At 46.5% G+C, this 143,132-nt stretch overlaps 3 protein-coding genes across 12 annotated transcripts in view; 2 read left to right on the forward strand and 1 right to left on the reverse strand.

The window, feature by feature from the left end:
* Positions 1–7,084: 7,084 nt before the first annotated feature.
* Positions 7,085–49,112, reverse strand: GDAP1L1 (ganglioside induced differentiation associated protein 1 like 1). 8 transcript variants are annotated; one of them, XM_055266408.2, is made up of 7 exons: positions 48,883–49,112; positions 47,811–47,933; positions 29,567–29,759; positions 28,374–28,547; positions 23,664–23,761; positions 22,431–22,545; positions 7,085–8,523 (listed from the first exon to the last, which is right to left on the reverse strand). In XM_055266408.2, exons 3-7 carry the CDS (start codon positions 29,670–29,672, stop codon positions 8,180–8,182), a joined length of 837 nt encoding a protein of 278 aa, XP_055122383.2. In that variant the 5' UTR covers positions 29,673–29,759; positions 47,811–47,933; positions 48,883–49,112; the 3' UTR covers positions 7,085–8,179. The 8 variants fall into 8 exon arrangements, with proteins under 8 accessions (XP_055122383.2, XP_055122382.2, XP_055122377.2 ...); XM_055266407.2 differs by lacking the exons at positions 47,811–47,933; positions 48,883–49,112 and adding an exon at positions 39,544–39,647; XM_055266402.2 differs by lacking the exons at positions 47,811–47,933; positions 48,883–49,112 and adding an exon at positions 39,233–39,490 and having other exon boundaries at positions 28,374–28,604.
* A 288-nt stretch (positions 49,113–49,400) lies between these two features.
* On the forward strand, positions 49,401–90,058 carry OSER1 (oxidative stress responsive serine rich 1). 2 transcript variants are annotated; one of them, XM_055266420.2, is made up of 5 exons: positions 49,401–49,565; positions 50,377–50,519; positions 79,218–79,335; positions 83,122–83,235; positions 88,816–90,058. In XM_055266420.2, the coding sequence occupies exons 3-5, from the start codon at positions 79,259–79,261 to the stop codon at positions 89,501–89,503; spliced, it is 879 nt and encodes a 292-aa protein (XP_055122395.1). In that variant the 5' UTR covers positions 49,401–49,565; positions 50,377–50,519; positions 79,218–79,258; the 3' UTR covers positions 89,504–90,058. The 2 variants fall into 2 exon arrangements, with proteins under 2 accessions (XP_055122395.1, XP_055122394.1); XM_055266419.2 differs by lacking the exons at positions 49,401–49,565; positions 50,377–50,519 and adding an exon at positions 75,295–75,502.
* A 9,167-nt stretch (positions 90,059–99,225) lies between these two features.
* The window catches only part of JPH2 (junctophilin 2), a 78,328-nt gene continuing 34,421 nt past the window's right edge, over positions 99,226–143,132 (forward strand). The window contains exons 1-2 of one of the 2 annotated variants that reach the window (XM_055266363.2): positions 99,226–100,085; positions 125,946–126,735. In XM_055266363.2, the coding sequence (XP_055122338.2) occupies positions 99,707–100,085; positions 125,946–126,735 (1,169 nt within the window). In that variant the 5' untranslated portion in view covers positions 99,226–99,706. Of the gene's footprint in view, positions 100,086–108,511; positions 109,654–125,945; positions 126,736–143,132 lie in introns of those variants that run through there. The other variant, XM_055266364.2, reaches the window with a different exon arrangement.

Raw genomic sequence — 143,132 nt, forward strand, 5'->3', positions numbered from 1 at the left:
TTGGGGGGATTGGAACAGAGCCCAGGAAGTTCTGGCTAGTCCCTTCCTATGTCAAGATACTACCTTCCAGCACATTCTACTGTTATTTTAGAGAATTGTAAACAAGAAAGTGGGGAGAACTGGGTCAGTCCAAGGACACCCACAGAACTGTCCTGCAGAAGTAATCTCTTACCCAGTTCAGTGTCCTGGGGCCCATGAAATATAGGGAAGGCTAGATCTCCTTGAGAAAAGTTCATATGACTGTCACAAGTATAAACTGTTTTCCTTTAAGCTCTTCAGAGGAGCCTGACACTTACCTGGGTGTATCCCAGAGAAAAGGAAGAAATTTCAAGAAAGAGGGAAATACACAGAGCTTTCAAGGTGTATTCTACACTGGCTCTGATTTGAAGCTACTCCCTGGGGACCCTAAATGCTACTGTAATCAAAAGCAGGGCTTATTTCCAAACTCATTCTATGAGGTTAGTATTACCCTGATACCAAAACCAGACAAAGACACATTAAAAAAGAAAGAAAGAAAGAAAACTACAGGTCAATATCCCTGATGAACATTGATGTAAAAATCCTCAACAAAATACTAGCAAGAAGAATCCAACAACACATTAAAAAGATCATTAATCATGACCAAGTGGGATTTATCCCAGGGATGCAAGGATGGTTCAGCATATGCAAATCAATCAGTGTGATACATTATATCAATAGAATGAAGGACAAAAACCACATGATAATTTCAATTCATGCTGAAAAAGCATTTGAAAAATTCAACAACCCTTCATGATAAAAAACCTCAAAAAACAGGATAGAAGGAACATATCTCAACACAATAAAAGCCATGTATGGCAGACGCACAGCCAGTATCATACTGAATGGGGAAAAACTGAAAGCCTTTACTTTAAGATCTAGAACAAGACAAGGGTGCCCACTTTCACCACTGTTATACAACATAGTACTGGAAGTCCCAGCTAGAGCAATTAGACAAAAGAAAGACATAATGAGCATCCAAATTGGAAAGGAAGAAGTCAAATTATCCTTGTTTGCAGATAATATGACCTTATATTTGGAAAAAACAAAAGACTCCACCAAAAACTATTAGAACTGATAAATTTAGAACTGATAAGTTGCAGGATGCAAAATCAACATACAAAAATCATTGGCATTTCTGTATGCCAACAGCAAACAATCTGCAAAAGAAATCAAGAAAATAATCTCATTTACAATAGCTACAAGTAAAATAAAATACCTAAAAATTAATTTAACCAAAGAAGTGAAAGCACTCTATAATGAAAACTACAAAACATTGATGTAAGAAGTTGAAGAGGACATACCAAAAAAAGGGAAAGATATTCCATGTTCATGGATTGGAAGAATTAATACTGTTTAAATGTCCATACTACCCAAAGCAATCTACAGATTCAGTGAAATCCCTATCAAAATACCAATGACATCCTTCACAGAAATAGAAAAAATAATCCTAAAATTTATATGGAACCACAAAAGATCCAGAATAGCCAAAGCTAAAGAATAAAACCGGAGAAATCACATTACCTGGCTTCAAATTATACTGTAACCAAAACAGCATAGTACTGGTATAAAAACAGACAAATAGACCAATGGGAAAGAATAGAGAACCCAGAATTAAATCAGTACATCTACACCGAACTAATTTTCAACAAGGGTGTCAACACTAAAAGACTGGGCATGGTGGCTCATGCCTGTAATCCCAAAATTTGGGGGAGCCAAGGCAGGAGGATTGCTTGAGTGTAGGAGTTTGAGACCAGCTGGGGCAATATAGTGAGAGTTTGTCTCTACAAACAAAATTTTAAAACAAAAATACTAAAGAGGCCAGGCACAGTGGCTCATGCCTGTGCCTCCCAGCACTTGGGAGGATGAGGTGGGGAGATCACTTGAGGTCAGAAGTTCAAGACCAGCCTGGCCAATGTGGTGAAACCCGTCTCTACTGAAAATACAAAAAATTAGCCAGGCGTGGTGGCATGTGCCTGTAGTCCAGCTACTTGGGAGGCTGAGGCAGGAGAATCACTTGAACCTGGGAGGCAGAGTGAGCTGAGATCGTGTCACTGCACTCCAGCCTGGGTAACAAAGCGAGACTCCATCTCAAGCAAACAAAAAACTAAAGAGTATAATTGGATTGTTTGTAACACAAAGAAAGGATAAATTCTTGAGGTGGTAGATACCCCATTTACCCAGTTATGATTATTATGCATTGTATTCCTGTATCAAAGTGTCTCATGTACCCCATATATACCACAGAAATGTAAAAGTAAATAAATTAACAAATAATTTTTAATGAGGCTTATTGGGATTAGGTGATAAATGGAGTTTTGGTTTGAAAACATCTCATAGTGACTGGACCAGTGGCTCTGTGGACCCATCTGTGATTTTTACCCCACGTCCTGAATATGTTATTGGAACAAACAAATTTAACAGCTAGCGGAGCCTACACAGGCCTCCTTGACCCATGGAATGAGGACTACTTAGGTAAAAGGACCAAGACAAAGCCCCTGGAACCTCACACCACTACCACCTCACACACTAGACTAGTAAACTAAAAGCAATACTGTAAAAGGGATGGGTCCAGAAGAAGGATAAGGTTTTACTGTGAACCCCCTCAGGTGGTAATTCAAACTGCAGTTTTTTCAGATGTGGTTTCTTTATTAATGCAAATCGACACAGTCTTTAGCACTTTGTATCCAGCTCTTGGTCTAGAAACCGTTTATTCTATATATCAAATTAATAAGAATCACCAAAAGTCATTTTTTTTTTTTTTGAGATGGAGTTTTGCCCTGTCACTGAGGCTGGAGTGCAGTGGCGCAATCTTGGCTCACTGCAACCTCCACCTCCCGGGTTCAAGCAGTTCTCCTATCTCAGCCTCTCGAGTAGCTGGGATTACAGGCACACGCCACCACGCCCAGCTAATTTTTGTATTTTTAGTAGAGATGGGGTTTTACCATATTTGTCAGGCTGGTCTTGAACTCCTGACCTCAGGTGATCCACCCGCCTCGGCCTCCCGAAGTGCTGGGATTACAAGTGTGAGCCACCGTGCCCATGCTCATTTGCCTTAATTGGCAGGGCAGTAGCATATCACTTTTTTCCATGGGACTATGTCAGCTTTTCTTTTTCTGTCATAATCTAGTGTGTAGAGACCTTGATTATCTTGATCATCTGTAAAAAACATTGATCCACTACATTGATGACATCATGCTGTAACTAATGAGCAGGATGCGTCAAGTACACCAGATGATTCACTAAGATCCAGGCATGCCAAAGGGTGGTATGTAAAACCCATGAACATTCAGAGTTCTGGAAACTTGGTAAAGTTTTTAGCAACCCAGGGATCTAGGAAATGTCAGGATATCCCCTCCAAGTGAAAGATAAGTTGCTGCACCTCCTACTAAGAAAAAGGCACAATTGGTGGCCCTCTTTGGATTTGGGAGGCAACATACACCCATTTGTTTTTATTTTTGTCTTTGTTTTTGATGAGGGTCTCACTAAATTGCCCAGTCTGGTCTCAAACTCCTGAGCTTAAGTGATCCTCCTGCCTCAGCCTCTCAAGTAGCTGGGATTACAGGCATGTGCCACTGTACCTGGCAATACATCCATTTGTGTACACTGCTCCAAACCATTTACTGAGTAACCCATAAGACTGACAGTTTTGAATGGATCCCAAAGCAAATTCAGGCTACGGTGTAAGATGCTCTGCGAGTTCAGCCTTATGACCCAGCAGATCCAGTGGTATTTAAATTACCTGTGACATAGGCATCCGGTATGGAGCTTCCAGCAAGCCCTAATAGGAAAATCTCAGTGCACATCCCTAGGGCTTGGAACAAAGTCATGTCCTCTTCTGCAAACAATAATGGTCCTTTTGAGAAATAACATCTGGCTTTCTACTGGGCTCTGGTAGAGACTACACACCTGACCAGGAGACACCAGGTGACTATGCAACCTGATCTCCCCATCATGAACTGGGTATCATCTGATCCATCAAGCCATAAGCTAGGCATACACAGCAGCATCATTCTATCATCAAGAGAAAGTTACATAGCTCAGACGATGGCATCTATTTCACCACATTGCTGCCTCTTCCTCAATCAACACCAGAGGCCTCTTGGCAAATGCCCTATAATCAGTTGATGGAGGAAGAAAAAAACTCAGGCCTGGCACCACCTGGAAGTGGATGGTTGCAGCACTACAGGAATTCCCCGAAAGACATTGCAGAAGGCAAATCCTCGCAGTGAACAGAATTTCAAGCAGTATGTCTCCTTGTCTGCCTTATCAAGATAGAGACAGAAGTCCAGGAATACAAATCTGTACGTATTCATGGGACGGATGGTTTGGCCGGATGCTTATGAACATGGAAAGAAGATTGGAAGATTGGTAACCAGGAGCTCTGTGGGAGAAGGAATGTGGATGGGCCCCTAACAATGGACACAGAATGGGAGGATATTTGTGTCCTATGCACATGTTCCCCCAAACAGTACCCACTGCAGAGGAAACCATTGTTCAAGAAACCAATGGACAAGATGCCTTGTTCTGCAGCTGTCTGTCATTCTCTTTCCCCAGCCACTCTAGTGCTTGCTCAATAGGCTGATGTACAAAAGGGCCGTGGTAATTGAGCTAGAGGTTATAGATGGATACAACAACACGGACTTCCTCTGATTAAGACTGATTTAGTGAATGCCACTGCAGAGTGCCCAGTGTGCACAGTTCCTAATATGACACCATTTGCCATAGGAACCAGCTATCTGAGGGCAGATAGATCACATTGAACCCCTTCCATCACAGAGGAAGCAGCACTTTCTACTCACTTATTCTCTGTATGGGTTTGCCTTCTCCGACCACTATATCCATGGACTTATGAATGCTTTGGTCCCAGTGTTGGTATTGCACATAACATTGCTTCTGACCAAAAAGTTGATATTATTGCAAAAAAAATTCAGCAATGTGGTTATACCCATGGGGTATTGTGGCCTTACCATGTACTCTCTTATCTAGAAGAAAGTACTCTCTTATCTAGAAGAAAGTACTCTCTTATCTAGAAGCAGCTAGTCTTATCGAACACTGAAATGGCCTCTTGAAGACTGTTACAGTGGCAGCCAGGAGACACTGCAATGTGGAGTGCTGTCCTACAGGATACGGTATGTACTTTGAACCAACCACAGTGCTGTTTCTCCCACTGCCAGAGAACACAGGTCTAACAATGCCAAGGTGGAAGTGGAAGTGACTCTCACTATTATACAAATAACCCATTCATAGAACTGTTGCTTCCCATCCCTGAGACTGTGGATTTTGATAGCTTAGAAATTACAGCTCCTAAGGGAGGAGTACATCTATTGAGGAATAATTCAATGGTTCGATTAAGTTAGGAGTTGAGACTGCCACTTGGCCATTTTGAGCTCCTCATACCCTCGAAACTACAGGCAAAGTAGTGTGTTTCTCTACAGGCTAGGATGATTGAGCTGATTACCAGGGCTAAGCTGGGTTGCTCCTGCACAACGATAGCATGGAAGAATAGGGGATTGTCTGCAGTGCCCCATAATACTTCCACATCCAATACTAATGGAAGACCATAGCAATCTAAGGACCACCAGAGTCTGAGTCATGTCACCAGGTAAAATACGCTAACTAACTGAGGTGCTCTTTTTCACCAGAATAGCTAGTGAAAAAAGAGAAATTGTAGATATCAACAGTGGCCTTGGAATCAATTACAGAAATGAAACCTATAGCAATTCTGAGTATTTTCTTCTTTGTTGGGGTGTGTGTGTGTGTGTGTGTGTGTGTGTGTGTGTGTGTAATTGAATATAAGGAATGCTAGTGATGGTCAAATTTATGTTTTCATCTGAATATTATAGTAGATTGAGGTATGGGTGTGATCTCTAGAGCTAAAGGAGGAATGAGAAGAGAATCTACCATTATCCAGCGTGATGTTACTGACCGATGGGGCTTTGTGAGTCTCATTTTTGGAGAGAGGTTTAGCATGTCCTCATTGCAGGAGGCAGTAAATCCTGTGAGGATTGAGTATTATATTGTTGTTCTTGAGTGGAAGTTGAATGATGAATGGGGAGAGTCTGTGTGGATGTTTGATTTTTTTTTTTTTTTTTGAGGTGGAGTCTCGCTCTATTGCCAGGCTGGAATGCAGTGGTGCCATCTTGGCTTACTGCAACCTCTGCCTCCTGGGTTCAAGTGATTCTTGTGCCTCAGCCTCCTGAGTAGCTGGGATTACAGGCACGCGCCACCACACCCAGCTAATTTTTGTATTTTTAGTAGAGACGAGGTTTCACCATGTTGGCCAGGCTGGTCTTGAACTCCTGACTTCGTGATCCACCTGCCTTGGTCTCCCAAAGTGCTGGGATCACAGGCGTGAGCCACCACACCCGGCCTGTGTGAATGTTTGATTAGCCAAGGGGATGGATGGTGCCAGACAGTGTTCATGGTCTCTAAGTTCCACCTTTGCCCTGTCTTGGCCCTGGATGACTAAGCTTTCTTTTTACCTTGATGAAAAAAGATGTGCAAATTCTTAATACTTTTTTTTTTTTTTTTTTTGCAAAATGAGTAAAACTATGCCTTATATTCTATATATTATACTCCTGATTTAATGTTCTTTGGGCATTTTAAATAGTTTTCCCTCTGGGAAATTGGGGTGGGGGGCATGTGCCCCAGGTGCCCCTGAAGTCCATATATAGGTTTATTTGATTTTATTTTCTAGAGATAGGGTCTGGCTTTGTTGCCCAGGCTTGTCTTGAACTCCTGGCCTGGAACAATTCTCCCACCTTGGCCTCCCAAAGCACTGGGATTATAAATGTGAGTCACTACACCTGGCCCTTGCACAGGGTAATGAGAACAAAGGGTTGTAAACATGCCTTGTAACCTGTAAAGGGCTGAGCCTAAATGAGCTGGGTTGATGTTAAGGTCAGAGCCCTGGAAAGTCAATCTGGAAGCCAGCCCCAGACCCAGCAACTTGAGACCGGGAGTCAACTCTTGCTTGCTCTTGTGAAGAACTGAGACTGAAACCTCACATCTCTACCCTTCTGGCTCCAGCGCTTGGCAATGAGAACTAGATGGACAACACAGGTTTAGAAATGAAAAGCAACTGCTCCTCCTGGATGCTTTATTGGGGCTTTTGGTGGTTTCTATGCATGAGCGGCAGTGACACCAAGACCCTTTCCCAACATGCAAAAGGCACAGGAAAGTGAGACCCGACTGGGGTGGGTGACGTGGATGCAGAGACTTCCCCCCTGCCCCCGGCTCCATGAAACGGTGTAGCATGGGGGCAGCCCCGGGAGTGACAGGAAGGGGGGGTATTGAAGGAGATGGCTTGGACAGAGGCTAGGAGGGGGACCTAGTTTTGTCCACCTCCAGATCCGCCCCTGCACTTGGGCTGGACTGACCTTCTGAGAGAGGGTCAACATGGCTTTTACTGAAAGTCCCACCTCACAGGGTAGAAAAACTCAAGGTAGGAAGAGGATGATGGCTGCTGCCTTCAGAGATTTCTATTAAAGCCAAACCCAACACATGGGCAAAATCAGAAGGACAATGAGAGGGTGTGCTCATGGTGTCCGTCCCCACCGCAGCCTGGTTTTTGGGTGCCACTGCCTTGGCTCAAGCTAGTCCATGTCCAGGAGAAGCGTGAAGCCCCTTCTGATCTTCAGGGACCTCCCATGGGGTCTCCGCTTATCCAGCCCCATTCAGAGGTACGGGTTAGAGGAGTCGAGTCTTGACGTTGGCTTTGTCCTGTGGAAGAGTTCCCTGGGCAAGAGGGAAGGGGGGGCGAGGGGTAAGGCCCTCTGAGTCCCCAGCACCTCCCAGAATCTGGGCCCTGGTGGGTGAAACATCCTGGGACTCACCTCAGATCCTAACCAGTCCCCACAGTTCCATCTTGAGACCTTGAATCGATAGAAAAGGCATTCGTGCTTTGTTTCTGTGTTTTGTTTTCTCTCTCTTTCTCGCTTCCTCTTTCTCTTTTAGTAGAGCCGTGGCCTTGAGTCACGGCATTGGCAACGTCTACTTCTAAACTATGGAATGTTTTCACACTGACGATATTATTACTCAGAACGAAGGGCGGGGAGGGCTGTCCAAGTGTTCATGAGACAGTGAGTTACTGAGAGCTCACGGGGAAACACACAGCACAGAGACACCGACAGTCAGACACCAAGCCCCAGGCCTGGCCCTAGATGTATTTTTTCTTGAGGTACCAGTAGGCAAAGTAGCCCATCCCGCCCAGGGAGCCCATGAGGAAGGACGCCCCGAAGAAGGATGGGGGTTTCCTCTTGACCAGCCGGAAAGCATTGGGGATGACGGCCGACAGCAGAGTGGTGTGGATGTCACCCAGGACTTTCCGGAAGGCAAAGCGTCTCTGGACCCTCTCAAAGAAGGACTGCAGGTTGGGCCGGCTGCCATCTTCCCAGTATTTCTTGGACAGTCCCAGGAACTTGAGGCGGTGCAGGGTGGCTCCCAGGAGGACATCAGCGAGGGTGAAGGCACAGCCACAGAGCCACAGCTCGCATTTCTGCCCTAGAGTGGAAGAAAGAGGAGGCAAAGGGATCAATCTCCCCTAACACACAGACTCACTTCTCTCCATGAGCTCCTCTGGCTTCTGCATGCCTGCCCCAGTATTTCCTGAGGGTTATTCATTCCTGTACAACTTCAGTGATTTTTGCCATATCCTCATGCTACTTCTATTATTATTTTTTTCTTTAAATCGACTTTTTTCTCTTTTGTTTTCTTATCCTCATTTTACAGCTGATACATCAGCTGACTTTTAAGGTGCAAATACATGGCCAGGCATAGTGGTTCACACCTGTAATCCCAGCACTTTGGGAAGCCAAGGTGAGAAGATCATTTGAGGTCAGGAGTTCAAGACCAGCCTGGCCACTATGGTGAAACCCCATCTCTACTAAGAATATAAAAATTAGCTGGGTGTGGTGGTGCACACCTGTAATCCCAGCTACTCAGGAGGCTGAGGCAGGAGAATTGCTTCAACCTGGGAGGTGGAGGCTGCAGTGAGCCAAGACAGTGCCACTGCACTATAGCCTGGGTGAGAGTGAGAATCTGTCTCAAATAAATAAATAAAGTGCAAATATGTGTCATGAAATTCCAGACAGATATACAACTACTCCTTTGACAGCTCCACTTGGTGTCTGCTCTGCATTTCAAATTCAAAATGGAATTCCCCCCAGAGCCACTATGCTCATCCCCATCTCAGTAATGGAACCTCCACCCTTGCAGTTGCTCTGCCCAAAAGCCTCGGAGCCACCATTAATTCTTTTTCATTTCTTTTTTTTTTTTTTTTTTTGAGATGGAGTCTCACTCCGTTGCCCAGGCTGGAGTGCAGTGGCACAATCTCAGCTCACTGCAACCTCTACCTCCCAGGTTAAAGCAATTCTCCTGCTTCAGCCTCCCTAATAGCTGGGATTACAGGTGTGCACCACCATGCCCGGCTAATTTTTGTATTTTTAGTAGAGACAGGATTTCACCATGTTGGCCAGGCTGGTCTTGAACTCCTGACCTCAGGTGATCTGCCCACCTCGGCCTCCCAAAGTGCTGGGATTACAGGCATGAGCCACTGTGCCCGGCCCCACCATGAATTCTCTTTCACCCCCACATACAATTTGTCAGCAATTTCCATCAGCGTTATCTTCAGATAACTTCAGATATCTTCCAGAATCTGATACCACCTCTACTTGTACCGTCCTTGTCCAAACGACCATTATCTTCTAAGTTATCACAATGTCCTTTTAAAAGGTCTCCCTGTTTCTGCCCTTATCCCCTAGAGTCTATTTTTAGCACAGCAGCCAAAGTGGTCATGTTAAAATTTAAATGTCTGATAATGTCACTTCTCCCTTCTCAAAACCCTCTAATGATGATGCACCGTTGTGGCCAGAGTAAAAGCGGAAACCCTCCCAAGCCCTGTAAGGCCCTCTGTGATCTAGCCCCCAGGTACCTTTCAGACCTCAGAGTCTGCTTTTCTCTCCCTTCCTCACTCTTCTCCAGCCACATTGGACTCCTGCAACTCCTCACATCAGGGACATTCCTACCACAGGGCCTTTGCCCTTGCTGTTCCCGCTGCCTCAGTCTTCTCCTGCATAGCCGCAGAGCTCATTCCTCTGCCTCCTTCACATCTTTGCTCACATGCCGTTTTCTCCTGGGCTTCCCAGACCGCCAATTTAAAACGGAAGTTTTGGCTGGGTGCCGTGGCTCACGCCTGTAATCCCAGCACTTTGGGAGGTCGAGGTGGCTCTACTAAAAATACAAAAATTAGCCAGGCATGGTGGCGGGCGCCTGTAATCCCAGCTTCTCAGGAGGCTGAGGCACGAGAATCACTTGAACCTGGGAGGCGGAAGTTGCAGTGAGCCAAGATTGTGCCACTGCACTCTAGCCTGGGCAACAAGAGCGAAACCCCATCTCGAAATAAATAAATAAAAGTAAAAAAATAAAATGGAAGTTTTAAATGGAAATTATAAATTGATAGTCTGTGAAGCCCAGGAGAAGCTGGCACGGGAGCAAAGATGCGAAGGAGGTGGAGGAAGACCTTACCCAGCAGTCACTCTCCCCTCTCCTGCTTTGTTTTCCTCCGTAGAACGTAGCACCACATTGCACCATCTACTTGACATTCTCATTTTGTTTATTGCCTGTTGTCCTCTACTAGAGTGGAAACTCAATGAGGGCAGGGATTTTGGTCTGTCTTGTCTGTGGCTGTATCCTCTGCATCTAGAACTGCGCCTGGCATACAATAGGTGCTCAGTAAATCTTTACTGAATGATTGATGAATGAAAAAATAAACTGTATCATTAACGGTAGTATTAAATGATTCGCTATAAACTATCTGCAATGGTAAAAGTAAACACAACAAAAACAAAACAAATGCAATTAAATTCCAGCTGGATACTACTGCCCGTCAAAGTATCTGCTCCCAAGACTGGCTTCTTTCTTTCTTCCTTCCCTCCCTGCTTGCTTGCTTTCTGCCTTTCTTTCTTTCCCTTTCTTTCTTTCTTTTCTTTTCTTTCTTTCTTTCTTTCTTTCTTTCTTTCTTTCTTTCTTTCTTTCTTTCTTTCTTTCTTTCTTTTTCTTTTTCTGTCTTTTCATTTCTTTCTGTCTCTTTCTTTCTTCTTTCTTTCTCTCTCCCTCTCTCTTTCTTTCTTTCTTTCTTTCTTTTATTTCTCTCTTTCAACAAAGTCTCACTCTGTCACCCAGGCTGGAGTGCAGTGGCGCAATCTCAGCTCACTGCAACCTCCACCTCCAGGATTCAAACAATTCTCCTGCCTCAGCCTCCCAAGTAGCTGGGACTGCAGGTATGCACCACCATGCCTGGCTAATTTTTTTTTTTTTTTGGTATGTTTTACTAGAGATGGGGTTTTGCCACGTTGGCCAGGCTGGTCTCAAAATCCTGACCTTAGACGATCCGCCTGCCTCGGCATCCCAAAGTGCTGGGATTACAGGTGTGAGCCACCACACCTGGCCTCATTTTGTTTTTAAGAAAGGGGCAGATGTTAAACACATAAAGGGGTTAACCACTAACATCTTACCAATTTTCTTTGATGTAATCAAAAGAGGATAACTCACACAACGTGGTTTTACATTATTTATCACCATGTTTTTGTGTCATCTAAATTTAGCTTGACTATCGCATTTGGGATTAAGAAAGAAAAAATTAGCCTGCATTTTTAGAAAACACTTGTTTGTGCAATATTTTCTCCTAGTTGTTTTGATCTGAAATTCTGGAGTTTCTTTGGTCCCTTACATCTCCTCTTTGCTCAAAAATCTTTAATTCTCCCCACTGACTACACCTTAATGTCCAAGTTCCTGTGCCTAGCCGTTAAGCCCTTTCAAGAGTTAGTTTAGCTTTAGTATGTGTCTCTGATCTTGACTTCTCATGAATTGCCCATTGGTCCACTGTCTTCCCCAACAAGCTGCCCACTTCAGCCTCCAGGACTTTGTCCCTGCTGTACCCCATGCCCGGAATGCTCTCCCCTCTCCCTTCCCTTCCTGTGAGGGCTGCTTTCCTGGGAGGCTTGCCTCTGCACCTTTGAACAGGTTGTTCCTTTCAGTTCAGGAATTCCATGAGTCCAATGCTCCCTACCGTCAAAACCTGAGCCCCCTCCTTCCACTCTGCATCTTCTTGGTCATGGATTCATTCATTCAGCAAGTGGTTACCTGGCAGTATGTGCTGGGCATGAAGACACAACACAATACAATGTCTCCCCTCAAGAGGCTCACAGTCACAGGGAAAGGGGTAAAGTGTAATGACAGCTCTCATCAGAAGTTATCCTTGAATAGGTAATCTTCAAGGCACCTGATGAGGCTGGGCACAGTGGCTCACATCTCTCTCCCTTACTTTAGGAGGCTAAGGCAGGAGGACTGTTTGAGCACAGGAGTTTGAGACCAGCCCGGGCAACATGGCGAGACTCTCCTCTCTATAAAAAAATTTAAAAATAGCTGAATCAGTAGCATGTGCGCCTGTGGTCCCAGCTACTAGGGAGGCTGAGGCAGGAGGATAGCTCGAGCCCAGAAGGTCGAGGTTGCAGTGAGCCTTTTTCACACCACTGCACTCCAGCCTGGGTGACAGAGTGAGACCCTATCTTAAAAACAAACAAACAAACAAGACACCTGATGGGCCCCTGAGGGGCAATAATGAGTTGGGAGTTAGTGATGCAGGTTCCAGGCTCAGAGAAGCACCGTCAATGTGGAGGTGGTATTTAAAGCCAGGAGAGTGGACAGTATCAGTGTAGCCAGACTTGGAAATAGGGCAAGGGACTGAACCCGGGGTCCCCCTGCAAACTTTAAATATTGACACCAAGAGAAACCAGCAAAGACGATAAGAAGGAGCTGCCTTTGAGGTAGGAGAAGAACCAGGAGAGTGTGGTGTCCAGCAAGCCAACTTAGGACAGGGTTCTGAGGAGGAGACAGTGCTCAGCTGTGTCCAAACGCTGTGTTGAGGTCAAATAGGAGGCCTGAGAACTGGTGACTGTGTTTACCAACTGGCGACCCTGGCAAGAGCAGCTGGAGTAGAATGCTGACTTAAAAGCTGGTTTGGAGGGAGTTCAAAGAGAAAGGGAGGAGAGGAATTGGAGATGGTGAACAAAGATCATTCTGCCACGGAATTTTGCTAGAATGGGGAGGATGGGCCAGTAGTGAGAGACAAGTCAAGAGCATTTTCATGAGTTGGGAGGAATAAAATAGCATGTGTTTGTGGATGATGCCGCAGAGAAGGGAAAGATTCTATGGGGAAAAGTGGATAGAGTTACGGATGTGGTGTTCTTACAGGGATGAGAGTGGATGGGATCTGATGCACTAGGGAAGGGATTGGTTTTAAAGGACAATCCCTTCCATCCTTGGCCAAGGACAAGAACAGTCCATCCTTGGTAACAAGAGGGCATATGTGCTACTGTATTTCATCAAATCTAAGTTACTATTAAATATAAGACACCTATCCAAAAGTAAGAAAGGAGAATTAAACTATTGACTGGAATAAACATTCCAGTTTCAGAGATGCTAAGATGTGGTCTAACAAAGATGCATCTTAGAATTGATGAGATACGGTGGGTGGGTCGTTGTGGGGATGAGAGCTGTGAAGATCTCTTTCTAATGCTTCGATTTTCTCAGTGATATATTGCCATTACTTTTAATGGCCAAAACCACAATTATTTTTGCACTAACCTAAAGTGATCAGTTCTGAGTGAGAATGTGGGGGAGGTGGCTGGAGGGCTGAGGAGAAAGGAGAAGGCATAAAGGAGTCATCTAGAGAGTGAAGCGGGGAGGTCTGGGGCAGCATTGAGGTCACCTAAGGCTTGCAGTTGTAAATACAAAGTGAGTCCCGCCAGCATCCTGTGTGTTTCTCCAGCCACATATGGGTTCACAGGTGAAGGCGCTGAGTAGGTGGAGAGCTGGGTTCAACAAGGTTTGAGGTTTTGCAAAGCAAGTATGGAGGGCCAGGGTGTTGAATGTGCAGGCACGAAAGTTCTCCTAATGATGAACCAGGGAATCACCACTAGGTATGGAGGGAGGTGCCATTGTGATGGGAGTGAGGGACAGTGAAAGGATCAAGTGACATAAGTCCCCAGCTGCAGACTGCATGATACCAGCAAGGGAGTGTGGGTAGACAGATCAGAGAACCGGCCCAGGGACTAGGTTTAGATACTGGGCAACATGGAGAAACCAGCAAGGGACATGAGAAGGAGCAGCCCAAGAGATAGGAGGCGAACCAGGAAAGTGTGGTGTAATTCCCTGGATCTTCCAACAACTCTATAAAGTAGGTGATGTTATTATCCCGACTTTACAGATGAGGCAATTGAGGCACAGAGAGGTTAAGTAACTTAGTCAAACCTCAGCTAATATGTGTCAGAGCAGAACCTAGATTTGAACTTAGGCCATCTGGTTCCAGATTCTGTGGTTGTAACCACTCTATTAAGCTACTTATTTCCACATGCAAATGAGCATAGACACAGCAGGTTTCTCCACGTCCACTCAGGCCCCTTTCAGTATGTGAGTTCTTTACCCAGGTCTGTGTGCAGATCTCTTCATGCACCTGTAACCTGCATAGACTGCACGTTTGCCTGTGTCTGCCTGCACAAATCCATGCAGCCGATTGTTTATATGTACGTGGATATCCACTGTCCTGGGCATCTGTGTCCACGCGGTGTGGGATTACCACACATGTGAGTGCAGTTTAAGCCCAGGTGAATCTGGATGTTTGCCTCAGACATGCTCACTATTATGTTCATGCCTATGTTTATGTTTGTAGGCAAATGCTGATGGCCTTCTATGTGTGTCCATGTTTGTGTGTGTGCCTGGGCAGCAATCTGGTATCTGACCCCTTCCCTGTTCTCCTCTCTTCTCCTCCACTTGTGTGTTCCCTTTGCAAACCCCAGGCCTGGATGAGCCCCTTCTGCACTTCTCTGGGTCTGCCAGCTGGAGGCGATCTCACAATGAGGCCAACTGGTTACACTTTAATTTCAGGACCACAAAGCCCAGGAGGGCACTCCGTGCTGCCTAGGGTCCTATTATATTTCTTGAGTGCTTCCTGCTCCCTGTGGAGACAATTGCATCTTTTCATCCTCTCTTCTCACACTTCTCACATCCTTTCCCCAGTTCCCTCTCAGCCAATGACATCACCTCATGCTTCATTCAGAAGATAGCAGCTTTCAGAGATGAAAGCCCACACTCCCCACCTCGATGCTACAAAACCGCTCCATGCTGCTGATGCGGACACAATGAAGGGCGTGTCCTAACCCCAAGGCCAAGCCCTCCATGGGCCCTCTGCACCTGCTCCATGCTGCGTCTCCACATCTCTTCAGGTTGTCTTTCTAGGTCCTCCTCCCCCTTCTCCATGTTGTTCTGCACCCCAGGAAGCTCACTTGCTGGCTCCACCCCCCAGGGCTCATGTCCTCTGGCTTCGGAAAGTTAGGCAAGTAGGAAGCAGGGGTGGGAGATGAGGGAGAGCAACAGTGATGTCGGACTGACTTCCCTCAGCTCCTCTCTGCGAGTCACCACGGCTGGCAGTGACCACCTCTGTCCAGGTTCCTGAATCTGCTCTCATGACCCTGTGATCTCAAGACTTCAGGCCTGGGGTACTCCTCTCTGCCTTGGGATGTCCCTGCATCCTGCCTGTGCCTTGATAAAGAGTCCCTTTATTGAGCTGTCTTCCATTTCCCCCGTTTGAAGATGTCCTGTGTTTTCTATAGGGCCCCTGCCTGAACCACGCCCCTCCTGTCTTCGTGGCCTCTGCATCGCCGTCCTGAACCTCTGATTCCCCCTTTCCACTGCACTGTTTCCACCAGCATGAGAACACATTTGTACATCTCCTGTCCAAAAACAATTCCTCCTGTCACCGCACATCCTTCTTCAGCCACCACCACCTTCTTTGTTCACCTCTACCCTTCTCAAAAGAGGTATCTACACTCATCACCTTCATTCCTCACCTCCTATGTACTCTTCAGTCCATTCCAATCTGGCTTTTGCCCCAGGTTGCAGTGAAATGCTTCTGGCGACGTCACCGCCGACATCCATGGTAGAAAGCCGAGGGCACGCTTTCCTATCCTGGCTTGCTCAAGCTCCCAGAAGCACTGACACCATTCTGTCTCCTTAAAACCCAATCCTCCCACGGTTCCTCCTAACATGAGGGTCTTCCTACTTCACTGGCCACTCCTCAGTGGGCTTTGCTGACTCCTCTGTGCTGATACCCGCTTAGTGTGGGAGAACCTCTGCATAGATGTGGTAGTTACATTTTAATTATTATCATTATTTGAGATAGGGTCTCACTCTGTCCCCCAGAAGATGACTCACTGCAGCCTCAACCTCCCAGGCTCAAGCAGTCCTCCTGCCTCAGCCTCCTGAGTAGCTGGGTCTACAGGCATGTACTACCACACCCAGCTAATTTTTGTACTTTCTTGTAGAGACAGAGTCTCACCATGTTGCCCAGACTGGTCTTGAACTCCTGGGGCTCAAGTGATTCTCCTGCCTCAGCCTCCCAACTAGCTGGAATTACAAGTGCACATGACATTGCCTGGCCCAGGCACGACAGTTTTAAAGTACACCCACAAATTACTTGATATACTCCTCCCTTCAGCAGAGCCCAATTCTCCTCCCCTTGAATAGCAGCTGTATTTCGTGACTTCTAATGAATGATGGGGCAGAGTGACTTCCAGCAGTAGATCATAAAAGACATTGTGGCTTCTGCGTCTTCTCTTTCTCTGGAATAACTTGCTCAGGGAAAGCCAGCAGCCATGCTGTAAAGAAACCCAAGCAGCCTATTGAGAGGCCCACATGGTAAGGAACTAAAGTCTCCTGCCAACAGCCAGCAGGGAATAGAGGCCGCTAGCTAAGAACCACATGAGTAAAGCAGCTTGGAAGTGGATCCTCCGGCCCCAGTCAAGCCTTCAAATTATTGCAGCCCCAGCTGACAGCTTGAAGGCAACCTGCATTAGGCAACCCTGACTCAGAGCTGCCCAGCTCAGCTGCTCCAGAACTCCAGATCCAGAGAAAATGTGCGACATAATAAATGATTTTAAAATTTAAGACACTGAGGTTGACAGCAATTTCTTATGCCACAACAGATAACTAATACAGCAGGTCCTGATTTCTCTTTTCGTCTCTCTCTGCTCTCTTCCTGGATGAAAACATCCAATTCTATAGCTTTAAACACCATGTATTGGCTGAGGACTCCTGAATCTCCAAATTCTGACCTCTCCTTTGAGAGTCAGGCTAGAATATCTAATGGCTTCTGTGACACCTCTCTTGGGTGTCACAAATTCACTGTCTCCCAAACGCCCAAGCTGGAGGGCAGTGGCACAATCTTGGCTCACTGCAACCTCTGCCTCCCAGGTTCAAGCAATTTTCCTGCCTCAGTCTCCCAAGTAGCTGGGATTACAGGCACGTGCCACCACGCCCAGCTAATTCTTTGTATTTTTAGTAGAGATGGGGTTTCACCATGTTAGCCAGGATGGTCTTGATCTCCTGACCTCGTGATTCACCTGCCTCGGCCTCCCAAAGTGCTGGGATTACAGGTGTCAGCCACCGTGCCCAGCCCAGGAGTTATCTTTGATTCTCTTTACCTCACTCCCAACCCCCATGTAAATTCCTGCTCATCTTCAAAATACCTCTCAAGCCCATTCACACCTCACCATCTCCACTGCAACCATCTCAGTCCATGCCAACATCATCTCTCACCTGAGCTGCTGCACCAGCCTCTCCTCTGTCTCCCTTGAAATCCATTTTCACACAGCAGTTGGAATTCTCTCAAATATAAAACCGGAACAACTCAGCCCCATGGAGACTGCAAACAGGGCCATTAGTTCCTCCCATTCCTGTACGCGTACCACTTTGCAATGTGTGCGTCTTCATGGCTTTGCTCCTCCTGCCATCTAAGACTCATGGTTTTTTTTTTTCGAAGACTGCAAACTCCATGAGAGCAAGAATGACGTCTAGATTTTGCTCATTAATTTATCCCCAGGACCTAGCATCTAGGAGATGTTCAATAAATATTTGAATAAATGAATGAAAAAGAATGGTGATAATAATAATTTTTAGAACATTTCATCTTGAGCCGGGCACTGTGCAAAGTAATCACATTTACTGTCTTAAATTTGCTGGCCCCAAATGCAGGAATGAGGTCAGCCACTCCCCATGTGTGAGAGGCAAGCTGTCCCAGCTGAGCCCAGCCCACACTGCCAAGCCACATATCATGAACAAATAAATGGCCCTTCTTTTATGTCACTCAGATTTGCAATGGTTTGTTATACAGCAGAAACTAACTGATACAATCCTCTCCTCAAAGCCCTCCAGGACTTCCCATTGTACTTAGCATAAAACCCAAACTTGTAAATGTAGGCTCTGAGGCCCATGATCTCACCTCACCCGCTCCAGCTCTCCCCTCATTCCCACCACTTTCCCCAGGACTCCCCACACAGCAGCCTGTTCCTGAAGAGTTCCCAGTTCTCTCCCACTCCATGGCATCCCTCAGTCTGGGTCATATCTGCCCTGATTCTTCTCTAGGCTCCTTCTCATCCTTCAGGTCTCACTTTGAATATCACCTTCTCAGGGAAACTTTATCCACTTTATCCTGCTCATTTACTCTCAATCTCAACACTTATCGCTGTGTGCAATTCTGTGTTTACTTATGGGATTATTTGACTAATGTCTTTTTCCTCTGTAAGACTGCAGACTCCATGAAACCAAGAATGAGGTCTGAGTTTTACTCATTAGTTTATCCTAGGACCTACCATCTAGTAGGTGTTCAATAAATATTTGAATAAATGAATGAAAAAGAATGGTAATAATGATTATTTTTAGAACATTTTACCTTGAGCCAGGCACTGTGCAAAGTACTCAGTACTTACTATCTTAACAAATCTTCCACCAGCAACCCTGCTACGATTTGATTCTATTATTATCAACATTTTGCAGATGAGCTCAGAGAGATGAAGTGAATTCCACAAGGTCACAGAGCTAGGAGGTGGTTGATCAGGAATCTGCATCAAAGCCATCTGGCTCTATGCAAGGGGTCTCAACTGTGACATTAAAATCCTTTCCAACACTGGGGTCTGCCCATGAGGGAAGAAATGGAAGGCATAAAAGTGTTTCACCCAGTCAGGTTCAGGGAACCTGGATGAGCAACAGAGGCCATGTGGGCCTAGCCAGTCAGACCTTTAAAATCCATAACCACTTTCCTGGGGCTTCTGCTACCTCCCCCAGCCTCAGAGGGATGCAAGGACTGTCAACACCTCTCCATCTTAAACAACCCCACTTATCTCACCATGGGACAGTGCAATGCTGTCTCCTCTCAGAAGACCTCAGGACAGGGGTCAGCAGTAGGGTCTCAGCCCAGGAATCCCACAAGGAATGCATGTCTGAGGCTATTCTCCAGAACCATCCACCCTAGCCTCCATCCAGGTCAGACCCTAGGTCTTTCTGGATCACAATATATATGGACACTTCTGCACTGTGTGCCAGGCACTGTGCTAAGCCCATTACATGCATTTGCTCATTGATCCTCGCAGCAGCCCTGGGACGTAGGCACTCATGTTATCACCCCTTGCCTTTTTCTTTTTTCCTCTTAGAGACAGAGTCTCGCTCTGGTGCCTAGGCTGGAATGCAGTGGTGTGATCTCGGCTCACTGCAACCTCTGCCTCCTGGGTTCAAGTGATTCTCCTGCCTCAGCCTCCCTCATAACTGGGATTACACGTGCCCACCACCATGCCCAGCTAATTTTTTGCATTTTTAGTAGAGATGGGGTTTCACCATGTTGGCCAGGCTTGTCTCGAACTCCTGACCTCAAGTGATCCATCTGCCTCAGCCTCCCAAAGTGTTGGGGTTACAGGCGTGAGCCACCATGCCCAACCTATCACCCTTTTATAGAATAGGAAAGAGCCCAGAGCTAGTGCTTCCTCATCTGTTAAACAGGATCCTCATCTGTTAAACAGGATCGCTGATATTACCCACCTCCTGGGGTGGTTATGGGGATTAAGTGAGTTTAAATCTGTGAAACACCTAGAACAGTGCCTGACACACAGTAAGATCTATTAAATATATAGATTTTTCTGGGCTGGATTGTGACCCTCACAAAATTCACATGTTGAAGCCCTAAGCCCTAGAACAAGCTTGTCCAACCTGCAGCCCACGGGCCACGTGCAGCTCAGGATGGCTTTGAATGTGGCCCAAAACTAATTCATAAACTTTCTTAAAACATTCTGAGATTTTTTTGCGATGTTTTTTAAGCTCATCAGCTATTGTCAGTGTTAGCATATTTTATGTGTGGCCCAAGACAATTACACTTCTTCCAATGTGGCCCAAGGAAGCCAAAAGATTGGACACCCCTAAACTCTCAGAATGTGACTGTATTTGGAAACAGGGCTTTTAAAGAGATGATTACCTTAAAATGAAGAGCTTAAGGTGGGTCCTCATTCCATCAGACTAAAGTATTTATAGGAGGAAATCTGGACTCAAAGACACCAGGCATGTGCAGCACAGGGGAAGGGCCATGTAAGGACACGGCAAGAAGGCGGCCACTTGCAAGCCAAGGAGAGAGGCCTCGGGAGAAACCCACCCCACAGGCACCTTGGTCTAGCCTCCAGCTCTGTGCGACAATAGGTTTCTGCTGTTTAAGCCCCTCAGTCTGTAGTATTTTGTTATGGAAGTCCTAAGGAACTAATGCATAAGTGAATAACATATACCTGATGCCCAAGGTCACCTACCGAGAGCATGGCAGAGCTGGGACTCTGTCCCCTAAAGGCCCATCTCTGAACTACCAAGCCTTTTGGCCCCTGAGAGCCATTAACTCGCAACAGCTCCCCTTAGCTACCATTAGGATAGAAACAGGAAAGTTCCTTTTTTTTTTTTTGGTTGGGGGGCAGGGGATGGAGTCTCTCTCTGTCCCCCAGGCTGGAGTGCAATGGCACAACCTGGGTTGACTGCAACCTCCACCTCCCAGATTCAAGTGATTCTCCTACCTCAGCCTCTCGAGTAGCTGGGATTAGAGGAACCCAGCACTCCGCCTAGCTAATTTTTGTATTTTTAGTAGAGACGGGGTTTTGCCATGTTGGTTAGGCTGGTCTCGAACTCCTGACCTCAGGTGATCCACCCGCCTTGGCCACCCAAAGTGCTGGGATTACAGGTGTGAGCCATTGTGCGCAGCCAAAAGTTCCCCTTTGAGGTGTGTTATTTTTTTTACTCACTTAGTCATACCAGGCTTTGTTTCCAGAAAGGATTTAAGGCAGCTGGCTTCAGTATGCATGATGATGTCTCTGTTCGGGACATAAGGGCTTGTGCTTGTGGCATCAGTTGTGAGATGCTGGAAACAACACTGGACCCATCGAGAGGGAACAAGTTCTGGCCCTAACCATGACATCTACGAGCTGCCTGACCTTGAGCAACTCACTTCATCTCTCTGAGCCTCAGTTTTCTCATCTGGAGAATGTGTGTGCCTTTAGCTGCCATATGTATTAAACTAGTAATAGGACAGGCAGTGTGCTGAGTATATTGAATTTTCACAAGAGTCCAGTAAGACAGGGTTAAGTTGTGTTATTACCATCCCATTTTATAGATGAGGAAACTGAGGCTTCAATAGGGAAAGCAACTTGTCTAAGGTTACATATTTGAGGCAGCAAAGCTGGAACTCTAATTCAAGTTGTTCTTACTCTAACCCCATCTGTTTAGACCCTGGGCTCTACGGCCTTCCCATACACATAGCCATGCATGTGCAGGAGGCTGTTGCAAATGCACCATAAATTTGCATTGTTCAGGAGACAAGACTCACAGGTCTTAAACGGAGCAAGATGGGAAGCTCAGAATGAGATTTGAAGAAGGGCTGCGGCAAAGGTGGTGTGTAACAGGCAAAATGGAGTGGAGTGGTGTAGGAAGGGTGCTCCAGGAGGGAGGGGCTGTGGGAGCAAAAGCGTGGAGGTAGAATGAAGCTGGCATGTCCAAGTCTAGATGCCCAGCTGGGAGCAGGAAGAGTCAAGGTCGAGGAGAGTCTGGGTGAGCTTGGATGTCTGGCTGGAGCACGAAGGAGCCATAATGCATTCTTGGGCAGGGCAAGTGGGATGGTGTGGTGGGTAGTGGCCATCACCACTCTTATCATCATCTTCACCTACCTTTATTAAACACCTACTATCTGCTAAGCCCTAATCTAAGCACTTTATATGTATTATTTCATACAATGTCTCAACAGCTCTTTGAGGCAGGTCCTACTATTATCCCCATTTTATAGATGGGAAACTGAAGTTCAGAGAGGGGAGAACCTGACCATATTTACTAAGCTAGGAAGTGGCCAAGTTATGACTTGAACCTTAGTCTGACTCCATAGCCCATCCTCTTAACCACCTGGGAGGTCCTCTGAGACTTTTGGGAAAAAAAGAGGCTGAGAATGGTCAGGGGCAGAGTAGGCTGGGTGGGCTGCAGCCCCCACCTCCCCCAGGGCTGGCACCCACCCTCGTTCTCCAGCTTCCTCTTCTCCAGCTCGGCCTCGATCTGGTCCAGCACCATGGCCAGCTCCCCGAGGATCTTCTTCAGGTAGCTCACATCATCGTGCTCCAAGATCTTGGCCTGGGGGGAAGGACAGGGCCAAGAGAAGCTGAGTTGGCCTCAATAGAGCCCGGATGTTCAGGGATGGAAGGAGCTTTGCTGAACTTCTTCCACAAACCCAGCCTCCAAATGCCCCCCAAGTGTATAGGATGCCCCCCTGTTATGAAGCACTCTCATCTGGTGCCTACAACTGTCCTGTGAGCTTGGCTGTCCTGCCTAGATCCCTGGTACGTTCTTACACCCAGATGCTGGGAGGGCTGGCTGCTAGTGGCTCACAGCTGCCCCTTCTCTCAGCCAATAAGGAACTGCATTGCCCACAAATACTTGGGAGGTTACCTGCCTGCACCCCTCCCTCCAACAATCTGTAGCCAATGTCCCACTGATATGAGGGGATAAAAGGCTGGCCCCTTACTTCAAGGCTGATCACCTTTGTGGTGCCATTTGTGCTCCAGAGCTTCCTGTGGAATCAATTGAGGCTTAGCAGCTTCCTCTTCCTTATCCCTCCTGTCCCTCTGGGGTCCCCCTCAGAGCAATCCTTCAATACCTCCTTTCCCAAGAACCCCTGTTCAGTGCTCTGCATTTATTTTTATTTATTTATATATTTATTGTAATTATTATTATTTGAGACAGAGTCTCACTCTGTTGCCCAGGCTAGAGTGTAGTGGCCCGATCTCAGCTCACTGCAACCTCTGCTTCCCAGGTTCAGGCAATTCTCCTGCCTCAGCCTCCCGAGTAGCTGGGACTACAGGCATCCGCCATGATGCCCGGCTAATTTTTGTATTTGTAGTAGAGACGGGGTTTCACCATCTTGGCCAGGCTGGTCTCGAACTCCTGACCTCAAGTGATCCACTTGCCTCGGCCTCCCAAAGTGCTGAGATTACAGGAGTGAGCCACCATGCCTGGCCAATGCTCTGCTTTTAAAGACACAACCTAACACATGAGGAAACTGAGGCCCCAGGGCAGCAGTGGCTTACCCAAGGTCTAACAGCTAGTAAATGGTAGGGGACAGGATTGGAAAAGCAAGCCAGGGGTTTTTCCATTTCACATCATCAGCTGATCTTCTACTTAGCTTCTCCTATTGTTCATTTCCATGGAAGAGCTGGTAGGGAAGGGGACTCAGCAGGCTGGGAGGTACTCACCATGAGCTTCTTCTGTTTAGAAAGGTAGGGCTCGGAGAGCTGGGGCTCCTCTTCATGGTCCAGTTTCATGAGGTCCGTGGTGGCATTGGCTAAATGTCCTGGGGAGATAATAGGAAAGGTCCCATTCCTCTGATACCTCGGTTGCTCCCCCATCACCTCCCTTACACAACTTGAAGTAGGCCCCATCCAAACACTGGTCAGAGGAGTAATACTGTCAACAGCCAACACTTAGGGAGCACTGCAGGCTGTGCCGTAGTGATGGATGAGATGCCATCCTGCCCTGAGCTCAGGCTGGTGGGAGAGATAGGCACATAAAGAAATCTCGGCCAATGGCTCACCCCTGTAATCCTAACACTTTGGGAGGCTGAAGTGAGAGGATCACTTGAGCCCAGGAGTTCAAGACCAGCTTGGGCAACATAGCAAGAACCCATCTTTAAAAAAAAAGTTAGCTAGGTGTAGTGGCGCACACCATAGTCCCAGCTACTCAGGAGGTTGAGGCAGGAGGATCGCTTGAGCCTGGGAGGTCGAGGCTGCAGTGAGCTATGATTGCACCACTGCACTCCAGCCTGAGCGACAGAGTGAGATGCTTACTCTAAAAAAATACAAAAATAAATAAATAATACACATCAGCAATATTATAAAATACACATTTAAAAAAATAAAAATAAACTCTATGGTACAGCATGATTAATCTGTAGGGAAGAATGAACACAAGGCAGAGGGACCCAGGGGCTGCCTGCCTGGGGCCCAAGGGACTGAGAGACCTCACAGAGGAGGAGACTGTACCCTTGAGGATGAGTAGGAGATGCCAGAAACTGATAGACCCAACCCTAGACCTGGTCATCTTCCCTGCCTCACTGCTTCTCCCCCTGCATTCTTCCCAAATTGCAGCATCCCCTCCCTGACACAAAGCCCAGCCAGATTCCTGGATTTGCCCTCAGCTCCTCCCACTACCTCACCCCACATCAAGTCATTCCCAGGTCCTGTTGATTCTTCCTCCTCCATCTTTCTCATATTTTCTCACATTTAACCTCCTCCATTTAGCTGACTATCTCTTAGTTCAGACCCCATTAATGTCTCACCTAGATGATTTCACCCACCCTCTGTCACCTCCCCTCTCTCCCTTACAAGCCCTTCTCCCCACCCCTGCCAGAGATATCTTCTTCACACACTTGACCATGTCACTCTGTTTAAAACCTATCCCTGGCTCCTCACTGCCCTCAGATAACATCCTAGCTCCTCAACTTGCCTTCAAAGAGCCTTCAGGATCCACTTGCCCTCCCTCTCACCTACTCCATCTTTCACTGAGTTTTCCCAACTGTTCCTGTCCCAATGTGTACATTTCAGCCACTCTACATGCTTGCTGTTCCCTGAATGTGCCAGACCACTCCACACCTCCAGGCTTCTGCTCATACTACTACTTCTTCCTAAAATAGCCTTATCCTCCTTTCCTGAAAGCCTCCTTCTAGATTCAGCTAAAGATTTCCTCTTCCATGAAGCCCTTCCTGATCCTCTAGAAGGTCTGCCCGCTCAATGTCTTTGTTCCCCAGTTTACGCCCAACAGACTTCTGCCAGGGAACGCAAACACACTAATCAGAGCTGCCATTCACAACTCCATTAACCTTCCTGTCCATATGAAAAGAGCCCTCCTGGGCTTGTGAGTCCACAACCTGCCTGCTTGCTGTACATGGAGATTTTGGTGCTAACGTAGTTATCGCTGAATGTGTATGTCTCCCTCTAACACTTGAGCTTCTGGACAGCAGTGGCTATGTCAGATTCATCTTTGTTCCCTTAAAACTCAACACAGGCCTGGCACAGAGCAGGAGCTCAGTGAGTGTTGAATGAATGAATGAATGAAATGAGTGAGTGACTTAGGTTGTTTAGCTTCTGTCCTCTGAGATTTCACCACCCACTGCCCCATCTCCTGTCCTGACACAAATCTCAGTAAACACACTCCCAGATCATTCAGCTTCAGGGCTATATTAAGTCTCATTGATGTTTTATGAATGTGAAGGTCAAGGACAACATCTTCTTTCTTGCCTGTCACCCAGTGCTGCCCATGTGGTGGCTTTAGACTCTAGGAGGGCAGGCCAGCTCAAGAGAAGACTTGAGACTGATTAAGGTGTCACTGCAGGCTGGCTTCGACTCCTTCTGCACTCTGGGACCTCCCTCCCCTCATCCCCCAGATGGGCTGGAGCCCTGAGATCCTCTCTGCCTCCTCAGAGAAAGATGGGGAGAGAGGGGGTGGGCTGGGTCTGCTCTGGACTCCCAGTGCCTTCTAGGCACCGTCAAATGGCTCAGGGCAAGATTGAGGGAGAGTGCCCCTAATTCCCAGAAGCCCCTGGGGACTGCCCCCAGCCCTTGGCCACGCCCCTGCCTACCAACAGCCGGGGCCTGCCCAATTCATTCTTCCCTCAGAGGAGAGATCTTTGTAAAATGCAGATCTGATCACGTCACTTCCCATCACCATTTCTCCACTGCTCTTTGGACAAAACCCAAATTCTGCTAGACCCTCCTCCCCAGACATGCACGACGACCATTTCCACCCCACCTTGGGCTACACTTGCACCACACTGAACTTCCTGCATTCCCAAACACCATACACCCTGTCCTACTCCAGAACATGAAATAATTTTCCCTCTTCCTCCCCTTCTACCTGCTACACATCCTGGGTCGCTGCTGCATTTTGGAAGGCTTTTGTGGCCCCGGAGGCTGGGGTGGACATCGTGTATGCCCACACCCTCCCTGATCTGCTCGTAACACTCATGCACCAGATTAAACATTTTTAAATGAATTTATTTTTGAGCAGGATATACATGTATATTGTTGAAATTCAAACAACACTGAAGAATGTACTATAAAAGTAAATCTCTGTCCTCTGCAGCTGAAGTCTCTTAGTTCTGCTCTCCAAAGACACAAACTATTGGCAGCTTCTGTGCCAAAAATACTCCTTGCAGAGCAAGCACCTGTGTGTCCATTTAACCCCCTTCTGAGTACTAATGAGAGCACACTAGATGGTGTGTTTTTTTTTTTTTTTTTTGCCCTTCACTTTTTTCCACTCACTAATATATCTTAGGGAGCATTCCATACACCTATTAATTTTTAAAAACATCTGCACAGTATTCCATTGTATGGAAGTACCCATAACTTATTTACCCAGTTCCCAATTCATGACAGCTGGGTAATTTCCAGCGATATTCTTGCTCTTGCCAACTATGCTGCAGTGAATACCTTTGTTCATACTTCTTGGTGCATATGTTCAAGTGTAACTGCAGGGTAATCTCCAAGATGTGGGCTTTTTCATGTTTGACATAGAGTGCCAGGCTGGCCTCCTGAGAGCTTGTTCAAACTCACTTAGTCCTGCGCTGTAATTGCCTGGTGACTTGTCTTTCCTTCCATGGAACTTGACCCTGGGATGGCAGAAGCTGTGTCTATTCCTGTTTGTCCCCAGTCCCCTGCCCAGGGCCTCATAAATGTTGTTGAGGGGGCTGTTGCTGGGAGCCGGATGTATAGGTAAAGCCTGAGTCTTGGCCACATATGGTGGCTCATGCCTGTAATCTCAGCACTTTGGGAGGCTTAGGCAGGCAGATCACCTGAGGTCAGGAGTTCAAGACCAGCCTGGGCAGTATGGCAAAACCTCATCTCTCCCAAAAATACAAAAAATTAGCCAGGCATGGCAGCATGTGCCTGTGGTCCCAGCTACTTGGGAGGCTGAGGTGGGAGAATCGCTTGAGACTGGGAGGAGGAGGTTGCAGTGAGTCAAGATTGCACTACTGCACTCCAGTCTGGATGACAGAGGGAGACCCTGTCTCACAAAAAAAAAAAAAAATTCTGAGTCTTGTTCAATGACAATGGTTCTCAAGGGACAGGGTTGAGTTCTACAACTTAACACCGCCCCAACCCTGCCTTTGAACATTAGCCACGTTCCTTTGAGGGGGACGACATGACCATTTACTGAGCACCTATTATCTACTAGGAATCTTCAGGTGTCTTTTGGCTGTAGGACCCCATGGTATTTCTTCAAAGCCTAGATTGTAGTCTGTAAACAGCTGCTGAGGGATTATCTGATTTAATCCAACACCCATTCACTGGATGTCGGATACAAAAGGATGAAGTAGGTTGTAAGCATGTCCAGGCTGGCCATTAGGACAGGACATGCTCATGGGTGGCCTTCAATCCGAGACCCCACTGGGGGCCTTGCCACATCTGGACAGCCTTCCTTGGTAATCCTAACCCTGAGGTCACTCAGTGCCCTTGGCCAAGCACAGCCCTGACTGTCTAAGACTGAAACTCTTGCGGGGAGAACAAACCTTGTGGGGACAGACAGCCCCATAGTCTCTGTATGGGAGGGCAGGACAAGAGTAGGGAGCAGGGGATGGGGAGGGGGTGAGACTGGTAGAGAAGGAGAGAGACATACTCTGTTAGAAACTGGGTGAATGAGATGGAAGGCCAGGAAGTCGGGGGTGAAGGGGATGGCAAGCAAGAGGCACAGAGAGAAAGAGCAAGAGTGAGAGAGAGAGACCAGCAGAATCAGAAACCAACCCCGAGCACTCAGAGAGAGTCAGGGACAAATGAAGAATGCAAGAGGGAGAGAAGGAGGAGGAAGGGGAGGACAGAGAGAGGCCCAGGAGAGGGAGGACTTCCTTTGGAACAAAAGAGCAGCAGCGAAGGGGGAAAGCAGAGGGGCTGTCTCGCCACCCTGGCACTCACTGCGGATCTCTGCCGTGGCGTACTTGGGGATCATGGAGTCGGTGGTGAGCTCGGGGTGCAGGATGCAGCCGTGCGTGTAGGCATCCATGGGCAGCGCGTCCAGCAGCTCCCGGTACTGCAGCACCCGCGCATGCTGCGGGCTGCCCACCTCGGGCATCAGGGCCACCACGTGCTCTGTGGGCACCACCAGGGGCTGGGCAGGGCAGCCAGAGGGGCACCTGCCCTGGCCACCTGCCCCCAGCATCCCTGAGCCCCAAGATGTCTCTGCCCAGAGCCCCAGGGCCCCCCCATGCTCGGGCTCGGCTGCTGGCGGACAGGGGATCCTAGTGATGGCCCGGCCATCTCTCCTCACTGGGCTCTGCCAAGCTGTCCCCGAGGGTTAGCTCTTCTCAGCTCCAGACTTGCTGCCAGGTGAGGGCCTAGGCCCAGTGTTGCGAGATTCAAGAGAAGCTGCAACCTGGGTGTTCAATGCTTGGGTCCCCTTGACTTTTAAACGTTGACAACCAATTCACATTCTTTTAAAACAGTGCATGTCTGGGCCCTGATGCCCTCCCAATGGGTGTCTGAGCCTCTGCAATGGGCAGTAAGTTCCAGAGCCTGAGGAGGGCCTAAGGGGGGAGAGGACCGGGGGCTCTGCGAGGTTCTGGGGTACCTGGGCCCTCCCCTGCCTGCGGGGTTCTGGGGTATCTGGGCCCCCCCCTGTCCATGGGGTTCTAGGGTGTCTGGGACCATGTCTTCAGGTTCCTAGGGGTTCCTAGGGAATCTATGATCCAGAGGGAGCTGGGCCCTGCCCTTGCTCTGGAACCCCTGGGAGATCTGGACCCTGTCTGTGGGGACCTAGAGGGTGGTCTGGGGCCACTCATGCTGAAGGGGCCGTGCCTGTGACTCCAGAGCTCGGGGGAAAGGGCTATAGGCCCACTGCTCCTGGTGGGGGGGTGTCTGGGTCGTGCCCTTACAGTACCAGGGGAGGGGAGGTCTCTGTAGGGATCAGTAACCATGCCTGTGGCTCTGGGGCTCTTGGGGGCATCTGAACCCTGCCTGTGGCTCTGTGGCTCCTTTTTGGGGAGATTGGGCCTTGCCCATGGCTCCAGTGAATTTCCCAGACTTCCCAAAGTTCTGGGACCCTGTCTGAGCCCGTGGGGGCCCCTGAGGATCTGTGGTATGGCGTGGGGCCCTGGGTGGGGAGGCCGTACCTCCTGTGAAGGTGCGCTCCACATAGTCAATGATCTGGTCATAGTCACTGATGATGTTGTCGCGGTGGATGATGACGGGCACCTCCTCACCCAGGTTGAGCCGCATGAACCACGGCTCTTTGTGCTCACTCTGCGGCAGGCTCACGTCCCGCTCCTCACACGCCAGGCCCTTCTCGGCGATCACCAGCCGCACCTGCAGGCGCCAGGGTCAGAGCGGGGAAGGCGGGCGGACACAGGGGACACTCTGCCCAGGTGGGGCGGGGGTGTGCGGGGAGGGAGGTCAGAGGTCACACACAGGAGGGGACACGATTGCTTTCAGCCCGTTCTTGGGAACCTGGGTTTGGGGGGATATCTCCCAGGGGCATGTGCCTGGTGGAGGGAGGAGCGCAGTTCTGCTTGGGGGACAAAGGGCAGTGCTGCCTGGTGGCCAAGGGGCTGAATTTGACAGCTGGACACACCTGGGATAGGATTCCTGGCTGTGTGAGTGTGGGCAAAGTCCTTAAACTTTCTGAGCCTCAGTTTCCTTATTTTAAAAATGAGAGTATTAACAGTACCAACCCAGTGTCTGGGACAAATTGTTGGCACTCAATTTGTGATCGTCGTTATCACAGTTGAACACTCAGCCTGGGGCTCTAGGAGTGGATCTGGCCAGGAAATTCACAGAAACTCTTTTTTTTTTTTTTAAGACAGAGTCTTGCTGTATTGCCCAGGCTGGAGTGCAGTGGCACAATCTCAGCTCTCTGCAACCTCTGCCTCCTGGGCTCAAGCGATTCTCCTGCCTCAGCCTCCCGACCACAGGCTCTCACCACTATGCCCAGCTAATTTTTGTATTTTTAGTAGAGATGGGGTTTTGCCATGTTGGTCAGGCTGGTCTTGAACTCCTGATCTCAAGTGATCTGGCCACCTCAGCCTCCAAACTGCTGGGATTACAGGTATTAGCCACCGTGCCTGGTCAGAAACTCATTATCATAATCAATAGCTAAATTTCTCAAATTATTTGGGGTACCAAGTGAGGGGAAAGGTAATTTGCCAACATTAGTCGAGCCCTTTATTTCCTCCAAACACCTCATCTGGTTGCCTGGTTGGAAACTCACAACAGCCTCTAGAGGAGGGTAGAACAGTGAGTATCTCCCCATTTTTCTTGATGAGAAAACTAAAGCCCAGAGAGGGCAAGTAATCTACCCAAAGTCACACAGCAATTCAGCAGCGGACTTAAAACTGGAAGCAAGGTTCTTGACTCCCAAACCAGTGCTCTCTGCCCTGAGGGCTCCTTCCAGGGAGTTCTGGGCCTGCTCCTTCATGAGTGTTTCTTTATATTTCTGGGGGCTCCCAAACATTTGAGCTGGTGGAAGCTGCCAGAGAGCTTTGAGGCTGGAGCATGCTCCTGACCCAGCCCAATATTTCTGAGCTAGATGGTTAGAGATCACCTAGTCCTATTGCCCCCTGCCCGTGGACTGAGACTTAGAAGGAAGGATGGGCTTGTCCAAGATCCCCTGGCAAGATGACAAGTGGCCCCATTCTTATGCTTTCCTCCCCACCTTCCACTCTGGTCCAGGGGAGAGGGAGGGTATCCCCAAAAGAGGAAAGGCCCATTCCCCTTGAGCATCAATGTCTGCACCCACAGCTGAGATGGTGGCTCCTGGGACAAGTTAAGCATCCAGAAGAGGCAATGCGGTGTCATGGGCAGAACCTGCATGGTGTTGTTTCAAATCCCAGCTTTACACTTATTTGCTGGATGACTTGGCTTTACAAGTAGCTTTACTTTTTTTGATTTTTTGAGACAGAGTCTCGCTCTGTTGCTCAGGCTGGAGTGCAGTGGTGCGATCTCAGCTCACTGCAACCTCCACCTCCTGGGTTCAAGCGATTCTCCTACCTCAGCCTCTGGAGTAGCTGGGATTACAGGAGCATGCCACCACGCTCGGCTAATTTTTGTATTTTTAGTAGAGATGGGGTTTCACCATATTGGCCAGGCTGGTCTTGAACTCCTGACCTCAAGTGATCCACCTGCCTCGACCTCCCAAAGTGCTGGGATTACAGGCGTGAGCCACCATGCCCGGGCAGCTTTACTTCTTTGTGCCTCAGTTTCCCCTCTTATCCAGTGGGAGTCCTATAGTAATTGCCTTGGAGGCCCGCTGTGAGGATGAAATGCATTAGTCCCTGTGGAATGGTGCCTGGAACACAGTAGGGGTAATGTGTCTTAGCTGCTGGTATGAGGGCAGGTTTTGGAGGCAGACAGACTTTGACTTGGAAGCCTAGCTCTACTGCTTATTTGCTGTGTGACCTTGAACAAGTCACTTGCTCTCTCTGATTTCTAGCTTCTGTGAAGTGAAGAATGCAAGTGTGAGGTTGAAATGGGCTGTTGAGACAGCCCCAGCATAGAAGGTTAATACATGAGTTCTAGCATCACTTATTACACACACATACCATGCACACACCCTGGTGTGTCCTAGAGTACTTCATGCCCCACCCTCACAGTGAACATAAACACCTCTTCCTGTTTGGTGGATCATGGGAAGGGAAAGGTAACTTACCCTGAAATACCCAACATTCATTCACAGACTTATTTGCTCCATTAGCCAAGAGAAGGTCCTATAGGTGGGGCGCATGATGCAGGTAGAGACCCTGGGCTAGGAGGCAGGGACTAAAGTCCTCATCTTGGATCTGCCATAGCAATGCTGTGTGACCTTAGAGCTATCACTGCCCCTTTCTGAGCCTCCTTTTTCTCATCAGCAAAACAAGGGGGCTGGATTCAGTGTTCACAGAGTGCCCCACAGCCCTGCTGCAAGCTGACACTACTACACTCACAACCTTGCAGGAGGCAGGAGACAGGGCTGGCTCTGCCTCCCTTCTCGGCAGTGGGAGGGAGCTTCTGGTTCTGTCTGAGAGAGGGGGAAAAACTGTTGCAGACAGTGAGCAGCCTGGGGGCAGCATCTGTTTGGGTCTGAGTGTGTCAGTGCGTGTGTATGAGTGAGCAAATGTGTGTGCATGTCTGCGTGTGTGTGAGCGTGGGTGTGCATGAAACAGTGTATGAGTAAGTGTGAGTATTCAAGGACTGTGTGAGTATGGATGTGAGAGTGTGTATGTGTGCACATGTGAGTGTGTGCCTTGTGTGTGCCTGTGTCAGTGTGAGTGTGCATGAGTGGGAGCATGTATGCATGTGTATATTTGAGCTCATGGGCGGCCTGTGCCCTGGAGAAGCCCTGAGTAGTGGAGACTGGAGTTTGGCTGGAGCAGAAAGCCCCCTTCTCTTGTCTTTACCTGGCCCTCCATCCTCCAGGCCAAGCTGGGACCTCTGAATGCGTGGATACAGAGCCCAAACCAGGCCTTTGCCCTTGGTAGGGCCAGACAGTTGGCCTTCCATCTTGGCAGGGCACCTGCCTCCAGGGGCCGCTCCCATGCCCTACCCTGGGTCTCCCGTGAAAGTGTCAGGGCTGCTATTTGGGGAGGGGACTATCTTTAGAGGCATGATAATCCTGCTTGGAGCTGCTTTGGGGTCACCCTGGCAGGCGGCCAAGGATACTTTCACCTTTAGCTGAGCTACAGGCCAGAGCCATGTGTCACCCTGTGGGGGAGGGGGACCCAGAGAGGAAGCCAAGCCTAAGGGAAGGGCATTCAGCTACCAAGGCCATTTGCCATCTCTGCCCCCTGGAGGCTGGACCAGACCTAGGTGGTCACCACTTCGTGTGATCAGACATCAACTATCTCTGGGTAAACGAACTTCCCTGTGGGTGCCTGAAAATCACCCACGGTGCCTCATTGTCATGGGTCAGGCACTACCTCTCCTCACCCAGGCCCTTGTTTATGTGATGGGCAGGATTGGTATCTCTGCCTAGTCATTTAGTTGCAGTGTGACTTTGTAAAAGACACTTAGCATCTCTGACCTCAGTTTATTTCAAATTCTTTTTTTAAAAAAATTAGTAGGCCTTATTTTTAGAGCAGTTTTAGATTTACAGAGTCAAATGGCTTTTTAACATAACACCTTACAGCTTGCAAATCCATCACTTTTCACCACTTGTTTATTGAGTGCCTACTATGTGCCAGGTCTTGTTGGAAACTCAGCAGTGAACAAAACAATGATCCCTGCCCTCAGGGAACTGACATGTCAGTGGGGGCAGGCAGATGACAAGTAATTTGGTCTGTCAAAAGATGGTGAATGCTACAGAAAAAAGAAAATAGAGCAGGGAAGGGGAATCGGGGTACCAGGGTGTCAGGGAGAGAGGTAGCAATTTTAATTAAGGGGATCTATCAGGGCAGGCCTCTCGAGAAGGTGGCACTTGAGCAAAGGCTTGAAAGAAGTTGAGGGAGTTGTCCACACAGGGACCTGGGGAAGAGAGCTTCAGTCAGAAAGAATAGCCAGTGCTAAGGTTCTAAGCATGTTGGACATACTCAGAAGACAGCAAGGGAGCCAGTGTGTCTGGAGCATGGCAGTCAGGAATAGACGAGGAGGGTAGGAGCAGAAAAGGTTGTTCATAGGATCTTTTTTTTTTTTTTTTTGAGACAGAGTCTCACTCAGTTGTCCAGGCTGGAGTTCAATGGTGCAATCTCAGCTCATTGCAACCTCTACCTCCTGGATTCAAGCAATTTTCCTGCCTCAGCCTCCCGAGTAGCTGGGACTACGGGCATGCGCCACCATGCCTAGCTAATTTTTGTTTTTTGTTTGTTTGTTTGTTTGTTTTGAGCTGGAGTTTCACTCTTGTTACCCAAGCTGGAGTGCAGTGGTGCAATCTCTGCTCAATGCAACCTCCGCCTCCTAGGTTCAAGTGATTCTCTTGTCTCCGCCTCCCAAGTAGCTGGGATCACAGGTGCGCACCACCACGCCCAACTAATTTTTGTATTTTTAGTGGAGACGGGATTTCATCATGTTGGTCAGGCTGGTCTCAACCTCCTAACCTCAGGTGATCCACCCGCCTTGGCCTCCCACAGTGCTGGGATTACAGGTGTGAGCCACCACACCTGGCCGGGTTGTGCACAGCATCTTTTAATCCACACTCCCAGGCCAAGGCATCCATGAATTAATTCAGGGACTCCTTGAACTAGGATGGGAAAATTACATGTTTATTTTCAGTAATCTCAAACTGACAGTTAGCATTTTCTTCAATTATGAATGTAGGCGATAAAGTAGGGTAGCGTTTAGCAGTGCCTGCAATATTGTCACCACTAGGAATCAGATATTTTCATCACTTCACAGTTGTTGCAGTTGCCTCAAAATATCATGCGCACTCATCACGACTCCAACATGACAGTTGTTATAAGACCAGCCACCAGACCGTGTTATATAAGGGGTTAATACAGAAACATAAATATTATTATATAACGCTGTACTTCAATACGATTGGTTTTCATTCTAATCTAAAAATCCTATATATTTTATTTTATTCAATTAAAAATATTATTCTGAGAAGGGCCCATACGCTTCCCCCAACTTAGGTCTTGACTCAAGCAAGGTTAGGACCCTGCAGGAGGGCCTGAGGCCATTGCGAGGATTCTGGAGTTTTCCTGGAGGGACCTGGGGAGCCACTGCAGGCTTCTGAGCAGAGAAGTGGGGAGATGCATCTCGTTGCTACCCCCATCAGCTCTCCTGTGTGGGGCTCCTCTTAGGTGAAGGGAGGCGGTACACGGTAAAGTGCAGCATGGACAAGTTGGAGGGTCAGCCCTAAGAGTTTGAAAGGCAAGGGCAGGGTGGGAGAGAGAGCTCATCCTTCACCCCTTGCTTCTCTCCTGCCATGCCTGGGTGTCTGAACAGGCCTCTGGCAGGCCCCAGACTTGGGTCTCTTGCCTCTGGGATCTGAAGACTGGGCCAGGGGCCCTCCAGAGGTACATCCAAGACAGGGCAGACCCTGAGAGGAGGCAGTAAGGGAACCATGAACCAGGCTTGCTGCAGGGAGCCAGAGACGACCCTCAGAGACTCACTCTGGTGGAAATAACAGCAGTAACAACAGCCAACTCTTATTAGCACCTTCTCTGTTCCAGGCACTGTTGTAGAGCTTTACATGCATTAGATCTTAATCCCTATGAATTCCAGTGAGATTGGTACTAGTACCTCCCAGTACCCTCACTTTTAAGAAGAGGAAGCAGGCACAGAGATTGTAAGTAACTTGCCCAGTCACACAGCTAGGAAGTAGCAATCTTGGTTTTTGAAAAGTGGCAGGTGTGAGGACAGATGGATGCCCCAAAGGCAGGGGGCACTGAGAGGTAGGGAAGTTCTTCCTGCCTGGGGAAGGAGGAGAGAGGCAGGTTGTATCAAACATCTGGTTCATTTCCCTGTTGAGAAAACTGAGGACCAGAGAGGGTCAGGTCACACAGCCAGTTAGTGGGACTGGCAGCACTAGAACCTTGGTCTCCTGACTCCCTGCATTTTTGCCCCTCCTGGCCTCACTCTTCCCCACAAAGGAGGAGGAGGCTGGGGGCAGGAGCAGCCTCAGAAGTATCCTTACATTGACCTTAGGCATTTGGAGCCTCCTTCAAACCCTGTGGCCCCAAACCATGACCTATGATAGTGCTTGAAAGCTCACTATTAACAGGCAATTGTTTAAGGCATTGTGCTAAGTGTGTGAACATGCATGATATCACTCAATCTCCTCAACCCTCTCCCCCAAATATATGAGAAAGCTGCCTTAGAGAGGTAAAGAAGACACTTGCACAAAGTCACATAGCTGGGAATGGCAGAGTTGGGGTTTGACCGCATGTCTGGCTGATTCTAAAATCCATGCCTTTATAACAGCACCCAGCACTTAACTGAGCACTTTCTATGTGCCACGTGCTATTCTAGGTGATTGACATGGATACATTTGCTGAATCCTTACAACGACCCTGTTGGGGAGGCACCATTAATATTCTCAATTTACAGGTGTGGATAACTGGGGCATGAGAGGTTAAGCAGCTTGCACGGGATTACCCAGCTGGTCAGTGGTAGAGCTGAGATGGAAGCCCAGGCAGTCTGGTCATAGAGTCTGGGCCCTGGACCCACACACTTTCCTGTTGCCCTCTGGGTCTGGAATGATCTCCAGATGCCCAATGGAGCCACCATCACTCCTAGAGGTGGGCTATTTTTTTCCATTAATATTTCATATGCCATTAAAGACAGGCTATTTAGATGCTTGACAGTGGGGGACTGCCCTCTTTATATAATTAAGGTCCTTCAGGATTGGAGAGAAGGAAGGAAACTCACCTGCTAAGCTCCTACTACATGCCAGGCAGTTAACATATGCCTACGTCTTTTAAAGGAATTCTGCAGGGTAGGATGTAAAATCCCCTCTTCCAGATAAGGACATTGAGGCACAGAGAGGTAAAGTGACTTGTCCAAGGTCACTCAGCCAGTAAGTAGCCAAGAAGAGAATAGAACCCAGGACTATATGACTGCAGAGCCCATGCCCTTTCTGCCAAGCTACACTGCTTCTAGAATCCACCATGGGCCCCTGGGTAGGGGGAAGGCCCTGGTATGGGAGACAGAAGGATGCCCAGGTTAGCTTGGCCAGAGACTTGGTCAAGAGTGGGGCTGCAGCAGATGGTCTTATCCTGACTCAGGGGCCACCTCAGCCCTGAGCTCAGGCTACGTAGGAAATATTTCATGAGGCAAAGAACAGGAGGCTCCCTCATGATATGGTTATGGGAGATGCCGCTTCCCTGCCTCCTGTCTGGTCCCAGCTGCTGGGGCCCACTTCCTGAGGTTCTAGCGGGGAGGAGGTTCTAGAATCTAAAGGGTAGTCTGATTCATCTCCAAAGCCCCCATCCCCAGGTTCCTTGAAGGAGGCCTGGCATGTGCAAGCATGTGCAGAATTTGTGGATGACTCCAGTATGACCTTGATTAACTCTGGCCTCTCCTTTACCTAGTGCCTTAATAACATCATAACGGCCACGTGTGGTGGCTCACACCTGTAATACTAGCACTTTGGGAGGCCAAAGTGGGTGGATCAGTTGAGATCAGGAGTTCAAGACAAGCCTGGCAAACATGGTGAAACCCTGTCTCTACCAAAAATATAAAAAAATTAGCCGGGTGTGGTGGCGTATGCCTGTAGTCCCAGCTACTCAGGAGGCTGAGACAGGAGAATCACTTGAACCCAGGAGACGGAGGTTGCAGTGAGCTGAGATCATGCCACTGCCCTCCAGCCTGGGCAACAGAGCAAGACTGTCTCAAAAAAAAAATCATAACACTCATTATCAACAGAGTCTTGACCCCTCGCCGGGCACTGCCATCATCAGTACTTTTTGTGCATCATATCACATTTCACTCTCACAATAGCCCTCCGAGGAAGTTACTGCATTCACCCCATTTCACAGATTATAAAGCTGAGGCTTTGGACAGGCAAAGGGACCTGTCCACAGCTCCATAGCGAGTCAGTGGGCAATATAATAGGTGGACCAGCTTCATCAGCATCACCTGGTCGCTTGTTGGAAAAGCAGCATCTTGGACCCCATTCCAGACCCACTGAATCAGTATCCTTGGGGTAGAATCCAGCAGTCTGGGTTTTAACCAGGATCATCCATGGATTCTAATACACGCTCAAGTTTGAGTAGTCCCAGTCTATAACATTAAGTTCCTAAGTTATATCCCTTCTTCAACAACCGTATCAGCAACCCTGAGAAGGGGTTGGGATTGGAAGTAGCTATTGTTATATTACTATCCCGCTTTCCAGATGATGAAATGAGCCTGGACCAAGACTTAAATCTATGTCTTTGGGTTCCAAGGCCCTTTCTCTTCATGGAATCTATTTTTCCATCTGGAAAATGAACGAATGGAACAAAAGGATCTTCCAGGAAGACGAGGAGTCAGAGGGTCAGGTAGTGGTGCCGCTTCGGCCCCTGCAGGACCTGCCTCTGGGCCCTGGCCATGGTGCTGAATCCGTGGCCCAGAGACGGGACAACCGCCCAGGGTGGGAGATTGCGCCCCTAGAGGCGCCCCTGTCTGAGGGGTGCAGTTCACAGCTTCACCCCCAGGAAGCGGGAACCCTGAGAATCCAGTTGGATTTCCAACTGCCCCTTAGCTCCCCTAGGTCCTAGAAGCATTTTAGGGGCTGGGGCCACTCTGTGCCTTTAAGAGCAAAACAGACCTGATGGGCTGAGCCGAGCTGGTGTGAGGGGATGGTTTAACTCCTTCCTTCTCAGCTCAAGACACGGAGTAGGGGGTGGGCGACGACTGGGGACAGACCCTCCAAGCCCCAGCCAGAAGAAGGCCCAGAGACAGAGGGGCAAAGGAGCTGTGACCTGGGGGCCTGCAGTGTACGGGACGGCAGCGTGCAGGGAGGGACTGAGAGGGGGCTACCGAGGCAGGACCCCAAGAAGGGCTTCTTCTCCCTCCCCGCAACAGTAGCACCTCCCACCCCACGAAGTCGCCTTCCCAGCAGTGCCCATTCCCTTCCCCTCGCCTTTGTCTCTTTTCTCAGCCCCCCCACCCGCCCCGCACCCCAACAGACCGGCTGTTTCTGGGAGGGAAAGAGGCAGAATGGATGCTCCTAAAATTGAGAACTGTGCTCCTGGGGCCCAGACAGGGCCTGTCGCTTCCCAGGTGAGCAGCCCTGGAAGGAACCCCCGCGTCCCCCGACCTCCGGGATCCCCAAACCCCAGGTTCCCCCCTCCAGTCTTTCGCGGCCCTCAGATCCCTCAAGCCCTGGGGCTCCCCTCCCCAAGCCTCCTGGCCACCGGCGCAGGCGGCTCCCGGCCCGGCTCTACCTTCTGCGAGCTGAAGGACTGGGTCCAGTGGTACAAAACCAGGCTCTCCCTGGGCCAATGGGCGGGGCTGGCCGCCTCGGGAGCGTCGGGGGCCTCGGCCGGCTTGGCCGCATCGCTCTCCAGTGCGGAGATGGGCCACCAGCTGCAGTTGGTGGGGGTCAGATTGTTGGGGGTCGCCATGACAGCCCGGAATCAGAGGCAGGAAAGAAGGAGGCTCCGGCGCGGCGGCTCTCTCTCGCCCAGCATCACATGGCCTCGCGAGCCTGCCCCTCTCCTCCCTCCCTCCCTGCTCCGTGAATGTCATTACTCACCGGGCAGTTGGGGGAGGGGGCGAGGGGATCCCGGGAGCTCCTTCCTCCTCCTCCCCCTGGCCCGTGGCAGAAAAGCCGCCAGCCCTCAGTGTCAGGTTCCCTGCAAGGGTGGAAGGAGCCCGAGGAAGTGGGTCGTGCCCCCCAAACAGCACAGTGTATTGGGCCAGGCACCTGCCAAAGATTCTACCCTCATCAACGCTTTCCTGCCTCTCAGTCTTCTAAGAGGCAAGTATTTCTTAACTGGGATTCTAGAGATCTATTCCTTTAGAAATTAGTGTCTGGAAATTATTTGTCTCACTTTGAAGCTGTTATCTTCTAACTTTTCCCCTGAAGGGCCTCGAAGGGCAGAGGAAACAGACTATGATTTATTTAACAGACACTTTCATAGCACTTACTGTATACCCAGGCACTGTTCTAAGAGCTTTACAACTATCAGCCCATTTAGCTCTCACAATAGTCCTATTAGCTTCATTTTACAGAGAAGGAAACTGAGGCACAGAGAGGCTAAGTGACCTTGCCCAAGGTCATCGAGCTGGTAGGTGGTGGAGCTGGTAAGAATATAAACAATGGTACAGCAACCATTTATCAACCTGAGCCCCTTACATGCATCATCTCATTTCATCTGCACAATAATCATTTTTCACAGATGAGGAAGGCGAGGCTCAGAAATGTCAAGTCATTTGTTCAAGGTTGCATCTTCTACCAAGGCACAACCAGATGAGCCCAAAGAAAGCCCATAATGCCTTTGCTGTCACAAAGTCTGCCCTAAACATTCATAAGAACTTCAGCAAAGTTCCTTAATACACCTATACTTCCGTTACTATAAATACTGTGTTTTAATTTATTTACCATTGAGGAAATACAGAAGCAGACCCTGGGACAACAGATGCAAATAGATATACTAGGAAGATAAGCTCAGTCCTCCCTCTCACCCCCGACTGCCCACCCCCATCCATCATGCTGCTAAGGACTCCTGGGTACCTCATCCCCCAGGCTGTAAGACTGGCTCATAAAGAACCAGTGAACCTTCTTCTACCAGGTAACAGATGCTCTGTGGTCCCTGGGTTTCCCTTTTTGCCTTGGCTGCCACAAAACCTGTAGCTACATTTTCTATCAAGTCTCAGTTGCTACATTAGCCTCTCTGGTTCAGCATACTTTTTTTTGTCTCTCTTTTGTGAAATTTTTGTTGTTGTTCACTGTTCGATTTTGCAAAAATGGCATGGTATGTCTTGAAGGAAAATTCAATCCTGTATGCTCCCAGGGTCACATCTTGTAGGCTTAACAAGTGCCATAGGTGATTCTCATGAGATGCAAGGTTGGTGATACCGTTTGCATCTGTGTCTCCACCAAATTTCATGTTGAAATGTAGTCCACAGTGCTGGAGGTGGGGCCTGGTAGGAGGTGATTGGATCATGGAGGTGGACCCCTCTTGGCTTGGTGCTGTCCTCGCAATAGTCAGTGAGTTCTTGTGAGAGCTGGTTGTTTAAAAGTATGTGATAGGGAACAGATTAAGAAAGCAAAAAAATAAAAAACAATAAAAAAATGAGTATGTGGCACATCTTCCTCTACTCTGTCTTGCTTCCTCTCTCACCATGTGATATGCTGGCTTCCCCTTTGCCTTCCACCATGATTGGAAGCTTTCTGAGGCCTCACCAGAAGCCAAGCAGGTGCCAGTGCCATGCTTTCTGTACAGCCTGCAGAACCACGAGCCAATTAAACCTCTTTTCTTTATAAATTACCCAGTCTCGGGTATTTCTTTGTCGCAACGTGAGAATGGTCTAACACAGTTGGGAAACACTGAGCTAGAGGAAAGATCCCTGGATTGGAGGCAGTAAGATAGGGCTCCTGGCTGTGCGACTTCTCACAAGTCACCCTCTCTGAGATTTGGCTCATCATCTGTGAAATAGAGATGATGATAACTGCACGAGGCAGAGATGGATCACTGTCACCCAGAGATCTGTGTTTTCAGTCCATAGGACACAGTAGTTGTTGGAAAGTGGCTGCCACTCACCAGGGACTGCTCCACTTTGCATTGAGGTGGGGTGACCACATGACTGACTTGTGGCCAATGATTGTGGGCAGAAGTGAGGAATGCTGCTGCCCATAAAACCTCCATGATTCTTCACTCTCTCTTCCCATCTGCCTATTGAATATCAATGCCTGGAGGAACTTGAAAGCCCCAAGGGAAGGTTGATAAAACTCCTTGTTCCTCCCCACACCTGCTGCGAACTGGACTTTATACGAGTGAAAAATAAACTTCTATTGTGTGAAGCCACTGAGGTTTGTATCTGTTATAGCAACAAGTGCTATGTTGCTGAACATACTGCCTCCGGGAGTGTGGCAAAAATTAAATGCGCTAATGCAGAAGTTGCAAACTGACAATATGTTGGCTTGGACCCACCCTGCAGATATGTTCTGTTATGCCTGACCCAGTTTTATTTTATTGACAAATTTTAAAATGAGCAATTTCACACAAACATCTGGATTTCCAGGTTCAAGAAAACCCAGAATAGTTGGCACCCGGGTTTGCATGCCAGCAGCTGGACGAGGAGCGGCTGTCCTGTTGGGTGGAAATTTGATGGCGGTGGAAAATCTGGCCCTTATCAGTGTCTTGAAACTGGTGGCATTCAGGGTGCCTGACTCACAGCAGTCATGCTCAGATGTGTGTTCATTCTCTCAACTAATATTAATTGTGGACCCACTGTGTGCCAGGTGTGTGTACCAGAGATATAGCAATAAGACAGACAGACAGACAGACACTGGCCTGCTCTTTGGCTTGTTCACTTAGCAAGACATCTTGGAAAGAGTTTCCTATCAGCACAACAGGTCTACCCTATATTTTGTAGGACTCTGTACTATATGAATAGATCACAAAAAATTTATTTAACAACTTCTATTGATGGACATATATGTTGTTTCTAATCTTTTATAATAAAGATAAAGCTGCAGTGAATATCCTTATTTATACATATTTGCCCATATTTCTATATACTCTGTATGCTAAATTCCTAGAAGCAGAATTGTTGGATTGAAGGGCATGGCTTTGCTAAACATCACTTCAAAGAGGTTGTACCAAAGTGCCCATTTCCCTACACCCTTGCCAATGCAGCCTATTTTAAAATTTTTCTTTGTGAATCTTTGGGTAGAAAATGGTATGTCTTTAGTTTGCTTTCATTTTTTTCTTCTTATTACAAAACAATTTCAAACATATGAAAGTAGCTCAATGAACATCTATATATCTATCACCTGGATATAAGCATTGTGAAAAATTTGCCATATTTGTTTAATTGGGGAGTGAAGTATTTTGAAATAAACTATAGGCATCATGATATTTCTCCAACTAAATACATCAGTAGTATTTATAAAGTATCAACATAATTTGTATCTAACATAGGTTATTTTCTTACATAAAATACAATTTTCATATTAAGAAATTAACAATATGAAGGCCAGGCATGGTGGCTCACGCCTGTAATCCCAGCACATTGGGAGGCCAAGGCAGGTGTATCACTTGAGTCCAGGAGTTTGAGGCCACCCTGGGTGACATGATGAAGCCCCATCTCTGCAAAAAATACAAAAATTAGCCAGGTGGGGTAGCATGTGCCTGTAGTCCCAGCTACTCAGGAGGTTGAGGCGGGGGGAATCGTTTGAGCCTGGGAGGTGGAGGTTGTAGTGAGCTGAGATCATGCCACTGCACTCCAGCCTGGGCAACAGAGTGAGACCCTGTCTCAAAAAATATATTTATATTCAAATTTCTCCAGTTTTTCCAGAAATGTCTTTACAAGTAGTTTCAACCAGGATCCAATCAAGGACCATGTAGTGGATTTTGTTCCTGCAGTCTTAAGTCTATTTTAATCTAATATGGTCCTCACTCTTTTTTTTTTTTTTTTTGACCCCCTATGACATTGACTCATGAAGAGACTGGGCCAGTTGTTTTGGACAATGTTCTGTCACGTTGCTTCACTGTGGTGACCTTTAACTTCCTGTGCTCTCTCCTATATTTCCCCAAAACTAGTATTTAGATCCAATGGATGGATTAGATTTAGGTGGAACATTCTGGGGATGAGAAAGTAATTATATTTCACGAGTGGTGCTTTGTGCTCCATTTCACCTCACTTCATGTCTAACTGTCCCACTACTAATTATGCCAAGCTTGATCATGGGGTTCAGGTGGTGACCACACCTCTCTAGGTAAATATTCATTTCTTCTCTTCTGATCAGCACCTTGTGGGTGTCCAGTTCCTCATTCATTGATGGTCCTTGACAGAAACAGTTACTATCGTTAGAAAATGGTTATTTTCTAATTTTGTCCTTTTGTTTGCATTTGTCAGCTGACATTCTTTATGTGAATTCCATTATTTATGAGTGAAGTTCACCATTCCTTTAACTGTTTAAAAACCAGGCCGGGTGTGGTGGCTCACACCTGTAATCCCGGCACTTCTGGAGGCTGAGGTGGGTGGATTCTTCGAGTCCAGGAGTTCAAGACCAGCCTGGGAAACATGGCAAAACCCCATCTCTAGTAAAAATACAAAATATTAGCTGGGTGTTGTGTCATGCACCTGTAGTCCCAGCTACTCGGGAGGCTGAGATGGGAGGATTGCAGTGAGCTGAGATCGTGCTACTGCACTCCAGCTTGGGCAACTGGAGTAAGACCCTGTCTCAAAACAAACAAACAAACAAAAAAACAAACAAACAAATAAAAGCCAACTTAACTTCTTTCCTAGTGAATCATCTGTGTTTCCATGGGGACCTGTACAATGATAGGACTGTGTGATACGTGCTGTGACTGGGATGGGAAAGGGGTGTGGTAGAGCCAGAAGGGGACATCTGGATCCCCTGTCTAAGCACTGGTGATGCCAGGGAAGGCTTTTCAGAGGCAATGGCTCTCAGTATGGGTTCCTGCCAAGCAGACCCTGAGACAAGTATTCAAGAGCACATAATTAACTTTGGAGAAAAAAGGACATCCTGGGAGGCAAGTGGGGAAGACAGGAAAGACAGCCAAATAAGGTGTATTGCCAATCAAGTTTCTACTGTGGGTGACCAGGGCTTAATCCCAAAGGGAAATTCTGAGAGCTGCATGAAGGCCCTCAGCATTACCCTGCCCAAAGAGGGAGAGAGCTGGGGTATTTATACACCAAATCCTGTCAGTCGTTGTTTGGGGGCTGCTTCTTGAGACAGGTTTTAATTCCCTGGCACTTCAGGCCTGCTCTGCAGTTGGCAGAGTGGGTCCCAGTGGCACAGAAAGCCCTCGGGCAATAAACATGGGTGTTGCCAGCTAGGGGTCAGCTGATGTGCACTGAGTGGGAAGAGTGGGGCGTACAGGCAGGCATCATCAGTGTCTGCTCAGGAACTTGAAGCAGAGGCTTGTGGGATGAGGGGGACATAGCCAGGTGGGGAGAAGGAGGTGGAATGGATGCATGCTTCAGGTGGAGACACAGGCCCAGAGGTGGGACAAGAGTGGAGTGCTTGACGGGCTGATGCCCACTCATCTGCTGGAGGCAGAGTGGAGACGTGAGGCTGAATGGTACTGCCAGGCCACTTAGGCCACCTGCAGGAGTCATCACATTGTGCCGAGGCACTGGGGAGTCCCTGAAGAGTGGTTTTTTTTTTTTTTTTTTTTTGAGATGGAGTCTCGCTCTGTCACCTAGGCTGGAGTGCAGTGGTGCCATCTCAGTTCACTGCAACCTCCACCTCCTAGGTTCAAGCAATTCTCCTGCTTCAACCTCCCGAATAGCTGGGATTACAGGCGTGCTCCACCATGCCTGGCTAATTTTGTATTTTTAGTAGAGATGGGGTTTCACCATGTTGGCCAGGCTGGTCTTAAACTCCTGACCTCAGGTGATCCGCCTGTCTTGGCCTCCCAAAGTGCTGGGATTACAGGTGTGAGCCACCATGCCCGGCCCCCTGGAGAGTTTTAAGTGGTGACATTATTGTCCAGTTTGGGTGTCAGAAATCCGAAAAGGCCTGAAGTACATATTCCTCACAGGGTGGGACTACTCCTCCCCTCCTTCCTTGACACCTAGAAATGGACTCAGCCACCAAGTGGTTGCCACTGAATGTGAACCCAGGGCACAATGAGATGGGGTGCCTGGGGAACATCTTGCCCAGAGCTATACTGGCAGACTGTATACTAAAAATGTCTGATTACACATATGATCATATGTTATCATGACATAAAACAGCCAGGAGGATGTTCCATGTGCTCCATACCTCGCTAAGCACCACACTGTCATTATCTCAATGAGGTGGATACTGTTATCACCTTGATGTGGGGATGGATGGTTCAGTTGGCCCATTCTGGGACTTCCCAGCCAGTGTCTCTCCTCCCTGAACACGGCTAGGACACACGGCTGACTTCTGGCTCTCTGGGGCCGCCTTTCCAAGTTTTTTTACTGACTGTCTCTGTCTCCTGTCTTTCTCCAGGCAGGGTTTAATACAAAGATCTCAGGGGTGTTTAGTGACTCACAGTCAATCCTCCAGTGGTGTCTCATCTCACACAGAGGAAAGCCAAAGTCCTAATGACTTAAAGGTGCTACCCGATCTGGCCTCGTCTGGTCCCCATCACACCTCCCCATCTCCTTCCGCCCTCCCTTGCCCACTGCCCCAGCCCATCGGCCTCCCGACTCTTCCATAGAGGCAGCGGGTGCCGCCCCGACCTTTGCTGAGGGTCTCTTCACTTGCTGTTCCCACTGCCTGCCATGCTCTTCTTCTTCATTTTTTTTTCCCCAAGCTCTCTCCCTCACCACCTTCATATCTCTGCTCTTGTGAATGCCACCTTAGAATTAGCTAAACCTTTCCCGACTGCCCATGTAAAAGAGGTAGCTACTCGGACCCTGCACTCCTTTATATGACTTTATTTTTCTCCATAGCACTTACCAACACGGGGTCTGCCATGCAGGGTTTTTTTGTTTGTTTGTTTTGAGACAGAGTTTCACTCTTGTCACCCAGGCTGGAGCGCAATGGCGCAATCTCGGCTCACTGCAACCTCTGCCTCCCAGGATCAAACGATTCTCCTGCCTCAGCCTCCCAAGTAGCTGGGATTACAGGTGTGTGCCACCTTGCCTGGCTAATTTTGTATTTTTAGTAGAGACGGGGTTTCTCCATGTTGGTCAGGCTGGTCGCAAACTCCTGACCTCAAGTGATCCACCCGCCTCGGCCTCACAAAGTGCTGGGATTGCAAATGTGAGCCACCACACCTGGCCTGCCATGCAGTTATTATTTATCTCTCTGATAGGGATATAAGCTCCATGAGAGTAAGGAATTGGTAATGTTCACCTCTGCCTTCAGCTCCCAGCCTAGAGCACGACACAGAGTAGGTGTCCAGTATTAAATAAACAAGTCAATCAATGAATGACCCTTGGCCTGCCCCTGGTGATGACCTCTGGTCAGCCTGACGGAAGTTTGCCGTGACCCTGAAGTCTCCGTTCCACACTTTTACACCGTCTCTCAATTCTCTTTTCCAGAACACTAATCACATTAACTCAGTGTCATTTTAATTCCCAGAGATGACATTATTTCCAAGGTCTTGAAGGGCACTGCTGCTCCCCATCATTTTCCCTTCTGCCCCAAACACTTCAAATCCTGCTTGGACTAAAAGAGTACAGGAAGGGCTGACAGATTTGATACACAAAGCTTAACAAATTTTGTACCACGAAAGTTATAAAATAAAGTTAAAGGATAAGCAATAGACTGGGAGAAATATTCACAATTTACATGAAAACATGTGTTAGTCCATTTCCATACTGCTATGAATAAATACCTGTGACTGGATAATTTATAAAGAAAAAGAGGTTTAATGGCTGAGGAGGCCTCACAATCATGGTGGAAGGTGAAGGAGGAGCAAGGACATGTCTCACATGTACTCTCTTGGCAGCAGGCAAAAGAGTGTGTGCAGGGAAACTGCGCTTTATGAAACCATCAGATCTCATGAGTCTTATTCATTATCATGAGAACAGCACATGAAAACCCGCCCCCATGATTCAACAACCTCCCACCACGTCCCTCCCACAACATGTAGGGATTATGGGAGCTACAATTCAAGAAGAGAGTTGGGTGGGGACACAGCCAAACCATATCAAGGCATAATATCATCATATATAAAGAGCTCCTACAAATCAATAAGTAGTAGTGAAAATTAGAAACAAGCAATTCATACTAAAATCTGCAGTGGACACTGTGATTATCTGTCCAACATCCATTCTACACACATCTACCTCCCTTCACCCCACCCCATCATGTTGCTGCCAAGGGAGTGGGGTGGGGCTTACCTTGACTCCTGTCCCAGTGGTCAAAGCCAGTCAGGTTAATCCCAGCCTCCCTTGTTCCAGTGATTGTTTCTAATATGTGAGCCAGTCAGCCCAGAGCTTTTCGCTGGTGGTCCAGGGGTGGTCCTGTTAATGCAAAGCTCAGGTTTTTGTGCAGTGCTTGTGGGATGTGTCTGCTCTTTTTTCTTTTCTTTTTTTTTTTTTTTTTTTTTTTTTTTGAGACAGAGTCTCACTCTGTTGCCCAGGCTAGAGTGCAGAGGTGTGATCTTGACTCACTGCAACCTCCGTCTCCTGGGTTCAAGTGTTTCTCCTGCCTCAGTCTCCAAGTGTCTGGGATTACAGGCACGCACCACCACACCTGGCTAACTTTTGTATTTTTAGCAGAGATGGTGTTACACCATGTTGGCCAGGCTAGTTTTGAACTCCTGACCTCAGGTGATCTGCCCACCTTGGCCTCCCAAAGTGCTGAGATTACAGGCGTGAGCCACGGCGCCTGGCCATGAGATGTGGCTGCTAGACATCAGCCAGGAAGCCTGTAGCTTCCACTGCTCCCGGCAGCCATTCTTGAGGGAGCCAGACTTGAATGAAGCAGACACCAAGTGACAGGGTACTTAGGCAGAAGCAAATGGCCTCTGGATGAAATAACTGAGTTGCTATCTTAAGCAACCCTACCGCTCCAGCCTACTAATCTTGCCAATTATGAAAGCCAATAATTCCCTAACTGCAATTTTAAAGTCCAACGTTATAAAATGAAAAGTTTTCTCTCTCTATCCCGACTACAAGTTACAAGTTTAAAACAAACTCATTTAGTGGCAACGTCTGCACTAAACTGATATGAGACTATGATCTTTATTTATCTCTCTCTAAAGAAACATTAATGTATTTGATTATGAGGTGCTGCCCCAGCCCCTACTGGGAATTTCACATAATATATAGTATAGCACTACATTACCTTTCTAAAATCCCACAAAAGCCAAATTCAAAAATGCATTTCAGATAAGAGATTGTGGATTTGCTTAGCCTTTCAGGAAGAAAATTTGGTGAAATTTAACAAAAATCTGTCAAATGTACTTACCCGTTAGGAATTTATCCTATAGAAACCATTGGCTAGGTATACAAGGTTGTACAGATTTATAATAATCATAATAACAGCGATGAGGGTTTCCATGTGTCAGACAGTGTGCTAAGCACTTTATAGATGTTATCTTAATTGAGGTATATATTGTTATTATCCTGATAATAAACATTGGGAAACTGACACTCATCTGGATATGCATGTTAGTAGCCTAAAGTCAAGAGCTAATGAACACTAAGTCCATAGAAAATGGACTTCGAAGTGTCCAGACAATAGGAGATTTGACTTAAAAATTAGAGTATATCTATAACACGGTTGGATGAATTGATCGATTGAGACAGGGTCTCACTCTGTTGCCTAGGCTGGAGTGCAGTGATGCAATAATGGCTCACTATAGCCTCGACCTCCACAAGCTCAGGTGATCCTCCCACTTCAGCCTCCTGAGTAGCTGGGACAACAGGCTTGTGCCACCATGCCCAGCTAACTTTTGTACTTTTCATAGAGACAGGGTTTTACCATGTTGCCCAGGCTGGTCTTGAACTCCTGAGCTCAAGCAATCTGCCCATCTAGGTGTCCCAAATTGTTGGGATTATAGGTGTGAGTCATCATGCCTGGCCATGGAATAATTTATATCCATTAAATATGAGGAAGGAGTTCCTGATACGTTTAAATTTTAAGAACAGGTATTGATTATGTAAGGTGTTTTAAAAATTCTATTTAGCTTAGGTTATTATAATCTTTAAAACGTAAACAGGAAAAAAAAGCAGGTTACGAAAAAAGTATGTACAATTGAATTTTTTAAGACATCTAAATTATAGAAGGGCAATCAATGAAAGTTTAATAGTAGTCATGTGGTTATATTGAGATGGGTGGAGACAAGGGTAAGAAGATATCATGAGTGGACTTTTTTTGTTACTGTCTTTCTTTCTGTCTGTCTGTCTGTCTTTCTTTCTTTCTTTCTTTCTTTCTCTTTCTTTCTTTTTTTTTTTTTGAGATGGAGTCTTACTCTGTCACCCAGGCTGGAGTACAGTGGCACAATCTCGGGTCACTGCAACCTCCACCTCCTAGGTTCAAGCAATTCTCCTGCCTCAGCCTCCCAAGTAGCTGGGATTACAAGCACGTGTCACCACACCTGACTAATTTTTGTATTTTTAGTAGAGACAGGGTTTCACCATGTTGGCCAGGCTGGTCTTGAACTCCTGACCTCAAATGACCCACCTTCCTTGGCCTTCAAAAGTGCTGGGATTACAGGCATGAGCCACTGCACCTGGCCTGTTGTTTATTTTTCTTAATTGGAGTTTCTGGTTTTCCTTCTGTTATGGACTTAATTGTGCATCTCAAAATTGATATGATGAAGTAATCCCTAATGTGGTTATATATGGGATTAGGTTTAATCCCTAATGTGGTTAAAATAGGGCCTTTGAGGACATAATAAAGGTTAGATTAGGTCTTAAGGGTGAAGCCCTAATTCAACAAGACTCTTGTTCTCCTAAGAGGAAGAGACACAGGAGTGGTCACAGAAGAAAGGCCCCGTGAGGACACAGTGAGAAGGTTGCCGTCTGCAAGTCAGCAAGGGAGGCCTCAACAGAAACCAACCCTGCTGGCACCTTGATCTTGGACTTGCAGCTTCCACAATGGTGAGAAAATGAGTTTCTGATTTTTTTTTTTTTTGTCTACTTCTTTCATTTAGTTTCTGATGTGTAAGCCACCTGGGGTGTGATATTTTGTTATGGCAGCCCAAGCTGACATTGTAGACATGCATTATTCCATCTTTTTTAATTTTTAAAATCCAAGTTGTTTAGGAAAAAAAAAAAAAGATACTGCTTGATTTCCCTGTGGCCACTGAGGGCAAGCCAGTCCTGGTCCTCACATTGCAGGAAAAGGGAAGGGAATTCACATGGTCTGAGTGTCCTTCTGAGCTATGCCTCTTACCAAAATCTCATGGAAAGGGCATTAATGTCCACATTTGACAGATGGAAACAGAGACTCAGAAAACAATAAATGCTGACCAGGGCTGTGACTCACACCTGTAATCCCAGCACTTTAGGAGGCCAAGGCGGGCGAATCACCAGAGGTCAGGAGGCTGAGACCATCCTGACCAACACGGTGAAACCCTGTCTCTACTAAAAATACAAAAATTAGCTGGGCGTGGTTGTGGGTGCCTGTAATTCCAGCTACTTGGGAGGCTGAGGCAGAAGAATTGCTTGAACCTGGGAGGCAGAGGTTACAGTGAGCTGAGATTGTGCCATTACACTCCAGCCTGGGTGACAAGAGCTAAACTGCGTCTCAAAAAAAAGAAAGAGAGAAAGAAAGGGAGAGAGAAAGAAAGAAAACAAGAAAACAAGAAATGCCTGGCCCCAAATCCCCAGCTAGGAAGCAAGCATAGCTGGCGTTGGGACCCAGGTCTATCTGATCCCCAAATCCAGTTGAGCTTGTCCCATCTCTTACCTCTGCCTCCGTATAGCAGATGCTGAAATGGCCACAGATATGGATAGGGTCGGGGTGGGGAACATCTTTCAGCCTGTAAGGAGTACTCAGAAGATTTTGCTTCCAAATTCTGGGCAAGAATGGCTTTCTTGAGAGTAAGAAGTCACTTGAATTTTGCTGTGAAAAATCTTAACAGCTAACGCGTAACTTCTACAACTATTGCATCAGGGTTCACTGACTCAAGAAGCTGTAGGCATATGAGAGAAGTGTCATGAACGTGAGGCAAGCCAGGCATAAAGCAATGCTGTGTGGTGGAGACTGTGGCAAACTGGAGAGCACGAGCTCCGCTCAACAGGACAGCTGCACCTCGTCCAGCCACTAGAATGCAAACCCAGGTGCCAGTGATTCTGGGTTTTCACGAACCTGGAAATCCGGATTTTTGTGTGAATTTGCTCATTTAAAAATTTATTAATAAATTCGACTGGGTGCAGTGGCTCCCGCCTGTAATCCCAGCACTTTGGGAGACCAAGGCAGGTGGATCACCTGAGGTCAGGAGTTCGATACAAGCCTGGCCAATATGGAGAAGCCCTGTCTCTTAATACAAAATTAGCTGGGCATGGTGCTGTGCGGCTGTAATCCCAGCTACTTGGGAGGCTGAGGCAGGAGAATCGCTTGAACCTGGGAGGCGGAGGTTGCAGTGAGCCAAGATGGCGCCACTGCACTCCAGCCTGGGTAACAGAGCGAGACTCCATCTCAAAAAAATAAAAATAAAAATTTATTGATAAATTGATATAAAAAAGAACACTGGGGCAAGCATAACAGAACATATCTACAGGGTGGATCCAAGCCCACACATTGTCAGTTTGCAACCTCTGCATTAGAGCATTTAATTTTTGCCACACTCCCAGAGGCAGTATGTTTGGTAACATAGCGCTCGTTACTTTAACAGATACAAATCTCAGTGTATAAACACGTGGAAGTTTATTTTTCACTAATATAAAGTCCAGTTGGCAGCGGTGTGGGGAGGAACAAAGAGTTCTATCAACTTTCCCTTGGGGCTTTCAAGCTACCCCAGGCATTGATATCCAATGGGCAGATGGGAAGAGAGAGTGGAGGATCATGGGCGTTTTATGGGCAGCAGCATTCCTCACTTCTGCCCACATTCATTGGCCACAAGTCAGTCATGTGGTTGCCCCATCTCAATGCAAAGTGGAGCTGGGAAATGCAGTCCCTGGTGAGTGGCAGCCTCTTTCCAACACCTACTGTGTCCTATGGACTGAGAACACAGGTCTCTGGGGGCAGAGATCCATTTCTGCCTCATGCAGTTATTATCATCATCTCTATTTTACAGATGAAGAGATGAATCTCAGAGAGGGTAAGTGACCTGTGAGAAGTCACACAGCCAGGAGCTCTGTCTTACTGACTCCAATCCAGGGATCTTCCCTCCATCTGTGTTTCTCAACCTTGCATCTCATGAGAATCACCTATGGCACTTGTTAAACATACAGGTTCCTGGTCCTCACCCCAGACTTTGAATCTGAATGTTCAGTGGAAGAATGTGCTAATCCTAGATGGTTCTTATATTAGGCTCTACACTGGTGGCTGAACCTTAGCACCATCTGGGTAGCTTTATGAAACAAGAATCTCTTGGCCCTGACACCTAGCAATTCTGATTCAGTTGGTCTGGGGCAGGAGCCCTGACACAGACATTTTATAAAGCTCCCAGGTGATCCTGAGAACCACTGCTTCTGCTCCAAACCAAACTAGGCTGGTCATCAGTCTCACCCAGTAAAGATTTCAAGCTAAAGCAGTGAAAGAGAAGTAGAAGTAGAGGAGTAGAGGGGTGTCAATCAGTGATTTTCTACCCTGTGTGCACATTAGAACTAAGGCCTTTTATAAAGTAGCAATGCCAGGAATCCAGCCCTAGAGATTCTGATTTAATTGGTTTATGGTATGGCCTGGGAATCCACATTTATTTATTTATTTATTTATTTATTTTTAAGATGGAGTCTCACTCTGTTGCCAAGACTGGAGTGCAGTGGCATGATCTCAGCTCACTGCAACCTCTGCCTCTCGGGTTTAAGTGATTCTCCTGCCTCAGCCTCCCCGAGTAGCTGGGCTTATGCCTGCCACAACAACCAGTTAATTTTTGTATTTTTAGTAGAGACAGGGTTTCACCATGTTAGCCAGGTTGGTCTCAAACTCCTGACCTCAAGTGATCCGCCTGCCTTGGCTTCCCAAAGTGTTGGGATTACAGGCGTGAGCCTGTAATAAAATAAATAAATAATAAATATGAATATAAATAAAATAAAATATAAATATAAATAAATAAAAAATACATAAATAAAAAATAAATAGGTGCCTGGCCTATTTATTTATAAAATAAATTTATTTTTAAAATATAAATAAATAAAATATAAATACAAAAAATATAAAATATAAATATAAATAAATAATTAGGTGCCCAGCCTATTTATTTATTTTTGAGATGGAGTCTCGCTGTGTCACCAGGCTGGAGTGCAATGGCATAATCTTGGTTGTCTGCAACCTCTGCCTCCTGGGTTCAAGCGATTCTCCTGTCTCAGGTTCCCAAGTAGCTGGGACTACAGGCACCCACCACCACGCCCAGCTAATTTTTGTATTTTTAGTAGAGATAGGGTTTCACCATGTTGGCCAGGCTGGTCTCAAACTCCTGACCTCAGGTCATTTGCCCACCTCAGCCTCCCAAAGTGCTGGGATTATAGGCATGAGCCACCGCGCCCAGCCACTTTCCCTATTTTTAAAGCTCTCGTAGAGGACTGTGATCCTCCCCTCTGCCCCAGGGTCTTGCTACTCAAAGCATAGTCTAAAGCATCAGCACATCACTGGGAGCTTGTAAGAAATGCAGAGTCTCAGGCTCTACCCTAAGCCCACAGTTTAGCAGACTCCCAGGAGATTGGCATGCACTTTAATTGTGAGAAGTTCTGTTGTAAGGCACACAGGCTCCTTTTGGGAGGACAGCAGATTAGGTCCTGCAATCAGGGCTGGCCCATCTTCTCTTCCTTCCCTACCCAGCTCGTGAAGCTGCGAAAGTTTTTTCAGTGTCATCAGCATAGCTGGCCCCCACATGTCTGGCCCTTGCTGTCCCCTGCTGTGGCCATCTGCTCATGAATACTCTGTTGGAAGGTCTGGGCATGTGCAGTTTGGTGAATCAGCAGGGGTTTGCAGGCCCTTCCTGCCAGGGAAGGGTATCACAGACCCTGGGCATCCACTCAAGGAGCAGACCATGGGATTGCATGCTTCACCCAAGGAAGATCTAAACGTCTTTAGATCTGCAGGTTGGAGAAAATGACAGACTTGTTCTGTGAGGTTCTGGGACCAATCAGAGGAAGTTATAGGGAGGGCTGTTGCAGTTCAATATAAGGAAAAGGTTCAAACAAGCAGCAAGGGGCTGAGGCAGAGGGCAGTGAACATCCTGTTTCTGAAAAGAACATGCAGGGGTTGAATGATCTTCTTTCAGGGAGAACCTGTGGGTTGGGTGTGAGCTTGGAGGGGGCCTCCACTCAGGCCTGGAACATGCAGCCTCCTCAAAGGCAGGGAGGCCAGGTCATGGAGCGAGAAGAGCACGGGGAGTGAGATGATTTGGGGTTCCTCTGTGTCTCTCCCTGCCAACATTGATTCGTCAAACCGCGCCTATGCCCAGACCTCCTGACAGTTTCCATAATGAGGGAGCTGTGGCAGAGGTCATGGGGCATGAAAGCAGTTTGGTTAAACACAAACTGTCCGAGTGTGAAATAACTTCCGTGTTGGTCTCTGCTAGTTTGTAAGCTCAGTAAGGTCAGTGGTGGCTACCTGTTGAGTCTGCAGCACTGGCAGAGAGTCCAGCAGATAATATTCATAGCATCTGCCCAATAAATATTTGTTGACTTAAATATAATTGGTTGAAAATATTAGTCCCTTGTTTGTTTGTTTTTTAAGACAGTCTTACTCTGTTGCCCGGGCTGGAGTGCAGTGGCGCGATCTCAGTTGACTGCAACCTCTGCCTCCTGGGTTCAAGTGACTCTCCCGCCTCAACCTCCCAAGTATCTGGGACTACAGGTGCATGCCACCACACCTGGCTAATTTTTGTATTTTTAGTAGAGACAGGGTTTCACCATGTTGGCCAGGCTGGTCTTGAACTCCTGACCTCAAGTGATCTGCCTGCCTCAGCCTCCCAAAGTGCTGGGATTACAGGCGTGAGCCACCACTCCCGGCCCCTTGTGTGTGTGTGTGTTTTTTTTTTTGAGATGGAGTTTTGCTTGTCACCCAGGCTGGAGTGCAATGCCGGGATCTCGGCTCACTGCAACCTTTGCCTCCTAGGTTCAAGCAACTCTCCTGCCATAGCCTCCCCAGTAGCTGGGATTACAGGCGTCTGCCACACCTGCCACATTTTTATATTTTTAATAGAGACAGGGTTTCACCGTGTTGGCCAGGCTAGTCTCAAACTCCTAACTTCAGGTGATTCCGCCCACCTCAGCCTCCCAAAGTGCTGGGATTACAGGCATGAGCCACTGCACCCGGCCCCTTGCATGTTTCTTATTGATAATTTTTATCACTGTAGGATAGTTGACATCCTTTCGTGCCCTTTTGAGCACTTTTGTCAGCTGTTCAAATTTTATGGGTTTTTTTCCCTTGATTTCTCTTTATGCTGTAATTCTTCTTCACCCAACTTATATGTGCACTGCACTCGTTGTAACAGCAACACAACTAGAATATCCTCAAGGGCCCACAAAAGACGGTTTGTTAAATTAAGCTCAGTATATTGTAAGGGACAACAGCAAATTGCAAAATAGCCTGTGTGGTCAGATCTCATTGAAGGTATTTTTTATATATATGCAAAGAAAATACTTAAAACACTGGTTCTTGTTTCAATGAGTCAGGAAACTCTCTGTGAATTGAATGAGAGGTAGAAACTCGAACCCAAACACACAACTTTAGTGAATTCAGGGGCTCCCTTCCCCAAAAGCAGGCTACTAATCCGGGTTAACAATCACATATCGACCAGGTGTTGTGACTCATGCCTGTAATTCCAGCACCTTGGGAGGCCGAGGCCAGCTGATCACGTGAGGTCAGGAGTTCGAGACCAACCTGGCCAACATGGTGAAACTCCATTTCTACTAAAAATACAAAAAATTAGCCGGATATGGTCGGGGGCTCCTGTAATCCCAGCTACCCAGGAGGCTGAGGCAGGAGAATTGCTTGAACAGGGGAGGCGGCGGTTGCAGTGAGCCCAGATTTCACCACAGCACTCCAGCCTAGGCGACAGAGAGAGGCTACATTTCAATAAAACAAATGAAAAAGAACCACATATCTAGAAGGTTTCCACCAGAATGCCACGGCCTTTGGGTGGGTGGAATCATGGGTGTTCTTTAGGAGCTACTTTTTGCTTGACTGTATCTTTTTTTTTCCTTCCTGTTCTGAGCATTGGTTACTTTTGAATAAGAGACAGGAGCTGGACTTACTCTAAACTCTACTTTAAATCTCTAGTTCATTTTAGCCAGCTTTCTCTAATTGGCAGTGTTTTTGAGGAAACTTCAGATTGAAAAAGGGTGAATGCTTCCAATAACCAGTTAAGGAGGAAGCTGAGGCCCAAGAGGTCCAGTGATTTATCTGCCCACGGCGGGCAGCAGGGCAGGCTGAGAACTCAGGCCCATCTCCTTATGTCCTCTCCTTCCCTCCCGATTACTGCCATCTCTCCAAGTCAGCAATGCCCAGGTGTCTCAGGCATTCATGGCCTTGCAGCTTGGACACTCCATGCCCCTGACATGACTGGTGTGGATTCTAGAGTAGAGACGTTAGACCATGCAACCTCCACATACGCCTTTGCTTTACTGGAAAACCACACTGGGCTGCAGATCAAACACACAGAACTGCTGGCAGAAGTCCTGTGCCCGGCACCAGGGCCAGGAGCTGTCTGCCCACTCTGAACGTCGGCTATTGGAGGAGCCCACTCCACACAATTCACAAGGGCTGCAGGCAAGTTTACGCTACTTCCACCACGTGGGACATTTTCTTGGGAATATCCAAGTGATACCAACAAGTTCCCCGTGGACACTTCCTCCAGGCTGACTCTGGCTGACTCTGCACCAAGTGGAAGGAGCGCGGCACTGCTCCAGGAGTCCTTGCCATGCCGGGTGGGGGGGTGAGGGGGTGGGAGTGGGTGAGACTGGGCTCAACTCCATTTCCACTCTGACGGGATGTAGCGGAGATGAGGAGGGAATGTGAGCCCCACCAGAGCCTATGCCAGCAGCTCCAGCTCCAACTCCGCAGCAGCACCAGGGGGCTTGGCTCAGCTCTGACAGCCCTGGAAGTTCACTGGGCAAATAGATCTCAGGTTTCAAAGCTGGGAAATGAACGTGAGTATGAAATGTGCCCCTGGGCAGATGAGTCCATGGTGTATGTGCTGGGTTTCCCAGGGTCAGCCGCAAGGTACATTTTGTTTTGGAGGTCTGCTCAGTGGTAAGGAGTCTCTCTGGGCCAAGATGATTCTTGGCGACAGCCCCTGGGCCTGGGTGTCCACCAAGTGAAAATGGTTTGGAAGAGCAATAGAGGAATTCCGAAGACCAGAGGATGGGAGACTGGAACCTGAAGCATGGATGGATTCTCAAGGCCCGCACTGAGGACTTCTTTCTATACCTTATCAAGGAAAAACAAGCAGGCACGTACACAATTAAGTCTTAGGAACACACTGCAAAGTCAGTCAACAGTTAATGGTCCAAGAGGTAGAGATCTTTAAAAAAAACCCCTTAATGGCACCAAGTGCAGTGACTTACGCCTGTAATCCCAGCACTTTGGGAGGCTGAGGTGGGTGGATCACGAGGTCAGGAGTTCGAGACCAGCCTGGCCAACATGGTGAAACCCTGTCTCTACCAAAAATACAAAAATTAGCCAGTCGTGGTGGTGGGTGCCTGTAGTCCCAGCTACTCGGGAGGCTGAGGCAGGAGAGTTGCTTGAACCCGGGAGGTGGAGGTTGCAGTGAACCGAGATTGTGCCATTGCACTCGAGCATGAGCAACAGAGAGATACTCCATCTCAAAAATAAATAAATAAATAAAAAATCCTTAATGGCTTTTCCAAAGAATTATAGAAATCATACATGTTCATTATATCAAATTCAAGTAATATATAAAGGAAGAAATAAAGATATCTATATAATTCTGAAGAGGTACAGAATAAATTATTATTTTGCAAACTACCAGATTGGCAAGATTGAAAAGAATGACACTGTCTAACACTGGCAATCTTGGTGGAGGCCAGGGTTTCTCATCCTTGGAACTATTGACATAATTCTTTGTTGTGGGGGACTCTCCTGTTTATTGTAAGGTGTCAAGCAGCATCCCTGGCTTCTGTCCACTAGATATCAGTAGCATCTCTGTCACCATCCCCCAAGTTGTGACAGCCAAAAATATCTCCAGTCATTGCCAAATGTCCCCTTAGGGGCAGAACCTCAGAGGAAGAAGCATCTCTTGCTGAGAACCACCATAGGCCAATGGGTGCCCCAAACACCACTGGTGGGAGTGGAATCCAGGAATTCTGCCTGTTCATCAAATATTACAATCTGTGTTACCAACAACTTCACTTCAAAATACATTTACAAGAGTACAAACTTGTTTGACAAGCATTTTGATGCAGCACCATTGGTAATATTTTAAACATTGGTAATAACCAGCCAGGTGTGGTCGCTCACACCTGTAATCCCAGCACTTTGGGAGGCTGAAGCAGGTGGATCACCGGAAGTCAGGGGTTTGAGACCAGCCTGGCCAACATGTTGAAAACCCATCTTTACTAAAAATACAAAAATCAGCCAGGTATGGTGGCGCATGCCTGTAATCCCAGCTACTCAGGAGGCTGAGGCAGGAGAATCACTTGAACCCAGGAGGCGGAAGTTGCAGTGAGTCAAGATCGCACCACTGCACTCCAGCCTGAGTGACAGTGAGGCTCTGTCTCAAAATAAATAAATAAATAAAATAATAAAAATTGGTAATAACCCAAATTAAATAAGACATTAAATATACACACCTGTAAAATGCCCAGACATTGAAGAGTTTCTCTGTCTTTTTTTTTTTTTTTTTCCTGAGACGGAGTTTCACTCTTGTTGCCCAGGCTGGAATGCAATGGTGAGATCTCTGCTCACTGCAACCTCCACCTCCCAGATTCAAGCGATTCTCCTGCCTCAGCCTCCTGAGTAGCTGGGATTAAAGGCACGTGCCACCACGCCCGGCTAGTTTTTGTATTTTTAGTAGAGACGGGATTTCACTATGTTGGCCAGGCTGGTCTCGAACTCCTGACCTCAGGTGATCCACCTGCCTCGGCCTCCCAAAGTGCTGGGATTACAGGCGTAAGCCACCACACCTGGCCATGTCTTTCTTTCTAGAATAGAAAAGTAGCTCTGATGTAGCAAGGTCTTAAAATTATGAGGGGGATAAATCGAGATGCAGTATAGACATTTTTATAAAATTTAAAGAACAAACTGTATGAACAAGTGCATGTGTACATGTACTGAAAAAGTATACACAGAGAAATATGCATGGGTTTAGTTTATTTAAAGCCTGGAAGGAAGTGTACTAAACCACAAACAGCAGGCAGCTGTCTCTCTGCAGAGTAGAATGGAGGGGCATGGGGGAGCACAAGACAATTTTCATTTCTACTTTAAGTATTTCAGCCCCATCCCATTAATGGATATATTATACTCAAACGAAAAGAAATCGTTCTACCACAAAGCCACACGCACCTACATGTTCACTGCAGTGCTATTCACAATAGCACAGACATGGAATCAACCCAGGTGTGGATCAACAGTGGATTTCATAAAGAAAATATAGTACCTACACACCATGGAATATTAGGCAGCCATATAAAAGAATGAAATCGTGTCTTTTATAGCAACGTGGATGCAGCTGGAGGCCATTATCCTAAGTGGATTAACATAGAAACAGAAAACAAAATCATATACCACGTTCTTTTTATTATTTTTATTTTTTTGAGATGGAGTCTCACTCTGTCACCCAGGCTGGAGTGCAGTGGCACAATCTCAGCTCACTGCAACCTCCACCTCCTCGGTTCAAGCGATTCTCCTGTCTCAGCCTCCCGAGTAGCTGGGACTACAGGTGCCCACCACCACACCTGGCTAATTTTTTATGTTTTTAGTAGAGACGGGGGTTTCACTGTGTTAGCCAAGATGGTCTCGATCTCTTGACCTCATGATCCACCCATCTCGGCCTCCTAAAGTGCTGGGCATGTTCTTACTTCTAAGTGGGAGCTAAACATTGAGTACACATGGTCATCAAAACGGGAACAGCAGACACTGGGGAACACAAGAATGGAGAGGGATGGGAGTAAGGGCTGAAAAAACTACTTATCAGGCACTATGCTCACCACTGGGGTGAATAATTCATTCGTACTCCAAACCTCAGCAGCCCACACTATACCTGTGTAACAAAGCTGCACATGTACCCCAATTCTAAAATAAAGGTTAAAAAAAGAGATAGGAAAAGAAAAAAAAAGGGAAAAAGAAAAAAACCCTCATTGGAGTCCTGTTCTGCCCACCCCTGGAATTACTAAGTAAGCCCAACTTAAGGGGTCCCTTGAGCTCCAGACTGTAAAGCCCCCAAGGCAGCATCATCCACACCACCTTATCAGATCCTCAGGGCAATTCTTCCAAGTTGGTAGACCGGCGTAGTTATTTCCATTCTGCAAATGGGGAAACTGAGACTCAGAAAGTACAGTGACTTGCCCAAGGGCCCACAAGAAGTGGTCGCCCTGGAGGGATGAGGGAACCCAGTTCTCTGGAGTCCCAGGCCGCTGTTCCTTCTGCTGCAACTCCCCAAGTAACAGGAACAGGTGCAGCAATGGGCGTTTACAATCAAGGGCCAAACATGCAACCCTGTTCAAGCTTGTGCCTCAACTCCTTCAATTCCTCATCAGCTTTTATTCCTTCAAAGCTGGTATTCATCTTTCTAAAGTAATTTCCATCCTTCTGGCTCTTCTTTTCTGAAGGCAGCACACTTTAGAAAGAGCAGGGCTTGAGATCTGACTGTCACTCACGAGCTCAAGTGGCTTCGCCTCTCTGGGCCTCATCTGCAAAATGGAGATAAACATAGTAACTCCCAGAATCATTCTGAGGATCAAGGCAGTCATGTGTGAATGCATTTTGTAAAATACAGAGCACTGGGGAATACTGATTTTATTTTATCAAAATAAAACTCTAGCTCTCTTTCTGGGAGGTTAGGATACCAGCAGTAGGGTAACTTAAAGGGAGAGTACACTGAATGGGAATCTGAAGTTGAAACAGGCACAAGTATTGGCAATATAAGTTGGGAAGGCCACGCACAGATTTCAGATAATGAGTCCGTCCAGCTAAGCTCGTACCTTACCCGAGTCAGATTTCTTTAAAATCTATTACTGGACTTTGGGACTGTGCTGTCACCAGGGAGGGAGGCCACATGCTAAACATCTTAAAGCAGGGGCAACAGAGAAACAGAAAAACCAGTGAATTGGCTAGGCACGGTGGCTCATACCTGTAATCCCAACACTTTCGGAGGCCATGGCGGGTGGATCACTTGAGGTCAGGAGTTTGATACCAGCCTGGTCAACATGGTGAAACCCTGTCTCTATAAAAAATACAAAAAAGATTAGCTGGACGTGGTGGTGTGAGCCTGTAATTCCAGCTACTCAGGGCACTGAGGCAGGAGACTCGCTTGAACCCTGGAGGCGGAGGTTGCAGTGAGCCGAGATGGTGCCACTGCACTCCAGCTTGGGTGACACAGCAAGACTCCATCTCAAAAAAAAAAAAAATTTCCAGCACTGAAAATTATATTTCCACCCGCAGGAAAACAGACCAGGCAGGAAATAGGTGAATATCTCCACTCAGGGTTTATGGGACTGTTAGCTAATTTAAGAAGATTATAACAGGCAGCATAGGTGGAAGCACCTTGGGCATGGGACCAACCCCCACCAACCCAGGGACATGTAGTAAAACCTGCCTTGTAAAGAAATAGCAACAAAGGTGGACTTTGAAAAAGCTCACCTCTCTGCCTGAAAGGGTGTGCTGAGGACAGCCCTAATACACACACTGCTGAGAGTAAACGGTTGAGAACTTTCCTTTGAAGCAATTTATTAGTGTGTTGCCGGAGACTTTAAACTGTTTACACCTTCCCACCCAGGAGTTCCAGGTGTAAAATTCTATTCTAAGAAAATAATCAGACAAGAATTTTTGGTTTAGAGTTTTTTATTACAACAAACACCCACACACACCCCTAATTGTCCAGAAACAGGTGAATGGTTAACTACAGAATAAGTTATGAATATATTTAAATGATGGACTATTATACAGTCATTAAAATAATGTTTTGAGGAATATTTTGTGACATAAAAATGCTAATACTAAATTGAAGGAAAGCAGGATATAACATGTATGCCCAGTGTATGAGGCTGTTTGTGCACTGATATAAATAAATGCCTGAGTCTGTCTTTATAAAGAAAACAAGTTTAATTTGTTCTTGGTTCTGCAAGCTGTACAGGAAGTGGGGTGCTGGCATCTGCTTCTGGTGAGGCCATAGGGAATTTACAGTCATGGTGGAAGGCAAAGGGGAGCCCGTGTGTCACATGGCAAGAGCAGGAACAAGAGAGGGGGGAGGTGCCACACACCTTTAAACAACCAGATCTCCCATTAGCTCACTCATCACCACAGGGATGGCGCTAAGCCAAGCATGAGGAATATGCCCCCATGATCCAAACACCTCCCACCAGGCCCCACCTCCAACACTGGAGATTACAGTTTGACATGAGATTTGGAGGGGACAAACATCCAAGCCAGCTCACCCAGTGTACTAGCAATTAAAATGCACACACTTAAAATACTAATGACAATAGTAGCAGTGGCTAATGTTGTTGGATGCTGTATTAGTCTGTTTTGCGATGCTATAAAGGAATAGCTGAGACTGGGTAATGTACACAGGAAAGAAGTTTGCTTGGGTCACAGTTCTGCATGGCACCAGCATCTGCTTGGCTTCTAGTGAGTCTCAGGCTGCTTCCACTCATGGCAGGAGGTGAAGCAGAGCTGGCCTGCACAAATAACACGGCCAGAGAGGGAAGCAAGAGAGAGGAGGCAGGAGGTACCAGGCTCTTTCTAACAAATGGGCCTGGGGTGAACTCATTACCATGGAAGGGCACCACGTCATTCCTGAGGGATCCACCCCCATGACCCAAACACCTCCCATCAGGCCCCACCTCCAACACTGGGGGTGACCTGAGATTTGGAGGGGACAAATATCTAAGCCATGTCAGATGCTATGAGCCGCGCAGTGTTCTACCACATTAGTCATTTCATCCTCTCCTAGCCCTCTAAGGGAAGTCCTATGATTACTATCATCATCCCCGTTTTTCAGAGGAGTAAACTGGGCACAGGGGCTTGGGCAGTGTGCCCAAGGCCATGCAGAGGGGTGGGTGTGTGAGGCAGGGCTTCTCAGAGGCAGTGTGGCTCCTAGGCGCTCCGCGACACCTTTACCAAATGCTGCCAGGGGACATCCTCAAGGGTAGGGGCCAAGTCGAGTGCTTCTGAGGCAAAGGCCAAGCCCCTCAACTGAGTATCCCAAAGACAAGACCGCCTCCAGCTCACAACCAGAAAGACCTGGGCTTAAATCCGGCATAGATCCTTCTGACCTGTGTGAAAGCACCAAGCCATTTTCCTCTCTGAGCCTCAGTTTCCTCATCTGTAAAATGGGGATAAATAATAGTACCTGCCTCCCAGGGCTAACCAAGGGATAAAAAAGATAAGGTGCCTGAGTCTTTATATTTTCTAAATTTTCCATAAAGGTATATTTTTCTTTTGTTAAAATTATTTTTTATTAAAAAATAATATATTAACACATTAAAATATTTCCAAAGTTGGGGGGGGTATTAAATAACCCAGGAGCCAGACGGATGGGAAGAGGTGAATCACATTCAATTTGATTCAATTAAACTGGAAGGGACTGGGGAAAGGCCAGGAGACCAGGCTTAGGGGGAAAGATAACCTGCTCAATTAGAAACACATCATGTTTCACCAGGTGTCAGAGGGACATCCACATAGGTGACTGACTAGGAAGACAGTGGACACAGAGGTGTGGCATCGAGGAGACACATGGGCTGCAGATATGAATGTAGTATCAGCAGCAGGCAAACGTGACCTGAAGCTACGGAAGACATTTACTGTTTCCGCCTGCCCTTTCCCTCTACCCCTTTTATGGGTGACAGCAGCCCACTTTTCCTTTTGGAGAAGTACCCCACACCTTTCCACACAGTCTTGGTGAGATAATCAAAGTGTCCTGCCACCCAAGCAGTGGGCACGTCTGCCAAGACAGGTGTAAAGGAGGATATTTCTTGAGATAAAACCAAATGCACTCTGTTGTGGCTAATTCCTAATTCCTAGTTAGCCTACAGCTTCCTCCAGCCATTCAATCAATGGGAGCCGTTGCCTGGCTCTGTTTTACATTAGATTTCTTGAGTCCACAGTGTGAGACATTAGTGTTAAAATGTGACTTCGTTTTTTCCTAACTTCCAAAATCTTCCCTTTACAGAGCAAGAGGACAACTTGAGGATGAGAGGATAGAGATTTTCTATAGGCCACAGTGTGGAGATGACACAGTGTAAGGTTCAGACAAGTTCCTGTACAGCAAGAGGGGCAAAAGCCTTCTGGTGCTGCCAAGGAGAAAAAAAGGAGGACAAGCATTCAGGTGCAAGTGTCCACCCTCCTCGAAGGAAAACTCCTATTTAGGACTAAGAAGCATCTGGACAGGTTTGGGGGACACTAGGATCCCACTTTCCCAAGCACAGCCCAGGGAGAGATGCCCCCCACTGACCACACCACAGCACTGAGCTGGCACCAAAGCTGTAACAGCAGCCTGTGTCCCCTTGACCTGTGGGTGCCATGTAGGTGGTGATCCAGGTATGTCCACATGTCCCAGTGATGTGCTAAGTGGACTGATGGACAGAGAGAGGTCAGGTGACAAGCTGCGAGGGTTGTGGCACATGAGGACCTCATGGCTACGGACAGGCAACTTTCTAAGCAGGTCCGTGTACTGCTAAGGAACTAAATCAGGTTCACCCCATTTTGGTAGTTTCCACCATAATCCATAATGCCCAGGGACAAATTCCGAGCGACCACATGGGAGTGAAGACCAGCAAAGGGTAGGGAATGGCATCTGAGCCATAAGGCTCACCCACTGCCCCCTTATAGCCAGGATGCCACCCCGGGAGGATGGGAGCACACAGTAGAGAGGAGGATCCTGAATACTGAATATCTGTGCAAAACACAGTGCTGTAAACCAGAAGAGAAGGAAATATCCCCTCAAGTTGGGAGAATGAAAGTTTGAGATGAAAATGAGATTAGATGAAAATACAGGGCTGGGTGTGGTGGCTCATGCCTGTAATCCTAGCACTTTGGGAGGTCCAGGCGGGCAGATCATTTGAGGTCAGGAGTTCGAGACCAGCCTGACCAACGTAGTAAAACAGCCATCTCTGCTAAAAATACAAAAATTAGCCAGGAATGGTGGCACATGCCTGCAGTCCCGGTTACTCGGGAGGCTGAGGCAGGAGGATAGCTTGAACCTGGGAGGTGGAAATTACAGTGAGCCGAGATCATGCCACTGCACTCCAGCCTGGATGATAGAGCGAGACTCCATCTCAAAAAAAAAAAAAAAAAAAAGAAAAAGAAAAAATACAGAGGAAGTTGCAGTTTTTGCCCCTGTGAGTAGGAGTGGGTCAAATATGACCCTGCTACGAAAGCCAATCAGCTTCTTTCCTGGGAATTTGAATCTTGTATGGAGAGATGTATCAGGAACAAAGATGTGTGGAACTGAATCACCTGGAGGCAATGCTCAGAGATTCCTGGCACCTGCGAAAGGCTTGGTCTGGCTGCCAGGCTGATAAGGCCTAGCTGTTCAGCTTTTCCTTTTGTTGAGTGAGCTTTCTGACATTCTTCCAGTGGATTCCTTTTTCACTCAAGCAAGTCAGATTTGTTTTCCATATTCTCCAACCCGGGATCATCCTGGAAGTGAATGTGAGATGAGAAGAGAGCCAAGGCATGGCCCCTGAGGGTCAGCAGACCAGCGAGAAAAGAGGAGCCTGCAGAGGAGATAGAAAAGGTGAGGCTGAGAGGGTGCCCCTGTGAGCAGTGGCCACAGGGGCTGAAAGGAGAGCGAGTGGAGGAAGCGGCTGTGTTCAGTGTCAGGCAGGGCTCAAAACTCAAGCAACATGAGAACGAGACTAGGGCCACTGAATTCAGCAACAAGGAGGTTATCCATGACCTTGGCAAGGAATATTTTAGTGGGATAGAAGTCTGGTTGCAGTAGATTGAAGAGAGAGTGGTGAGACAGAGACGCACAGAGAGAGAGAGAGAGAAGGGGGGTGGGTGGAGAGGGGAAGAAATACAGCCACTGAGAGAGAGAGAGAGAGAGAGACAGAGAGAGAGAGACCCAGAGAGAGAGAGAGAAGGGGGTGGGTGGAGAGGGGAAGAAGTAGAGCCACTGGCTAAGGCTCCAACAGGAAGAAAAGGGCAGGAGCTCTATGGGCAAGCTGGGTAGAAGGGGGCTTTGTGGGTTTGGGGTTTGCTTTTTTGTTTTTGGTTTTGCTATGACGGAAAACATGATGTGTGTTTGCATATACAGAAGAAAGTGAGTTTCCTGAGAAGGGAGGAGAGCTGGGATTGGTTTTAGCTAGGAGGAGGGAAAGGAGAAAGGATAGCTATAGAGACAGGCAAAGATAAGGGACGGAGAGCAAGATTTCATATCTATTGGTTTCTGAAAACACAGATGGACTTTTCTGGTGAAAACTTTTCTTCTTCCCCTCAGGCAGAGTTATATGCTCATGAATACATAAGCTGAAAATGAAATACTTTGAAAAATGATAGCTAGCTGAGTGTCAACACTTGAGGGGCAAGATTGGTTTTGAGCATATGGAGGGCAAAGAAAGAATTCTTGAGTTAGGCTGAGCCAGGAAACTGCAATACACTTTCCTGAACTGTGTTCAAATGTGGAGTAAGCTGAAGACTCTCACCAAGACACAGCTTGGTTCAAACTGAAAAACCAAACCCAGCTATTCTACAATTGGGCAGATATAATAATTTATGAATTCCTAAAGGCTTAGCTCAGCAGCTTTAGAGCAGGAACTCCAAACTTTGTTTTGTTTTGCACAGGTTATACACTGACACGATTCAAAAATCAGAACACGAGGCACACACTCAGAAGCCCGGCCCCTCCTGCTGGCCCCCAACCACTTCCTGAAACACTTCTCTTAGTTTCTTGTCTAGCTTATCAGTTTTTCTTTATGAAGACAGAAGCAATACAAACATATATTCTTAGCTGTACATCGTGCTTTTTTTCACCTATATCTTAGAGATCTTTCCTCAGCACACACAGAGCTTCCTCAAACTTTTTCCCAGTTATATAGTATTTTGCTTTGTGGATGCACCAGTCCTGTACAGACACTTCAGTTGTTTCCGATCTTTTGCTACTGCAGCCAATGTTGCAATGGATCACCTTTTACATAAATTATTACATATATGTACAAATGTCATCTACAGGGTAGATTCTTGGACTTGTAATTTTGGTAGATATTGCCCAAATCAACAGGGCTGTCAATTTCACAATCCCACTGGTAATGTATTAAAGGGCCTGCTATTTATTCTCCCGACTCCCCCACCTCCAGCCCCATCCACAGGGCATGCTGTCAAGCTTTGGGATTTCTGCCAATCTGACAGGTTAAAAATGGTATCTCCGCATACTTTTTATAAGCACTTCTCTTTGAAGATTGAGACTGAGCATCTTTTCACAAGTTTAAGTGCTATTTGCATTTCTTTTGCTGTGAACCGTCTGTTCATGTCCTTTGCTCACTTTCTCTATTCGGCTGCTGCTGCAGAAGTCCTTAACCAGTGGTTTGTGGCTTTCTGGGAGGAAGGGAGGGAGGACTGTCTTGTGACTCAGATAAGGTTAAGAATTGTAGGGAAAAGAACAGCTCACCCTAACCTGATACCTATTTTGTGGTATACATAGAGATGTTTAAGTTTTAAAAACTTTTAACTGAAGTTTAGTTATACACACAGAAAAATGTACATATACTACATTACAGCACACATTCCTATAACCAACATCGATCAAGGAACAATATTACCAGCACCCCAAAAGCCCCTCTCAACACTCCCTTCCAATCCTTACCACGTGGAGATTCTTTCTTCTGCAGCTTTATTTCTTGATTCTATTCTAAAGGCAAGTGATCCACAAATCCCGGATCTTCCACAGTTTTGAAGCCACAGTGAAGGGCTTTACCATCGCTAAGGAAAGAGGCCCTGCAGTCCTAGGGCTCCCTCTGCTGGTGATCAGCAGCTACCAGGAAAAACTGCCCCTCCCCTCCTGGAGCTCTGAGAATTGACTGGAGTCTTGGAAATCAAACTGGTGCAGGCTTAATGGGAATCGGCACACAGGCGCATGGCTGAGGCATCAGAGTCCTCCTTCACTCTCCATCCTGTCAACATTTCGGGAAAGCAACTATCAAAACAATAGACCACAGTAGCTTGGGGGCTATGAAGAGAATGACAAGAAAGAGCAGCGAATTCCCGCTTCCCAACCCTTGCCTATTCCCCACCCACAAAAACAGGAGGCTGTTGTGAAAGTTCCTGCTGCTCGAATCAACAGTCAAAGGCATCAACAGTCCCCAGTCATGTTTCTAGAAAGCCAGTAGACAACTGGAATTATTTGCTGATATGACTGACTGACTGATGGACTCACTGGCTCCTGTGCTAGGTACAGAGATACAAAATGCAGCTCCTATTCTGGTGGACTGCATGCGAAGTCCCATGGGACAATGGCGTCAGGCCATTTAACCCACACAGGGGAGCAGGGGTTGAGGGAGGGAAGGTCAATGTAATAGGTTCTTCTTGCCCTCCAGAAATTTAGAATCTAGGAGGAGATACAAGAAATGCATGGGTAAAGGGCTGAAAATAAGTTCAGGAGGGACCTGAAGACGCTGCAGGTGAAATGTTACTGTGGTCCTAGAGACAGGGAGGGAACCTGAGCTGACAAAGTCAATGGGTGGTAGACAGAGGAGCTGGAGGCTTTTCAGTTGTGGGGAGGGGCAAAAAAACCGATGCCCAGAGAAGCCAACGGGCCCCCAGGGGACTCTCATGGTAGAAGAAAGTGGGGAGGATCACCACCATTGAGGCAGATCCTTAGGGTTGCGGGTCCAGGAACTCCATTTTGTCAGGGTACCCAGAGCCAAACAAATTCTGGGGGATGGACTATCTGTTGACTGAAGATCTATAAGCCAGGTGCAGTGTATTCGTTTGCTGAAAGGACTATGTCCTTCCCGCAACTGGAATGCTTGTGTTTGCCTTCCAGGGCTCCCTTGTTTCTTTCCTCCGATTATTTCCCACCCTCTCCTTAAGGGTCCTGACCTTTCCTGTGGCTTCAATGGCCACCTGTATGCAGACTCCACAGTCTTTATTTCCAGTCCCCACCTCCCATGTGAGCTTCAGAACCATATATCTTCATGCTTGCTAGACACCTCCACGCAGCTGCCCCACAGATTTCTCAGGTTCACTCTGTCCAAACTGAGCTAATTTAGAGATACATCAGCACAGAGAGGCAGTGACAGCACAGACTCTACCAAGCTGCCTAGGTTCAAATTCTAGCTCTGCCACTTGTTAGCTGTGTGACCTTGGCGAGTTACTTAACTTCTCTTTGCTTCGGTGTCCTCATCTGGAAGATGAGTGTGATAATGGTAATCTCATAGGATTGTGGCGAGAACTAAAATGAGTCTTCTGATGCATAGGAAGAGCTATGAAAGTATCAGCTCTCATAGGCTGGGCACGGTAGCTCATGCCTGCAGTCCCAGCACTTTGGGAGGCCGAGGCAGGCAGATCACTTGAGGCCAGGAGTCCGAGACCAGCCTGGCCAACATGGCAAAATGCTGTCTCCACCAAAAAAAAAAAAAATTTAGCCAGGCATGGTGGCACACGTGGATGACTGAGGCAGGAGAATCACTTGAATTAGGGAAGCAGAGGTTGCAGTGAGCCAAGATTGCACCACTGCACCCCAGCCTGGGCAACAGAGCAAGACTCTGTCTCAAAAAAAAGAAAAGAAAAGAAATGAAAGTATTAGCTGTTACTATGATTCTCCATTTAAATGTTCTTCCTCTGCTCACTGTCAGCTGGGTTCAACAGAGTTTAATTGAGATGGGCACCAATATCCATTCAGTTGCTCAAACTGGAAAGCAACGTATCATAGTCAGCTTCCTCTCACTGCCCATCCTGTTCGTAGTCAAGCTCTCCCCGAGGCCTGATCTACACAACTTTCCAATCGGCTCACTTGTTCTCCATACTCAGGGCCACCTGCCCCTTCGATCACCATCATCTCAGGCCTGGATCACCATGCCGGCTCACGCTGAAACCAGTCATCTTTCTAAAATAAATTTGGTCATTTCTTTCCATAGCTCCTACAGTTCTCAGAAGGAGAAACCTCAGGATAAGTCCCTTGCCACAGCCTTTGGGACCTGATGCCTGTTTTCATCTGCACTTGAAACTTTTATGTTGAAATCCAAACCCTCCCACACTCCCCAAACCTAGTCTTCTTGGATTCCCTTCTTTAGTGAAGGGGGCCACCTACTGGCGCGGCTCAGGCCAGACATCTCTGCTCAGCAGGCCGCCAAGCCCTGCTGGTCTCACCATCCTTCAGCCATGGTTCCCATTCTGGTCGTCCCTCAGATTATTTCGAGTATCTTCTAACTGGTCTATCTTACATTCCCCACCCTCCCCATCTACTTTCTAAGTCTGCTAGAATGATATAAATTGCTACTAAAAATACAAAAATTAGCAGAGCATGGTGGTGCTCGCCTGTAATCCCAGCTACTGAGGAGGCTGAGGCATGAGAATCGGTTGAACCTGGAGGCGGAGGTTACAGTGAGCCAAGATCGTGCCATTTCACTCCAGCCTGGGTGACAGAGCGAGACCTCAAAAAAAAAAAAAAAAGTTTCAATAGTTTCTGGCACACAACACTCAATGCCTTCCTTTAACAAGTAATTACTGAGAGCCAACTATGTGCCACATAGAGTTCAGGCCTTGGGGATACACTGTATTTTCATCAATTCTAAGACACCATCATTTTAAAGACTCACCACTTACTGTAGGTACAAGTAAGAAAGAAAAAAAATACGACCAATTAAACCAGGACACACTGGCGATTATAAGACATATCCAGATTTTCTAACCGCTATTAATAAATTGTGGGAAAATGTGCATCTTTGATTAAAAAAAAAAAGTGACAAAAAAAAGACACAAAGTCCCTGTCCTCGGGTAGCTTCTATTCTAGTGAGGGGACCAAAAAATAACTATACATTGCCAGGTAGTGACAAGTGCTATGATAAAGCAGGGTAAAGGGATACAGAGTGAAAGGGGTGCTGGGGAAGCCAAGGAAGACCCCCCTGGGGAGCTGATATGAGCAGAGACTTTGAATGATGAGATGAACGGTGGGTAAACAATGCTCCAGGAGGGGAAACACATACAAAAGACCTGAGAGGGAAATATGCCTGCTGGGTTCAAATATATGCAAAGAAAGTGTGGCTGGAACAGTCCTAGGCCCTGGGCAGCCAATTTCCTCAAACCCAGTGTTATTTTCCAGGTGAAAGCAGGTATCCCTGGTCTAGCTGGGTACATACAGAAGGTGAAGGTGGGGAGGCTAAGAAAAGCAGTGTAACTCAGCGATCAGAAGGGTGCTATAGTCAGACTGCCTAGATTGGAATCCCCGTTCTACTATTTACAAGCTGCGTAACCTTGGACAAGTTATCTAACTATTCTGAGCCTAGTTTCCTCAGCTGTAAAACAGACATCATAAAAGTACATTTCACAAATTGGTTATGAAGATTACATGAGCTAACATCTTGTAAATCAAGACAAATAATCATTATCACTACCTTCTATCCCAAAGTCATTTTAATTTTATTTATTTATTTATTTTTGAGACAAGGTCTTGCTCTGTAGCCCAGGCTGGAGTGCCATGGCATGATCTTGGCTCACTGCAACCTCCACCTCCTGGGTTCAAGCGCTTCTCATGCCTCAGCCTCCAGAGTAGCTAGGATTACAGGCATGTGCCACCACTCCAGGCTAATTTTTGTATTTTTATTTATTTATTTATTTCAGTAGAGATGGGGTTTCACCATGTTAGCCACGCTGGTCTCAAGCTCTTGACCTCAGGTGATCCACCTGCCTCAGCCTCCCAAAGTGTTGGGATTACAGGCGTGAGCCATCACGTCTGGCCTACCCCAAGTCATTAAAAAAAGTTTATCGAGGTAAGAAATAAATTAATTTGAGTCTTAAAACATAAGAACAGAATATTTTCCAGATTACCAACTGGTAGGATGGCAGCTACATGGTTATGGAAAGAATTTTCTTTATTACTTTAGACTTGGCTTCTCCAAAGTTATTTTTTAAAAGAAACTATTATCTTCCTATATAAATTGTTCTTGCAGTATAAATTCATGGAATTAAGTCTCTCTTACTAAACCATGTACAAGACACTTGTAACAAGAAGGAAGCACTGTTAGAGGAATTTTACATCTACCACAGCTTTTTAATTAAATGGCATTACCATGTGCATTAATACAAAGTTGATTTCTTGAATATGAAATCCACACACAAATTCAGGTTTTTTTTCCCATGGTTAAAAAGACTTGGAATTGCTGGTATAGGACACCGATCTGGCTTTTTGTTCACTCAGATCCATCCCATTTTGTAGCTTTTCTATCTCATTCCAAGTCATGATGTACCACACCGTGAGCCAGTCCTATGTATAATGACTTAAAACTTCAGGCCACATCAGGTGTGTGAGTTAACAGGCTTCAGCATTCACAAGACGTTCTCACCTTCCAAGTACTCCCCGAGTAATGAGTCACATTCTTGGAAAGCATCTAACTCTTTATGATGGAGATGTGCTTACATAAAACGAAATACTGTAACTTTTTAGTTTTTGGTATTTAATATAATTAGGGATGGAAAGCAGGTGAAATGAGAATTCACCAAAACTGTATTGAGCATCTACTAACCCCCAGGAAGTGTGCTAAGCCCTGGGAATTCAATCATGATCCAGACAATTCTTTCCCCTCAAGGATATATGAGAATTTTTTTTTTTTTTTTTGAGACAGTCTTGCTCTGTTGGCCCAGGCTGGAGTGCTGTGGCACAATCTCGGCTCACAGCAACCTCCGCCTCCCGGCTTCAAGAGATTCTCCTGCCTCAGCCTCGCGAGTAGCTGGGATTATAGGTGCATGCGCCACCATGCCCGGCTAATTTTTCGTATGTTTAGTAGAGACAGGGTTTCGCCATGTTGGTCAGGCTGGTCTCAAACTCCTGAACTCAAGTGATCCACCCGCCTCGGCCTCCCAAAGTGCTGGGATTATAGGCATAAGCCACCGTGGCAGCCTTCTCAAGGATATATGAGATTTTATCTAAAGTTATATTTTGAAGTGGCAGCTTAAAAAGACATATTTGGTCTAGATACACTTCACTTGCCAAGTTCTGAGAAAAGAAAGGCATCATATTTCCCGCTTTTTCTTGTCCAAGAGATGTTGAGAAGGGCAGTTTAAATCCTGACTTACTAGCACTGTGAGACAGGATAAAGGCAGCTACAACAAGTTATCTAATCTCTAACATAATCTAATGCTATCTAACTAGCATCATTAGGTTACAATGAACAGTTTTCTTTCATCCCGTCAGTTACTGAGCCTCTGGTACGAACGACGAGAACTTAAAATGTTTTATCCAGGGCCAACTTCATGCTTCATGTTTAACAACGTTATACAATAAATTGTTAGATTTCATTTACAGACATAGGCCAGGCATTCCAAAGCCTGGCTGTAGTTAAGCTAGACACAGTTAAACCATCTTCGGCAGCCTATCTAGTTAGTTGACTACAACTAAGGTATTGGGGAATGATGGTGGATGGGGCCACTTTTGGTTCAGGGAAAAACCCTCATTCTAGGGGTGGGCCACAATCAACGCCAGCCAACTCTATTGGGCAAAATCATCTGTTCTCACGAAGCTTTGAGAAGTGCAGACGTGGAGCTGGAGACTGGCAGGCGAGGAGAGGCACAGCTAGATCAGCAGAACCAGTCCTGGTGATGGAGCAGGTGGCAGCTGTTGCACAGATCACCTTTTCCCGCCTGCCATCTGAGCAACATTCGGAATCAGAAAAATGTAAAGAACCCTAAAATTCATCTCCTTTGGTGACCTGCCTAAATCTTTTTGCAAAATTTGGTGTGTAGGTGCATTTCTTTGGCAAGAGGATCTACAGTTCTTACCAGATTCTCAAAGGAGTCTACGCCTGAAAAAACGAGATTCACCGATAAGGTTCAACTTCCTCACTTACTAGATGGAAAACTGAGAGGCCCAGAGGAGGAAAAGCAGTTGCCTCAAGACAAACAGCAGCGATATCAAAACCGAAGGCATTTCAATTCAATTCTAATTCCAGCTTCACAGTATTGACCCTGGCCACGTCCAATATCTCTTCGCTTCTCTGCAGGCCCTAAAAGATCACCAGGAGGCGAGGGCTGGTGTGCGAGTCCAGGAGAAGTCGCAGGCAGTCCAGATTCTAGCATCACAGAAACTCTGGCCAAGCGCTCAGCCGGGGATTGGCTGCCATAAAGACCCCCTGTCTTCGCCCCCGCCCCGCGGAATTCCGCTGCATAGGTGACTCCAAGTAGAGGACCAAGCACAAGGAGATCCCGGGGCGGTGGAGGCAGAGGACTACTGTGAAGAATGACGCCTAACTCACTCACCTGACAGAGAGGAGGAGGCAGGCACGCCCCAAAAGCGGGTCGGGAGCAAATCCACGCCACTGGGAGGAGGCAAACCGAAGAATAACAGGAAATGACGTAAGGCGCACGTGCTTCTGAGGGGGGCGGGTGCGGGGCGTTCGAGAGGCGCGGCCGCCGCCCTGCGCCTGCGCAGTCGTCGCCTGCCGTGCTGCCGAGTCACTGGGATGGGAGGAGCATGAGTAGGGGGCGAGGTGCATGCCGGAGTGCGCAGGCGCGATGCGACTCCCGAGGCGCGGGCCGCCCCCTTGGCTGGTTTGGATCCGGGTCAGTCGGGCGCCGAGATTCGGGAGAGACGCTCTGAACTGACTGCACCGCATCACCGGAGCGCCCCAGCTGCGAGGAGGTAAGTTCCCTGACGTGACGGGGAGGGGCCGCAGCACTGCGTCTCGGCTTCCACAGCCGGTCTGGCCGCGGGCCGTTTTCCCCGGGCCCGCCTGCCTTGGGTCGCGTCGTCTCCCGACGTCTCCTGCCTGGGCCGGGCCTGGGCCTCTCCGTGCCCCCTTATCTGCCGCGGCCTGTGCCTGCTGGAGCTCCGAGCTCCGCGCTGTCTCCTCTTCCCGCCTTCGCGTCCTCCCGCGGTCCCCGTCCCGTCCCGCTCCTCCGCCGTCTCCCGCCCAGCGGCAGCTTCCCCTTTTCGCCCTCCTTGGCCGCTCTTTGCCCCTTCCAGTCTTTTCCCTCTCGCCTCGGAGCCCCATTCTCGTTGGCTACCTCTTCGGCCCCACTCCTTTCTTCTCCCGCATCCCCTGTGCCTCGCTCCGACTCCAGCCTCTCGTTCTGACCCCAGGCATCTCCCGAGGAGCGCAACTTTCCAGCTGGAGACCCCGGGCGGGCAGAGCCCCTGGACAGCTCCCTGCCCGGCGTTGTCCCCACACTCCAAGCCCCGTCCTACCCCTCTGGGTTCTGACTAGGAATTTTCCTCCGTTCATGTTTAACCGCGACAGGCACAGACTCTGGGTGAAAAGAAAGAACTTTGTGCTTTGGCTGCAGCACTACGAGTATAAAGGGATGAGTGGGTTGCACGGAGAGGTGTGAATGTGCTTTTTGTCCTGGGGGCCGATTGTTTCCTCCCGGTCTTGTTTGCCTCTTTCAGTTGCTGGGCATGGTTTTCTTCCCCATACTCTACGCTTCCTGGTGGTCTGGGAGTTTCGAAATCTTTAACGTTGTGATGACAACGCTTACCCGTGCATCCCTTCTTGATCGTTCTTAGGTCTTCTCAGGGGCCTGGAAATGTAGACCTAGACTTGCGATTCAAGGAGGTCTTGGTTAAAACGGCAAGATGTAAATAAGATTGTGACGCATCCATTTCGTTTAAAGAAAAAACCAGGAATTTGTCCTTTTGATGGGGAACTTAGAAGAACTTTATAATTTTTGTAAGATTGTGGAAAATCCAAGGCAAAGTTAAATTGTCCGGTGTGATTTGACTTAAAGAAACTTCGAATAGGCTTTTAAAAGTTTCGTCTCTTTGGAGATTGTTCAGCTTCACGAGTTCACTGCAGCGAAAACGCCAAGACCGTCTCCCACAAATTTAATATTAATGAAGAAGGGCAAGCCAATTATATCTGTTGTCCACACTTAGTTGTACAGCCCTTTCTTTGAATGGGGATCTGGGGATGCAGAGGAGCATAATGAGCCTTTTATAATTACAAACATGCTCTTCTCTAGCTCTTAAGGTTATGCCTGACGCTCATCTTTGCTCTTGGCTAAAATAACTGAGAAAAAAAGTGAGTAGTAAAAAAGTGCTGGAAGTCTGAAAATCGTTTAGACAGAACTTCATTCCTGAAGTTTTAGTCTGTAGCCAGATTTTGATTCTGGCCTGTTTTGGTTTTTAGATGATAGATATTTTAGTGTGTCAACAGGAATGTAAAGTTTGTATTAACATCTAGGATGATCACCTGCCGTGCTATTAAGTCAGCATGGTATAATTAAAAGTTACATATATAGGTTCAGAGCCTCTTAGCACAATGTTACATGGTAAGCTCTTGGAGGGCAGGAATGAGATTCTAGTCCTTACGGAAATGGAGTTTAGGCTTCTATCCCTAGCGTTCATTCTAGTGCCATGCACTTGGTAGGAATTCTGTAAATATTTGTGAAAGAAATGAATTTATGCCTTTAGGGTTCAGCAGTGTATACTTAAATGTGATGTGTACGTAAATGCTGACTGATTTCCAGAGAGGGCTAAGGAGGACTTGTTGGGGGTCTGCGGGTTGGGGAGATTGGCTCAGATGATTTACGAACTCGGTAAGGGCTGAACATTGACTAACGGATCATAAGGTAATTGAGGAACACTGTAAGTCAAACTTCAATTTAGTTCTACCAGCAGGAAGAATTTGTTTACAACCTACAATAGTACTCTTTTAGATGATGTGAAGCTTTGAAAATATTGAAATAAGTGATTGTTCACCTCTCCCCCCAGGTATATAGGAATTGATTGTGTATTTGAGGGATCCTACCCTAAATTGAGAATTAGAGACTAGAGAAGCATGGGATTGTGTGGATAATGTTTCTTCATGTTTATGTACTTAAATAAACCAGCAAAATATACGTGGAGAATGTATTTAAATTTTTTTTTGTCCTAAGAAGTTGAGGTGCAGGCTGGCTGAATTTTTTTTTTTTTTTAGTAGCTGAATTCTTTTGAGACTGTTTTCAGTGTTCCCCAGAGAGCTCTGCCTAAAATACCTTAACTTCCGCAAATAAGTAAAGTGAAAAGTCCTGATTCCTTGCCTCTTTATTTTGCGCTGGTACTACAATAATATAGTGGTTACATTATATCAAACATTATGACACCTTGACCTTTGGAATATTAGAGGTCTCACAATAACTTCGGAGCCACCCTGAGAAACGAGCAGATATGAATCAGAGAGGACCCAAGGGCCGGTGGAGAGGCACTGCTCCCTCTGAGAATGCCCAAGAGGGGTGGGGGCGGGTGGCGGGGGGGGGGACGGGTAAAGGCTTAGAAATAAAGAGGTGAAGTGAATCTTTTGCTTCAAATATTCTCTATTTCTATTTTTTTTTTTTGTGGTACTTTTTTTTCTTTCTTTCTGATTCTCTCTGATATGTTCATAGATGCTGGTTTGCTTAATTTTTATTCAAAATTTGGTACTAATAACCCTGAGTGAAAAAATAATTTGGAGACTAGATTCAAGGGTTTATTAACAGACTTCTCTGTTGTGTTTCTTGTTGCTTCGGTTGGTTCTTCATCTCCTTTTCTCTGTTTAAATATAAAAATCAGGTGGAAAATATGGAGGACTTTAGTTAATCAAACTAGTTAAGAGATCATTTAGTGGTGCATCTACACAATAGTCATTTCTATTTTTTTTCTTTACTTTCAGTCTTTCTTTAGGCTAAAGAAAAGTTTTTTTTTTTTCTTTTTCCACTCATGTGCACAGTGATTTTTTAGGGGTTTGCAAGTATATAGTTATTTATTTTCTTTCTTGTTTAACAATTAATTACACTATTCCAGGCTATGAAGAAAAACACAAATAGAAGTTATCAACCTTACTGGTAGAGTGCATTTCTAATTCTGCTTTCACAGTGGTAACGTCTTGTTCTCTAAAACGTGCCTTCCTGTGAACATAGCTGTCTGGGTCGGGATTGCTCTAGAGAAATGCTATCATGTGTCATGAAAGTTATACTTAACTAGGGTTAGGCCAGACAAATACTCAGTGTCATTTTAAAGAATCAGGGTGCTATAATTTGAGCTATTCTGTTTTATTTCTGATGTCATTTTGTTCATAGGTTTCTAGACCAACTGGGGAGATTCCCCTGTTAAAAAGTATGTATAGTGAAACATAGATTTTAGATCATCTAGTTTCCAAAATTGTATAATAGGATATTGGCATCATGTATGTGAACAGTTTATATTCTGTCGTAGTACATATCCATTTTTGGTATCATTTCATTTGTTTTCCTTTAAGAAATAAAACCTATAGTCTCCAGTTATCTACACTGAAACTTCCTTTTTGAAATAAAAATTTGCTTTTTTTTCCTAACAGTAGTGGTAACAGGTATACTTTTGATCCCACCTGTTTTTACTTTGCTCACTTTATTTTCTTTTTTAGTGTTAACAGGAACATTGATAAGTAGTGTAAAAACTTGCACAATGAAATCTGAAGCCAAGGATGGAGAGGAGGAGAGTCTACAGACTGCTTTCAAGAAATTAAGAGTGGATGCATCAGGGTAATTAAATATGTAATATATTATTTGGAATTATTTACTCATTTTAAATAGTCCCTTTTCCCTAAAAACTTCTTCCTCTTTTAATATTTCTCATTATTGAAAGAAGATATAAATGCTAATAGTGTGACATTCTTCCAGATTCTGCACAGTATTGCTTTAGTTTAAAAAAAAAAAACCGTTTGGTTAAATTTGAAAAGTAGCAGTTCATTTGCCCTCCCAGGTTGGGTGTTTTGGTTTTCGTTCACTTTGAGGAGGGCTTCCCCCCACCTCTTTTTAATCAAAGATTATCAAGCAGTGTCCCACCAGGGATTTTATCATACGTCTCAAGGGAATCGCAGTATTTTTCACTAAAAGTGGGTTGGCTCAATGGAAATCTATGAAGACATTGTAGATTTCATGGTCTGTGATTGCTCAGTCTATCACTATGGAAACCTCTATTCAGTAGGGTTCTGTCACTGAGATCAATAACCTTGGACCCTTTGGCCAAACTAATTAGAGCACCTGCATGCCAGCTGCTGTCTGAATGTTAATGTTTCGCCCTTTGCATAATGTTCTGTGTAAGACTCTTCTCACACCAATTGTTTCTCCCAGGCCAAAATAAATCAACATTTTTAATGGATATAAGAATTTCTTTTCATGAATGGAAACTAAACACTGGAAGCTCAGAGTAGAACACCCACAAGTAATAATCATCATCATTAAAGTTTATTATTCACTTCCCGTGCCCTCAACACTGGGTTAAGTACTTTGTGCACATTATTTAATCCTCACTACACCTTAGGACATGGATACTACTGTCATTTCAGTTTACAGATGAGACTCACACAAATACTTGCTAAAAGTCACATTGGTAAGAAGTTGCAGAGCCAGGATTTGAACCTAGACAGCCTATCTCCAGAACCTCTGCTCTTTTTTTTTTTTTTTTTTGAGATGGAGTCTGGCCCTGTCGCCCAGGCTGGAGTGCAGTGGCGTGATCTCAGCTCACTGCAAGCTCTGCTTCCCGGGTACATGCCATTCTCCTGCCTCAGCCTCCCAGGTAGCTGGGACTACAGGCGCCTGTGACCACGCCTAGCTGATTTTTTGTATTTTTAGTAGAGACGGGGTTTCACCGTGTTAGTCAGGATGGTCTTGATCTCCTGACCTCATGATCCACCTGCCTCGGCCTCCCAAAGTGCTGGGGATACAGGCGAGAGCCACTGCGTTCGGCCCAGAACCTCTGCTCTTAACCATCCTTTATGTGGTACCTTGAAGACAATATGAAGAAATGCATGCAGTACCTAGCACAAAGTAAAAACTAGATGTTAGTTGTTGTTACAGCCACCTGCCTATTGCTAGTACTATTTTTGGCCTATCAAATGAGAAGGTTTATGCTGATAGATTTGCACAGTAGATGTTATAGGTGCTCATATTTGCTTCCATGATACTTCAAAAACATATCTGTTCTCCTAATGGTTTTCTAATATGGTCAACTTGCCAGTTCATGTCAGTACTTAGATAAATTGTCTTGGGAAACAGAAGCAAAGCAGAGAAGCAGAGAGTTCCAGATTGTGGCTGCAGTGTATCCTTTGTGATTTCTTATGTAGGAATAATTTTTTTAAATCAGGAAAATACTAGGAATGTGTACACACAACCATACATAGAAATCTCTTGGAGTGTAAATTTGTATAAGTAACTCTTGATACACAGACTTCTTTCCTGATATTTTAAGAAGTTGAAATGTAAAATAAAGCCAGGCCGGGCATGATGGCTCACGCCTGTAATTCCAGCACTTTGGGAGGCCGAGGTGAGCACATCGCTTGAGCTCAGGAGTTTGAGACCAGCCTCGGCAACATGGCGAAACCCTGTCTGCAAAAAAACCAAAGAATTAGCTAGGCGTGGTGGTGCGTGCCTGTAGTCCCAGCTGCTCTGTAGGCTGAGGTGGGAGGATCACTTGAGCCCAGGAGCTGGACGTTGGAGTGAGCTGAGATCATGCCACTGCACTCCAGCCTGTGCAACAGAGCAAGACCCTGTCTCAAAAAAAGAAAAAAAAAAAGAAGTAAAATTAAGCCATTTTGGTATCCCTAAAAATTACTTGGAACATTATTTAAAAATTTTTCAAAATATATGGTCAAAAATTATATATTTGTTAAACCAAATGCTGGATGTTCTCACTTAGAAGTGGGAGCTAAACATTGAACACACATGGACATGGGAACAATAGACACGTGCTGACTACTGGAGTGGGGAGAGCAGGAGTGGAATGTGGGTGGAAAACCTACCTGTAGGGTGCTGTGCTCACTACCTGGGCACAGTACCCAGTAATCCTACGTATGTACCACTTGTATCTCAAGTAAAAACTGAAATGAAAAAAAATTATATATTTGTAGCATATATTCTGCCTTGAGTAAAATTATAAGAAGGGAAGGAGAATGTTTGAGAAAATAAGAGAAGGGGTGAGTCATTAGCATGACTAAGCAGAATAAGACTTGTGTAGTAGTGTATCATACATTCTAGTTGTTTTATATTGTTGCCAGTTTACAAATGGGATATCTGAGGATTGACTCATAAACTAACCAAGCCTTGCCAGGAATTTAGCATGATCCTGTTCAACAGGTTTTGATTCCTTAGTGGTATTTGTCTTATTAGGACAAATCTCTATATATTTATTACAAAACAATATCCTATTTATCTGACTGTAACATAATACATGCTTATTATGGAAAAATTTACAAAAACAAAACAGGATAAAAACGGAAGTAAAAATCACAGTTTACCATAACCACTGTTAACATCTAGACCACTGGTTCATGATAGCCTATACTTATTTTACATAGTTGAGATCATAATATATGTATAGGTGTTTAACCATGCTGCTTTCTCCTTATAAGCATTCCCGCATATCATTAAAAGTTATTTGTACACTTAATTTCTAATAAATTCCCAACATTTTACTGTATAGATATGCTGTAATTTAGAAATACAGTATTTTTTTCTATTAGATAGTGAGGTTATTCCCAGTTACTTTTTACTTTAAATTATGTTTCGTTGAACATCCTTTCATTTTAGTAGATTAATGTCTCCTTCTAAAGAATTTTTGTCAACACCATAACATGTATAGTAGGAGGGGTGTGTGCGTGTGTGTGTGTGTGTGTGTGTGTGTGTGTGTGTGTATGTGTTGAAAAAGTCTGGAAGGATTTCCACCAATGTTCGATGTTGGTAGTCTCTGGGTTGTGAGGTTATGGATGATTCTGTTTTTCTTGCTTTTAGATTTTTTCACATTCTTTACTGGGAACCCATATTATCTGTATAATTTTAAACCATAAGGATTTAACTGAGTAATATTTCAAGTTCATTCGTTGCAAAAGTTAGAATATTTTTCTAAAAGTTGCATAATATTTGAAAATGTATTCAGTGTTAAGTTAGATGGAATCTCCTAAAGTTTTTCTTCTAAACTTAGTTCCATGACTCTGGTTTGCCTGCATAAGATAAATGGTCAGTGTCATTAGCATTCTCTGGCCATAAGGCCTGATCTGCCCCAGGGAAACAGCCTGAAAGTCTATTTATATCCTGCTGCGGGGTACACTTACCAGTCATTCTTTGGCTTATGATTTTGCAGCCATGGGCTTTTAGGGATCCTCTAGATTTGGTTTTGAAGGAAAATTTACATTAAAAGCTGAGCAACCTTTGAGAAACCCAAACTAGAAAAAAAAAAATGTATTGATAAAAGTTGTATTTGAGTTAGTGAGAACAATATGTTCTCCTCATTTTACAGTTTTTTGTAGCCGTAAACTTTGTTCTTGTCTTCAGGTCCATAGCATCTCTGTCTGTTGGAGAAGGCACAGGTGTCAGAGCACCAGTCAGAACAGCAACAGATGATACCAAACCTAAAACCACATGTGCATCTAAAGACAGTTGGCACGGGTAAGAGCTTCTTATTGAAATGATTTTTATTCCAATATTACAAAATATTATTGGATTTTCCTTTCTGAGTGTCCAGAAAAGAGTTAGGTTATGATGTAGAACCTAAGACCCAATGATTAGATAAGGACCTATTCCTTCTTTTGCTGAATTTGCTGAGACTTTTTTTTGGCCTGGTCCATAGTCAATTTTTACAAATATTCTATGTCTATTTGAGAAGATTGGGACTTCTCTAATTATTCTTGGGTTCTCTATCCATTAAATCAGGCTTTTAAATGTGTTATTGGAACCTTTTTTTCAATTATTTGGTCAGCTTGACTTACAAATAATAGAGATGTATGTTGAAATCCACCCCATGGAAGTGAATTTGTCTATTTTCCCTTTAAATTCTATGTTTTTGCTTTATGTATCTTGAGGTTATTTTGTTGGATTTATATAGCATAGGTTTAGAATGTTTTCCTCCTGGTGAATTGAAACTTTTATTATGTAGTGACATTCTTAATCCCTCATAGTGGCTTTTGTCTTAAAGTTTTCTTCTAGTTAGTGTTTTGCTTGTGTGTCTTTTTCTATTCTTTTTTTTTTTTTTTTTTTTTTTTTTTTTTAAGACGGTGTCTTGTTCTTGCTCTGTCCCACAGACTGGAGTGCAGTGTCACAATCTCAGCTCACTGCACCTTCCGCCTCCCCGGTTTAAGCAGTTCTTCTGCCTTGGCCTCCCAGGTACCTAGGGTTACACAGGTGCCCGCCACAAAGCCCGGGTAATTTTTGTATTTTTAGTAGAGACAGAATTTCATCATGTTGGCCAGGCTGGTCTCAAACCCCTGACCTCAGGTGATCCGCCTACCTCAGCCTCCCAAAGTGCTAGGATTACAGGCGTGAGCCACCACACCCAGCCTACTATTCTTTCAAGCGTTCTGTGTTCTTGTATTTTAGCTGTGTTTCATATAAATAGCATATGACTAGGTTTTATTTTTTTCTGTTTTATTCAATGTGATCAGTTTTTTTTAACTGCTGAGTTTAGTGCATTTACATTATTTGATTATTGATATCTTCAGCAGTGATTCTGTCATTTTACTTTATTTGTCCTGCTTTTTTCTATTTTTTTTCCCACCTTACCTCTCCTCCTTTACTTTCCAATTGTTTAAACACAATTGTTTGCAAGGATTTTGTTTGTTCTTTTCCTCTAGTGGTTTGGAAATGGCACACTTTGTTTCTCTTCTTTCAGTAGTTGTTAGCCTTGATTTTACCATGCATGCTTTTAACAAAGACAAAAATTAATGGTATTTTAGCCCTTCTCCTTAGAACCCCTTTCTTCTGGTCTCCTGACTTCCATGATATAGTTGCCCAGTATTTTAGCTGTGTTACTTAATCTCACAAACTAGGTTTTATTATTATTATTTAAGCAGACAGTGTTTATTTAGATTTTTCTACTTGTTTATAACTTCTTTCCTCACCATGCTTTCACCTCAGACCTCCCATATACAATCACTTACTTTTTTCCTAAAGTAGTTTCTTTACTGAAGGTTTATTATTAGTAAATAGGACCTCTGCATTGTATAACTCCATATAAATACATTTGAAAGAGCCCCTGATGTTAAATAACATCATGTCCTATTGGTAAATAACAATCATCTGTATCCATGGGGGATCAATTCCAGGTCCTCCCCACTCACACGCCCCTCTCAATACCAAAATCTGAGGATGCTTATGTCTGTTAGACAGAATGGTATAGTATTTGCATACAACCTATGCTCATTCTCCTGTATACTTTAAACCACCTCTAGAGTACTTATAATACCTACCACAATGCTTACACAGCACTTCACTCACACAGACTCAGCGTAGTGCTTAGAGCACAGCAAATTCAGGGTTTGCTTTTTGGAACTTGGTGGAAGCGACATTTTCAGTCTGCTGCTGGTTGAATCCACAGGTGTAGAATCCATGGATACAGAAGACCGACTGTACTTTGCTTTCATTTATCTGAAAATGTCTTTATTTCGTCCTTGTTTTTGAAAGATAGAGTTGATATACTCGACATTATATTTCTAGATTGACAGTTATTTTCTCTTAGCACTTAAATTAGATACAGTTCGTTGTCTTCTGGTTTCATTACATTGATACTGAAAAGCATACCTTCAATCCAATTGTTATTAATTTGGTAATAATCTTTCTAGTCTCTGGCTGCTTTTAAGATCTTCCTGCTGGGCCGGGCGCGGTGGCTCAAGCCTGTAATCCCAGCACTTTGGGAGGCCGAGGCAGGCGGATCACGAGGTCAGGAGATCGAGACCATCTTGGCTAACACGGTGAAACCCCGTCTCTAGTAAAAATACAAAAAATTAGCCGGGCGTAGTGGTGGGCGCCTGTAGTCCCAGCTACTCAGGAGGCTGAGGCAGGAGAATGGCATGAACCTGGGAGGTGGAGCTTGCAGTGAGCCAAGATCGCGCCACTGCACTCCAGCCTGGGCGACAGAGCGAGACTCCATCTCAAAAAAAAAAAAAAAAAAAAAAAAGATCTTCCTGCTGTCTTTGCTATTCTATAGTTTTACTACAGAGTGTCTCTATGTGGATTTCTTTTTATCCTGCTCCAGTGTATTTCCTGTGTTCATAGATTCTCTTATCAATTCAGAAAATTTCTGTCATTATGTCTATAAAAAAATCACTTGTCCTGTGTTCTCTGTATTCGTTTCTTCAGAAATTCCAGACTTACTCTGTCATCTCTCTTAACTTTTACATTTTTTCCAAATCCTTGTCTCTGTACTGCCTTTTAGGTCAGGGGTTGGAAAACTTTTTTTGTATAGCACCGTATGGTAAATTTTTTAGCCGTTGGAGGCCAAGAAGGAAAAATCCAAGGATATTAATAAGTGCTTAAATAAGAGAGAAAACTCCTACTCTACCCTGTTTGCCTGGGGTTGGCCGTCCTGGCTGGTGGACACATTTTGTCTTCAGTTGCTGAGACAGTCGCAGGATTGACTAGCCTGAAAGGAGGACCTTGTGGAATGGGTGGGTAGCAGGTAGTGCCAATTCTACTCTCTGTCCCAGTAAGGCGCAGATCCCAGCATGCTCTTTTCTCCTCCAGAGATCCCAGCATTGGTTGGAGTCTTGAACTGAGATTCTGCCTCTTAATGATCAGCAGCTGCCAACAGTAGAGACCCAACATGTAGATGTTAGCCAGTGTGGGCGCTGGACAGTGGTGCAGCGTGTCTACTGGCCAGGAAGGCGGGCAGGGAGAATGGGGACAGGGGAGGATCCCCTAGCCTGGTCTGTGGCTCACAGTGCTAGCCCACTAGAGCAGTGTCCACAAGCTGTACAAAAACAGGCAGGGAGCCAGATTTGATCCACAGGCTGTAATTTGCTGGCCCCTGTTACAAATAATTCAGATTTATTTTCCAGTCAGTCATTCTTTCTTTAGCTGTGTGTACAAGTCCCCCCTTATCTATCCATAGGGGGTATGTTCCAGGAACCCCAGTGGACGCCTGAAACTGCAGACAATATCAAACCCATTTGCCATCAGTCAGAACACGTTTTTGTTCATGTCTTCCACCCACACATTTAATGCCTTTCCATCTTAACTAAGGGCTTACATGCACTGTGGCTGTAGCTTTCACATTTGAAGTGCAACAGCAAGTCTATAACAAATTTGTTTTTCCTTCTTCACAATTTTTCAGATGGAAGATTCGTTCTTAACGTAGATCTTAGCAACCTCACTATATGATTTATTTTTTTCCTTTCCTTATTAAGTCAAGAACTTTCACCTTTTCACTTAAAGAAAGCTGTCTTAGTTCATTTTCTATTGCTGTAACTGAATGCCTGAGACTGGGTAATTTTTAAAGAGACTTATTTCTTACATTTCTGGAGGCTGGGAAGTGTAAGAGCATGGCACCAGCATCTAGTGAGTGTATCATTGCTGCATCATAACGTGGGGAAGGATATCACGTGGCAAGGGGGCTCGTGAGAAGTAGCCAAACAGGCTTTTATAACAGAGCCATTCTTGTGATAACTATCCCTCTCCCTCAATAACCCTTTAATTCATTAATCTGTGGATGGATTAATCCATTCTTGAAGGCGGAGTGTTTGTGACCCAATCACCCCCAAAGGTCTCAGCACTGATGCATTCGGGACCAAGTTTACAACGCATGAACTTTTGGGTGACACATTCTAACCACAGCAGAAGCACTTCGTGGCTTTTCTTGGTATACCCAAACTGCTAGCATCACTACTCTTGTACTTTGGGGCCATTGTTAAGTAAAATAAGAGTTATTTGAACACAAGCACTGCAGTACCATGATAGTTGATCTAATAACCAAGATGGCTACTAAATGACTAATGGTTAGGTAGCATATATGGTGGGGATACCCTGGACGAAGGGATGATTCACATCCCAGATGGGACGGAGCAGGATGGTGCAAGATTTCGTCATGCCACTCACAGTGGGGCGCAATGTAAAACTTAATGAATTGTTATTTCTGGAATTTTTTATTTAATATTTTCAGACCATGGTTGACTGCAGGTAACTGAAACTGTAGAAAGCGAAACCATGGATAAGATGGGACTACTGTGTTCTGTTTAGCTCATTCATTTTGTTTAATTTCAAATAAAACATTTTTTGTTTTTTAGTGTCCTGTTTGGTTCTTGTCTCTAATTCACTTAGCATTTTTGAGTATCTTTTCTTTTCATTCAGTTATTTAAATTTTTTTTTTTTTTTTTTTTTGAGACGGAGTCTCGCTTTGTTGCCCAGGCTGGAGTGCAGTGGCATGATCTTGGCTCACTGCAAGCTCCGCCTCCTGGGTTCACGCCATTCTCCTGCCTCAGCCTCCCAAGTAGCTGGGACTACAGGCGCCCACCACCACGCCCAGCTAGTTTTTTGTATTTTAGTAGAGACAGGGTTTCACCGTGTTAGCCAGGATGGTCTCAATCTCCTGACCTCGTGATCCGCCTGCCTTGGCCTCCCAAAGTGCTGGGATTACAGGCGTGAGCCACTGCGCCTGGCTATTTAAATACTTTATAAATAGTTATCTTACATAGTGTGTCCAGTAATTCCCAGTATCTGAAAACCTCAGGGGTTGTAAATATTGTTAGTTTTTTGGTTTTGATTGATTGGCTGTTACCAATGATAGAAATGAATCAGAAATCTGTTTAATAGTAATGGCATAATGGTCATTTGTAATGTTAGCCTCACAGTGGTTCTGAAGCTGCTATATTCAGGTTTAGGGCACAATATTTAGGCTTTACAGGATCGGTTTCAGTTGTCTGTTTGAGGTGCTTCCCTCAGACCCACTAGTCAAAGGCTCCCAAGCTTAGAGTTGGAACAGGGCAGGTGTTCTGTCCCAAATGTTTGGCCCAAGTGATTCAGTTAAAAAATACCATTATCTCACCTGGTTCTATAGCTTGCTGATAAGATGGTGTTGAAGTTTTTGAGACACAAAGATTTAGGCAGCATGAAAATGGAGGCAGGTGCATCTCTTGCAGGAAATTTATGAGCTTAGACTCATAAATCTGAGGGAAGGTAAATTTCCTACTATCATGAAGAATCTGTTTAGGACAGCTCTGTATCCCAACATCTTCTTGTATATTTTTTTTTCCTCTTTAGGTCTACAAGGAAGTCTTCACGAGGAGCGGTGAGAACTCAGCGTCGTCGACGTTCTAAGTCTCCTGTCCTTCATCCTCCAAAGTTTATACATTGCAGTACAATAGCATCTTCTTCCAGCAGTCAACTCAAGCACAAAAGCCAGACTGACTCACCTGATGGCAGCAGTGGGCTGGGAATTTCATCCCCTAAAGAGTTCAGTGCAGGAGAAAGCTCTACTTCTCTTGATGCTAATCACACAGGGGCAGTCGTTGAGCCTTTGAGAACTTCTGTTCCAAGGCTCCCATCAGAGAGTAAGAAGGAAGACTCCTCTGATGCTACCCAAGTCTCCCAAGCAAGTCTCAAAGCTGGTGATCTCTCTGACTTTCAATCAGTTTCCAAGCTAAACCAGGGCAAGCCATGCACATGCATAGGCAAGGAATGCCAGTGTAAGAGATGGCATGATATGGAAGTGTATTCCTTTTCAGGCCTGCAGAGTGTCCCTCCCTTGGCTCCAGAACGAAGATCCACACTTGAGGACTACTCTCAGTCGCTGCACGCCAGAACTCTGTCTGGCTCTCCCCGATCCTGTTCTGAGCAAGCTCGAGTCTTTGTGGATGACGTGACCATTGAGGACCTATCAGGCTACATGGAGTATTACTTGTATATTCCCAAGAAAATGTCCCACATGGCAGAAATGATGTACACCTGATAGCAAGAAGCTAATTCATATGCTTTAAACCAATGAAGGCTTGTCAAAGAGATTTAGTTAATGGCAGACCTTGCGGCCACTTTGTGTGAGAAGACATCTCTTTCTGCTCACTGTGCTTGCAATAAAAACTTTTCTTGGCATCTCAGTTAATCTTCATTCTTTAAACTTACTCTCTGAGTTCTTACATACACTTCAAGGTGAGCAGATCAAAGAAAAATCCCCCTTATTTAGAAATGTTCCTGGGGGATGAAGAAACCATAATTACTTGTGACTGGCAGCAGTGGGTATATGGTAAAAGCCTTTGTAAAACAGTGCATTTTTCAGATTTGTTTAAGGTTTGGTAGCCAAGGAAAGTAAAATGTGATTTTGTAACTGCACTGAACATTTGTCATGCTGTAGTTGCCAGCCCAGAATATTAGAAGTTACAAGACTGATTTAAGCCATCTCTGATTTAATGCAAGATTTATTGTGTCTATAAAGGTTTCTCTTGTTATTGTTAAGCCAGAGATCTAAGGTTTAGATTCAGTTTGAATAAACTAGCTGGCCTGCCCTCTATTGTTTGAGAGAGTTATTAACCATCACTAAATAAGCCCCTGCTGGTGCTATTCATCCTGAGACATGTTACATGCAGTTTCAAGTAAGCAGCTTGGAATGGGCTGCTTCAGTTGGAGGGAGGGGGTGTAATATTTGAAACGAGTGTGTCTTCACCATCTCCAGCATTTTAAATATTTGGCGTTTTTTTTTTTGTTGTTGTTATCAGTTGTAATACTGGTCTCATACCTCAGTTTCAGATGTTACAGATGGTTACCTCTTTGAGCTGCCCTGTCACCCCAGCAACCCCCAAAGAGAATTTTGTACATTCTGTATCCCACAGATTTGGTCAACCATTTCAAAATTCCCTCCAGTTTGGTAAAAAAAAAATCTGTCTTCGGTTTCAGCTGGATGATGAATCCTTGTTTTTCAGGTGGCTCCAAAAAGAATGTTGGATGTGTTCAGACCATCCTAAGCAGAGCCACCAAATTTAGTGACAGTGTCTAGCCATGTTAGCAATAATGTTAACAGATGCTTTTGTTTAAATTACAAAATACATTTATACTATTTACTAAAACATCACACTGGCTGTGGTTGATTCATGATAATGGGATGTGGGCTTCAACAAATAAGTGATTTGTACTTGGGGGAGAGGGGAAGGGTGTTTACTAGAAAAACCCTAAGCTTAAGTAGTGGGAGTCCTCTGCTGGTCATTGGTTTGGTGTGGATTTAGTGACATCTGAAGGCTGTGGTTAAAGCAAGGGAGCAAAATACCTTATCACAGCTCTAGAAGCTGTGACAGATATTTCCTAATAATGGTGACAGAAGGTGCACTATTTAGTATATCTAAGGCAGAAATTGTCAAACTTTTTGTAAGCACTTCCTTTACACTGACAAATTCAGGACCCAAAAGGTTTTGTTATAATCTCCAAAAGGATATAGATATTTACCATATTAGAAATTAAAACTAAGATATTTTTAAAATATTTAAAAACTCATTACAAGCTAACAAAATTTTTGAATGAAAAATAGCTTTTCCAAAACAAAAAATAGTAGAAGAGTGGCATTCTACCTTTTTGCAAATCTTTTTTAATGTTTGGCTTAATTAGAAGACAGATTCTCATATGTTTCTGCATTCAGTCTCTAGGATATCGCGTATTGTGTGGTCTCTGGCAAACTTGTACACTTGGGAGAATGAATGTGAAAAAGGCAACTACAGGTTGAATATTCCTTATATGAAATGCTTGGGACCAGAAGTGTTTCAGGTCTCAGATTTTTTTTAGATTTTGAAAGATTTGCATTACATGCTTATCAGTTCAGCTTCCATAATCCTAAAAGCCAAACTGCTCCAATGAGCATGTCCTTTGATCCTCATGTCAGTGCTCAAAAAGTTCTAGATTTTGAAGCATTTCAGATTAGGGACCCTCAACCTGTAATGTTTTAGTACCATGAAAATAATTTTGACCTTAGATTTCCTAAAAGGGCCTCAGGGACTCCCAGGGATTCCCAGACCAAAATTTAAGCTCTGGTTGTAAAGGTACCACCCCACTTTCACCTCCACAACTAATGTTTTGGCTCACCTTTAAAAAAATAAAAACGGGGCTGGGCACGGTGGCTCACGCCTGTAATCCCACCACTTTGGGAGGCGGAGGCAGGCAGATCACAAGGTTAGGAGATCGAGACCGTCCTGGCTAACACAGTGAAACCCCGTCTCTACTACAAATACAAAAAATTAGCCGGGCGTGGCCGGCGCCTGTAGTCCCAGCTGCTCAGAGGCTGAGGCAGGAGAATGGCGTGAACCTGGGAGGTGCAGCTTGCAGTGAGCCGAGATCGCGCCACTGCACTCTAGCCTGGGCGACAGAGCAAGACTCCGTCTCAAAAATAAAATAACTGTAGAGGAGTGGAGCTATTGTAATTAAGTAGTGAGCTATTCAAGTTCATGTTAAATGGGCTTAACATGGGCTTAACATGTTCTTTGAATTAAGACAAGTTCTTAAGCCTTTAAATCCCTTTTAGTTTGTTTTTCAAGCCAGCGGTCTGGTTATTTACTTAGTGCTGTATATTAGTGCAGCAGTCACCAGAGAATGATGATACATATTCTTTTCATACGAAGGTGTTAGGAGGGTGTATGGATTGAAAAGAGCAAAGTTCCAATGACCTAGTAACTCAAAATCCAACTTGCATGAAAGTTTAGGCATTCCAGATTTGTGGGAATAAGTTGTAGGTTATCTACATCTCAGCAAAATCTTCCTCAAAACATGAATCTTGAAGTTAAAAATTACTCTGCTCAGACCTAATTGGGCCAACTTTAACTTTAGGGTCCCTCATTGGGACATTTGACTTTCTTTTGTGAATGTGACGTACCAAACTAATTTCCTTTCTTTGATAGATCTAGGAAAATGGATTTGGTTTGTGGATTGAGGGATTAAGTCTCACTCTGATGTTCCAAAAAAGTAATATCCTGATTTCCACATGCCTTTATTTAACAAGTTTTCATTGAACATTCATTCATTCATTCATTCATTCAATAAGTATCAAGTGCTTACAACACACCAGGGACACTGTACTAGATTCTGGGAATCGAACAGTAAGCAGAACAATATCCTTGTCCTCAGTAGAGAAAGGTGATGAACATATAAGTTGTATGGAGATAAGAAGAATTAGGAGATAGGAAGGGATGGGCTAGGGATAGGGCTGCTATTTGGCGTGGGCAGAGAAGATGCTGTGATAAGGTGACATTTGAGCAGAGACCTGAAGGAAGTAAGAGAGTGAGCCATGGGGGCATCTGAGGGAGGGAGCATTCTTGGCAGAAGGAACCACAAGGATGCCAATGCAGCTTGAGCAGGTGGGGTCAGAGAGAGATGGATAGGGCCAGATCATGGAGGGCCTGGTAGGCCATTTTAAAGGTGTTGGCTCTTACTGTGAGTGAGATAGGGAGCCATTTGGGGGAGCAGAGGAGAGAGACATGACCAGACTTAATGTCTTAACTTTTTTTTTTTGAGACAGAGTCTTGCTCTGTCACCTAGGCTGGAGTGCAGTGGCACAATCTCAGCTCACTGCAACCTCCACCTCCCAGGTTCAAGCAATTCTTCTGTCTCAGCCTCCCAGGTAGCTGGGATCACAGGTATGTGCCACCATGTCTGGCTAATTTTTTTGTATGTTTAGTAGAGATGGGGTTTTGCCATTTTGCCAGTCTGGTCTCGAACTCCTGACCTCAGGCAATCTGCCCACTTGCCGTCCAAAAGTGCTGGGATTACAGGCGTGAGCCACCATGCCCAGCTGAGACTTAACCTTTTGAAAGAGCACTGGCTACTATGTGCAGACTAAGGGAAGGCAAGGAGGACAGTTGGGAAGCTACTGCAGTGAGTCAGGCAATGGGTTTGGTGGCTTGGGCACTTGGCAGTGCAGGAGATAATATGTGTTCTGGAAGGTTTTTTTGTTTGTTTTGACGGAGTCTCACTCTGTTGCTCAGGCTAGAGTGCAGTGTTGTGATCTCAGCTCACTGCATTCTCCGCCTCCCAGTTCAAGCAATTCTCCTGCCTCAGCCTCCCGAGTAACTGGGACTACAGGTGCATGCCACCACACCCGGCTAATTTTTGTATATTTAGTAGAGATGGGGTTTCACCATGTTGGCCAGGCTGGTCTTGAACTCCCGACCTCATGATCTACCTGCCTCTGCCTCCCAGAGTGCTGGGATTACAGGTGTGAGCCACTGCACCCAGCCTGTTCTGGAATTATTTTAATCCAAATCCCTTCAGGGATTTGCCGATGGACTGGATTTAAGGTGTGAGAGAAAGATAGGAATTAAGGTTGACTCCAAAGGTTTTAATAAGTTTGGAGTCGGCTGGAGGGACACATTTGCAAGTGGAAATTGAGAGTTTCATTTGTTCTTGTCAAATCTGAGATGCTCGTGAGATATTTAGAAATGTTGAGTAGGTGGCTGGATGTCTGACTGAAGATCAGGAGAGTGGTACAGACTGGGGATGCAGACTTCTAAGTCATCGGTAGAGGGAGGTTATGCAAAGCCATGTGACTAGAGACCTCCTCAGAAATGAATGTAGATAAAGAAGCCAGAGAACGAAGGTTTGGGACATTCCCAAGGTACAGAACTCAGGGGGATGAGGAGGAACCAGTAAGGCAGGAGCAGAACCGAGAGAGATTCTAGAAGTCAATTGAAAAAGGATTTTAGAAGGGGGTCGTCAGCTGCTAGATGCTGGGAAGACCAGGAGCACCCACTATGTGCAGGCACTGGGTAGACACAGATGAGCTGCAATATCTACTGTACAGCAGGTGCTCAGGTTTTTTAATAATTTAAGTTCTGAGGTACATGTTCAGGGCATGCAGGTTTGTTACATAGGTAAGCATGTGCCGTGGTGGTTTGCTGCACCTATCAACCCATCACCTAGGTATTAAGCCTATTAAGCCCTGTATGCATTAGCGATTTATTCTGGTGCTCTCTCTCTTCCTGCTCCCCCACCCTACCCACAGGCCCCATTGTTCCCCTGTCTGTGTCCATGTGTTTCCATTGTTCAGCTCCCACTTATAAGTGAGAACGTGTTCGGTTTTCTGTTCCTGTGTTAGTTTGCTGAGAATAATGGCTTCCAGCTTCATCTGTGTCCCTGCAAAGGACGTGATCTTATTCCTTTTTATGGCTGCATAGTATTCCATGGTGTGTATGTACCACATTTTCTTTACTCAGTCTATCATTGATGGACATTTGGGTTGATTCACTGATCATTAGAGAAATGCAAATCAAAACCAGAATGAGAAACCACCTCATACCAGTCAGAATGGCAATTATTAAAAAGTCAAGAAACAAAAGATGCTGGTAAGGCTGTGGAGAAATAGGGATGCTCTTATACTTTTGGTGGGAATATAAGTTAGTTCAACCCTTGTGGCAGACATTATGGTGGTTCCTCAAAGACCTAGAACCAGAAATACCATTTGACCCAGCAGTCTCATTACTGATTTATATTCCTTTGGGAATGGGTTTGGTGGCTTGGGCACTTGGCAGTGCCCAAGGAATATATATTTATATTCCTTTGGGAATATAAATCATTCTATTATAAAGATACATGCACACCTATGTTCACTGCAACACTGTTCACTCTTTTTTGGAAAGAAGAAAATCCTTGCTTTAAACAACTCATAGTCTGGGGGAGGAGCCAGCATGTGGGAAGGGCACTAGCCCAGCTGGGAAACCTGCCTGGGAAGGGTTCCTGGGCAGTGAGGCTCGCTCTGCTGAGCCTTCCATGGCTGAGAAGAACTCCAGTGGATTTCTGGGTGCAGTCCTTCTCCTTGTTCTGGATTTCCAGTTCTCTCCCTTTGAGGCTCCCAGAGAAGCAGTCAAGCTTGAGAAGTTGAGCAGGAAATAGAGGGAGAAAGTGACCAGGGAACAGAACTAGGGAGTGAGAAGAGATCTGGAATGAAGAGAGGGAATAGGCTAGCTACTTTTAAAACCAGTTTATAATTATTTCAAGTTTATTTTATTTTTTATTTTTATTTATTTATTTTTGAGATGGAGTCTCACTCTGTCGCCTAAGTTGGAGTGCAGTGGCACAATCTCGGCTCATTGCAACCTCTGCCTCCTGGGTTCAAGTGATTCTCCTACCTCAGCGCCCCAGTAGCTGGGATTACAGGCAGGTGCCACCACCCCCGTCTAATTTTTGTATTTTTAGTAGAGATGGGGTTTCGCCATGTTGGCCAGGCTGGTCTCAAACCCCTGGCCTCAGATAATCCGCCTACCTTGGCCTCTCGAAGTGCTAGGATTACAGGTGTGAGCCACCGCGCCAGGCCTATTTATTTTTAAATTATTATTTATTTATTTGTTTTTTTTTTGAGAGAGAGGATCTTGCTCCATCACTCAGGCTGGAGTGCAGTGGTGCGATCATGGCTCCCTGCAGCCTCGACCTCCCAGGCTCAAGCGATCCTCCTGCCTCAGCCTTCTGAGTAGCTGGGACCACAGGCATGCACCACCATGCCCAGCTAATATTTCAAGTTTAGTAAATTCCATTGGATTTGAAGAACTTGGTTTTTCTGAGGAAAGTCCGTTGTAATGCACATAACGCCACAAGAGGTCTCCCTTTCCCTGAAATGCACTGGTTTAAAAGGCGGGACAAATGGTAGCTTATCAGAAAGCTCTGGGCAGGTAAGGCCAGTACCAAATTTGGCAAAGAATCTTACTTAAACTTTTACAAAGTCAAAGTATCCCTTTACCAGTAACTTCGTTTTGCAGTTTAAAACATGAGAATAAGGAGTGCTTCGATGTCAAGATATTTAGTATTTAGGAGGGGTTCTCTCTTCCCTCTTTGATGAATATTTTATTAAGCCTGAAAAGTAATTTAGTATGTAAGAGTAATACTCATAAGAGCTAACACTGATTATATGTGTAATGTGTTCTAAGCCTTTTTACAGTATTAACTCTGTAATCCTCACCCAGTCATATAAGGTAGATACTGTTATTCTTGATACCAATAATCCTCTGAGGCAGGGACTTTTACAGATGAAGAATTTGCAGTTTAGAGAAATTAACAATTGGTCCAAGGTCACACAGCTTGTGAGGGGCAGGACTGGGATTTGAAGACGTATCTAACTCCAAAACTACTCATCCTGCGGCGAATGGATTCATGAATTTTTATGTTATTAAACAGTTTCTTAATTTGAAATTTTACCATGGTTTTGTTGTTGTTGTTTTCTATCTATTTATTGATTTTTTGAAACAGGGTTGCCAGGCTGGAGTGCAGTGGCACAAATGTGGCTCATTGCAGCCTCCAACTCCTTGACTCAGCGATCCTCCTGCCTCAGCTTCCCATGTAGCTGGGACCGCAGGTGTGTATCACCACACCTGGCTAATTTTTAAAAAAATTTTTTTAATTGTAGAGGCGGGGTCTCACTTTGTTGTCCAGGCTGGTCTCAAACCCCTGGGCTCAAGCAATCTCCCAGCCTTGGCCTCCCAAAGTGCTGGGATTACAGGTGTGAGCCACTATATCAGGCACTTACAGTGTTTTTAACCAGAGATGAAAATCAGATTCATCTGAGGAGCTTTTAAAAGAATTCGACTGCCCAAGTCTTCTCCCAGGACAATCTAATTCCGTAGGTCTCGGGTGGGGTTCTCGGATCTCTTTATGTTTTTAAGTTCTATAGGTGATTCTTATGTGTAGTAACCCTGGGTAGAGAGCTACCCTAGGGAGCTGCTATGAACAGTGGTTAAATTCACATAGGTGGAACACCCTCCTAAGATGTAGCAATGGCTGCCTGGCCTAAGCATATGATTACAGTATTGAATCCGCAGCTCAAACTCCCCTAGCTTCCAGTTTGAGATGCTCTTCCCTTGACAGCATAGCTAGAAAGAAGTTTGTGATTCTCCGAAGACCTCAGTGAGAAGTGGTGAAAGCAGAACTCCCTGGGAGTAGCCCTGAGGTGTTCTTAGAAGTGAACCGTGCAAGCAGGCTGTCAGTCAACCTGGCCAGGGCTCACACCTAACTACCCAGAGGACACAGTTTTTATCCAGTACGTGCTCCCTATCAGCTTGGCAAACAGACAGTGACAGTGAGCCCAAGAAGCTGGGTGCCTCTACCTGGTGGTGAAACACAGATACGGAAGGGGCTCTTTAAGGTCGGGGCTGTGGCCAAGGATGGAACCAAGTCCTAAGAACAGGTAACCTGCTGGAAGGAAAGGAGGGAACATTTTTTACCCACTTCCCGAACAGGAACAAGACTTCCGCAGTGACTTCATGTGGCCTAAGTTCTCACGGGGTTTGGAAATATGTCAGATAAGTTTAAAGTCAGATAATTGTCTAATGTTCTCTAGTACCTTCTGTGCTTAGTTCTGTCTTTCTCTTCCATCCCCATCTTCACACTCACACTCACACACACACACACACAAACACACACACTCTTACCACACACACACACTCTCACAACACACTCTCACCACAGACATACACTTTCACACACACTCACACGTTCACACACACAGACACACACAGATCTTCCTAGTCTTGGTGGCTCTTACCTTTCCCAGAATTCCTCTATACTCCCATTAACCTTGGGCTTAGCTGGGATTTGCAGTCATTAGCTCTGGCCACAGCTTCTTGCCGTGGAGATTTATTTGTTCTTTTTACTGGAGTTTGGTGGGAACCTGAGTGGCTGGGAATCCACCCAGGCCCTTCTCTCCTGGCCCTGCCCCAAGAGCTTTCTGAAATCTGGCCTCACAGGCTCCTAGGACACTAGAGCAAAAGACAGCTCGGAAAGGGAAATTTTAAAAAATCATGACCCTTGAGAATTTCTGAGAGGACCTCATTACAACACAACCTGCGCTGACAGGAAGGGGACTCCTTTGACCCTCAGGATCGGCTGGGTCTGCGGCAGGGGGCAGGGAGGGCGCGGAGGCATCAAGGGGTGGGGAGAGGAAGCTAGCGGGACGCCCAGTCTGTGTCTCAGGCAGAGAGGAGGGCAGGCTCCTCTCCCTTCTCTTTGCCCTTCAGGGGAGAGAGAAAGGGAAGAGATGGTTGCTTCTTGCACCAAGTTCTCCCCGGCTTCCAGAGGTGGAGGGAGCTCAGGGCGGTGCGTGAGCACTGGACTGAGATTCGGTGTATCTTCCAGACTCTGTTTCCACAGCCTCCCCTCTCTTTCTGACTTCCCTCCTCTGCTTTCGGAAGCACATGTGAAACTGTCTCCATTCCTTTCTCTTTAGGTCACCGGATTCCTTGATGGTGCTGGCAGTGGTGCTGTAACCCCAGGTCCCCTTAGGGCATGTGAGTGGTGATGGGGCTGAGGTCTGCCAACCTCCTCGCTCTGGGGGATTTTCAGTGTTCCAGGACTGCGCGTTCTGCTGGTCTCCCTCTCCCCTCCCTTCCCCGATTCCCCGGCGCCCTCCCTGCCCGCAGACCCAGGGGACTCTGAGAATGGAAGGGAGCTGTCATTCCCGGGAGGAAAAGACGCCAGGTTCCCTGGGCTGCCTGCACTCGGTTCTCAGCCTCCTTCCTCATCCCTCCAGCCACTGCCCGGGTCTGCAGCACGGGCGCGATTTGAAATACCCCTCCTTCCCGCTTTGAAGAAGGCTGGCCTGGCCGGGGGTTATTTTGGGAGCAGTTTCTGAGATCCAATGGCCTTGTTAGGGCAACACTGACCTTTCCGTCCCAGGAGGAGGGCAGGATTGGAGAAAGGGGGCGGGGCAGCGGCAGGGAGACCGACAGCCCCGCACACCCACTGGGGTGGAGAAGGGGGCCAGCGGGCTGCGGGAATTCAGCCTCCGGCGGGGGCTGTCACCGAGGGGAATTTCCCCTTTTTGAAAAGGCTGGGGACCCCTCCACCCCACCCTTTCAGTGGGCTTCTTAAAGAGATCACACCGTTTTCCCTTGGACTTTTGGAAGGCAGATTTGGGACGCTTTGTGGGACTTTGAACCTTTCCTTCCTGCTTTCTTTCCAGCAGGCAGCCTTACTCTGACTGGTGGAGTCGGGGATCCCGGGCATGGCACTGACTAGCCTACCTGGTGCTGACTTGGCGCCGGGGCTCTTTCAGCCTCTGCTGGCATCCTGCTTCCCCCCTCCTGGGGTGCAGTGGTGAGTCTGGGGGCCTGCCCCCGAGGGCACTGGAGGAGTGTTGCAGGCATTACCCACGCCCTCTGCACCCACGCTGGAGGACGGGGAGGTTGTCAGGGGCTATGATGAGATGAGCGGGGGCCGCTTCGACTTTGATGATGGTGGGGCGTACTGCGGGGGCTGGGAGGGGGGAAAGGCCCATGGGCACGGACTGTGCACCGGCCCCAAGGGCCAGGGCGAATACTCTGGCTCCTGGAACTTTGGCTTTGAGGTGGCAGGTGTCTATACCTGGCCCAGCGGAAACACCTTTGAGGGATACTGGAGCCAGGGTAAACGGCATGGGCTGGGCATAGAGACCAAGGGGCGCTGGCTCTACAAGGGCGAGTGGACACATGGCTTCAAGGGACGCTACGGAATCCGGCAGAGCTCAAGCAGCGGTGCCAAGTACGAGGGCACCTGGAACAATGGCCTGCAAGACGGCTATGGCACCGAGACCTATGCTGATGGAGGTGAGGCCAGCTGGGGGCCTGCAGAGGTGGGGCGGGGCCAGGGAGGGTGAGAAACCCTGGTGGAGGGTGGGAAAGGTGACCGGCAATTGGCACAGAATCAGATGAGCTAGGATGTGATTTGCTGTGTGGCTTTGGGCAAGCTGCTCTACCTTTCTGAGCATCCATTTTCTTGTAGTAAAGATGGAGCTAATAAAGGGGTTATTGAGAGGATTAGTGGGAGTGCTTAGTACAAAGCCTGCCATACAAGTGCACACTCAACACACAATAAAATGTAACTACTACCGTTAGCATGTTCGGTATGCCCCTATATAAACAGCCGTGGAATATACTCTAGCAGAATTAGGGTCTAGTCTTAACTGTGCCATGAAAATTATTTTCAAGCAATAGATCATGAGGAGTATTCATCCACCCACCCACCCATCCATCCACCCATCCAACTATCCACTCATCATCTATCCACACACCAATCCACCCACCCATCCGTCCGTTCATCCATCCATTCATCCATCCATCCATCCATCCATCCATCCATCCATCCACCCACCTGCCTGCCCATCCATCCATCTACCCACCCACCCATTCATGCTTCCACCCAACCATTCATCTACCCATCCAGCCATTCATACATCTACCTGCCCATCCACCCATCCATCTTTCCATCCATCCATCCATCTATCCATCCATCCATCCATCTATGATCCATCCATGGATTCTTTTTTTTTTTTTTTCGAGACAAGGTCTCGTTCTGTTGCCCAGGCTGGAGTGTAGTGGCATGATCTCGGCTCTCTGCAGCCTCGACCTCCCAGGATCAAGTGATCCACCAACATCAGCTTCCCTAGTAATTGAGACTACGGGTGTGCACCACCATGCCCTGCTAATTTTTGTATTATTACGATTAATTTTTTTTTTTGGTAGAGACAGGGCTTTTCCATATTGCCCAGACTGGTCTCAAACTTCTGAGCTCAAGCAATCTGCCTGTCTCGGCCTCCCAAATTGCTGGGATTACAGGTGTGAGACACTGCCCGGCCTACATTCCTTTTGTGTTTCCTTTTTAAAATTTTTTAAAGATAGTTCTTGCTCTGTTGCTCAGGCTGAAGTGCAGTGGCACAATCACAGCTCACTGCAACCTTGAACTCCTGGGCTCAAGCAATCCTCCCATCTCGGCCTCCTGAGTAGCTGGAACTACAGGCACATGCCACCAAGCCTAGCTAATTCATTGTTTTTTGGTAGAGATGGGGTCTTACTATGTGGCCCAGGCTGGTCTCAAACTCCTGGGCTCAAGCAATTCTCAGACTCCGTGGCTCATGCCTGTAATCTCAGCACTTTGGGAAGCCATGGTGGGAGGATCACTTGAGGCCAGGAGTTCAACATCAGCCTGGGCAATCTAGCAAGATCCCCATCTCTACAAAACGAAAAATAAAAAAACAAAGATAGGCATGCAGACAAACAGTTATACACATTATACACAAGTATGTACAGATACTGTTGCAGAAAGGAGAATTTAGATTTGAGGAGGTCAGGAAATACTTCAAGTGGAGCCGACGCCTGAGCTTGGTCTCTACAGGAAAGTTACATTTGTGAGGGTGGGCATGGGACAGAGAGAGGAGTGAGGACAAAGGCTCAGAAGCATGAGAGTAGCAGTGGGTTAAAGAAACAGAGAGGAGTTTTCTGTGGCAAAACAGCCCTGTGGAGTGGCAGAGCAGACGTCATTACCTAGTCCACGGGGTGTAACATTGGACATATCACTTAGCTAAGCCAGTTTCCTCATCTGTGAAAAGGGACACTTTAAAATATCAGTACTGCTCCAAATGTGGTCGGTGGACGGGCAGCATCAGCACTGTCTATCCATCAGTTGGAAATGCAAATTCAGTGGCCCACCCAGACCTTCTCATCAGAATCTCTGAGTGTGGGCCCAAACACCGCTTTCACAAGTGTATCAGGCAATTTTTATACACATCAAAGTTTAAAAAGTATTGATTTAAATTAGGGCCTAGCAAACCATAGATCATGGGCTGAACTGGCTCGCTGTCAGTTCTGCACAGCTTATAAGCTGAGAACGATGGAAAAGAAGAAGAATAAGAAGAAGAACAATATTTTTTGACATGTGAAATTATTTGTAAAGCCCCTACGTAACATCCTCAATTTTGCTTCTTGTCCTGCAAAACCCAAGGTATTTACTATCTGACTTTTTTTGTTTGTTTGTTTGTTTTTTGAGACAGGGTCTTACTCTGTAGCCCAGGCTGGAGTGCAGTGGCACAATCTCAGCTCACTGCAACCTCTGCCTCCCAGGTTCAAGTGATTCTCCTACATCAGCCTCCCTAGTAGCTGGGACTACAGGCACCTGCCACCACACCCTGCTAATTTTGTGTGTGTGTGTGTATTTTTTGGTAGAAATGGGATTTTGCCACGTTGGCCAGGTTGGTCTTGAACTCCTGACCTCAAGTGATCCACCTGCCTTGGCCTCCCAAAGTGCTGGGATTACGGGTGTGAACCATCACACCGCGCCCTACCTGACTCTTTACAGCGAAAGTTTGCTGGCTGCAGTTTTGAATGGTCATTCAAACTCTTTCTGACCCAGGATAATTCTATGGAGTCTTCCTAATGAGCTGCATTGGAAAGAGGAACTGACACAGATAACTCAAAACTGGCTAATTTTTACAAATGACATTTGGCATCAGAAGGCATTCATAGGACATTATATTCGTCACTAGTGTCTCTTCTTTTTGACAGTGGCCAGGAAGTGTGGGAATGGGGCTGGGATCAGGGCAGCTGGGGCAGGAAAAGGCATCAGCCAGCCCAGGGAGCAAGGTTTGCCGAAGCCGAGGCCCTTGGGCATGTTGAAAGCAGCCTCAGGTGCAGGATAGATTTGCATCTGAGCTGCCAGTTGGTGGATGTCTGGGTGAGGGCCTGCCCTCGAGACCGTGTCTGGATGTTAACGAGGTCGCTGGAGTTTGTGCAGGTGCCTATGGCTGCTACCCAGCACTGGCTGGGAACTGAAGAGCCCTGAGCACAGATTATGGCTCCACCACTTGCTAGTTGGGTGACCTTGAACTGTTTTCTGAGCCTCTTGAATCTAGTGCAATTCAGCTCAGCAGACGTTTATGCCAGGCACAGTGCTAGGCACTGGAGACACAGCAGAGAGCAAGCCTCAGTTTCTCTGGCTAAAAATGGAGATAATCCTTGAGTGCTTATACGGCGTCAGTTACCTATACACAGTGGTGTACTGTAGGCATGCGTAGAATGTCCGTTCCCATCCCTCTTCTCTTCAAACCAAGGTGTGTGTGTGCGTGTGTGCATGTGTGTCTGTGTGTGCACGTGCCTCTCTCTGTGTGTGTCTTTATATGTGTGTGTATGTGTGTGTTTTGGGTCTGGATGTGAGTCACAGGACACAAATCTCTGGGTCAAAATGAGCATAGGAAACCATAGGCCCATCTCCCAATGTGTCTAAAAGAGGAAAACCTATTCATTCATTCATTCATTCATTCATTCATTCATGCAACCAGTACTACTGAGCACCTGCTCTGTTCCAGGCACTGCTTCACAGCAAGTTCTAGGGCGGGGGCAGTGAGCAAGACAAGGTCCTCAAGGAGCTCCCTGTCCAGTGGAGAAACATAAACTAGAAAACAAACATACATGTAATCTCCAAAAGTTACAAGTGTTATGGAAAAAACTAACAGAGGCGGAAGAGGAAGCTGTTCTTACATGGAGTCGTCTCAGAAGCGGGATGGGGGAGCCTGTAGAGGAAGTAGGTCCCCTCAGGCAGAGGGAATCCCGTTGCAAAGGCCCCAAGGCAGGGCTGGGCTTGGCAGGTTTGAGGAACAGCAAGAATGCCAGAGTGAGCGAGGGGTGCAGACATCGTGGCCTCGGCTGGATCACACAGGCTTTGCAGGCCCTGGATTTTATCCCAAGTGTGCCCAGGAGCTCTTCAGGCCAGATGACCAGAAGCCCTGCTGCCTTGGTTTGTCAGAGCCCCAGACCTCTCCCAGAAGAGACGACCCCACATCCAGGGACCCTGGAAACCTCACAGATTCTCTTTCCCAAGCCACACACGAGGTATAACTCTCCAAAATTAGACGTGGCCACTGCTTCGGAAAATCTCTTTAATCAACCTGTCATCAGTCCCCCAAGGGTTTGTTAAGGATCTGCCCTCACCCTTTGCCCCAACCTGGGTATGGCTGAGGGGAATATGGACAAATAAGATCCTGTGATTAGGCACGGCTGGGAGTCGGGCAGCCCTGGGTCATTCCCCTGGCCCTGCCACATTATTTAAACTCACCAAACCTTAATTTCCTTGTCTATAAAATGGACCTATCCAAATGTCTCAAAAGACTTCTCATGGGATGAATGAGTACTCAGCAAATGGTGGCTGCTCTTATTACTATTACCTATTATTAATTCATCCAGTGAATATTTATTTAGTGACTACAATGCAGCTAGCACTATGCTACACCTGTGGTGTAGAAATAAGCAGAAGGGAAATGCTCCTTGTCTTCACAGGAAATCGTCCTGCAGTTCTGTGTTGGGTGCTAGGTAGGGACAGACAGGGGAGTAACAAAGCCAGAGTGAGCAGCTGACCAGACGCAGGCATTCAGGGAGGCTTCGTGAAGTCAGCTGCAAGCCGAGCCCCGACATACGTGCAGGAGTGAGCCAGGTGACAAGGGCGGAGGGAGACTCCAGGATGAGAGGACAGAGCATGAAAAACTGCGAGGTCCAAAACTTGCCATCCAGCTAGGAGATAAAGCTGAAACTTGCATCTTATCCTCAAAGGTTCAGAAGTCTTCTCCACTGCCCTCCTTTTCTTGCAATCAAATGCTACAAAGGAAACAGCAGTTTTCCAAACTGGAGATGTCAATGCATTAGAGATGTCAATGCATTAGTGGATGGTGAAGTCAATTCAGTGGGTCAGGACCTGCATTTTTCAAAAGGAAAGAACAGAACAGAACAGAATAGAAAAGTATCGGAGTATTTCACAGAGAATAAGATAAAGTATTATTTTCTGAAATATTTATTCAGTTGGTGAGATACACATATATATGCACACACACACAATGTGTGAGAGTGTGTGTGTGTTTAAAAGTGTCTGCATTTATGTATGTTTTGCAATGTAAAATGTGTTTCTTATTGCAAGTCATGGTCCAAAAAGTTTGACACTCATTGTTCTAAGGTGACTTGACTTGGCGTCTTCTTCAAAGCCCTGCCATTCCCATCTCGCAGACCCCTCCCTGTTGTCTAGGCTTTCTCTTTGGTCTGAGGATAAGCTCTCCAGCTCTCGCATGGGAAGGGGAAGGTGGGGCTGGTGCAGGAGCTCTGGCCTCCCAAACCCTGTTGTGAGCTGCTTGGCACCCCTCCCCCTCCTATAGCCCTCATTCCTCGCCTGGCCATATATAGCAAAGCTAAAAACAGCTGCTGACTTAAAGCACACGCACACGCACACGCCCCAGCCCTGAAAGAGTTATGTGCCTGTTGCGTGGCTGGCTGGCTGTTCCCACCAAGACACTCACGGACTCCAGACCTCCTAGAGTCCTTAGTGCTTGTTGTTTTCTGAGGTTCTTGGTCCTGGGGCCCCTGCGTTGGCCTCAGAGACCCATAAATACCCTGAAACTTCAGGCGTGATGTGAACATATGTGCAAGACTATCTGTGTTTTTCTGGGAAGCATTTTCTCACATAGTATCAGATTCTCCAAGTCATCTCTGGCTCAAATAAGTTCCAGAACCACTGATGACTTTATTAATCCCCTCCCCAAAATGTGCACTGGAAGAATGAAGCTCGAAGTTGACTTTTTTCCATAAAGCTAATAAAAATAATAATGCTAAGGCCAAGGTGGACAGATTGCTGGGGCCCAGGAGTTCAAGACCAGCCTGGGCAACATGGTGAAACCCTATCTCTACAAAAAAGAAAAATACAAAAATTAGCTGGACGTGGTGGCACATGCCTATAGTCCCAACTACTTGAGAGGCTAACGTGGGAGGATCGCTTGAGCCCGGGAGGTTGAGGCTGCAGTGAGCCGTGATCACACTACTGCACTCCAGGCTACGCAACAGAATGAGACACTGTGTCAAAAAAATATATATAATAATAATAATGATAGTTAATATTTTTGGAGTGCTTACTAAGTCCCAGGCACCGTTCTTAGCACTTGAGGTACTTGAGGTATGTTATGTTATTTATTTATTTTTTTTTTGAGACGGAATTCCACTCTTGTTGCCCAGGCTGGGGTGCGATGGCGCGATATTGGCTCACTGTAACCTCTGCCTCTTGGATTCAAGCAATTCTCCTGCCTCAGCCTCCTCAGTAGCTGTGGCTACAGGCGTGTGCCACCATGCCCAGCTAACTTTTTGTTTTAGTAGAGACGGGATTTCACCGTTTTGGCCAGGCTAGTCTCGAGCTCCTGACCTCAGGTGATCCCCCTGCTTTGGCCTCCCAAAGTGCTGGGATTACAGGGGTGAGCCACTGCACCCAGCCTGTTGTATCGTTTAAACCGTCACACAACCATCTCATGGAGAAGTAGTTATGGCTCCTGTTTTACATATGAGGAAACTGACGTGGAGATCATGCAAGTACCTCACTCAAGGTCGTCTAGCTAATAAGAGGCAGAGATGCAATTTGACAATAATACGTGATCATTAAACATTTTGTATTATAAATAAGTATTTTAAATAATAAACAGTAAACAATGATACAGAATAGGACACGCTTCATAATTCGTGAGACCCAGTGCAAAATGAAAATGTGGACCCCTTCTTTAAAATCATTAAGAATTTTAAGATGGGGACAACAGAGCATTAACCCAGGCACAGGGCCCTTCTGAGTGCTGGGTCCTAGGAGACTGCATGGTTCCAGCACCCACGAAGTTGGCCTTGACAATAGTAATAACTGTGCCTGGCTACTAGTTAATATGCCTTTACTATGTACCAGACTCCGGCTAAGAGTCTTACGGGCATTATATCACTTGGGTTACCTCAAACCCTCTCATCTACTACCCTAATGGCTTTTAAACTGTTATAAGTGCAATCCCACTATAAGATATGTGTTTTATTCCTTCCCTGGCAGTGAATGCAAAAAAAATATGTATTTTACATTGTAATTCTATACCTATACACATCTAAAAAGAATGTAAAATTGAAACAAACCATCACGAAACAAGATTTCCCTTCCTAGGTGCAATGCTTGCTATTTTCTCTTTTATTCCATTTTGTTGAGAGAATTAAATGAGGCCCTGATCCATGTAAAGCTCTTAGAACAGGGTATGGCATGTGTTAGTGCTTTTATTACTACTACTACTATTATTATTATTACATGCTGAAAAGTTGAGACTTTATGTTTAATTATGATGATTGGGTCAAAAACCCAAGCTTCTGTGCTCTGGATCCAGTTTTCTTTCTTCTGCTCAAAGCTTATGACTTAAGCTAATTTTAGTCCAATTGACTCTGAACACAGGAGCTACGTGATTTTGTCAGGCTGGAGGACTGAGCAGTAAGTACCTGGTATCACATTCTCTGGGCCTGTGACACATGTTCCTTGCAGAGATAAGCTTGAAGGAACTTAACTTCCATATTTATTTATTTATTTGCATAATAGAATATCTTTTCTGCTGATCAGTTTGTCTATCTTTATGCCAATGTCATGCTGCCTTGGTTACTGTACTTTATATTGTCATAAAATCAGAGTAAATTCTTCAACTTTGCTCTTCTTGTTCAAAATTGGATTATTCTAGATCATTTCCATTTTAAAATCAGCTTCTTCAGCCTGGGCAGCAGAGTGAGACCCTGTCTCAAAAACAAAAACAAAACAAAACAAACAAAGGAAAGAAAACCAGCTTCTTGGTTTCTGAAAAAGGGCTGCTGGGATTTTGATGAAGATTGTATTAAATCTATAGATCAGTTTGGGAGAATGGACATCTTATTATCAGTGAGTCTTCCAACCCATGAACATGGTATATATCCCTATTTGTTTAGGTTTTCTTTAATTTCACGCAGCAATGTTTTAGAGATTTCAATGTCTTACACATCTTTTGTTAACTTTATCCCTAGATATTTTATTTTCTGTGATACTGTAAATGGCATTTAACATTTTATTTTTCAATTGTTCACTGCTAGTTTATAGAAATACAACTATTTTTGTATATTGACTTTGAATTATTTTACCTTGCTCAGTTAATTTCTTAGTTCTAGTGGATCTTTTTGTTTTTGTTTTTCAGATGAAAAGGAATCTCTTTTAACTTAAAATAGTTTGATTGTTATTGAAAACCAAGTGTAGAGGCCCTGAGAGAATCTGATATTACTAAAGGAAGACATGTGATATTTAAGCATCTGAGACTTAGAGTAGCCAGATCTGGGTTCAAATCCCAGCTGTGCTGGTTCTTAACCATATGAACCTGGGTGCACCATGTAACCTTCTTGAGCTTCTGTTTCCTTTTTTCCTTTAGGGATGTGTTAAAATCGCCCTCAGAATATGGTCGAGACAATGAAACAAGATAATACATATGAAGCACTTAGCATCATGCCTGGCACATAGGAAATGCCAAAATATATATTCCTGTGTTTCCTTCACATTCCAAAGGGTGAATTAATTCAGGATGGCCTGAACCATAGCTGTCTCTGTCTTCGGGAAGATATTTGAGGACAAAAACGAGTTTTTGACTTTGGAACAGTAAATAAGACAAGACTCTGATTCACTTAGTTCTGCCTTGAGTGCTGCCAGTGTAGATGGAATCCATGCCAGACACGATTCCATTTCGAATGTAGAATCAGCATAATTTAACCTCATCTTGGAAATCTCATGTCCCAGTTCACAGCCAGGCATCAGTGTGACAGTCAGCTGAGCTGCTGTCTTGGCAGCTTCTGGGCATTCTATGGAGACCCCAGGAGAGCACAGCAGACCCTTAGCAGGACAGAAAAGCGGACTGTATTAGTCTTTCCTCTCCACGGCCTTGTTTTCAGTGATTCATGTGCCCGATTGGCCAAATATCTGCAGACGTGCCCCTGTCCAAGGCCAGGCTTCTGGGATTCATCGAGCTTGCTAATTCCGTGCCCAGCAGCTGTTCCCCGGAGCAGGCCCTGCCCTCCACACCCTCATGAGGAATGCCGAGTCTCATTTTCTGAGGGCCCTGGTTGAGGGTGGGGTGTGGGGCGAGGGGAACAGGGTTGCTTCCTGCCATAGATTTCCTGCCTTGGAGGGTTATCCTTGTTCTCACCTATCTCCCAAGCTGAAGCCACAGAGTAGGAGAGAAGTTAGGGCTGGCACACCTCCCTCCCGTGTAACTTTCACTCCCTGCTTAAAGGGAACTGATGAGAGTTGCCTGGCACAGATCTGCGCCTGGCAGAATCCACAGAGCAGCCCAGGTGTGCTAGGAACTCCAGAGTGACCCCTGCTCCAGGCCAGGAATGAGCACCTTATGCCTGGAGGTCTTCCTGCCAATGCTGGCTGACCATTGCTGTGGATGGGGTAGAGTTGGAGTCACACATGGAGGCTGGACGGCTGCATGCAGCCTGCAGGGGACACTCTGGATGGCATGCACCATGTTTTTATTATTTCTATTTGTAATTAAATTGGAATCCTTTATGGGTACTTTTTTTTTTTTTTAACAGGGTCTTGCTCTGTCACCCAGGCTGGAGTGCAATGGTACAATCACCGCTCACTGCAGCCTTGACCTCCTGGGCTCAAGCAATCCTCCCACCCCAGCCTGCGAGTACCTAGGATTACAGGCACACATCACCATGCCTGGCTAATTTTTTTGTAGAGATGGGGTTTCTCCTTGTTGCCCTGGCTGGTCTCAAACTCCTGAGCCCAAGCCATCCGCCTGCCTCAGCTTCCCAAATTGCCGGGATTACAGGTGTGAGCCACTGTGCCCGGCCTATGGCTACCTTTTAACAAAGTGATCAAATTTAACATCATCAGTGACAGACAAACCTACAGTATGTACCCTTGATGGGATGTACGGAGAAGGCCAGCACTTTAGGAGGCCAAGGCAGGAGGATTGCTTGAGCCCAGGAGTTCAAGACCAGCCTGGGCAACCTAGTGAGACCCTGTCTCTAAAAAAAAAAAAAAAAAGACAGGATCTGACTCATTTGTTGAGATTCGTTTAGCTATTGTGTTGAGAAGAGGCTGTTTTGGGAAGACAGGTATTAGGTGAGGGGGAGGTGGCATGGATACCAACTAGTGAGTTTATTACAATTATTACTGGTGAGATGATGGTGGTTTGCACCACTACCTTGTAGCAGCAGAGGTGGTGAGAAGACACATTTTGAAGCAAAAGCTTATAGACTGGATAGGATTGAGAGAAAGAAGAGTTAAAGATGGTCCCAAGGCTTTTGCCTGAACCATGGAAGGATGGTGTTGCCGTGAACTGAGATGGGGCAAGCGTTTGAGGAGGGAAGGTCAGGAGTTCAGTACTGGACAGCATGGGTGAGAGATGCCTGTTGGAAGTGTCCGTGGGCACTGGGGTTATGGGCAGGCCTGTGCACAGGTAGGTGGGGCTCCTTTTAGACCCTCTCCCCTTGACCTTTCTTGCCTTCTGCCCACACAATCATTTCTGGTCTCCAAGGCCCTTAGGGTTGCTGAGCTGACCCCAGGCCTGGAAATGGGCCTTTCCCTCAGGCCACAGGCTCCAGGGCTGTCAGCACCCAGGCGATGCCTCCTGGTTAATCCCCTGCTTCTGGGGTGAGCTACGGGGCATCATGTGGGGCAGCAGCCTCTGGATGTAGGGGTGGTGGAGCCCTGCCGGCTCAGGGACTTGTCACCCACCTGCTGCAACCTGACCCTGCTCCTGGGAGCTGGTCCCAAATGCCGCCAGCTCCTCCGCTTCGGGTTGTCTGTTGGTGATCCCAGGAAACCAGAGACTGTGGAGATTTGATGGACAGCAGCATTTGGAAGCCATGGGAAGGGACTTTGGTGCCAGCCTTGCAGGCGAGCCAGAGAGCAAGGCCTTGGGATTGTTATGGGAAAAATGTAACGCAGTCTAAATGCTCACCGAAGGGACTGTTAATTATGAGACCATGCGATGAAGTACAACAGGCCTTTAAAAAGACAGAGGTGGACCCACCTATATTCATACAGAAAGAAATCTAAGGCATTATAAGTGAACAAAAGCCATTTGGCAAATATTTATTGAGTGCCTGCTAGGTGCTATGTAGTGTTCTCAGAGATGGGATCAGTGGTAGACTGGTGAACAGCTAATCTTTTAGTCTATTTGTGATGAGTATATGGTTGCAAATTGGCAGAAAAAGGCCTGGAAGGATCTAAATCATTAACAGAAGTTACCCTGGGGAGACCGGACAAAGGTGTTTTCTTTTATATACTCTTCTGTTGTTTGGATTTTTTTGCAATGAGCATATGACTTTTTAAATTTTGTTTTCTTTTTTTTAAATTTGAGACAGGGTCTCACTCTGTTACCCAGACGGGAGTGCAGGAGGGATCTTGGCCTCCACCCCTGCACGGGGCTCAAGCAATCCTCCCATGTCAGCCTTCTGAGTAGCTGGGACCACAGACATGCACCACCACAACCGGCTACTGTTTTTGTAGTTTCAGTAGAGACAGGGGTTGACCAGGCTGGTCTTGAACTCCTGAGCTCAAGAGATCCACCCACCTCAGCTTCCCAAAGTGCTGGGATTACAGTCATGAGCCACCACACCTGGCTCACTGCAACCTCTGTTTCTCGGGTTCAAGCGATTCTCCTGCCTCAGCCTCCTGAGTAGCTGGGATTACAGGCAAGCGCCACCACACCTGGCTAATTTTTGTATTTTTAGAGACGGGGTTTTCACCATGTTGGACAGGCTGGTCACGAACTCCTGACCTCAAGTGATCTACCTGCCTTGGCCTCCCAAAGTGCTGGGATTACAGGCGTGAGCCACTGCACCTGGTCTAACTTTTGCAATTTTTAAAAAGTGCTTCCTCCATACAAACAGTATTTACATGTGGACCTAATAAGGAGCCCTCAAGATGCAAAAAGGGTTGGGGGTGGGGGTGTCTAAGCACAGTTTTCCAGAATGTAGGCTCAGAATCCTGGATGGCCTCCCTCTGTTTCTCCCCACTCTGGGTACTCAGCTTTTCTATGCAAGGCAGGGCTGAAAGAGCAATTGGGGCAAGGGACCTGTTTTTCAGTCCCAGCTGAGCTACTCCTGGGCTGTGTGGCCTTGGGTAGGTCCCTCTACCTCTCTGAGCCTAAGCTTCCTCCCCTGTATAATGAAGGAATAAGACTACGCTTACCCATGAAGGTAAGCAGATTTTCTCACGCAAAACACTGGCTAATTGGGTGTGGCTACCTGTGGAAGTGGTGAGGGGGGACTGCAGGCTATAGTGCTACTCAGCCTCATGATCCATTAGCAATGTCAGCTGTGGACACGGGATGGGGAATAAGTGGCCTATGTGATGGATTACTTATGGGCTTGGACTAGAAGATCTTATCATCGTCTGATGAATTGTTTGTTTGTCTGTTTTGACACGGAGTCTCTCTCAGTTGCCCAGGCTGGAGTGCAGTGGTACGATCTTGGCTCACTGCAACCTCCGTCTCCCGGGTTCAAGCAATTCTCTGCCTCAGTCTCCTGAGTAGCTGGGATTACAGGCATGCGCAAGCATGCCAGGCTAATTTTTGTGTTTTTAGTAGAGACGGGATTTTGCCATGTTGGCCAGGGTGGTCTTGAACTCCTGACCTCGTGACCCACCCACCTTGGCCTCCCAAAGTGCTAGGATTACAGGTGTGAGCCACAGCGCCCGGCCTTTGTTTGTCTGTTGTATGGATAAAATTAACTTATTAGGACAATGGTAGTATAGTAGAGGAAGAGTTTAATAAATGTAGGGCTAGTCAAGTGGGAAGATGGGGGTTTATTATTTAAATTTATGTCTCTGAAAGTTTGGAAGGTAGCGTTTTTTAAGGATAGTTTGGCGGGCAGGGGGCTAGGGAGAGGGAAATGTTGATTGGTTGGATTGGGGATGAAATTATAGGAAGTCGAAGCTGGCTTTTTTGTACTGAGGCAGTTTCAGGGTGGGGGTTATAGGACTGGTTGAATTAGTTTTTTGTTGAGTCACAGGTCTGGGTAGAATCGTCAGAATGTAAAAGTTCAAAAAATATTTTAAAGGCCAATTTTAGGTTTTGACAGTAGTGATGTTATCTATAGGAGTCACTGGGGAGGTTACAAGTTCTGTAACCTCTGGCTATATTTCTCTGGAGTCATAATTTTATAAAGGCGGTTTTGGTCTCTGAGTAAAGAGGGGGTTAGTTTCAGGAAAAGACTTAACTATTTTTGTCTTAAACTATTAACTCAATTTTTGAGTAGTTAGTTTGGTCTATGTCCAGGCATGAACGAAGATAGTTAGCTTGTGAGGTTAGAAGTAAGATGGAATCAGTTATATCGATTTTTTTTACTGTTAAATATTTTTATGTCAGATTTTTTTCACTGTCATAATTTTTATAAAAGCGGTTTTAATCTCCAAGCTCCACTCCAGCTGTGACCTTCTCAGGATTGAAATATTCTCACTTACACCAGAGTTGAGGTTGTCTATGGCTGTGTGGCACATTTGCAATAGAAACCTGAGAGCTCATATTAAATATGGGTTATTGAGCCGGGCTTGGTGGCTCCTGCCTGTGATTGCAGCACTTTGGGAGGTTGAGGCAGGAGGATTGCTTGAGTCCAGGAGTTCAAGAGCAGCCTGGGCAACATAGTGAGACCACATCTCTACAAAAAATAAAATTAGCCAGGCGTGATGGCACGCACCTGTGGTCCCAGTTACTTGGGAGGCTGAGGTGGGAGGATCACTTTAGCCCAGGAGGTTGAGGCTGCAGTGAGCTGTGATTGTGCCACTGCACTCCAGCTTGGATTACAGAGCGAGACTCTGTCTCGAAACAAAACAAAACAAAACAAAAAATATTTATATATACACACATACAGGTTACTAGAGCCAGCTCCTACTGGCTCATGAGAGCTCAGGAACTTTGCAGTCATGGTGGGGATATTTACACAGTGGAAACTGACTAATAATACAAACTGAAGTTGGTTGATTTGTTTTTCCTAAAGAGCTGGTTTGCTACTATATCCTGACTGTTGTACTACTATGAAATGCCCCTTTTTCCTTCTCACCCCAATTTAGGGTGAGCAGCCATCTCAATTTGCCTGAAACTGCCCGGTGTTAGCATTGAAATTTCCACATCCCAGGAAACCTCTCAGACATAGGCAAACTGGGATGACTGGTCACCCTACAGTCTTTTCCCATGAAGTGAAGGGAGCCAACCTTTTTTGAGAGCCTGAGATCTTTGCTAGATAAACCATGTAATACAGCAACCTGCAAAGGAAACTTGCTATGCTCACTTTACTGAGAGGAGACAGACTCAAAGAGACCTTATTCAAAGCCTGTGCTTGTTAATGCATTTGACAGTATCTGCTGAATGTCTTCCATGTGTTAGTTCATGCATGGAGTGCTGGGGATGCTGTGGTGGGCAAGGCAGACCTGTCCCTGCCTCCGAGTGCATGTCTCCTAACAGCAGGGACCGGCATCTAACAGTTACTTAAATACAAAATGTGATACATATTTTGAAGGGAAAATAGAAGAGTTTATGAACTGATAACAGGGAAACCTGGTCTGGTCTGATAATCAGAGAAGGCTTTCTTGAGGAAGTGATGTTTGAGCTGAGATCTGCAGGATGAATAGGGCTAAACTGGGTGACAGGGAAGGCCACACAGGCAGGCAGAAGGGACAGCAAATGCAAAGGCTTGTAGGTGGGACCTGAGCATGCTGTGTTCCAGAAAAGGCTGGAGCACAGACTCAGAGGGAGAGTGGGGTGGATGAGGCTGGAGAGATTGGCAAAGCCCAGATCATGAGGGTTTTGTGGGTCACGGTGAGGAACTTGAACTTCATCCTTCTAATAGATTCTAGGCTACCCCTTCAGACACTCCTTAAGACCAAGGACACATTCCCTGAGCTGCCAGGAGTGTTAGCAGCTGACAGATCCTAGCTGGGTATTTCTCTCCAACAAAGGGAGCTGCCTCATTCACATCCAATGACTGTAATGACCTGGCCCCCTTGCTTGGATTTTGGGCAACGCTGAAGGGCTATACCAACTTAAATCCCCATGGGATCAGTTGAAGATTCTGTTGCAGATGTTCAGCTCCTTCCACTGCCAAATCCTGATTCCTTCCTTACACGTGCTCTTCCTGAGAGCACTCCCCACTAAATCTCCCACACATCATCTCAGCTTCAGAATCTGTTCCCTAGGGATCCTGACCCGAGACAATCCTCAAGGCACTGGGAAGTTACTGCAGGGTTTTAAGAGGGGGAGTAACCTGCTGAGAGTTGTATCTTATGAAGAAGACGAGTGGCAGCAGCAGAGGGTCAACTGAAGTCGGGGGCAGGGAGGATACTACTGTCATGATCAAGGGAGAAAAGGATGTGGCTTGGACTAGACAGATAGGGTGGAGACCAAGAGAATTAAGGAGTATCGCAGCGCGTCATCATGAGAAAGTCATTTAAAGTCTTAGTTTCAGTTTTTCCAATTGTAACATCGAAATGATGATACCTGTATCTGTTAGGATACTTTCTTATCTATTCATTTTAACAATATATTAAGCAAAATTAAGGAGAAATTCAGAGTCAGGTCTATCTGTAGGCCATGTGATTTCCATTATTCTTTGCTACCTCCAAAGATGTCTTAGCTCTCACTTACTTTCTCTGGGATGCCGGGTCCATAGTCTTTATCAAGGTGGGTTAGAGCCAAGCTGGGATGAGTCCCTTATAATCAGGAGCATCTGTGTGGTGTCTGTGGCATGGGCATGTGTGCTGACCACAGTGAGCATTTCTGGTTCACCTGGTCTGATCTTGGTATGCTTGGAAAAGAGCCACTAACCCCTGGACTCCCTGATGCTCACCCTATATCTGCCATGCTCCATCTTAAACACTGTCTGAAATTTGTTGATGACACTTCTGTGGGCCACCCAAAGATCTTGTGTCAACATCTGGTACTATGTGAGAGGACTTGGAGAAGGATCAGGGATGGCTGATAGACAAAACAGGCAAGATAAAGACAAGAGAGCTGCCATGGGAAGTAAGAAGTGATAAATGTCTTGGGCAATGAGAATTTGGAGGAAGGGAGGTGGTACCCTGAAGGAGGTGGTTTGAAACTGGGCTATGAAGGATTTGAGAAGACAAGGCTGAGAAAGTGACTTGGAACCAGGTCACGAAGGAACTGGACTATCAGGTAAGGACTTCTATAGGCAATGGGGACTCCTAGAAAGGAGCTAGTCCTCGTTCCTTTCTCTCCATCTCTGTTCAGTTCTCCAGTGTGTTAGTCTGCTTTCTGTTACTTATAACAGAATACCTGAAACTGTGTAGTTTATAAGAAACAAAATGTATTTCCTAGAGTTCTGGAGGCTAGGCAGTCCAAGGTCAAGGGGTCATATCCAGGAGCGGCATTCTTACTGGTGGAGACTCTCTGCAGAGTCCCAAGGTGGCATAGGGTGTCATGTGATGAGGGCGCCAAGTGTGCTAGCTCAGATCTTTCTTCCTCTTCTTATAAAGCCACCAGCCCCACTCCCATAACCAATTAAACCCTGAATCCATGAGTGGATTAATCACCTCTTAAAGGCACCACCTCTCAATACTGCCACATTGGGGATTAAGTTTCAATATGAGTTTTTTTAGGGGGACAAACATTCCAACCATAGCACCCAGGCATACTGATCTTCCAACCTCAGATAGTTCCCTAGAAATAGGAAGGTGTCGCTGTCCAGATGGGTGGTGTTCTCAGTGTCCATTCTGTATTTGGAGGCAGAATCCTGGTCTGGCCCATATGTCTCTTTGATGTCTCAAACTGGATTCTGGATCTCCCAGCTCTTCCTTGGTGTCTTAGTCAATTTTGTGTTGCTATAAAAGAATACCTAAGGGCCAGGCGTGGTGGCTCATGCCTGTAATCCCAGCACTTTGGGAGGCCAAGGCAGGTGGATCATGAGGTCAGGAGTTGGAGACCAGCCTGGCCAATACAGGGAAAAACCCTGTCTCTACTAAAACTACAAAAAATTAGCTGGGCATGGTGGCAGGAACCTGTAGTCCTAGCTACTTGGGAGGCTGAGACAGGAGAATTGCTTGAACCCAGGAGGCGGTGGTTGCAGTGAGGCAAGATCACATTACTGCACTCCAGCCTGGGCAACAGAGCAAGACTCTACCTCAAAAAAAAAAAAAATACCCAAGGCCAGGTAATTTACAAAGAAAAAACGTTTGTTTGGCTAACGATTCTGGTGGCTGGAAAGTTCAAGGTGGAGCATCTACCTCTGATGAGGGCCTCAGGCTGCTTCCACTCATGGCAGAAGGTGAAGGGGAGCTGGTGTGTGCAGAGATCACATGGCAAGAGTGGAAGCAAGAGTGAGAGTGAAAAGGTGCCAGGCTCTTTGTAACAACCAGCTCTTGTGGGAATTAACAGAGCAGAAACTCACTCACCCTCAAGGGAGGGCATTAATCTATTCATGAGGGATCTGCCCCCATGACCCAAACACCTACCATTAGTCCCCACCTCCAACACTGAGGATAACATTTCAACATGAAGTTTGGAGGGGACAAACATCTGAACCATAGCACTTGCATTTCCAAAATGGTCATGCTTTCTTCAGAGCTGAGATTTGGGTGAGAATTTTGGAACTTTTAACTTGTAAGGGAAGTTCTCATATTCTTAGGGGTGAAAGTGCTAGTCAGGATGCTTGGCTGTGATTGCCAACAACTGCCACATTGTGTCATCATGAGCAAGTCATTGAAATTCTTAGTTTCAGCTTTTCCAACAGTAAAATATATATATATATATATACAGGTATATAATATAATACCTGTATTATATTTAGGATACAGGTAAAATCAAAATGATGTTACCTGTATCCATTAAGATACTCTTTTGTCTGCAGGTCACGAAAAACCCTAACTCCAAATGACTTAAACCAGCACTTTCTAACGGAAGTATAATATGAACTATGTATGTAATTTAAAAATTTTTAGTAGCCATATTTAAAAAGGTGAAATTAATTTTAATAATACGTTTTATTTAACTCATTATCCACAATATTATCTTTTTTTGTGTATAAACAATATATAATCATTAATGAGATATTTTCCATTCTTTTTGTGTGAATTTTTAAAAATTCTGGAATATTCAAAACCTGAGTATTCCAGAGCACAAACACGCTTTCTTACAAAAAACTGGACCTGGGCAGAAAATTGGAGCTGGTCTCATTTTCTTCTTGAGCTCTCTCTGTCTTCTGTGGCTCCTTTTCATCTTTCCAGTTAATCCTTTCTGGGCAAAGACTCTGACCTGTCAAAAATCTAGGGTTTATTGAACACTTACTATATCCTAGGCACTGAGCTAGCTGCCTCACACACAGTTTATTTAATCTTCAACCCACCCTCCCCACTCCCTGCCACTCAAGACCTGGGGCATCACCTCTCATGTGGACTCCTGCCATGGCTGCATTTATTTCTGTGATTGGTTAATTAAATTTAGTCTATCCCTGGCACAAGACTCTGAGCCCCTTGCTGGCAGCGATCATGTCCACTTAGTTCACGGCTGTATCCCAGCACCTAGCTAGAAGAATGCATGGTCTTCATCTAGCTTGTCAAATGCAAAGGGTTGTATGAACAACCAGATGAAGTAGGTATCATGATTTCCATTTTACAGGAGGACAAACTGAGGCTCCACAGGCTTAAATAGTTTATGCATGTCTTAGAACTATTCAACATCAGAGTTTAGATTTAAATCCCTGTTATTCTATACTCACCAGAAGAGCAACTGCAAGGAGAAGGCTATATTTAGGTTTTATTAATTTCAGGAGTCCTATCAAGGGGACAGGACCATATTTTTGCCACGATTATGACCTTCACCAGCATTTTACACGTACACCAATAACTCCCAGGGCTTGAATTGCTGAATCTGGACCTGAACACCCTTGGCAGCCACTGCTGTCCACTACTGAGCACCTACTGCATGCCGAGTCATGAGGGAAAAAAGATGGGTTTCCTGCCTCTCAAAGGACATAAGAGTGTCATTCAAGAAAAGAGCTGAAAATTCATCGGATGCTTACCAAGGATTTCCTTGGGCCTAGGAACTGTGCTAGATGCCAGGATCTTTGCAAGAATAAGGTAGACAAAGCTTCCTCCCTCTTGGAAGCCAAAGACAAGCAGGGAGGGCTTACAGTGAATAAATGGTCATGATAATTATTCAATGGCACCTGTGAAAAGTGCTAAGAAAAGTGGATGACATGATAATGTGTGGCTGTTTCCGGCAGCACTCAGGGAATGGGGCTCAAGAAATCTTCCTGGATGAAGTCACGTTTAAGCCAAAGCTTGAACTGTCAATAGAAGTTGGCCAGGGGAAGAGGGAAGAGAAGAGCATGTGAAGAAATGGGGAAAGCTTGTGCAAAGGCCCCAAGGTGGGAAGGCGAGTGTGAGTGGTGAGCAGTCCCAGCTGAGGCAGGGGAGGTGGCAGGGGCGGCCCCTGCCAGGTTTTGTAGGCTGTTGGGGATCTCAGTCCTTTCGTTTGGGACAGTGGGAAGCCCTGCAGGGTTTACAAAGCTCAGTGAGGAGGCAGTCCAAAGGAGGAGGCCCTTCCTTCTGTAGACGGCCCCTCTCAGCCAGATGGCCATGGGCAGGGGCCTCCCTCTCTCCCTCTGCGGATGCATTCTTCCTGTCCCCAGGGAGAACTGTCCTGTCTTGGAGGGAGTTGGAGTGGGGATGGCCTCAGGAGTTGGTTTTTCCCCTTCCCAGGGCCCTGTCACTCCCAGCCTCCCCTGGGTGTCTGTGCCTCTTGCCACTTGCTTGTAAGTTTCCTAATATAGCCTGACTGTTTCCTTCCCAACTGGTGGCCAAGAGCTGCTCTCCTGTTGCAATCTCAGTTTTTCTTGGGCTTAAAGGGACTACGTCAGCCCATCTCATGCCAAACTGAAGCTAAAGGTAGGTTGGTTGATTTAATTTCATAAAGTTGTCCAACCCAAAGATTAGATGTCTTGTCTCTTTCTCCCAGTTTACCATCTTCTCTGCTCTCTGCCTGTTCATTTTTCCCTTTCATTTTTTAAAATTTCTTCTGAGAAGTTGAGGAGCATAGCCAGACACAGATGTGAGTTTGGCTCTGGCATATTTATTAGCTGTGTCATCTTGGATGAGTCCTTTGTCCTTGATGGACCTTAGTTTTTTCTCATCTGTAAAACAGGAACCATAAAATACCTCCCCAGAGCTGTTATTTCCACAGAGCTGTTTGCAGATGGACAAAACAGAAAGAAGAGAATAAACAGTTATGGAATGCCTGCTGTTCATTCATCCATTCATTCATCCAACATATATTTAAGGAGTACCTATTTGGCACAGTTCGAGGCACTGAGGATACCACAGTGAACAAAAAAAGAAAAGAATCCTTGCCTTAAGGAGCTTGTGTGCCAGTGAAGGGGATGGTCAATAACACAAGAAAAAGCAAAATGTATGTTGCATTAGATATGCTCTAGGAAAAATAAAGCAAGGAAGGGAGATAGAAGGCCTTGGGCAGGGGTTGAATCTTAAATAGGGTGGTCACGGGTGGCTTCGCTGAGAAGATGACGTTTTAGTAAAGGCTTGAAGATGGCAAGAGGGTGAACCATGTAGGTATCTGGAGGAAGGGCATTACAGGCAGAGGGAACAGCAATACCAAGGCCCTGAGGTGGTTCCATGGCTCCTGTGTGGCAGCAAAGCAGTCTTTGTGGCTAGAGTGGAGTGAGGGGAAGGGGAGGATGTGGGGAGAGGAGCACAGAGGAGTGAATGGGGATGAAGTCAGGTAGGGCCTGTGGGTCACGAAGGACTTCAGCTTTTCTTCTGAATGAGAAGGGTCAGTGCAGTGTTGTGATCTGACTTAATACATGTGAACAAAATCTCTCTGATTGCTGTGTTAGGGATGGATAGAGGGGCAAGGGTGGAATCAGGACACCAGTGTGGCAGTGACTATGAAAATGCAGGTGAGAAGGAACGGTGGCACAGACCACCATCTAGTCGAAGTGAAGGTGGTGAGAAGCGGCTGGATTCTGGATTCATTTGGAAAGTAGAGCTGACGACTTTCCTGACAGATATTTGCAGAATGCTATGCTGGTTTGTTTTTTTTTTTTTTTTTTTTTTTTTTTTTTTTTTTTTTCTGAAAAGCTTCTTTACAATTTATTTATTTACATTACAAAATCAACTTTATCAAGGTGTAATTTCCACAGGATAAAATGCATTTGAAATGTACAGGTGTGACAGAGGTACACACTTGTGTAAACCATCAGCACAATCAAAATGCAGAACATTTGGCTGGGCGCAGTAGCTCACACCTGCAATCCCAACACTTTGGGAGGCCAAGGTGGGTGGATCACCTGAGGTCAGGAGTTCGAGACCAGGCTGGCCAACATGATGAAACCCCGTCTCTACTAAAAATGCAAAAATTAGCTGGGGGTGGTGGCACACACCTGCAATCCCAGCTACTCGGGATGCCGAGGCAGGAGAATCGCTTGAACCCAGGAGGCAGATGTTGCAGTGAGCCAAGATCGCACCATTGCACTCCAGCCTGAGTGACAAGAGCAAAACTCTGTCCCCCAACCTCCAAAAAAAAAAAAAAAACAAAACGGTGCAGAACATTTCCATCAACTCAGAAAGCTTCCCTGTGCCCTGTTGCATTCGATTCCTTCCACACCCAGCCCCTGGCAACCACAGATCCACTTTCTGGCACTATAGGTTCATTTTTTTTGAGGCTTTCATGTAACTGGAGTCACACAGCTTTCATCTCTACCTTTGTTCACTTAGCATGTTTTGGAGACCCATTCATGGGTGTAACATACACCCATGTATGTAACAGCAGGCTGCTCTCTTTTCTTGCTGACTAGCACTTCATTGTGTTAGTTTGTCCATATACCAGCTGATTGACATTTGAGTTGTTTCCATTTTTTGTTGTCTCATTTTTAATCCTCAGAAGGCCCCTGGAAAGTGGTATTACTTTTCCATTTTCCAGATAAAATAACTGAGAATCAAAAGAAGGAAGTTGCCCAAGGTTCCCCAGCTTAGATGATATTTGAAGCCAGGTTGACTCTACATTCCATTCTATCCTCAGCCTCCATCCAATGGGATCACACGTCAATGAGCTTGGGAAATGTGACCTATTGGTTTCCCATCTATCCAACTTTCCTTTTTTTATCTACTATATCCCATTCTCATTTCTCTGTTCATTGCACCTGCCACACAATCCCATTTCCTGCTTCCTTAGCTTAAGTTGGACCTTAGTTCAAATCCCAGTTCTGCTCCTTTCTCACTGTGTGACTTTGGGCAAGTCACATAACTTCTCTGAACATCAATCTACCTATGAAATAGAGGTCATATTTGCATATTCCTCTATGAGATCATGCCCAATGTTTTCCTCTCCATTTCTGTCTCTCTCCATTTCTCTTTAGCCCTTTTATTGCTGATATTCCATGATCCTTGGTTTTTTGAGGCTGGTCATTGAAGGGAACAGAGCCCAGGTGTCTCTCCCTCCTGGCTGTTCTTTCTTGCTGTCCAGAGGGGCTGGAAGCACTAGGGACCTTCTCCAACAGAATAAACTGGAATTGATGGTGGTGAAGCCCAAGGATCAGTTGTTTTCTTTTAAAGTTTCACTGGTGCTTCTAATGCACACCAGGATTAAGAGCCACGGGCTCGCAGTATACACTCTGGCATCATACAGACTTAGGCTTGGATCCCATTTCCTTGGTCAAATCGCTTAACGTCTCAGATCACCAGCATCCTCCTGGAAATGAGCATTATCATGGGACCCACCTCACAGGACTGTTGAGAGGTTTAGTGAGCCCCTGGCATTGTACATGATCCTTAATGGGGGTTCTTGATTCTTAATGGGGGCTCTTCATGCAGAAGGCACAGGGTGGGGTAGAAGTGGGATCCTGAGCTCAATGTGCTGGGAGGGACCAGGCAGTATGGAAGCATCTAGATGTGCCCTCCTTTGCCTCCAGAGTCACAGTGCACCAATTCCTAGAAGTTCAGCATCTCAGAGTTAGGTCAAGCCTTGGATAGCTCTTCACCCAACACATCATTGATAGGCAGACACTGGAGGCATTAAGAAAAGGAATTGCCAAGGTCACCCAATGAGACGGAATTTTTGAACAGGTTTAGTCAGTCAGCCATTCTGCAGATATTAACAGAGCACCTTTGTGTACCAGGCACTGTTCCAGGTTCTGGAATCCATCCAAGAACAAAATAGAAAAGATCCCTGCCCTCATGGAGCTTCCGTTTTAGCAGAGGGAGAAAAGCAATTAATGTAATAAAGAAGTCATATGGTATGTTAGAAAGTGATATGTGCTATGGGAAAAATAAGGAAAAGTAGATAAGTGAGCAGGGCGGTGGGGGTGCAGGCAGATTGCAATTTTGGAAACAATTTTGTAGGTTCATAATAGATGTATATATTAAATATTTATGGGGTATATGAGATGTTTTGAATAAAGGCACGCAATGTGAAATAAGCAGATTGCAATTTTAAATAGGGTGGTGTATTCGTCAGGGTACTCTAGAGGGACAGATCTAATAGGATATATATATATATATGTATATATATATATATGGAAATTTATTAACTCACAGGATCACAAGGTCCCACAATGGGCTGTCCACAAGCTGAGGAGAAAGGAAGCCAGTCCGAGTCCCAAAGCTAAAGACCTTGGAGTCCGATGTTCGAGGGCAGGAAGCATCCAGCATGGAAGGAAGATGTAGGCTGGGAGGCTAAGCCAGTCTAGCCTTTTCACATTTTTCTGCCTGCTTTATATTTGCTGGCAGCTGGTTAGAAGGTGCCCACCCAGATTAAGAGTGGGTCCACCTTCCCCAGCCTCCTTTGGCAACACCCTCACAGATACACCCAGGATCAATACTTTGCATCCTTCAATCCAATCCAGTTAATACTCAGTATTAACCATCACAGTGGGTCAGAGTAGGTCTCACTGAGCAAAGACTTGAAGGATATCTGGAGGAAAAGAGTTCCAGGAAGAGGGAAGAGCAGTGCAACAGCAGGTCTGCTGGGGTGAGTTTAGGAGTCCCTTCCTTGGTTGTCTACTCAGCCATCTTGCCCCTGGACATTTATTAGGAGGAAGACCTTTTGGTTTTTGTTAACCAGGGAGAATGTATCAGCTTGTATTTAAAACAAAGAAGCCTCAGAATTTCTGCCTTCGGTGCAGTGAACGTTATGTATCAGGTACTGTTCTACATGCTGGAGGTACAAAGATGCAGGCAGAGAGCTGCCTTACAGCAGCACTGCTGTGGGAGAGAAAGACCAGGACTGCGGCCCAGGTGTGTGTGGGGTGAGTGAGGGGAGATGTGAGCTGGAGGTGGCTGTGTACCATCTAAGGGAACACAAATTTCCAAGGTGACATCTGGAGCTACCGAGGGGAGGGGAAGGGGTTGGGGATATATCTGGGGGCGGTCAGCAGGACATAAATGGCAGTTTAAAAACACTAGATGTGCAATCATCTAGAGAGAATAGGAGAAGGTTTTTGGATGAGCCCTGGGGAGAACCACATGTCAGGATGGGGGTGAAGGATGAACTTATTTTGGCAGCTGTGTATCAGCTTATCATACAACTCAGGTGACCTCACACGTGAGCACAACTTTGTAGAATCACATTATCACACACATATCTTTGCTTTCAGAGTTTTTCAGAGACATTAACTCATTTAAACCTCAAAAAAAACCTGGGAGGTAAGAGGCAGTTATTACTTCTGGCAGATAAGGAAGCTAAGGTACAGGGAGGTTAAGTCAGTTGCCCAAAGTCACACAGCTAGTAAGAGCAGAGGCAGGATCTAGATCCAGGGAGCCTGGCTCTGGAGTTTGTGCTCTGAACCACTACTCTTTGCTGCCTCTCCACACACATAAGACTTGGATGGCTACTAACATAAGGCATCTCAATCCCAGGAGCTCACAGACTTGTGTACATGCAGGGCCTAAGTTGCCGACACCTTGTACACACCACTAGCCTTCCTCCATATGGTTTCATATGGTCTCAGTGTCTCGGTTTCACTGATGCCCATCACCTCACACACTTAGCCTGGAGTGCTACATATTACTTTGTTCTTTGGCACTCTGATAGCCTTGCACACTCAGAACCTCATACACATCCATAATGTCAACTCCGTGAGATCTCAGGCACTGACCCCACTGTGCACACACTGCCCTGCACACTCATGATTTGTGTGTGTATGTGTGACAGGGTCTCAGTCTGTAGCCCAGGCTGGAGTGCAGTGGCACACTCATGGCTCACTGCAGCCTCGACATCCCGGGCTCAGGTGATCCTCCCACCTCAGCCTCTCTAGTAGCTGGGACCACAGGTGCATACCACCACACCTGGCTAATTTTTTTTGTAGAGAGAGGTTTCATCATGCTGCCCAGGTTGGTCTTGAACTCCTGAGCTCAAGCGATCCACCCGCCTCCGCCTCCCAAAGTGCTGGGATTACAGGCGTGAGCCACCTGCCCCCACCTCCTGATCTTATATAGTCAAAAGACACCGATATGCATGCCCACAAGTGTCTTGTACACACGATCTTGCACAAACACACACACAAGCCCACGATCTCCAACATTCACTCTACCATGCAAACTCACTGGCTTATCCGTTCACGACCTGTGACCTTGCCATGTTCCCACCAACGTAAATATTCCCACCATGGTGCAAGCTGCTCCTGGCTCACCCACTCGTGTTATTGCACACTCGAGTAGACTCAAACACTCATAGCACTGTGCACTCTGATCCTCAGACGGCCGTGCGCCTCTCTCTCGGTCCCACCCCTCCTTGCCCACTCCTGCCCTTGCCCTCCCAGGCCACCGTGCACACGCGGGGACCCGTCGTGCCGCCTACTGATGCGCCCTCTCCTCGCCCGCAGGGACGTACCAAGGCCAGTTCACCAACGGCATGCGCCACGGCTACGGAGTGCGCCAGAGCGTGCCCTACGGGATGGCCGTGGTGGTGCGCTCGCCGCTGCGCACGTCGCTGTCGTCCCTGCGCAGTGAGCACAGCAACGGCACGGTGGCCCCGGACTCGCCCGCCTCGCCGGCCTCCGACGGCCCAGCGCTGCCCTCGCCAGCCATCCCGCGCGGCGGCTTCGCGCTCAGCCTCCTGGCCAATGCCGAAGCGGCCGCGCGGGCGCCCAAAGGCGGCGGCCTCTTCCAGCGGGGCGCGCTGCTGGGCAAGCTGCGGCGCGCAGAGTCGCGCACGTCCCTGGGCAGCCAGCGCAGCCGTGTCAGCTTCCTTAAGAGCGACCTCAGCTCGGGCGCCAGCGACGCCGCGTCCACCACCAGCCTGGGAGAAGCCGCCGAGGGCGCCGACGAGGCCGCACCCTTCGAGGCCGATATCGACGCCACCACCACCGAGACCTACATGGGCGAGTGGAAGAACGACAAACGCTCAGGCTTCGGCGTGAGCGAACGCTCCAGTGGCCTCCGCTACGAGGGCGAGTGGCTGGACAACCTGCGCCACGGCTATGGCTGCACCACGCTGCCCGACGGCCACCGCGAGGAGGGCAAGTACCGCCACAACGTGCTGGTCAAGGACACCAAGCGCCGCATGCTGCAGCTCAAGAGCAACAAGGTCCGCCAGAAAGTGGAGCACAGTGTGGAGGGTGCCCAGCGCGCCGCTGCCATCGCGCGCCAGAAGGCCGAGATTGCCGCCTCCAGGTAGGACAGCGGTGGGGGTGGGAAGGGGTCGCTTCCCGTAGAGGAAGGGGATCCTGTGGCAGGACAACCTTGGAGGCCCTGTCTCCAAGCCTGATTCTGCTTCTTTTACCCCCATCACCTTCAGGGGGTTAATTGGTGGCTCCTGTTCACTCACCCATCCATCCATCCATCCATCACTCAATTACACCCAGCCCCTCCACTGACTTAACCCTACCACTCACCCAACCTTTCTAATACCCACCTGAACAACCATCTCTCCAGTCATCCACTCCATTCCCCTACCCATTCCACTTCCTGTTTACCCACCCAGTCATCCAGTCATCCATCTATCCATACAACCTCGCAGTCAACCACCCAAACATCCACCCAAATCCACCCAATTCCTTCATTGACTAACTTCTCTAACACTCACTGAACAGCTCCCCCACCCACACACCCACCTCCACATGTAAAGTCATGTAAAGCTGCATCTGTGATGTGCTCTAAGGACAGAACGGTAGCTGGCAGTGGACCTCATCAGCTCTCTAAGGGAGTCAGGCTTGACCTGAGCTCAGTCCCACATCCCGCCTGAACATCCACCTGAACAACAGCCTAACATCCACCTGAACAACCACCCATTCACTCAAATATTTACTCACCTATTCCATCCAACCTACCCAATTTTTCATCCTTTTACCTACCCAACCAGCGAATCACTCATCCATTCATCGACTCAACCACCCATCCAACTACCCAGATGCCCGTTCAAACGTACAGACACCCTTTCAACCACTCACCCGTCCCCTCACCCACCAATCACGTGCCTTCCCTCAGCTGCTTCCAGCTGCCCAGCCACACATCTTAACATCCAGCCACGCGTCCATTCACTCAAGTACTTCCATTTATCCACCCGGCGACACTTCTGTTCATTAAAACAACATCCACTCCCGTGCACCCACCTGGTCATCCAACCACCCAGCCAGCCACCTCTATCACTCAACCAAACTTCTATTCATTCAACCACCCCCACCTATCCATCTACCCATGCATCCATCCACCCTCCCATCTACTAAACACCCACCCTATCATCTACATTCAAACCCCTTTAAGTCTTCTCATTGTACTTCAGATAAAGTTCTAATGTTGTCTCCAAACATTTGTGGCACCTACTAGGTACAAGGCAATTTTAAGTGGTTCACAAATAGTGACTCACTCAGTCCCTTTAACAACCTTATGATAGGTACTATGTTTATTGCTGTTTTGCAGACGAGCTAAGTGAGGCTCAGAGAGATAAGGTGACTTGTCCAAAATCACTGTTAGTGAGTGGCCTTTTATAATCAGGTTCCCACCGTCTTACCCAGCCTTATTTTTTATCATTCTTTCCCTGAGCCTGGAGTTTTCTTCCCTCTGTGCTAGTTCTTCCTTCTTTAGTTCCTCCTGCCACAGAGCTTTTGTTCATACCAGTTCCTTTGCCACTCCTTAACCTCTACTCCTCCTTCAGAGCTCAGGCCAAGCCTGACTCCCTTAGAGAGCTGATGAGGTCCACTGCCAGCTACCGTTCTGTCCTTAGAGCACATCACAGATGCAGCTTCACATGACTTACATGATTTCTTTTTAACCCACCACTTAAATAGGATTCTCTAGGTGCCGGTCACTATTCTGAGGTCTCTACGTATATTAACTCATTTAATCTGACAAGGTCCTGAAGAGGTAGATACTGTTCTTATTCTCATTTTGCAAATTTGGAGTGAGCTGCAGGGACAGCAGCAGTGTGGTCTGGCTGGAGGGTGGTAAAAGGCACTCGCCTGTCCTGGGGCTGTAGCAATCCTCCTGGGGATGTAAATGGCCTGGGCAGGAGACTGGGCACATGGTCTTCAGAGTTAAGCAGGCCTAGGGCCAAATCCTGGCCCTGCCATTTTTTAGCTCATTGACCTGGGCAGATCAGTTGGCCTGTCCGAGTGTCAGTTTCTCCATCTGTGGCACCGCCATTTCTTAGTTGTATGTCCTTGGCCAGTTCCATTTTCTTCTCTAATCTCAGTGATCTCATCTATAAAGACAAGTTGGTCTAAGGGTTAGGAATGACAGTGCAGGTCAGGTGGCTCACAATCCTATTGTGAGTTGAGTTTCCCAGGAAGCAGACTTTGAGATGAAGATTAACATGCAGGAAATGTATAGGGAGCACTCTGTGGATCAACACTTCTGGGAAAGGGAAGAAGGCCGGACCGGGTGGTGGGAGACACTGGGTTGCAATGCAGTCTCAACAAAGCCTCAGCCAACCATAAGGGATGCTCTGCAGTGGAGATGACCTTCAAGGTCATCCCAAGTTGGGATGAGGGAGCTGGATCTCCACATTTGTATGCAGGCTACCCTCCAGAAGGAGGCTTGACTAGGGCTGGACAGCTCTCTTCAGTCAAGGGCAATCCCTGGAGAGGGCTGACAGCTGGCAACTCTCTGAGTAGCTGGGAGTGGGAGAAATAAGTCCTTCAGTCCTGAAGGGGAATCTGGGTAGCCCATCACAGTCACCACTACAATGTCAGACACCAGACATGGCTTGATAAATATGACTAGTCATTGTCATCGTACAATGAATTCATTTTACAGACATGGAAACTGAGGCCCAGGGAACGAATGTAACATGCCCAAGACTACCTGGCAAGCAAGTGGAAGAACCCAGGCATCAGTCTCTAGCTTTCTGATTCGAAAACTTTAACTAGCACATCTTGCTACTGCTAAACTTTGTAAACTTTACACTGCTATAAATGTGTGAGCAGTTGGCATCACTAAAGGGGACAGAAGGTATGGGTGATTTTTAAAAACTTCTTGGTTAGAGGAGACTATAGTTTGAATGTTTATCCCCTCCAAAACTCATGTTGAAATTTAATTGTCATTGTAACATTAAGACATGGGAACTTGGAGAGGTGATTAGTTCTGAGACTAATCTTTGAGAGGTGATTAATCCTCATGGGTGGGATTAAATCCCTTTTAAAAGGGTGAGTTTGACCCCTTTTTGTCTCTTGGCACTCCTGCCTTCTGCTGTGTGAGAATCCAACCTTCCTCCCCTCCGTAGAATGTAGTGTGCAAGGTGCCATCTTGGAGGAAGATAATGGCCTCACCAGACACTGAACCCACTGGTGCCTTGACCTTAGACTTCCCCTACAAATGACCCAGTCCCAGGTGTTCTGTTAAAGTGGCACAAATGTTCTAACACAGGCAGGACCAGGCTTATGACGAGGTGCTCATATAATTTATTGTGTAAACCTGAACACTTCTATGAGTGAAAGGGAGCACTTTTTAAAAATAAAACTTTTAGGTGGGAATAATTTTAGATTTACAGAAAAGTTCCAAAAAGAATACAAAGAGTTCCCATACACTCTACCGATTTTCCCCTATTGTTAACTTCTTACGTTATCATAATACATTTGTCAAAACCAACATGGCACATAACTCTTCACTGAACTCCAGATTTTATTTGCATTTCACTAGTTTTTCCATGAATGTCTTCTTCCTGCTTCAGGATTTCCTGAAGGATCATACACTGCATTTAGTTGTCAGGTCTCCTTGGTTCCCTTTGGTCTGTGATAGTTTCTCATTCTTTGCTTTTTTTGTGTGTCCTTGACAGTTTTTTGTTTTTTTTTTGAGGCAGGGTCTCACTGTGTTGCCCAGGCTGGAGTGCAGTGGTGCCATCTTGGCTCACTGCAACCTCCACCTCCTGGATTCAAGCGATTCTTGGGCCTCAGTCGCCAAAGTAGCTGGGACCACAGGTGTGCACCATCACACCTGGCTAATTTTTGTATTTTTAATAGAGACGGGGTTTTGCCATATTGGCCAGGCTGTTCTCGAAATCCTGGCCTCAAGTGATCCTCCCGCTTTGGCCTCCCAAAGTGCTCGTATTACAGGTGTGAGCCACCATGCCCAGCCCAACAGTTTTGAGGAGTACTGATGACACAGTTTGTAGAGTGTCCCCCAATTTGGGTTTGTCTGATATGTTTCTTATAAACTGAGGATGTTAACTTTGATCACTTGGCTAAGGTGGGTCGGCCAGGTTTCTCTTATGTACAGTTACTATTTCCTCTTTTCCCGCTCCATCCTTTGGAATTCAGACACTCAGTGCAGCCCACACTCAAGAGGGAGAAGGGTCTGGAATTCAGGCGCACCGTTTGGAGGGGGGAATATCTACCTATATTATTTAAAATTCCTCTGTATAGAAGATGTGCTCCTTCTTCCAAAGGGAACATTTTAAATAATTACACTAAATGTATCTGGTTATGACAAGTGTAAGCCCAGACTGTCCTGGACCACCCTGGGCCACTTAGGCAGAGCACAGCAGGAAGGAGCTTAGGTTCTTGATTCAGAAGACCGTGAAATTGGAACCCCAGCTCTTCTCCTGAAGAGCTGTGTGACCTTGCCCAAGTTGCTTCACCACTCTGACCCTGGGATCCTCTTTCCTCATAGGGCAGTTAGGAGTAGGCGAGCTAATGCCTGTAAAATGCCTGGCACAAGGCAGCCAGCAGTAAAGACAATCATTGCTATGATCTAACAACATTTGATTTTAAAGGTGAGGAAGTGGAAGTTTGGGGAGAAGGAGGGATGCCCCCTTATTTTCCTTGCCCTCCTGGTCCTTCCTGCCAGTGCCTGTGCCCCTGCATGTGGAGGTTTCGAGCTCCCACCGAGAAGGCTGCCAGGCCCACAGCCGGGAAGTGAGCCTGGGGACTGAGAAGCTGGGATCCAGCCTCTTGCATGTGGTGCTGCTGTGGGATTGGATTCCTTGTGTGTCTGGGGCAAGAGTCCTGCGTGCCCATGGAGATGTTGCCATGGGTGGAGGTGGCTGCCTGGATGGGTTTCAAGCTCAGACTGGATTTCCAATTAAGGGAATTTTGGGGTCAGAAGGAAAAGCAGGATTGTGGCCATCTTCCTCAGGGACTCTCCCCATCCCTGGGGCTTCGTGAGTAATCTGGCTGTGGAGAGACAGAAAGCATCCCCAGCAGCCATGGCCTCTTCACACCCAGGCAGGCCCAGGCTTTCTCTCCATTGCGGCTTCCAGCTCCTCCCTCCGGGCTTATGTGGAACTTGTCAGCCCAGAGGCTACGATGAGGACATCTTTCCTAAGAGAAGGGAGAAAGGAGACAGCTCTTCCCTGTAAAATGAGCTATGGATTGAAAAAGATTCTTGACCTGGGCTGTCCAGTATGGTAGCCACTTGCCATACATGGCTACTGGGCATTTGGAATGTGGCTGGTCCAAATGGAGCTGTAAATGTGAAACATCCTGGATTTCAAATACTTAGTATGAAAAGAATGTAAAGTAACCTATTAATCATTTTTAAAATATTGATTGCATATTGAAATGGTTACATTTTAGATACATCAGGTTTGACAAAATACATTATTAAAATTAATTGTACTGTTTCTTTTTACTTTTTTGAATGTGGCTACTAGAACATTTAAAATTACGATGTGATACATGTTATATTTTTATTGGACAGTGTTGCTGTAGACCTATTCAGGGCCGTCAGAGTAGTCCCAGCCCTGTCACTGAGCAGTTGGGGAGACTGAGGCGCAGAAAAGGATCTAGATACACTCACAGCCACAAAGCGATCGAGAGAGAACTAGATTTATGTCTTCTGATTTTGTAGCTAAGAACTCTTTTGTGATGCCTTTTAAGGTCATAGATACTGGATTGTGGAGGGAAGCTGGTATGTTTGGGGAGGCGCCTAAAGTTTTCAGGTTGTCATGCCAACACCCTGACAAATGCCTGTTTTCTGGAAGGAGCACAGTGAGTGTTAAGAGTAAGGCTTAGACTCAGCCCCTTGCTTGCTATATCTTTTCTTCCCTCCAGACCTCAAATTTCTAATTTCTAGAAGACCCACCTCGAAGAGTTTTCACAAGGTTGAAGCAGAGCCTCTATACGAAGGGTATATACACACGCCAGAGGGCTGACCAGCAGGAAGTAGTCTGTAAGCGTCAGCTGCCATTGCTGTTGTCTAGTCTTCCTGCTGTTGTGCCCCCGTGGCAGAGGCAGCGCATGGCCCTGAGTTCTCAGTTGTCCTAGGGCGTGAGGTTTGGAGCATCTCAGGTTTTGTACCAGGGTGGCATCCATCTGTCTTCTATCCCCTCAGCGCCCCACCTCCATCTCCTCCCCATGCTGGCTCTGGAAACTCCGAAGCTGATCACAGCTTAGAGTTGGTTTTTTGAGTTGCTGGGGGCTGAATTTCTCTGGTGAGCAGGAACCCATGTGGTCCATGGGCAGTGGCATTGGATGGACCTAGGTTTGAATCTGGCTTCAGCCTCTTATAAACTGTGTGACCTTAGGCAAGTTACCTCACCCCTCTGGGCTCACTTTCCTCTTTAATCAAATGGGAATTATATTACCTCCTCCCTGAAAGTAGCGCTGCAGAGAGTACAAGAGGTAGCTCATATAAAGGGCTGGTGCTTGGAAAGCATGCAAGGAGGTGTAAGCTGTTATTATCAATCCTGTATCATTCTGTACTGACCCAAGAATGAAATTGCCCCAAGGGAAGGCCCTGTCTTCTCTCTCAGTCCCTGCAACTGTGCTTCCCAAATGTTCATCTTCTGCAGGCCCCAATCCCAGTCTCTACGCCTCCCCAAACATACCAGCTTCCCTCCACAATCCAGTATCTATGACCTTAAAAGGCATCACAAAAGAGTTCTTAGCTACAAAATCAGAAGACATAAATCTAGTTCTCTCTCGATCGCTTTGTGGCTGTGAGTGTATCTAGATCCTTTTCTGCGCCTCAGTCTCCCCAACTGCTCAGTGACAGGGCTGGGACTACTCTGACGGCCCTGAATAGGTCTACAGACACCATCTCTACTTACTGTCTTAATCTTCATCTTTGAATCAACTTACTTAAAAATATGTAAGTACATTTATTGAAAAGGAAGACTTTCTAATCACTATGGAAAATACGAAATATCACAGGAAGTTCTGAAAACAGAACAATGCTATTCAAGTTCCACGTCAAACTACTGATGCCCAAAGGCACTGAACCTAAAGTTTCTTTTTGTTTAAAAGAGAAATTGGCAAGAGATTGACCTGTATGAAAGAGCCGTAGGCACCTACAGAGGCCTTTTCCTTAATTAATAAGCAAAATGGATTTGGTGTCACTTCAGGCTGTGACTCTGCACTGCCAACACTCATTTCCACACCATGGGGAACACAGATCACCGGAGGGAAGAGGGCCTGACACTGGACTAGGTCTCAGGGAGGGTCTTGGTAATTGCTCATCTTTCAGCCTGCTTATTTAATTTTTATTTAATATGCATTCATCTAGTTCTTATTTCTGGGAGCCGGGCATGATTTTAAGTACCTTACCTGTACTAACTTTTTTCCCCTTTTTTTGTGGAGAATGGGGTGTTGCTATGTTGACCAGGTAGGTCTTGAGCTCCTGGGCTCAACCTATCCTCCTGCCTTAGCCTCTCTAAGAGCTGGGATTATAGGTGTGAGCTACCATGCCTAGTGGGGATATATTAATTTATTTAATCCTCAAAACAACCCTGCAAGGAAGGTACTGTTATTCTCATTTTACAGATGAAAAAACTGAGGCACAGACAGGTTAAGTTTCTCAAAGAGGTTGCACAGCTGAGTCATGGGAGAGCTGGGAGTTGAAGCCAGGTGACCTGGTTCTAGAATGCTCTTAACCACGATCTGACCTTCGGTTGGTTTTCCTTCACAAACTTTAATAAGCACTTACCTGTGCCAGGCTTGTGCCAGGGCGCTGGACACCCAGTGGTGAATCAGTGTGGGCAGCGTCCTCTGGAGACCCCCATGTTGAGGGTGAAGCCATGCAGGGATTGGACAGTCGGTGGTGGAAAGGGAGGAAGGAGCTGAAATTGATTGGGTCCAACGGAAAGAGCAACTAGCTGTCCCAGAGGAGGTCTGGGAAAGCTTCCTGCAGGGGCCACCTCTGGTTGGGAGTCTGCCAGGTGGAAAAGAGAGAGAAAGGTCGTTCCAGGTAGAGGAACTAGCATGTGCAAAGACATGAAGGTAGGAATGTGCATGATGTATTTTGGGAGCAGTGAGTCATCCAGAATGCTGGAATGGGTGGGGAAAGATTAGAGATGAGGCCGAGAAGGCAGCCCAGGGCCAGGTTAATACGGGCTTTGAATGCCTGGTGGAGTGAGAGTCTGATGTTACAAGCTAAAAGGTTCCAGGGGCCAGGCAGGCCGCAGGCTTGTGTCCTACTCACTAGAGGGTAGTGGGACCGTGGGAACCAGGTCTCCCTGGTCTCTGCAAGCCCCCTTGGCGGGAGCTGCTGCTTCCTAGCTAATGGCTGCCCTGGAGAAACATGGATTCAATGTTAGCACAGCTCTTGATTTTTCTTTCTTTTTGTTTTCCTTTTGAGACTGTCTTGCTCTGTCGCCCAGGCTGGAGTGCAATGGCATGATCTCAGCTCGCTGCAACCTCCGCCTCCCGGGTTCAAGCGATTCTCCTGCTTCAGCTTCCCAAGTAGCTGGGATTACAGGCATGCGCCACCACGCCCAGGCAATTTTTGTATTTTTAGTAGAGGAGGGGTTTCTCCATGTTGGCCAGGCTGGTCTCAAACCCCTGACCTCACGTGATCCACGCGCCTCAGCCTCCCACAGTGCTGGGATTACAGGCGTGAGCCACTGTTCCCAGCCAACTCTTGATTTTCCAAGATAAACTAGAGATTTGCATTATGTTATAAAAATTTCCATTTTTTGACTTTTTATTATGGGAAAATATGAAGCATATATATAAATAGAGTGATATAATGAACACGCACGTACCCATTAACTGGATTTAATAATTCTTAGCAATTTTTCCATATTTACTTTATCTTTTTGTTTTGTTTTTGAGACAGGGTCTCGCTTTGTTGCCCAGGCTGGAGTGCAATGTTGTCATGTCAGCTCACTGCAGCCTCCACCACCCAGGCTCAAGTGATCCTCCCACCTCAGCCTCCCAAGTAGCTGGGGCTACAGGTGCATGCCACTACAACTGGCTAATTAAAAAAAAATTATTTGTAGAGATGAGGTCTTGCTATGTTGCCCAGGCTAGTCTTGAACTCCTGGCCTCAAGTGATCCACCCACCTAGGCCTCCCAAAGTGCTGGGATTACAGGCATGAGCCACCACCCCTGGCCTGTATTTGTCTTTTTGTTGTTATTTATTGACTAGACTCAATTCTGTTCCAATGATCTATATACATCCATCCTTATGCCAGAGGCTAGTCTTCATTACTGCAGCTTTGCACTAAGTATTTTTTTATTATTATTATACTTTAAGTTTTAGGGTACATGTGCACAACGTGCAGGTTTTTTACGTATGTATACATGTGCCATGTTGGTGTGCTGCACCCATTAACTCGTCATTTAGCATTAGGTATATCTCCTAATGCTATCCCTCCCCCCTCCCCACTGTACTAAGTTTTGAAGTTGGGAAATGTTGAGTCCTCTAATTTTGTTCTTCTTTGTCAAGATTATCTTGGATATTTTGAGTTCCTTGCATTTCCATATGGATTTTAGCATCAGCTTGTCAATTTCTGCAGGGGAAAAAAAGGCCGCTGGGATTTTGATAGGAATTTTGTTAAACCTGTAAGTCAACTGGGGGAATATTGCCCTTTTAACAATTTTAAATCTTCCAATCCATGAACATGGAGCACCTTTCAATTTATTTAAGCCTTTAACTTTTTTCAATGATGCTTTATAGCTTTCAGTGTACAATTTTATACTTTTTTTGCTAAATTTATTTCTAAATGTTTTATTCTTTTTGCTGCTACTTTAAGTAGAATTGTTTTTAAATTTTATTTTCAGGTTGGGAGCTGTGTCCTAAATCTCTTAGTCTAGAACCATCCTCCTCATTTTTTTTATGACATGACATCTTCTGGATTTGTCAGGCTGATTCCTTATGGTGCTGTTTAACTTGTTTCTCTCTTTCCTGTACTTCCTGTAAATTCTATCTCAAATGGATTCAGATTAGATTTTTCTGGCATGAAAACTTAATAAATAGTTCTGTGTACTTCATATCGTATCACATCAGGGGCACGTAATGTCTGGTTAGTATGAAATCTTCCAATTCTTTTTTTTTTTTTTTTTGCTCTGTCACCCAGGCTGGAGTGCAGTGGCATGATCTCGTCTCACTGCAACCTCCACCTCCCGGGTTCAAACAATTCTCATGCCTCAGCCTCCCCCGTAGTTGGAATTACAGGCATGCGCCACCACTCCTAGCTAATTTTTGTAATTTTAGTAGAGATGGGGTTTCGCCATGTTGGCCAGGCTGGTCTCAAACTCCTGACCTCGAGTGACCCACTGCTTCGGCCTCCCAAAGTGGTGAGATTACAGGCATGAGCCACTGCACCCTGCACAAAATCTTCCAGTTCTTAAGTGCTCTGCATAACAAATTGAAGGACTTGATTTAGGAGCAGGGGTTGGGGGGAAGCAGAAGGAGGTGGTGAAGAAAAGGGCAGGGTCACAGGCAGTGGGATGGAGCAGCAGGGAAACGGGGAGAGAGACCTAGCACATATGTCACTAAACCCCAAAGCTCTCACATCCATGCAGGAAAACTCACCAACGTGTGGCTACACACATGCACATGCACACATACACACACTCACACACATGACAAATATCATGCAGGCGGAGAAATCATATATGTGTGCTATATGCTACCCTGACCCGTTTTGTGAGTGGGTAGCCACGAGAGCTGGGAGCGGCCTGCCCAAATGTATATGCCCACACCTGGACCATGGCTCTTGTAGCGAGAGTACGGCAAGGGCTAGGCTGTAGGCTGGGCATCAGTGAGGAGGCTGCTGCAGGGATCTGGGGAGATGGTGGAGACCTGAAACATGGCAGAGCCACTGGGGTGGGAAGAGAGGGCCTGATGGTACCATCAGGAGGCTGGGCTTGGGCTTCAGAAGCCTGGGGCACCGTTAGTCAAATTGTCCTTCTTGTGTTCTTTTTTTTTTTTTTTAATTGCAGGAGGGAGAATGTTGATTTTTTTTTTTTTTTTTTTTTTTTTTTTTTGAGACGGAGTCTCGCTCTGTTGCCCAGGCTGGAGTGCAGTGGCGCGATCTCAGCTCACTGCAAGCTCTGCCTACCAGGCTGACACCATTCTCCTGCCTCAGCCTCCCGAGTAGCTGGGACTACAGGCACTCACCACCACACCCGGCTAATTTTTTTTGTATTTTTTTAGTAGAGACGGAGTTTCACCATGTTAGCCAGGATGGTCTCGATCTCCTGACCTCGTGATCCGCCTCCCTGGGCCTTCCAAAGTGCTGGGATTATAGGCGTGAGCCACCGTGCCCGGCCGATTGTTGATTTTTTTAATTGGAAGAAGGAGATTGTTGAGGTGGCAGTCTGCCCGGTGTTGAATCGGGGGCTTGCAGGTGCCCAGAGATGCCCACCTTAGATTGTGGGGGAGAAGGGAGGGGAAATACCCAGAGCCCACACACAGAGAAGCACAGTAACAAACCTGAGGCCACGCAGCAGCTCGGGTCACCTTGGCACAACACATTCCCCCTTTCTGCATCCAGGACATTGTCAGCAGGTGGGAAAGAAATGAAGAACCCTTTGTTTCCTTTCCTTGTTTCCTCACCACACTCCCTTTCCTCATCTGTTAGGGGAAGGCCTTGTGTCAGAAACAGAGGCAGGCACGTAGAGCAGAAGGAGCACTGGAACGGGAGTCAGGAGACCTGGGGGCTGACCCAGCCTCAACACCCATTTCCAGTCCCACCTCTCAGCCTCAGCTGTCTCAGGGAATCCCAGGAGATCTGGGATAATAATGGCCAACACTATTGGATGACATTCATTGAGGACTTAATATGTGGCGGCCACTAAGTGCTCAGCTAAATTAACTCATTTAATTCTAGCTTAGGCATATAGAGAGGTTTTTTTGTTTGTTTTTGTTGTGGTTGCTGTTGTTTGAGAGAAGGTCTCATTCTGTCACCAAGGCTGGAGTGCAGTGGTATGATTTTGGCTCACTGCAACCTCTGCCTCCCAGGGTCAAGCAATTCTCCTGCCTCAGCCTCCCGAGTAGCTGGGAGTGTGCGCCACTACTGCCGGCTAATTTTTGTATTTTTAGTAGAAACAGGGTTTCACCATGTTGGCCAGGCTGGTCTTGAACTCCTGACTTCAGATGATCCACCCGCCTCAGCCTCCCAAAGTGCTGGGATTACAGGCATAAGCCACCATGCCTAGCCCTTGTTTTGTTTTAACATGTCCTAAGTCACACAGCCAGTAAGTGACAGAGCTGAGATTCTGGACCTGAGTCTATGTTCTAAGCCATCACCCTATGCTGCCACCTCAGATATGGTGAGTTTCTTTCTCTTTCTTCTTTTCTTACATTGTTCTAAACAACACACCTGTCATTAAAATCCAAGGAAGATCTTACACACGCAAAATCCAAGGAAGGTCATACACATACAAGATAAAAAGGTAATAAATCCCCTGTTCTACTTCCACCCTGGTTGCACCTCTGAAGTGACCGTTGTTTACAATTTGCTTATAGAATTCTTCTACTTATCTATTCTGGTTTTGTTTTTGTTTTTCATAACTAAGACTACCTACATAATGTTCTGTAACTTGCGTTTTTGATGTAATATGTTTTGAGATCTTTTTATGTTATGCACGTAGATTTATCTTCCTCCCTTTAGCAGCTGTATGCTAGTCCGTAGTGTGGAGGTACCATGATTCATTTAACCAGATCTCTTTTGATGGAGATTGAAACCATTTCATGTTTTCTTGATCACCAGTGAGGCCGCAGTGAACAGCCTTGGACCAATGTCCTTGCTCACAGGGCTGATTAAAGGAATGGCCCAGCCAGGCAACGTATCCCATCAGGGACATTCAAGCAGCACTGGAATACATTGGGAATGTAATGGCAATTCACGTGGGCCTTTGCAAGGGACTGACTCCTGACATTACTGTCAAAATGTCAATTTGGTCAATTTGGTTCCTCTTGGCAGGGTCCACAGTACCCCTGAGTGAATTCAGCAAAAATCCAGCCAACCCCACCTAGTGTCTCATCCCACCCCTCCAGTATACGTTCAACAAATATTTAAAGAATAATAATTGCAAGGGAGATGCAGATGAAAGTTTATGGGCTAAATTCCTAAAAGTAGAATTTTGGGGTCAAAAAGAATGTGCATCTTAATTATTATCAAAACCAAAGTTAACATCCAAAAGGGTTGCACTCAATTTATAACCCCCCCCAAACAGTGTACACGAGTGCAGTCTTCCTCACACCCTTGCTGCCGGCACTATGTGCTATCAGTCTTTTGCATCTTTGCCAAACTGAAAAAATTTTGAAGAAAATCTGGTGTTCCATGAACCCAGTGGTTCCATGAACCCACCTTCAACACTCCTCCAAACAACTGCCCATATCCACAGAGGCTGTGTCTGTCCTTTTTCTTAGTGTCTCTGGCTTACCTCCTGAGATGCCTGGATAGGCAGGAGGTTCCACTAAACGAGACTGAATTCCCTGAGGATGGGCTTGAAGCGTTGGAAAGGCCCCCGACTCCGTATTCCTGCCCTTCACCACATCCCTCCTTTGTGAATTACCAGATGGACAAAATCCCTTTGTGCCCAGGAACTGAGGTGCAGGAGTGAATGGAATTTCCTAAGTTGTCAGAGCCGGATTCTCGAGACATATATGAGGCAGCTGTGACTCCAAGGCTGAGTGGTCTGGGGAGAGAGGGGAGCTTGCCTGGGTCCCTGGCAGCAGGGAGATGTTAGAACAATGGTGACCATGTGGGCCAGGCACGGTGGCTCACGCCTGTAATCCCAGCACTTTGGGAGGCCGAGGAGGGTGGATCACAAGGTCAGGAGATCGAGACCATCCTGGCTAACACGGTGAAACCCTTTCTCTATTAAAAATACAAAAAATTAGCTGGGTGTCGTGGCAGGCACCTGTAGTCCCAGCTGCTGGGGAGGCTGAGGCAGGAGAATGGCGTGAACCCGGGAGGCGGAGCTTGCAGTGAGCCGAGATCGCGCCACTGCACTGTAGCCTGGGCAAGAGTGAGACTCCATCTCAAAACAAACAAAAAAAAGAACAACGGTGACCATGCATTTTGGGGGAGCCAGGCCTTCCAAGCTTGCAGTGTAGAGTACTAGAGAAAAGACCCAGTGTGCTCCCTTCAGTCTTCAGAAAAGCTGGTCAGAGCTGGAATGTGCCTTAGGGAAGAGGAGACCCAATGTGCTCATTTCACAGATGAAAAAACTGAGGCCTATCAAGGGGCAGAGACCCACCTAGGGTTGTGCAGGGAGTCTGGGTCAGAACAGAGAGGAGTGTGGCTGGAAGGCAGGGTGAGGGAGGCTCTCGTGAAGCCTCAGTTGGCTTCTGGGTCACGATTAATAAATGAAAGGGGACAGAACTCTGCAAAGTGGAAAGGAATGTTTTTATCTCCTCCACCTCTATAAACGGTGCTTAGGGCCTAGCTCCAGAATGTTTCCAGCTTTACTTTTTTTTTTTTTTTTGAGATTGAGTTTCACTCTGTCGCTCAGGCTAGAGTGCAGTGGTGGAATCTCGACTTATTGCAGCCTCCTCCTCCCGCATTCAAGCGATTCTCCTGCTGCAGCCTCCCAAGTAGCTGGGATTACAGGCATGCCACCACACCCAGCTAACTTTCGTATTTTTCGTAGAGATGGGGGTTTCACTATGTTGGCCAGTCTGGTCTCGGACTCCTGACCTCAGGTGATCCGCCCACCTCGGCCTCCCAGAGTGTTGGGATTACAGCCATGGGCCACCACACCTGGTCCAGCTTTACTTTTTAGCCCAAGTAGCAGAGTCAGAGAACATACAGGCCAGCTGCCTGCACCTTCGGGAGAAAAATGTCCCTCTCCCACAGATGCAAGTGTTTCCCCACAGTGAGACCAGTGCCTGGCCCTGCTCCTGGCTCTGAGCTAAGCCCCAGGGATTCGGGTCAATGCTGGAAGGGCCCAGACCGAGAGTGTTGATATAACAGTAAAAATGAGAATGCTAGTGGCTGCCCCAGGGTCAGTGAGTTCAGGCCAGGGTCAGGGTCTGGGCTCTAGTCCTGCACTCTTACTGGCCTTGTGGCTTTGGGCAAGTGGCTTTTCCCTAAGCTTCCTGTATCTCCATTTCTTCATCTCTAAGGTGGGGATCATGAGAGAACCTGCCCCGTGGGGCCTAGGAGAGGGTCATGTTGGTGTTGATAAATGTGCAGTGCTGGGAGCAGTGCCTGGTATGGACAGGGCATCTCTCAGTGTCCCCTTCTCACCACTGCCTGCCAGCCTCTACACTGAGTTCCCTTCTATGCCTCATTTCATCTAAACCTCATGAAGGAGGTGCTACTTATTATATTAGCCCTTTTCACAGATGAGAAAACCAGTCCAAACTCACACGAGAACTGACACAGCTGGGCTTCCGATTCTCTGAGCCAAACTCCACCTTCTTCACCACAGTGGGAGGAGAAAGTCTCTCCGCTGCTCCCAGGCTGACACTCTGCGCCTAGACCTTGGTGCCTGACCATGCTTTCGAATGGTAGAGCGACTGAGAGCGCAGGCTGGGGAAGCTGAGGAATCGAGGCTCAGATCCTGCTGTTACTTGCCCACCAAGTGTCCTCGGTCTTCCCTGAGCCTCCCTTTCCTCATCTGTAGAATGGGGACAGTAACAGCCCTGTCCCCCCAGGGCTATAGTGAGGACAACACGAGGCGATGTTTGTAGAGGGCTTCGCGTGGCCATGGCACTTGGTGGGTGCTTGGTAAGGAGAGACCATGGGCAGTTTTATCATCGTTCTTACCCGGAGCCTAAGATGAGTGGAACGTGGTGAGGCCAGCTGTCTCCTTTAAGCTTCATCCTTCCCCAAATGCCGCTTCTCTCCTCTGGGTTTCCAAAGCCCAGTCCAACTTCCACTTGACTTCCTAAGTCCATACCAGTGAGTCCCTGCCATTGGGAGTGGAGTTAAAAATAAAGCCCGTCTTTAAATCCTTCAAGTAAACACCCAGCTCTCTAAAAATAACCCCTTTGCAACAGGTCTTCACAGCCAGGCAGGGCTTGAGGGATGGAACTTGGCGAGGCTGGTTCCCGAAGCCAGGCATGACCCAAACCTGGCCTCCGTGTCGCCCCTCCTTGCCTCTCGAGCCTCTGGTTCTTTGGGGAGCCAAGCACCCCCTCTTTGTCTCCATCCCCTATTTGTCTCTCTCTCTCCACTGCCACCAGCCCAGTGCCGGCCGCCAGCCCCTCTCCCTGCCCCTCCGCAAGGGTCCCTCACTGCTTTTCATGCCTCCTCCTGCCGCCGTACTCTTCTCCACACAATAACCAGCATGAGCTTTAAAAAATGTCAGCCTGCACGTGCCATGCTGCTGTACAAAACTCTCATGGGGCCCTTCGTTAAGGTTCCTGCAAAAGCAGAGCCTGAGACAAGGATTCAGGTGCAGATAGTTTATTGGGGAGGTGATGCCAGGAGGGAGGAGCTGAGAGGACATGAG

The sequence above is a fragment of the Symphalangus syndactylus genome, chromosome 24 (assembly GCF_028878055.3).
Source record: "Symphalangus syndactylus isolate Jambi chromosome 24, NHGRI_mSymSyn1-v2.1_pri, whole genome shotgun sequence".
NCBI lineage: Eukaryota > Metazoa > Chordata > Mammalia > Primates > Hylobatidae > Symphalangus > Symphalangus syndactylus.

Bases quoted from the DNA above. Each gene is read 5' to 3' on its own strand.
- GDAP1L1 (XM_055266402.2), bottom strand. From the start codon at position 39,412: ATGGCGACCCCCAACAATCTGACCCCCACCAACTGCAGCTGGTGGCCC. The intron at 22,546-23,663 runs GTGAGTACCTCC...CCTTCCCCCCAG, and splicing joins CTAAACAGAAGAAGCTCATG to GCCAAGATCTTGGAGCACGA. The intron at 8,524-22,430 runs GTGGGTGCCAGC...CTTCCACTCTAG, and splicing joins GAGGAAGCTGGAGAACGAGG to GGCAGAAATGCGAGCTGTGG.
- OSER1 (XM_055266420.2), top strand. From the start codon at position 79,259: ATGAAATCTGAAGCCAAGGATGGAGAGGAGGAGAGTCTACAGACTGCT. The intron at 79,336-83,121 runs GTAATTAAATAT...TCTTGTCTTCAG, and splicing joins TTAAGAGTGGATGCATCAGG to GTCCATAGCATCTCTGTCTG. The intron at 83,236-88,815 runs GTAAGAGCTTCT...TTTCCTCTTTAG, and splicing joins TCTAAAGACAGTTGGCACGG to GTCTACAAGGAAGTCTTCAC.